The sequence below is a fragment of the Hoplias malabaricus genome, chromosome 2, assembly GCF_029633855.1.
Source record: "Hoplias malabaricus isolate fHopMal1 chromosome 2, fHopMal1.hap1, whole genome shotgun sequence".
NCBI lineage: Eukaryota > Metazoa > Chordata > Actinopteri > Characiformes > Erythrinidae > Hoplias > Hoplias malabaricus.
The window spans coordinates 55,152,687-55,296,865 of NC_089801.1; the positions used below are offsets into that span (position 1 = coordinate 55,152,687).

General features: G+C 39.7%; 5 protein-coding genes across 8 annotated transcripts in view; 4 read left to right on the forward strand and 1 right to left on the reverse strand.

Moving 5' to 3' along the window:
• Positions 1-11,073: 11,073 nt before the first annotated feature.
• On the forward strand, positions 11,074-86,827 carry LOC136686441 (FERM and PDZ domain-containing protein 4-like). The gene is made up of 16 exons (XM_066660222.1): positions 11,074-11,201; positions 49,069-49,185; positions 61,262-61,422; positions 64,851-64,953; positions 66,772-66,817; positions 69,772-69,876; positions 70,653-70,760; positions 70,947-71,078; positions 77,903-78,022; positions 78,519-78,655; positions 79,874-80,000; positions 81,552-81,641; positions 81,775-81,957; positions 82,057-82,195; positions 82,303-83,301; positions 83,543-86,827. Exons 1-16 carry the CDS (start codon positions 11,161-11,163, stop codon positions 86,617-86,619), a joined length of 5,685 nt encoding a protein of 1,894 aa, XP_066516319.1. The 5' UTR covers positions 11,074-11,160; the 3' UTR covers positions 86,620-86,827.
• Positions 86,828-89,748: 2,921 nt separating this feature from the next.
• Positions 89,749-102,168, forward strand: LOC136686671 (ribose-phosphate pyrophosphokinase 2). Its single transcript, XM_066660588.1, has 7 exons — positions 89,749-90,020; positions 95,189-95,372; positions 97,595-97,693; positions 97,808-97,932; positions 98,185-98,358; positions 98,717-98,876; positions 100,240-102,168. The coding sequence occupies exons 1-7, from the start codon at positions 89,899-89,901 to the stop codon at positions 100,330-100,332; spliced, it is 957 nt and encodes a 318-aa protein (XP_066516685.1). The 5' UTR covers positions 89,749-89,898; the 3' UTR covers positions 100,333-102,168.
• Positions 102,169-113,253: 11,085 nt separating this feature from the next.
• Positions 113,254-119,376, forward strand: ears2 (glutamyl-tRNA synthetase 2, mitochondrial). 2 transcript variants are annotated; one of them, XM_066660768.1, is made up of 9 exons: positions 113,254-113,762; positions 115,776-115,931; positions 116,257-116,446; positions 116,554-117,026; positions 118,127-118,235; positions 118,400-118,553; positions 118,671-118,801; positions 119,040-119,166; positions 119,255-119,375. In XM_066660768.1, exons 1-9 carry the CDS (start codon positions 113,627-113,629, stop codon positions 119,336-119,338), a joined length of 1,560 nt encoding a protein of 519 aa, XP_066516865.1. In that variant the 5' UTR covers positions 113,254-113,626; the 3' UTR covers positions 119,339-119,375. The 2 variants fall into 2 exon arrangements, with proteins under 2 accessions (XP_066516865.1, XP_066516863.1); XM_066660766.1 differs by having other exon boundaries at positions 119,040-119,376.
• Positions 119,377-119,796: 420 nt separating this feature from the next.
• LOC136687578 (ADP-ribosylation factor-binding protein GGA1-like) lies at positions 119,797-135,347 on the forward strand. 2 transcript variants are annotated; one of them, XM_066662070.1, is made up of 17 exons: positions 119,797-119,849; positions 121,566-121,650; positions 123,425-123,500; positions 127,524-127,622; positions 128,127-128,250; positions 128,378-128,478; positions 128,598-128,678; positions 129,137-129,256; positions 129,856-129,937; positions 130,022-130,135; positions 130,294-130,419; positions 130,597-130,652; positions 130,822-130,907; positions 130,980-131,077; positions 133,194-133,363; positions 133,933-134,104; positions 134,207-135,347. In XM_066662070.1, the coding sequence occupies exons 1-17, from the start codon at positions 119,798-119,800 to the stop codon at positions 134,272-134,274; spliced, it is 1,710 nt and encodes a 569-aa protein (XP_066518167.1). In that variant the 5' UTR covers position 119,797; the 3' UTR covers positions 134,275-135,347. The 2 variants fall into 2 exon arrangements, with proteins under 2 accessions (XP_066518167.1, XP_066518168.1); XM_066662071.1 differs by having other exon boundaries at positions 133,994-134,104.
• Positions 135,348-135,513: 166 nt separating this feature from the next.
• LOC136686489 (3',5'-cyclic-AMP phosphodiesterase 4C-like) overlaps positions 135,514-144,179 on the reverse strand; it is a 33,351-nt gene continuing 24,685 nt past the window's right edge. For both annotated transcript variants that reach the window (XM_066660302.1, XM_066660301.1), the window contains exons 14-18: positions 143,639-143,738; positions 143,297-143,451; positions 142,676-142,798; positions 139,625-139,807; positions 135,514-138,165 (exon numbers count right to left, since the gene is read on the reverse strand). In XM_066660302.1, the coding sequence (XP_066516399.1) occupies positions 137,071-138,165; positions 139,625-139,807; positions 142,676-142,798; positions 143,297-143,451; positions 143,639-143,738 (1,656 nt within the window). In that variant the 3' untranslated portion in view covers positions 135,514-137,070. The remainder of the gene's footprint in view (positions 138,166-139,624; positions 139,808-142,675; positions 142,799-143,296; positions 143,452-143,638; positions 143,739-144,179) is intronic.

Sequence of the window (144,179 nt, forward strand, 5' to 3'; positions counted from 1 at the left end):
CTGGTTATAAATGATGCTGAGACAGTAACTCAGGTGACCCCTTACACTCATTTATTAAGATATTTCTTTGTTTCTTTTGACTAGATGTTTATGGTAAGTTATATATTAATGATTTGCATCTCATTTACATATAATTTACCATAAATCAGCAAAATCTGCCATTTTTCCTCCATTGCCACTACCTTACCGTTACTAAATAGCTCAGCATGCTTGGAGTTCTGTTTACGACACTGTACCCCTGTAGATACATTTTTATGAAGTGGAAGATTCCTCTTATGTAGATGATTGACACATTTTTAAGGGGATAGTTTGGTGAAAAATGTAACTTAAATCACTTGTAGTTGAATATTATACCAGTGTTTCTCAGCTGTTGAGTTCTGAAAGGGTTATGGTTCTGGGTGGTAAGAATTTAAATGACAAGTCGGACAGCCTAGTGGATGTGAAAATGTGAATGGCAATTATTTGTCATTGCCCAACATACAATGAATGTGCCTTCTGCATTTAACACATCTGTGGCAGACAACACACTTGCACAAGAGCACTAGGGCCGGGGCACCAGCTGGAATTCATTTCATAGAACACCTGCTGGTATTTAACCTTGGGTGCTGTGTGTTTTTATCGGAGTTTGAGTTGGTACACTACATGTGTTTGGAGGGTTTGTGGAGGTTTATGTGTGTATTAACCGTAAAGGAATTTAAAATTTGTCCCATCCTCATTTGTGACAGGCCAGTGCTGCTGCGCTAGTTAGTTAAGAAAAATGAAAGCAGCACTTTCTCCACATCGAGGACAAAACAGGATTCAATCTTTTTAAAATCTTTTTCTTTACAGTTAACTGATACCATAACACTATAACAGGTTCTTTAAGATTTTCTTTAGGAACCCCCTGTAATTTTAACTTTGTTGTGGTGCCAGTAGACTAGGGGCAGCCAGCATATACCCGGGGAGCAGCTTGGGGTTAGGTGCCTTGCTCGAGGGGGAAACCTTCCCCATGGTTTGGTGAAGGATTCTCAGACTTTAAATTTGAAAGGCGTATGTAAATGAAGTCCTGTAGACTAGCCTTTAGCATGGTATCACCAACACTCTGGCTGTCATCGCCCAAGACATTAACTCTTGTCACAAGAAGATCACAAGCCTCACTTCCTCATTATCTTCCACAAAAAGTCTGTTAAGGGAAATCATTCCATTCTCTAGGCCGCACTTATTATGGATTTCACCAGGGTCTTAGTTAATTTAGTCTCTGATTCGTTTTTCATAAAAATCAGCAGCATGCAGTCTTGGTGTCCAGTCTCAGCTTATTATTGAAGTAAAATGCTCTGAATATGGGATGGAATATCTGTGGAAAGATTGTATGTAAAAATTATGATGTATTTGTGTATATATTAGTCTGCTCTCTGGTAATTTGCATGAATTTAACTGTGTCCCAGTATGCAGAAGAAAGTAAGAATCAGAAGCAGATGCTGAGGTGAATTTATGTTTAATATAAAACGATGGCAGGATAAAAGGACAATAATACACAAAAGATATGAGCAGAACCATGGGCTAAAGACAAAGACGATGAAATGCAACATAGACACACCAAGACAGACCTTGAATAGGTAGACGCAATAAGGGTGAAGCTGGTCAAATGACCAATACCGGCTCCCAGGTGTGGGACATGACTAAGGGTGGCACAAGGGATCAGACACAAGATCAAAACAACACAGAACTGGGTAGATATTGATATTATAAAAGTAGGATATGACTTCATGGCTATGGGAATATGAAGGTCCTTTATGTAAGACCAGCTGAGAACCACTGATTTAGACTACATCGTGCCATACTCATTAACTACATTAGCCTTGTAGTAAACTCCAGATTCCAATCCTGTCTTGGCTAGTTGTGGTAAAAGGGAAAAGTGTGCATCAGATTTTTCCCAAACTACCTCTTTAACTTTGAGCCGTGAGCATGGACTGATGTGTTGAAATCCCTCATGAGTAGCTCCGCAGGACACTCAGCCCCTTGCTGAGTCTCTCTCTGATTTTGTGTGGAGTGAAGGCTGTCGTCTGGGGGATTAATCGTCCTGCCAGGGGAAATTGCAGCTTGGATTTGTTGCAGATGAGGAATGCAAATACATGATTTTATTGTTAGTGTGGGAAGGCTTACAAGATGGAAAAGTGAGTTCTTTGTCTGGAGGACATTATACGTTATACGTGAGGCTGAAGGAAGAAAATGAAGCTCCAAAGAAAGGGTGCACTTGTAAGATCATCACCTAAATGAGTTAGCAGCTTCTCTCAGAAACAAGGCACTGTTTTTCATATAACACTGATATATGTGGCCCTGGAGTCTTAGATGAGGTTAAGTGTAGATGATAAGATCAGATTCATGGTAATATTCAATGGAATAGTCAGGGGGAGTCAAAGTTCAAGTTCAAAATCATCACAGTGTTTTTTGTTTTTTTATTATTATTATTAATAATTTTTTGTTTGTTTCTTTTTTTCTTTTTTTTCTTTTTCAAATTATTGTTAAACACAGAACCTCTGAAAACATGTGGAACCAGTGTTTATTAAAATAAAAAAGTATACTTATATTGCGCTGACATAATGATCTACTTTTGTTATGTTTGAGCCGCTAATTTGCACTAAATCTCTACTAATATGTCAATTAAACTTAACTTATACTGAATATATTAGTCATGTAATTTTTCACTACTATTCTTATATAACTGAAGTATGTTTTTTTGAGCTACCAGTCTGAATTTTAAAAACACATTAAAAATGTGCTTAAATAATCAATAAAATATAGAAATATCAAAAATGTAAAAAAAGTCACAAATAAAAATTAAGCAGAAGCACGAAATATGACAATATATTCATTCATTCATTAGCTGTAACCACTTTTCCAATACAGGGTCATGGTGGGTCCGGAGCCTACCTGGAATCATTGGGCGCAAGTCAGGAACACACCCTGGAGGGGGCGCCAGTCCTTCACAGGGCGACACACATTCACTCACACCTATGGACAATTTTTGAGTCACCAATCCACCTACCAACGTGTGTTTTTGGACTGTGGGAGGAAAGTGGAGCACCCGGAGGAAACCCATGTGGACACGGGGAAAACACACCAAAGTCCTCACAGACAGTCACCCGGAGTGGGTCTAGAACCTACAAACTCCAGGTCCCTGTGACACTACCTGCTGCACCACCATGCCATTGATTACAAATAACAATACTATTAAAGAAACATATGACATACTACACTGCAAATAAATATATTAAATTATTATTTATATATTATTAAATTAAATTAAAAGAGTGGTGAAAATAATGAGTAGTGTACTCAATGTACAACTTAATAAAATTGAAATTACATATTAGTAGTGATTTAGTATAAATTAGTGGTTACAAAATAACAATTTGTTAAATTTACATCGTTACAATTTAAGTATACTTTGTTGTTCACTAAAATCCATGTAATGCATTGCCTCTCATTGCTTATTGCTTAATTTATTCTGCACTACAGATGCTCTGAAAGGCCATCAGTTCTCATACCCAGCTGAATGTTTAAACACCCCTTGTCAAATACGAGGTTTTGTTGATTTTCTCTTTTAAGAATAAGGGAATATACCTCCTACAGAGTCAACCATACCATAGTGTTTTACAGTCAACATTTTATGATTTTTCAAATTTGTTCATTTTTGGCACATAAATTATAACCGTGCTTTAAAATGTGTAGAAGTGTGTAGAGGGAATGTGCTTATCTTCATTTTAGCCAACGTACTCATTACCCATTTTTAATACACTAATCAGCCATAACACTAAAAGCCAACATGGGCCAACAGAGTATGCAGAGCAACAGATAGATTAATCTGTATTTGTGCAACTACAAAGTGCACCTATATCATCAGTGTAGCTGACAAAATGGATGATAACTGAAAAAAAAACATGTGGTCTTAATGTTATGCCTAATCTGTATATACTTATTTTATGTCATTTTCCTGTGAAAAACTATATTAATTTTTTGCTTGACAGCTTTGTTTTGTAAAATTCACTGTGACAGGCCACTGAGACAAATTTCAAGTACAAGCAAGAGCACAAAGCTAATAATGTATTTCTGATTCTAATCTGTCACTGGATCATGAATTTGTTTTTTATTCTACTCCAAGAGTGTCCAGTAACATGTTGGCAGGGGTTCAAAAAGAAGCTGTGGTCTGCTGCGCACATCTCAGAGGGAGGAAATGCTAGGGTTTGCTCTCCCAGCTTGGTAGCTTCGTGTGATTGGGGAATCTGCTGGGTAGAACTGAGTAAAATTTTAAAAACATTGGGGAGAACTGGGTTAAATCCCAAAGAAAAAAAGGAAATATGTCTTTGTTAGATGTCTCCGTACTACGAGTAGAAACACTAGGGCTTACAGAAAACACACCAGGGCTATTTGGACACAGGCTGTGGTTAGGTTAGCCTTTCCTGCTGCCCTTAATTATGCTCCAGTGGTGATATGATTGATTATCCCAGCTGGATCTCTTTGTCATGTCACTCGTGGCATGGCTCTTGCAGGGCAGTAATAGGTAAATTGAGATGGCAGGCAGACATTAGTCATGACCAGTGGCCACTAAACTATCACACACTGGACATCGTTCATTTACACTGAGCAGGGGCCAGTCAGTGTCCTTGATCTTCATTATAAACGCAATAGCAAAACAAGACTTAGGTCAGAGCACAATGACTTTGTTGAGTAAAGCTTAATATGCAACTAGCATCTGCGTGCTAACCACTGGCAAATCTTTATAAAATCTTTACCGATGTTAAAAAAAAAAAAAAAAAAAACACTGACCAGAAGTCTGCATTTGTATATTGCCAGATTCCCAGACCCAGATTAAGGCTAAGCCTATACTAGGCAGAATATCCTATTTTAATTCGCTATAGGCATGGCGGTTTAGTCCAAGACTAGGTTAAATCCATATTTGGGAAACTGCCTTATTATTTTTAAAAAGATCAGCATATTTTGCATAATTTATTGGATGATTTCCACGTGAGTCAAATATCCTTTTTCTAAGGAATTATACTCCAGATTCTGAGCATAGGAAACACTCTGATTTCTAATCATTCATAAATTAAATACAACCCCAATTCCAATGAAGGTGGGACTTTGTGTAAAACATAAATTAAAACAGAATATGATGATTTGCAAATCCTTTCCTTATATCATTTCCTTTCCTTTCCTAATCCTTAACTTATATTGAATTGAAAACACTACAAAGACAAGATATTTAATGTTCAAAAGGATAAACTTTATTGTTTTTTTTTTTTTTTGCAAAAATTCACTCATTTTCAATTTCAGGCCTGCAACAAGTTCCAAAAGTGTTGGGGCATGAATGTTAAAAATAAATGTCCTTCTGCTGACAAATTACAGTTCAGGAAGTATGAAGTTCTGTTCCTACCCTTCTCCAAATGTTACATAGTGCAGTTTCTGCAGTGCTGAGCCCAGGATAACAGTGACAGAAGCTCTATTCTCCCTATTACAGGTCAGTGAAGCATCAAAATGATTGTGATGCTGTAATCTGAAGGTAAAAATGTTACATAGTGTTACTTTAAACAGTTGTTAAACTGTATGGAATAATTAAATGACAAAGAAAACCGTATCTGTTCATGTTTACTACTGATGCATCCTTCGAAGGCCTAACTTATTGTACAGGTACGTCATCTAGAACATAACACAGAATATTAAAATACAAGTACCTATACAGAATAGAAATATAGATAGAGAATATATAAATGCAATCTCTGTCTCTCTCCCATAGTCTATGAAATGCTGTCAACTGTGAAAGAAAAGATTGGTTCAACAAAACCTGTGGATATAGAGGGCTGACTGTATTTTAAAGAACTTACAATAAAAAAAATGGATAGCAGTAGTAGATTTAGCCTTGTATTTACTGAACTCAAAGCCAACCTTAAACTGGATTGCATTCTAGTTGTAGTCAAAATATTGGTCAGAAAATATTAAAATTCACCCATAAATGTGAGGAATTCTGAGGTTAACCGTTGAATTGAGATCTATGTTGTTGTTGTAAGATGTCTTAGGGATGTAATATGGAAGGAAGTTAAATGTGCACGTGCTGTCCTAGCCGTTTAACCTTGAAATTGCTTAGCATGCCAAGGAGAATACCAAACTAAATGCTAATGCGCTCCTGTCCAACTCATACACACACACACACACACACAGAGAGAGAGAGAGAGAGAGAGAGAGAGAGAGAGAGAGATGCACAATCAAACACACACACAAGGTACAATGACCTTAACTATATTGCTTTGTCCTTTTCTTAAAAAAAAAAAAAAATGTTGTCTTGTCCCCTCTTTTATTCGATGTCTAAACACCATATAAACATTTTTGTGGGAGGGAGTAAACCTAGCATTTGTAAACTAATAATAACAGTATAACGTATATGTTGTTGTAAATCTGCCTTTCTGTTTCTATATATATAAAACCATGTTAGAAGTGCACACCCAATACAGAACCTCAATGTTCATGTTGTTTTTATGCATAATGAGCTGTGAATAATGAATATTGTGATCACTAGGAAATGCACCAAGGCCTGAATTGACCGGTTTCTGTCTCCAGACACACAGTCGTCAATCAGCCTCTTTCTGATATTGATTTTGACCTGATGTTGTTACAGTTTAAGATGCAAGTATATCTCATGCAAGTAAGGTTTTTGGACACCTGCTCTTCTAGTGTTTCTTCTGAAATGTGCACTTCTAAGTTTGTACCCATTTGCTGCTCTTCTGAGAAGGCTTTAGTAAAGCTGATGGAACATTTCTGTGAGGATCTGAATGAATTCAGCCGAAGAACATCAGTGAGGTCAGGTATTGACGTTGAATGATTAGTTCTGGATCACAAACACCACTCCAGCTCATCCCAAAGGTATTGAATAGCCCCCCATCACTCAAGAGAGCACAGTTATGAGGCTCCACTGATCCACTATTTCAGCATCTCGTGTAAAGCCTTCCCAAAAGAGCAGAAGGAAGATATTAATGCAGCAAATGCAGTGCAAATCTAGATGTCCAAGAGTTAAAATCCTGTTGTTGCACATGGGGCCTGCTGTATTTTAAAGCCGCGCCACACTCCCACCAACAAATTGTGTCTGTCCCTTAGTTGAAAATATCTCCCCTGGCTTTTCAGAAGCACTCCAAAGGTGTTGACCCATGACAAAAAAAATCCCATCAACACCTCTTTTTTAAGGAGAATCCACTGCAGACACTGTGTATAGCAGCAGTAAGAGCATCAGCAGGTGTGTAGCTCTAGAGCCCACGTCCCTGAAACACTGTTATGAAAAATGAATGTGGCTTAAAAAGAGAGTGTCCTCCCAGATCAAAGCTTGGCTCCTTCCTCTCAATTTTTTTCTCACAGCATGGCTTGCATTTTTTTCTCTCTTCCCTGCTTTTAACTTCACTTTGATTCATGGGAACACTGAAATTTGTCATCAGTAGCAGTACAATTAATGAACTCCCTCTCTGTTCATCCTCTTAGAGGGTTGTAGTGAATGGATAACTACTGAAAACTTTTGTTACTCAGCGGTTACATAATATTCAAAGTTAACATTGCCTGGTAGGTTCCTCACAGATCTGACAGGCTCGTTTTCATGTTGAGCATGGTGAGTTTAGGATTCCTGTTGTTGTCACAGGGCTTCTCTATGGAGATTGTTGTAGGTGCACTTGTAAGTAACTGAACTGTTTATTTAAAAGGAGAATCTGTATCTGTTTGGACACAGTGTAGTTCAAGAATGTCACTTAGTTTAAATCAGCTTTTTTCCTGAGTCCTGGAGCAGCTGGGGCTTGGGGGCTTTCCTCCAGGGTCCAGCAGCAGCTGGTTATATAGTGAGATCATGACCCCTCCAGCAAATGACTCAACTTCGAGCTACAACCACATTGTCCAGCGTCAGATTTAAAGTGACACTTTGGCCCAGGGGGCATAACTTTGGATTGGACATTGAAGAGGCTGAGCAGAACCTTCTTGGGAGGAGCTGCATGCGTGCATCCAGCCACAAGAAAACCATAATACTGCAATCAATATTTATCATATTAGAATTAGTAAAATGCAATACATACAGATTTATTAGTAGTTCATGGTATTATTTGTCATTCCAATACTATTGTCCAGTTTGTTTGTTTTTTAGCTCGTTGAGGCTGGAAGTTCTTGCACAGTTTGTGTTAGCCTCTAGTCCTTCATCAGTGGTCACAGGATACTGATGGCTGAATACTTTTGGCTGGTGGGTTCTTCTCAGTTCAGTTTAAAACTCCAGCTGCACTGCTGTGTCTGATCCACTCGTACCAGTCCACACTCACCACCATCATAACAGTGTCACTGTGGTACTGAAGATGATCGACTACCCAAAAAATACCTGTTCTGTGGGGATTCTGACCATCGTAAAACAATGTGAAAGTATGCAGAGCAACAAATGGCCTGTAGTCTATAATTGTAGAACCACAGAGTGCAACTACATTGTCAGTAGATCTGATCAAATTGGATCACAATGAGTGTAGAAACAATGAGGTCCCTTTAATTTTATGGCTGATTTGTGTATGTCCAATATCATGATTATTAATTGGCATTTTTCCATGATTATGATTAATGAACGATTATTTTGTTTTGTATTTATGACTCTCATAGTTCAGTGACGAGGCTTGTACTGTAAATATACTCTAGTATTAAAGCTGGGATATTTTTTCTAATGTCGCCGGGAGCTTGTTCCTCTCTTGTTTTCTGAGCAGTGTTTAAATTTGGTGTGTGATTGGGCTTTGGCTGAAACCATTTATTCTCAATGTTTACATTTGACTCCTTTTTGTTCAGTGTTGTATTAATTATAGTCAAAACACAGCACGTCTACACCACAGATGCTGTGTTTTTCTTTGGTCTGCTTTGGAGTTTAGGTTGCTTCCATGTGGCAGATAGGGGCAGAGTCACATGACTACAGCTTGGTAGCATGGTTTTAAAGGGACAGTACATGAACACACAGTGGGGACACAACAGAGTAAAAATAATTGATTTAACCGTTATGGACAAGATTATGTCAATTAGAAGTTCTGAATGATTATTTCAATTAATTTTTGATTAATTGCCCAGCCCTACTACAAAGTGTGTTCTGTAAATAATCATAATCTCAGACTACATATGACTACTATTCTGTAAAATATGCATGAATTATTTTCATATAGGTTTCTGACAAATGTGTCATTCATGCAATGAGTAAACAATAGTTGTTGATTTCAAATGGTTTTATCTGGTGAACATGTCTTCTATTTGTGGTACTAGTGATATTGCATTGTTCTCTGTTTTCTACTGAAAATATTCTTTACAAATCTTCAGTTTTTCTGTGGGTTGTCATGTGCTGCCAACTTGCCTTTGGGGTGAGTGTAAAGTTGTGTTAATTTAGTTTTATAACCATTTAGATCTAACTGTAGAACCCACCCTTAAATTCAAGTGTGATCACTGGGTGGTGCTAAGTCAGATGACCTTTATTTAAATATGGCTGACCCCGATGTCTCTGTGGACACGCTAATAGTACTGGACACATTGGTTCTGAGCTGATCTTTTGCATATGACCATCTTCAGATCACTGAATAAGAAAAGCACATCTTCCTGAAGCCTTGCATAAAGACAGTGATTAATGCTCTCTAAACCACACAGGGCTAAAGGTGGGACTACTAGGCTCACAGTTAAATTTCCCCCTTATTAACTCTTCCATCAACTCAGTTCTGCACCGCACTATAAGCCTAAGTGTGTTATGTCAAAGCTTCAGTGTTAAATGATGTAGTTTATTAAGTCATTCACAAAAGTGTCTCAAACATAATTTGTAACAAAATTGCTCTCAAATGAGTTGCCTTTAGTATTCATTTCAGTGATGTGATAATATAATTGATGTTTATTTGCTTTGTCCATGACATATTCTCCCTTCTATTTCCATATTTGTAAACTTTTTTTGATGTAAATTCAAAACACATACTCAAAATTCATAAAATACAGACGAATAGAAATGCTCCAAAATGCCCAACAATAAATGTGAAATATGATATTCATGGTAAGTATGAATATGTCCTGCCTGCCATTAAACAGCGATGTCACAAATATAATCTTATGAATGAGGGGAACCAAGTATTCACCCACCTCACTAAGCTCCACCCACTAAATGAAACACAGAGAAACATCATAGACCCCAAGTAAATCTTTACCACAGTGCATTATGGGGGTGGGTGGATCATGATATTGAGCTGCTTTTCTGCTAATGATTATGGGGCATTACATCTTAAAATGCATCACGATGTGAACATACTCATTGGAGGTGCCTTAATTTATTAAATAACAGTAAATAAATTGTTTAAACACCTTTAAATATGAATAACCAAGACTTTAAAGCAACTGGATCACAACCTTTCTATGTACAATAAGCATCACTTGATGCAAATACAAACTGTAACCTATGGCCAGCAGGGTCTTGCTCTGCTGCCAGCAGCAGTCCAGCATTGTACTGCAGAGTCAGCTCTCTCTCTCTCTCTCTCTCTCTCTCCCTCCCTCCCTTTCACTGCAGCCCACCCTTGTAGCCCACCTCTCCCCCCCAGGGGACTCAGGGGTGAAGGGCTCACAGTGGAGAGGGAGTCAGCATTCATCTGGGCTCTAGTAGCGTCATCATCTATCGGCACTAATTTGCCATCCCTCCACCCTCATCCTCCTCATTTTTCCACTCTTCTCCCGGACCCCTCCTCCCATCCCCCACCCACCCGGATCCCTCCCTCCCTCTCTCTCCCTCTCTCGCTGGCGCTATTTATTCAAAGCTGTTGTCAACCACTGCTCTGCTCCAGCTCATCTAGCCCTCACACAGCTTGCTAGCGATGGGAGGAGGACGGATGCTAAGTACTAGCGTGCCGGACGCAGGAAAGTCCAGCTCTGGACAGTAGCTGCTGGGACCGTCCCTGATGTATGGTTGATTTCTGGTTGATTCCTGGACAGTCTTCCAATTAGGTATCCCTCCTCCTGGAAGACTGGTCAAGTGCAATGGATGAGATGGAGAGTTAAGTCCAAACATTTTGGTATTTGGAACCAAGCTAGCAATAAGGAATCAGGACCTCACCTGGATCTATCAAGGGCTTTTGTCCGTGAAGAGTTTCTTGTCCGGACGACTCATTTTGTTTTTGGATGGATGTGTTTGGATTCTCGAAGATGGCTAAACTGTCCAGGTGAGTGTATACTGCACCCCCCCTCCCCCTGGGGTAAATGTTCCTGCCTGTGGTCAGGAGATGGACAGGAGATATAAGCTTATTAAGCACATCCCCCATGCTGGGTCAGAAGCGCGGGATGTTTGAGATTTCTCGAGGGATTAGAGAGAGCGAAACAGAGAGTCATGACTAAGACTCAAAAAAAGTTCAGAGGTGGCACAGCATGTGTATTTTGTGGGGAGTGTATGTGTGTTATGTGCTGAGGTGTGGGGTGGAGGATGCTGAGGAATTTGACAGATGAATCAGTACCAAATATAATAGGAGGCAGAACTGAGGGATTGACTGTGTGTTTTTTATTGACACTGCAAAAATGATAATGGATTTTCTGATTGTTAGAAAATCACTCAAACTAGCGCTGGCTCAACATTATTTTTGTTTGTGGTTATTTATTCACTCTCATTACAAATCCATGTCCCATTTTTGTTTTTCAAATTGAATATGAGGTGTTTTAAAACTTTGGAAGTCAAAAATATGTCACTTGGCCAAATAGAACAATGCTCTTCATTTTGTTTTATTATTGTTTTAAGGTCTGTTTATTCTCTATTGATGATATTAGAAATTGTAAGAATGTTGTGTATAAACGTGGAGCGATTTTGGACAATAAGATATTTGAAAGAAGTAAAATCTATATTTAGCTGAAAAAGATTCATCATGTACAAATAAACTATTGATGTTTATTGTATGTGTACTCCCAGTAATATATACCATAAATTTAGAATGAGTTTTGGCGATTAAAAATAAAACTTTAATATTGCCTATATATACCAGATGTTTTTTTTTTGTTCCAGAGGTGTAAAAAATTAGGAAGATGACATTAAATTAAATGACACCTGTATCAGTATTGATATGCATTTATTTATTATTATATTCACTATCTTGAAAGTCTTTTGGGCATTTTCCAAAAAGAACACTTAGAAATACAGATGTTTGTGCAAACCAGCCTCAGCTGTTTTCAGACATTGTATCATTGTATCATATATTCAAGTTCTAGCCTCTGTAAAGCAGTTGGACATGAGAGATGATTAAGTTCCTCTGTTGCTAGCGATGGTACACAAATGCTAGAGTATATAAAAAATGAAATAAATAAATAATAAAATAAATAACTAAAATCATTTTGCCCAAATGACAGCCCCACAGCTTCCACACCACCCTTAAAGTTGCACGATTTTCTTGATTTGAGGCCAGATAATCCTCCTAAGGGATTTGGCTCTGTGATCACCGCTGCACCCATGGCTTGCCTAGCTCGCCCGGATGAGAGAGCGGCATGTTCTCCGTACGTCTATCAACCAGACGGGGGAAGTGGGGGGAAGGGGAAGGAAAAAAGGGAGGAAAAAAAACCACAATAACACATGAAATAAGGCTTGATATTAAAGGAAAAATGATTGAGGGATTTTGCGGTGCTCACACGTGGAGGTGGGGGATGTGGTTACACAGAACTGTCAGTGCTGCTCTGTAAGGGCTATAGGAAGCTATGGCTCTGAATAGAAAGCTTTACAAAGAGCTGTGACTTTCTTGTTTATTTGACTTTACTGCCTATAAATGTGTGTAGAAAGAGAGCTTTGTTGACAGCTTGTTGGAATTCAAGTGTGTCAAGTTTAAAGACCTTTCGGACCATGTGGGTTTGCCAACAGCTTCTTTAGGTGTTGTGTTGTTTTCCTCTTAATCAGTTAAGGGAGGTGGTGCAGTATTATGTTGAGTCAGTAGTAGAGTTATCTTTTAAGATTGGAGCCAGTTTTAAACCATCAGAAAATGGTTATGGTTGTGATTAGAGGAAAGTATGAATAATGCATTAGCAGAGAAGGGACTAAATGCTGGCTTCACATAGTCTCTGATATGTCAAGCTGTTTTCTTAGACTTCAAAAAACCTTCAAAATAAAAGTAAATAAGTCAACACTCTCAAATCTTAGTCTTCAGTGATTTATTTTAGTATTAAAACAAAACACTTAGCAAAGCTCACAGAGTAGACTCACCAAGCTGAGAATGATTAGCCTTTAGGGTAGACATATATTTGCTGTTAACTACATGTAGAGATATATTTGCTTTTAACTACATGTTTGCGTATGCATCATGGTTACTTCACATATCCTGCATCCGTTTGGTGTGTAGGTTGTATACGTACTCAGAAAATAAAAGCTACGCGTATGCCAGGTGCAGTACACATGTAAATGGTAGGGGGCAGTGCAGGCGATCAACAGCATCACAGTGGCCGACAGTTTTGAAGAAGGCTGTAATAGAGCCAAAACTGCAATTACCTGTCTATTTCTCTGGTCTGAGCTCTAGTGGAAGCCTCTAGTTACAAGTGTAGCACATAGAAATGTATGTAAACAGTTACATTCATGACGTTGCCTATGAGAATGCACAACCAAACAGCAAGAATATCTCTACCCTTAGGCTCCATCAATGCAAATGATCAGATGTGGTCAGTGGTGAGCCCTGGCTATTTGTGGTAGGCATTCTGGTGAGGGCATGAAATTCAAAACTAACTAAAAACAGCTAACACTAGTGTCTACTTGTGTCCCTATGGGATTTGCAGTGTTGTGTTTACATTAAGCAAACAGCACTCCACTACTCTGCACTATACTGCACTACAGACATTGCTGGCTCTTCTAGCTTAAAAATAGACATTGAATTTTGTAAAAAAAAATAAATAATGTAATTCTAGTAACAATGACTATATCTATATGACAGTGACACAATAGGAGTTTTCCTGACCTAGAATTTGTGTTTTTACAGGGAATTTTACAGGATTTTACAGGGAAACTTAATGATGAGTTAATGGAGTTTAATGTTTAACTTAATGAGTTTTGGAGTCACTGACATACCTAGAAATTCCCAAATGCGCGTGTTGACATTGTTTCACTGATAATTTGCTCATACTCAATGAAAATGAAGACATGATTGGTTGACTTCACTTTCAGTTCTTAATTATGTTAACCTTCAGTTCAGCTCCTGAAGTCCAAATGAATAGATGAGCTACCTTGGCTGTGTCTAGCCAGGAATCATAACAATTTCCATTCTGGCCTTTAATCTTGTTTACAAACTCTCATATTTCTTAATACAAAAAGAGAAGATTGTGCAGAACAGAAAATACAAAGGGAAATCTGCAACTGGACAATGATTATTTTCAAGCATTATATTAGTTATCTTGGTATATACTGATCTCTGGTTATATACGTATCATTATTTATCCAATTTACAATTGTCACCCAGCTTCACCTAGTATCACAATGGGCTTAGGTTCAAATCAACTCATCACAAACACTATTTGTCCTGGCTTTTTTCTTTTTTATATCTGTATTTGTCAGCCTGTTTGGCCCTATTGGGAGATTAAATGTTTTCAGCTACTGAGTCTTCAGTGTTGAGGTGTGAGTAGTGTGGTGTTTGGTTAACTTCTTGGAGGAAAAATGAGTTGTGTTTCATATTTGATTAATCACTGATGTTCAGTTTAGCTAATGACCATGCATTAATTCCAGCTTGACAAAGTCAGATTCTATACTGTTATCTTAATATTTCATTCCATCACTTGGGTTTTAAACATGCTAATCATGAATCTTTATTATTCCCTTCATTAGAAGAGTATGGATATGCCTGCTATTAAAAAATGATGTTTCTTCATTGGAATTCTGTCCTTATTTCATTATAGTTGGGGAAAGCTAATTGCCATTCAGAGAGCTTGCCCTTTCTCTTTCTCTCACACTGATTAGAAAACCATAGAGCAGTGTTTGGGTCTGTATCTCTGTTTAAATTAACACTTTAACCCAATGTACTAACACTGCTATAAGTGGAGACTAGCATTTCTAGCATTAGGAAATCAAGGGGATTCGGGGCTGGCCTAATCAGAGTCCACACTCTGATTCTTGACTAAGCACCACAGGAAACTGAGCCCATACCTGCCAGCTGCAAAGTCTGCATGCTGTAGATGAGCTCTGCTCTTCTGTTTAGTTCTTGAGAAAACATTTAATCAAGGTTGTACCAAGGTGTTGTAGCACTGGACCCCCATCCAACAGTAAGTGAGGACAGTAGTGACATTAGGAGTCTTACAACATTGTACCCCCATTCCATTGGTTGATATGACTGTGCAGTGACATAAGAACCGGGAAATAGTCGAGATATTCCAGTCATCACTGAGTAGCTGGAAGTGTCAATACTATGATTGTAACAAATTCACTGCCAAGCACTAAGATGTAATCTCAGAAATAATAAGCAGTTCTCCTTTATGTGCCTTCAGCTTTTCAATGAGAGTGTTAGCTAGTGTGTTAGAGAGAGTTTGATGACACACTGACATACTGCTATCAATAAAAACAGACCAGATTATTAGGCCTGTCTCATTTTCATTCATTCATTATTCATTAATTATCTGTAACTACCGCGACCCTGAACTGGATAAGCGGTTACAGATAATGAATGAATGAATATCTGTAACTATGTCACAACACTTCCTTCAAGAGCCTGATACGTCATCAGAACATCAATAAAAAAATGGCAGTGCTTCATTTCCAGGATACAAACAGTGCTCTCTAGGCAGTTCTGGCACTCTGAAGTGCTGCTACACTGAAAAAAAATATATTGAATTTACTTTATTTTTTCACATCAAAAGGTTTCATGAAATTAAATCATCTAAATCCAGAAAGGGCGGCACGGTGGCGCAGCAGGTAGTGTCGCAGTCACACAGCTCCAGGGGCCTGGAGGTTGTGGGTTCGTTTCCCGCTCCGGGTGACTGTCTGTGAGGAGTTGGTGTGTTCTCCTGGAGCTGTGTTTCCTCTGGGTGCTCCGGTTTCCTCCCACAGTCCAAAAACACACGTTGGTAGGTGGATTGGCGACTCAAAAGTGTCCGTAGGTGTGAGTGAATGTGTGTGTGTGTCTGTGTTGCCCTGTGAAGGACTGGCGCCCCCTCCAGGGTGTATTCCTGCCTTGCACCCAATGATTCCAGGTAGGCTCTGGACCACCCCGCAACCCAGAATTGGATAAGCAGTTACCGATAATGAATGAATGAATCAATAAATCCAGAAACATAATTTGAATATTACTCCAATTTGACATAAAAAAATAAGTAAACTCAAAGTTTCATTTTTTTCAGTGTGTACTGTAGTTAAATTAAAAACATCATACGCCTTCAGAAGTGTTCGTTAAATGTATATTATCACCCACCCCTAACAGGGTTACCGGGCCCCACCCTGGAGCCAGGCCTGAGGGAGGGGCTTCTCGGCGAGTGCCTGGTGGTCGGATTTTACTCATGGGATCTGGCCAGACTCAGCCCGAAGGAGCAACATGGGTCCACTCTCCCATGGGCCCACCTCCTGTGGGAGAGGTAGTAATCCGGGTCTTGTGCATTGTGGATTCGGTGGCAGGCGAGGGCGGGGACCCTGGCATTCTTATTCTCGGTTACTGAAACTGGCTTTTGGAACATGGTAAAAGAGCCTGAGCTGGTGCGCGAGGTTGAGAGGTACTGGCTAGATATAGTTGGGCTCACCTCGACACACAGTATGGGCTCTGGAACCAATCTCCTTGAGAGGGGCTGGATGCTCTTTCACTCTGGAGTTGCGCAGGGTGAGCAGCATAAGGCAGGAGTGGGCTTACTCATAGCCCTCCGGCTTAGCGCCAGTACATTGGGGTTTACCCCAGTGGACAAGAGGGTGGTATCCCTGCGGGAAAGGGCTCTGACGATTGTTTGTGCTTATGCACCGAACAGCAATTCAGAGTTCCTGGCCTTCTTGGGGACCCTAGAGGGGGTGCTGGAGTGTACTCATTCTGGGGACTCCATTGTTCTGCTGTGTCTCCAGCGAGACCTGGAAGGGTGTGATCTAGAGGAATGGCCCCGCTGATCTGAAACCAAGTGGTGTTCAGTTATTGGAGTTCTGTGCCCATCACATTTTATCCATTATGAACACCATGCTCGAGCATAAGGGTGTCCATAAGTACACCTGGCATCAGAACACCCTTGGCCGCATTTCGATGATCGACTTTATAGTTCTGGACACTCGGGTGAAAAGAGGTGCTGAGCTGTCAGCTGATCACCACCTAGTGGTGAGTTGGATCAGATGGCAGGGAAGGATGTCGGACAGACCTGTGAGGCCCAAACGTGTGTTGAGGGTTTGCTGGGAACATTTGGCAGAGGAACCTGTCAGAAAGATCTTCAATGTCCACATCATGGAGAGCTTCAACTTCATCCCAGCATAGACCAGTAACACTGACTCTGAATGGGCCATGTCCCTGATCTCCATTGTTGAAGCAGCTAGCCGGAGCTGTGGCTGCAAAGTTGTCGGTGACTGTCATGGTGGCAATCCCCGCTGAAGAAAGAGTCCTATCGAGCCTGGTTGGCTCAAGGTACTGAAGCCAACTTTTTGTATTGTGGTTTGTCAGCTCACTACCTCAGGAGATTTTGTTTTAAATTGTGTTGACTGATATTTTTTTACACACTGTTTATTTAAGAAAAAAAAACAGAATTGCACTGAAAGGAAGAAAATTCCTTATTTTTTATTGTTTTTCCTAAGAACAATTCTATTTGAAAAAAGAAACAAAAAAAGAAAAAACTAGAAAAGATGTCTAGTGTGGAGAGAATATTTATTTAATATTTGTATTGTGGTTTCTCCTTTTCTATCTCAAAAAAGGTTTTTTCCTAATGTTAAGGCAATCTTTGTTTTATTACTGTTCCATTTTTTCTAAACAAAAATGTTGATTGTGATAATAAAGTATTTTGTTATCACGTACAATGTTTGGCGAGATTCTAGGTATTTTGGATCCTTTGGATCTATGAAGCTTAAATATTAAAAAGTATTGGTATTAGTATCGATATCTGCGATACTGGTCTTGCATTTACTTGGTATCGGATCGATAGCAAAATTCACGGTATCGCCCACCTCTAATGGAAAACAACTTTCGGTCGGCTCTGAGAAGATTCTAGAAAACCATCAGGTGACTCAGAAGAGGAAAGCAGTTTTCCATCAACACTTTATATAGTGGGGGCAGGGAGTTGTTGACCTCGACTGGAGACATCATTAGGCGGTGGAAGGAATACTTCGAGGATCTTCTCAATCCCACCAGCACGTCTTCCACAGAGGAAGTAGAGTTTGGGTATCCCGGACAGGGCTGAGGTGGCTGAGATAGTATGAAAACTCCTTGGCGGTAGGGCCCTGGGGATGAATGACGTCTGCCCCAGGTTCCTCAAGGCTCTGGCTGACACATCTTTGCAACATCGTGTGGTCTTTGGGGGCAGTGCCTCTGGACTGGCAGAGAGGGGTGGTGGTTCCCCTTTTTAAGAAGGGGAACCTGAGGGTGTGTTCCAACTATAGGGGGATCACACTCCTTAGCCTCCCCAGTAAGGTCTATGCGGGGGTACTGGAGAAGAGAGTCTGACTGATAGTTGAACCTCAGATCGAGGAGGAACAATATGTATTCCGCCCTGGTCGTGGAACACAGGACCAGCACTGTACCCTTGCTAGTATGCTAGAGTTTGCTAGAGTTGCTAGAGTTTGCTCAACCGGTCTACATTTGTTTTGTGGATCTGGATAGGGAATTCGACCGTGTCCCTTGGGATATTCTGTTGGGGGTGCTCTGGGAGTATGGGATTCTGCATTCTTTGCTACAAGCTATCCAGTCCCTATATAAACAAAGCAGGAGTCTGCTTCATATGGCTGGCAGTAAGTTCGACTGGTTTCCAGTTGGAGTTGGACTCCGTCAGGGCTGCCCGTTGTCACTGCTTCTATTCAGAATTTTTATGCACAGAATTTCTCTGTGTAGCCATGTGGCAGAAGGTGTCTGGTTTGGTGGTCTCAGTATCCCATGTCTGCTTTTTGCGAATGATTTGGTCTTATTGGCTTCATCGAGCCATTTGCAGAGTGTGAAGTGGTAGGGATGAGAATCTGCACCTCCAAATCTGAGTCCATGGTTCTCAGTCAGAAAAGGGTGGAGTGCTCTTTCCAGGTTGGAAGTGAGATCCTGCCTCAAGTGGAGGAGTTAATATACCTCAGGGTCTTTGAGCGAGAGATTGACAGGCGGATTGGTGCAGCATCTGCAGTAATGCGGATTCTGTACCAGTCCATTGTGGTGAAGAGAGAGCTGAGCAGAAAAGCAAAGCTCTTGATTTACAATTCAGTCTACGTCCCAACCCTCACCTATGGTCATGAGCTTTGGGTAGTGACCGAAAGAATGAGATTGCGGGTACAAGCGGCTGAAATGAGTTTCCTCTGCAGGGTGTCTGGACTCTCCCTTAGAGATAGGGTTAGGAGCTCCGGGAGAGTGGAGCCGCTGCTTCTCCATGTCGAGAGGAGCCAGTTGAGACATGAGGTGTTCCAGGCATGTCCAATGGGGAGGTGGCCCTGGGGAAGACCCAGAACACGCTGGAGAGACTACATGTCTCAACTGGCCTGGGAACGCCTCGATATCACTCCAGAGGAGCTGGAAGCAGTGGTTGGGGAGAGGGAGGTCTGGGTTTCCTTACTCGGACTGCTTCCCCCGCGGCCCAGACCCGGATAAGCGGTGGATGATGGACGGATGGATGGATGGATGGATGGATGGGTATATTAAAACTACCCAGACCCTAGGTAAGGTAGGGTTAAGTATTAGTAGCAAGGTGTGAAGGTGCCATCCTAATTCTGAATATTGTTATTCATGTTTTTGAAAAACAAATAGGCCAATATCAACCATATTTTATTTTGTGATGTATTAAGTGTTCAGAATCAGATAATTTTTTTTGTGTTGCCTTGGTAACAATAAAAATCATGGACAAAATGTGGGTTGCTTGAATAAAAGTTTGAAAATCCCTTTTCTAGGTGAGTTATGTCTTACAGTGTGATAAAATACATAAGGAAGCCAATTTACAGTTTGAGAAAATTGGGTATGTCTATAGTTAGCTTTATGGTAATTGGTCCTATTCTAACACTGTTAGTTTGTTGGAATCTGGGAAAGACAGAAAAAAAAAACCAATTTTATCATGATTTTAGATCTTTGTCAGTGTTGTTATATTTGTATAAGAATTTCTACTTGAGCACAGTATGTATCAAATGTCTTTGCATGTGTCTTTGCACACTTGCTGAGTGGAATATTGCTGAGTGTTCTATAGGGCTGACGTATGAAGAGAGACATTTTTTTCCTCAGCCATCTGTCTGAAGCCCCAGCCTCAGCTCTGATAGCAAGGGGAAGGTCAAACCCTCGGATGTGGTAGGAACGGCAGTCTAGAGAATCTCTCAAATCTCTCAACCTGATTGAACCTTTCAGGATCCAATGTCACCACCGAACGTGTTTGTTTAAGACCATCTGTGGATGCCAGACTAATAAACTGGCTGAAAGATAACACAGGGGGTGAAGGTACCACTGGTTTGGGAAGGTCCACAAAAGCAAATTAAAGAAGAATGAGTGCAGTCGGGCCCTTTTCATCACATTTCCCGTCCTCCTTTTGCTTAGTTAATAATGGCCATTAAGAGATGTCTTCTGCTCTAGATAGTATCACTGGTCTAAACAGCTATGGCTTAAAGGCTGCTCCGGGCTAGCAAATAAAGGTCAGGGCAGATGGCATAGCGTGCATGAATATGAGAACAGGCACAACTCGACATTCCATGGTGATCCGAGACCAGTTTTCTCTTTTGAAATGGGTCAAATTTCTTTACCTCACATTCTCCCTAATTTATGTTAGCTAGGGACCCCCTGCTCACACTCTTGGATTCCAATTTGCAATCTCCTGATAATACAGGCAACACTTAGACAAGAGTCATAGAAGGGGAGAGTTATTACTGACATTTGGCTTTAATATTTGAATGAAATAATATAATTACATTTCACTTGCATAATAATTAAATGATATTAAATGCATTGTGTAAATAAGCATTACTCACTCGTAGGTCATTTAAGGAAACTTACTGTGTTCTGGCAAAGTTTGATTATTTTTGAAAGACAGATTTGCACATTCTCTTCTTTTGTTATCTTTTTCCTTTTCTCCTTCTTCTTGACAGCTCCTCTCCCTTTCAGACTAATAGCTTTTCTTCTTACAGTGGAAGTTGGGACAGAAATGACTGCAGATTTTTTTCAGCTTTGAAGCAAGGGTGGAGCTTTTATTTCCTCAGGTCTCTGGTTGCCAGGTTGCTTGGCTGTTAGGGGTTGTTAGGGGCTCCCATTGTCTTTGTATCTTTAAATCTTTTATGAAGTAATTTTTGCAACAGTTGTTTGTTTCATGTATTTGCCTTCTTGTAAAAGAAGATTAACTTCTCTATGATCCTCTCAGGAATGTCTTTGGAAAAAATGAATAATTTTTTGTAATGAGTACGTAATGGCTGGAAATGAAATAAATGAACAAGGCTGTTCTGATGTTTGCACTATATTCTTTTGGGTTTTTTTATAGAAATGTTTTTCCCTCAGCATGCTCAAGCATGGAGAATAATAATTAATATAAAAGAGATGTGGTTGTTGGCATGCACCAGTGAGTCTATGATATATTAGAACCATGGCAGATGAGAAGATCGCTGACCTTGTAAATCCTTCAGAAATAGAATATGTCAGCTTTCAGCTCTGTATATTGCCCCCTCTGTAAAGAACACAAAGCATATATGTCTTCTACTATCAGTGGGAAAGCAGTGTTCATAAAGAATGAATTAGTGCAGATAGATGTGCCCATGATTTTTCCATCATTGTGTGTTGAGTATAAATAATAAGAGTCAACTTGAAAGTACAAGAGGCCAGTGAATGGCTTCATATCTCCTGGACATTTGTTTCTTCAGAGATGTTGTGACTGGGAGGCATGAAGTAGTGGCTGTATTCATTATCTCTGAGTTTACAATAGGACAATTTTTGTCCAGTAATTTCAGTCACCTGGACATGTATTTTAACTGTATTCTACCATACACTCATACAGAGTAATAAACTTTACGCAAAACACAGCTTTACCTAATAACTATAATAGTAATACAGGAGTAATAATGCTTTAATATAAATGCAACCCAGTAGCCATTAAGTTACAGTAGAATTACTGGAAATTAAATATTTGGCTTAATTTTACTAGACATAAAAATACATTAATTAAAAGGGGAAAAAATAATAAAATCCACTTCTTACTACTTAGAGGTGACATCCACATTTGTAATCCAAAAACACTTTTTATAAAATTCAGATGATGTTTCCTCACCATTTGATGGTATCTAGTCCAGCTTGAAACTGGTCTAATGTGTTTACATTGTCTGTAAATGAGTAATAAAACAACCTCTTTCTGTCCGGTATGCTAGACTCTCTCTCTCTCTCTCTCTCTCTCTCTCTCTTTCTTTCTTTCTTTCTTTCTCTCTCTCTCTCTCTATCATGGAAGAGAGATCTGGAATTTTTTAGACAATGGAGAACTCAAAATATTGAAAACCATAAATTGAGATGAGGATATTACTCTGTTCTTGCTCCCTTGCTGTTAATGTCTCCACTAACTGCATTACCGAAAGTGCTACAAAACTTCAGCCATGCATAAACAATTGTCTTTTTTTTCACTCTCAAACACACCATTCCACATTAAAAGATGCAGCACTTCTGATTGTAAACAAATGCATTTCCAAATACAAATACATTCATAGACATCCCCTTTAGTACCTCCATGTCCATTTAAAAATATATATTTTTCTGTGCACTTAATCAAATCAAATCAAATTTATTTGTATAGAATTTGTATAGCGCTACAACTGATGTTGTCACAAAGCAGCTTCACAGAATTCCAGTAAAGAGAAAGTTTTGATATGGAATGTAAAAATGTAAAGAATGTAAAAAAGCCAAGGGCCAATGTGGCAAGGAAAAACTCCCTCAGAGCTGAGGAAGAAAAATTGAGTGGTACCAAGGATCACAGGGGGGGCCTATCCTCCTCTATGTCAATCTACTGGTAATAAGAGTTAGGAGCCAGTAACAACTTCAGTGGGCAGCTCCAAGGCAATTGGTGGTGGCTGTAGCGTGGACAGCTGGTCTGAAGCGTGGAGCAGGAGCTTGACAATCATCCATCAGTGTCCAGATGGACAGATGGGCATTCGTTTATTCGGAAAAAGGTAAAGGGATGGAAATAGTTTTGATCTGTTTGGGTGAACATAAAGCACAAAATGTGAACATTTCCAGAGTGTGGCTAATGACTCCAGCAGATCTGACTTTGACAACTTTAACTAAAAGGAGAAAACCAGAAGGACACACAGACATGGGAGCATCCTGAAACACTGGCATCCCTCTGCTCCATCGTCGATAAACCTGAGTGATTGTGTGAAAAGCAGGATGACAGTAGCAGCGTCTCAGTTTACTATAATTCCCTGTGTCATTAGACCCCTGGATCTGCCACCTTTATCTATAGGGGAGCATTAACTACTAAAAGGTAAACTAAACAAATGAGTCTTTAGCCTAGTTTGGAGTCTCAAACATTTTGTGGAAGATCATTCCAGAGTTGGGTTTTTTATAAGAAAAAGCTTTTTCCCCAGCTGAGGCCTTCTGAATTCTGGGAACTATTAAAAATCCAGTACTCTGTGATCTGAATAATTGTGGAGTCTTAGAAAAGGAAATAATATCTTGAAGGTATTCAGGAGCGAGCCCATGTAGGGCTTTATATGTTAATAACAGAAATTTTTAATCGATAGAATTTAACTGGCAGCCATTTAACCATTTAACAATGGAGTGCTGAATGAACTGGACTGATATGTTCAATTTTTCTAGTTTTAGTGAGGACCCTGGCTGCAGCATATTGAACTAGTTCAGGATTACTTTCTGCTGGTGCATCCTGACAGTAGTGCATTACAAAGTAGTCAAGTAATAAAGGCATGTACTAATGTTTCTGCATCATGCAAGGATAAGGCATTTCTTATCCTGGCAATATTGAGAAGATGTAACAAAGCTGTCCTAGTGATACTGCCTATGTGTTGATCAAATGATAAATCCGGGCCAATTATGATTTCAAGATTTTTTTTACTGCTGAAGCAAGTTTAAATGGAAAGTCAGCAAGATTTAAATTGAAATCTGATCATTTGTTTCTTGCCTCCTTTGGACCTAAAATCAGGACCTTTGATTTGTTACTGTTTAAAAGAAGGAAGTTACACAACATCCAGCCTTTCACGTCTTTTACACAGTCCTCTATTTTCTTTAATCTGTGTTTGTAATCGAGCTTGGCTGATATGTACAATTGCGTGTCGTCTACTCAACAGTGAAAGTTAAGGTCATGGTTTCTCATAACTGCCTAACATGTATATTGTAAATAATAACGGTCCTAAAATAGAGCCTTGTGGAATTCCAAATCGTGCTTTAGAATAATTGGAAAATAAATCATTTACAAACTGATAACATTCCATTAAGTAAGATTTGAACCATGATACGGCTGTCTCTGTAATTCAACCATGTTTTCTAACCATTTTAGGAGAATATTGTGGTCTATCGTATCAAAAGCTGTACTGAGGTCAAGAAGCACCAACAGGCATATGTGACCTTGATCAGAGGCAAGAAGAAGATCATTTGTTATCTTAACTAGAGCAATCTCAGTGTCGCCTGAATCCAGATTGGAATATTTCACATATATATTGATATGAACTAAGTTGTTGGGCCACAGCTTTTTCTAAGATCTTGGATAGAATAGGTAGATTAGAAATAGGCTTGTAATTAGACAATATGCTAGCATCAAGATTTGGATTCTTGATCATAGGTTTAATATCTGCTTGTTTAAATGGCACAGACAAGTGATGAGTGTACTATAGTTAAAAGAGGATTGATAATAGCTGGTAGTACTTTGAGTAATTTTGTGGGAATTGCATGAAGTGTGCAAGTGGTACAGTTTGCAGAGTTGATAATCAGGTATGATATTAGAAATATGTGGTTATTACTGGGTATGTTACAAACATTTTACAAATAAGGCACACCATAAGTACAGAGTAAGTACCTATTAAGAAACGTGTAAGATAAAAACGTACTGAGTAAGTAAAGGGTATGATAATATAAATTTGTGGTTACTCTGTACCACATATTTGGTAACCCTCTACTTACCCAGTAATTAGTGGGCTCTAATTTAAAGTGTTACCCAGTACTGTAGGATTATTTTTGTTATTGTAGATCAGTGAGGCCAGATATGTTGAGCAAGCTTTAGTGAGAGCATTTCTATGCTCTATAGGGCTGCTGTTCCAGGCAGAGTGGAACACTTCCAGGTTGGTTGATTGCCATTTCCGCTCTAGTTTCCATGCTGTTTGTTTTAAGGTATGTGTTTTATCATTGTACCATGGGGTGAGCTTTTTCCGTCTCATAATTTTTCTTTTAAGTAGCGCCACATTTTCTAAAGTTGATTGACAGGTATTTCCTAAGTAGTCAGTTAGTACATCTAGCTCCATTGGGTCTGATGGAGTGGGAACTGGGTTTAAATAATTTAAAACCCACATTTAGCAAAACCAGTTACAAAACATTTGAAAAATGCACTTGCATTTTTAAAAGCATTCCATCATGTAAAAAAAAAAAAAATATATATATATATATATATATATATATATATACATTCATTCCTTCATTCGCTGTCTGTAACCACTTATCAAATTCAGGATCATGGTAATAACTATACAAAAAATCTTTTTTAAAAGCTTAAATATTCTGTATTAAAACATTACAAAATATGTCATATAATTGTGTTATTGCAGAAAATATCTTAATATAAATTTGTTTCCCCAAAAATGATGAAAACAGTACTTTCCACGAAGAATAAATGTTAATTATTGTGAAACCCTGACTAACTAAAAGTCTGTATTTCCCACTGGCTTTACAGGACACAAAGTTTTGAAGAATGATTCACATTTAAGCAAGTCATTTCACGTTTGGCTGGTTTTGTTACAGAATATGTGCCTGTTGGGAGTTCTGTATTTCTGATGTGAAAGTCGGGGGCTCATTTTCTTCTCATTGGTGTCAAGAGAGAACCAAACGTCAGCTCACACTAAGAGGTTTGTGACAAGTTCTGTGACCATAGCAGTAAGTTTCCACGGCCTCTGCAGCACAACAGATTCAGCATTAATGAACCCCTTTCCCCAGCACTCAGCACTTCAGGAGTCTGGCCCTTTCTGTGAACTATGAAAATTCAGTAAGAGTTTACTGTAGAGGTTAGTTTATAAGGCTACATGACACCTACATACACAAAACCCAGAGTAATTGTCCGAAAAAGGCCTATTTCGGCACTGTTACTCCAACTTAAAATAATTAAGTAACTGATTTCATCACCATTTCTAAGTTGGTCCAACATTAAGGTCAATTTGTTGCCCACAATTTCAAATAAAAATTGGCATAACCAGTTTTTTTTTAGTTAAACTTATGTTGACATGTCACCGCAACAAATTATCTTTTAATAGATTATTGTGACCTAATATTTGAAGTTACGTGAACTTGATATATTAAGGAAAGCTAATACTTAATTTGGTGTTGCATTGGCCAACTTAAAATATTCTCTAAAATTAGTTACTAAAACATTTTAAATAAGACAGACAAACTCAAACATGTTTGTTGGAAACAGCAAGCTCACTGCCCAAAGTAAATCAAGGAAAGAACATGGTCATAAGGCTTTGTTTTAAAGAAAATGAACACATATTGATTTTGTAAAGCTTGTAGTGTTTAAAAAGATAATGTTATTATAAGCAAACTTCAGCACATGACAGGCAGGAAATATTTAGAAAGCTACCTAGCAAAACAATGAATATATCATGGCAAAGAAAGTCAAACATTTGCTTAGGATTAGTTAATAAATTCAGATTTGCAGAATCTTAAATAAATTATTGCATACCTTCAAAGTAATGTAATTCCTTCGAGGTCACAGTGGCTTGCTACTTTAATGAATTATAAATATTGTATGATGAGCTATGGAATACATTTCTAAGAAGAGCTAACACAACATTTCAGTTCAACATGTTATTCCATGTCTGCTCAATGAATCCCTTTTTGAGTTTGCATTTAAAATTATTTAAAAAGTTGGAAAATTTAACTGCTTTTAAGTTGAAATCATTTGTAATTTTATTTTCCCCATAAACATACATATTTGAAAACAGATTTTTTACATTGACAATCCAACCAGCCAGACTTCTGCTTGTACTCAGAAATGCTGGAAACTTTCATTCCTTAATTTGGCCTGTAACTGCAGATTGACAGGAAGAGGATGCAATAGCCAAGCACAAACTCTACAGTTGGAAATACAGATGCAGGTGATTTAAAAACAAAAAAAACAAGTCTACAAAAAAACAACTACAACAAAACATTAATTTAAAAAATATGTTATGTGTAGAGAAGCTTGTAAACATTGTTTTAAAAATGATTTTTCTACATACGGCAGAGGCACCAGCAGGAGTAAATTTTATAGTATGCACAAGGTTCCACTGTGAGACGGGGTTCGCTTTGTGAGTGGACACATCAGACACAGCCAAACTCACATCTCATTCTCAAGCAAATTATACAGTTAAAATTGAATTGATCTGCTGTTGTCAACTTGTAATTTTAAAGAAATAATGTTTTAAAACAAAGGAAAAGAACCATGAACAATGAATGCATTGTGCCTACAGGATTACAGCTGCTGGCACCACTTATTCTTTAGCTCCCTACCCTCCTCCAAGAGTTACATAGTGCAGTTTCTGCAGTGCTGAGCTTGGAATAGCAGCGACAGAAGCTTTACTCCGTTTTACAGTTCAGTGAAACATCACAATGATTTTGAAGCTGTAATTCTGAGGCAAAAGTACTACTTAATATTTCTTTAAACATATTGGCATTCACCACATGTCTGTTCAGCCTCTGGAGAGCATATAGGCAACTTCAGCTCCAGACAAATGTAAATGATGGAATCAAAAATATACAAAACCTTGTATTTCCAGAATAGCAGCTGGAGAGTTGGGTTGCAAAGGGGTGAAAAGATTCTGATAAATTTCCAGTAAATTACCGGTAACTTTCCAAATGTAAACTTTCCATGGAAATTTGGGAACTTTGTTAAATTTTTATGGGAATTAATTGGAATTAATAGGAAATATTGGATAATATAAAGGAACTGTATCATACACTTTCATCAATGTATCGTTTTTTTTTGTCAACAGCAGACATGAATGAATGAACCTTTATTGTCATTGTACATATCTAATTACATGAAGGCAAAACAATAAAAATTGCTGTGATGTAATAGTTGATGCACATGCAACTTCTGTTGAATAAAATGATAGTTTAAAAATAAAAGTTTAAAAACGCTAAAGCTAATGGTCTTCAAAATGTTAAACAAATAATTAATAAGTATTCATTCTTGATTACAGAAACATGTTGAGGCAAAACTATAGGTAGCTATCCCAAGCTAACGTCTTGATAGCCTGCTAGCCTTGGTAAACAAGCCTCTTAAATGAAATTCCTCATTAAGCTTTTTAGATTTACCAGATAGCCAGCAGCTGTGAGGTTACACCTTGATTTAGTTGTTGCTTAAATTTTTTATTGCTATTACTTTCAATAAAAATATGGAAGAATGAACAGTGCAGGGTTGGGGGTGGTCTCAATAGCCCTTCGATGTGTAATGTGCCAGGGATTGAGGAGCAGCTTTACTATTCAATTGTTTTGGTATCATATCTAATTATTTTAGCCAAGATTATGCTTCAGTATATTTTTTTTCCAACTATATGCAAGTTTCCTACCTTTAGATTTGATTATTCTCATTTTATTCCCAATCTTTTATTCAATCCTGTTAATCCCCATTAATTTCCATAGTAAACTTCCCAACTTTGTGATTTTGACTTGGTGATTTTGGACATTCCTACTTGTCCATTTATAACAATAAATTCCGATAACACAAAGGTCATACAAGGATTAGTTGTGACAGTGACATGTTTAGAGAGAGTCTCACTCTCCGTCTCTCAGTAGTCTCCAGCTCAATGTTACACTGATATCTGACTCCAGGAGCTTTTTCATGCCTTTGCATCCCCCTCTTCCTTCTGAGTGATCACTGCCCACTGCAGTTCTGTGTTTCACTGCAAAATCTTCTAAAAGCTATTCTGCTCTCACCACATATTCTTAAATTACAAAACTGTCATTGTTCACAGATTGCTTTTCCGTGGTGGATAATGGTTGACTTGCTTTAATTTATCACAGATATGTTTGTTTGTGTTCTCCCTCGGTTGGGCTTTTTTTCGTTGCTGTATTTAAGATGACGTTTACTGGTTCTTGGAAGCTGATACATCTGCTCTTGCTGTTACTCTAAACTGGGATATTTAGCTCAGTGAGTATTTGTTGCTGTTATCCCTCAGTAGAGGGAAGACCAGTAGTTCTGTGAAATTTATATTTAATTATAGCTTTTAAAAATTAGAGATTTATTTGTTTCATTGCTGTAATATTTTTGCACTTTTCCTACACTGTTTCTGTAAATGTCTATTAAAAAGACAGAACCAGACACAAAAAAAGTTGGAATCCCATTGAATTGGTTGCAAATTGTTGTAGCTGTTTTTTACGCTTGCTTACAGTTGCACTTGCATTACCATCATTCATGGAGTTATGTTGCTTCATCAACCAGCACATATCCACTAAAGATGATCTATAAACTTGAAGCTGATCTGATAGACACTTTAATTTACAGTAGTTCTTCAATTACAGACTGGAGTTTATGTTGCTCTGCATACTTTGTTACCATCATTTTACCATATTCTTAAGTGGTCAGGGCCTCCACAGGACCAACACCAAGTTGGAATTGTTTGGGTGGGGCATCGCTCTTCTTAGTGTGTATTACTGTAGAATGAGTGGATCAGACACAACAGTGCTAACAGAGTTAACAGTCTCTGAGAAGTCTCCTAGGGTCTTAGGACATGTGTGAATAAAAACGTTTTCTTATGAATAAGACATCCTTTTCTAAACATATTCACGTTCATTTTGACATATGTTATTCAGAACAAAAACACAATTGGGATAATAATTAAAAGAGAATTAAAATTATAGATTTTTTTTTCAAATGATTGTAGCAACATTCATTCATTCATTCATTCATTCATTGTCTGAAACTGCTTATCGAGTTCAGGGTTGTGGCGGGTCCAGAGCCCACCCGGAATCACTGGGCACAAGGTGGGGGAATGCACCCTGGAAGGGGCACCAGTCCTTTGCAAGGTGACACATACTCACACATTCACTTACACACACACTTGAGTCGCCAATCCACCTACGAACGTGTGTTTTTGGACTGTGGAAGAAACCGGAGTACCCAGAGGAAACCCACGCGGACACAGGGAGAACACACCAAACTCCTCACAGACAGTCACCCGGAGCGGGACTAGAACCCACAACCTCCAAGTCCCTGGAGCTGTGTGACTGCGACGCCACCGTGCCACCACTGTAGGAACATCCTGAATATTATTATTATTATTATTATTATTATTATTTTATTTTTTGACATAGTACTTAGTACATAGTAGTTTGTATTGATGATAATTTACGGTGACATATTGAAAGGTACAGCACAATCTGATCAGTGAAATATATATTTAAAATACCCCATAAATAACTTATATAAATGTTTACAGTGGCATTTTTTGGTCATCATTAAATAGCTACATTTTGTCTCTGACAAGTGAAAATCAGGTAGAATTTTGACAGATTTCTCGAGTCGATCTGCAACTTAATAAACTATTGCTTTGACAATAGCTTTATTGTTGTATTTCTCCATCCCCCTTTGGCCGCCTGTTCAATTGGCTTTTTATGATGACCATTTTATCCATGTTAATCCTGTGGTTAATGCTATTATTCATGGGGCTCACTATCTTCCATTCAGAATCAGACTGTGTTGGATGCAGTTGGAACAAACAGGCTGAAGCACACACACATACATCAGAACTGGATTTAAAGATTAAAAGTGGATCGGAAAATAAAAGCAGGCTGAACTTAGATAGAAAATAAGACTTGTTTTTGTTTTGCTCATTGTTTAAATTCAATCAAAAATAAATTCACAAGCAAGGCCAGTCAAACATAATAAATATGTGCTAACGGTGGTTGATATTCAAATTCAGATTATCCTGTGTTTATTTAATTTGTTATTTGAATAAGGCATGTGGGGACATAATTAATGAATAACACATTGCCTTGTAGTTTTTAAATAAGATGTTTAACCGTGTTTACAGATTTGTACCAAATATTAATATTAATATTTATTTATATATAAATAAACTTAAAATATAAAGATAAATCCCTGAAACAAGTTTTTTTTCCCATATTGGGCTGTTCAACTTCCAGTTGATATGGTGGGCCCAGTCCAGTAAAAATATAATAATTGAAATAATACATGCAGAGTACTCTAAGACAGTTAGGAGTTAAAATAAGAAAATGGCAAGGCAAAACAAGATTATGATTTTTTTTTTAAAAATGAGGCTATAAGATTACAAATTAGGAAAAGCTGTCTGAAGGTGGAACGCTAATAAATGCTTCTTGAAATTGGATAGTGATAGGCAAACATGAAGATGTTTATTTGCATCGCCAGTAGTTTAGGGCTAATGTGGTATTTAATGTCCCATAGGGGTGCTAGCAGAATTATGATTTATTGTTGAATTTTCTTTCTCAAGTTTTGACTTGGTTCACTAGTGGTTATTATGTTTTATGTGTATTTGAAAATACAAGATAGACATAGACTACCTCACATGTTCTGACATAAAATAAAGCACATTTGTCCAAGAAGAATCCATGAAAAAATGTGTGGTATGATAAACTTTCAGTATTGTGTTAGTTTCCTGCCAGAAAAGAGCAGCATAGATTTTTTAAAGCTTGGCTTAGGAAATCAATAGCAGTCTTATCACAGAGGTATCGTCTTTCAGAGTGAGGCCTCTCTCTTGCTTTCTCTCACCATGCCTCCCTCTGTTTCTATCTCTCTTTCTCTCTCTCTCTCTCTGGCTGGGACACTCTGTTCTGCTGCATTGAGTAGTGGGCTCTTTGCCAACTGTTATGAGCCACCTTCATGCACTTACACACCACACACACACACACACACACACACACACACACACACACACACACACACACACACTCACTCACACACAGTGGACAATCCAGTCCACAGTGTCAGAAAAGAAGACATGGTTACACACAATGTGTCTGGTTGGTGATATTCTTCATCTTGACTTGTCCTTCATCGCTGTTGGAAACAAAACTTCCGCATCAAAAAATCTCCACATCTAATGGTACCTAATGTACAATGTCTAATGGTACAGGAAAGTCATTTTTTATGGGTCATTTGGGACTGTTTTCAGTGACTTGTTCACAGTGCAGGGGGCAACTGATATTTTCACATTATACCCACAAATGGAATGGGACAAAAATGGAGAAACAGGATTTTGTTTAGAAAGGGGTTAATTTCAGGGCCTCAGCAACATGGGTTTTTTTTTGTTTAGTTGGCAAAAACCTGCAGTGGATGAGAATTGAATTAGACATAGTGCTGGTAGGAGATGAATCAAATAATATCTGATGGGCTCCAGTGGCTGCTGTGGAATAAATAGCATATTTGTCTTGACACAAAAGAGACGGAATGTCAAAAGAGTTTCAAATGAAATGTCAAAACAGTGGTAGAACGCTCTTCTTCAACAACTCCAGTTAATGTATGAAAGGACACGAATTGCACGTCAAAATATCAGTGGAATACATTAGAAGCGAATCCATTTGTCTTTGTTTTTTGGTGCTGACACATTTGTGTGGCTCCTTATGTGTTCTTTGTCAATTAAGACAAAGTGGACTTAATTTATTCCTTTATCAAGCTCAAAAGTGTGAGTTTATGGCTTTAAGCAAATGGTAAAGTTTAACTTTGTTTGACTGTGTCTATAGGCAAACAGTCTGAGTGGGCAGGCAGAGTGGATGTAGTACACTAAAGCTCAGTTCAGTATTAAATTCACATGAGCTCCTGGAGTAATTTCCTCTTTCACTGGAGCTCCTCTGTGATTTCATGACTGTGTGGATTGAGTATTTTTGTTTTTCTCCCTCCATCTCTCTGAACTGGCTGAATTCCTTAATGTTTTTCACTTGAGTAATTTTAGTCCCGTCAGGATACACATCTCTGTTGTTTTTCCAGAGAGGTTTTGCTGATGATGAAGAATTTTAAATTCAACTCTCATCATATTTCATTCTTTCAGATCACATGTCAAATACCCTCCCCCAGATATTAAACATTTTCAGAGTCAAAGATCAACAAATGGATACTTTTGAAGAGTTACTGAGTGATATTTTTGGTCTAGAAAACACCACTCCATACATAGATTAAATGAGAGATGTGAGATCTGGATGTTCAACGGAGAGGCTGTCATGGGCAGCACTGAGGTTTTAGTCAGGACCCAATGTCCAGTCTGTGGGGCAAGTGTTAATTTTTTTATAATAATAAATAATTGCAAACAAATATGCACTTGTTTTTCCAATGTAATATCAAACTGATAACAACACTTTTTATAGGATGCTTTTGCTTTTATAAGAAACTATGTTTGTATGTCTTGTAAAATCCATTCATCTGCCAGAGAACTGGACTAACATGTGTTTTTCTGCTATTTGCAGTTTTTCCAGGTGCACAATACAATTTGGGATCCAGTGAGTCAAATGTGCTCTGATGTGAGTGGGACCATCCCATCTGCTCATATTTGTAATGAGAAGCAAAATGATAAATATGAAAAATCACCATGCTGCCTCATTCTGATCAGCAGTGGCTTGATATTTGAGGCCAGAGGGTGACGCAATATTCATGAAATATTCATGTATTCATATAACTGGAGATTGTGCTGTTAAATGAGAAAATCATGTCTCTCTGCTGGCTGAGCGAAGATGTAACAAGCTTCTGAAAAAAATGCTTACATTCACCCAACATTCCTTTCAGGATCAGGACGAATGCTGGACCTGCTGCCTCCATGTCCCAGAGCACTGCAGTGAAAGGCACTTAAGACCAGTTTGTACTGTCCCTTTACCCTTGCATAATGGGGCAGGATGTGTTGAGATCAGTTGGTCTCAAAATCCAGTCAGATTTCATTTTGCCAGTATTCATCCTTTCTTCAATCAGAAAGTGATAGTTCAGTGAAAACTCTGTTAAACAATTGGCAAAACCATGATGTCTAATAATAATTTGCTAATTTAGTTTTAAACTTAAGCTTTGAGTAATATACATGAATAGCCAATCAGGTAGCAACCTGTATGCTAATCGGTGTAATTTTGCCAAAAACTAGGGATGGCACAGTACCTTGACCACTGAAAATCAGTCAAAGATCACCCACAGCGGCCCTTTAGACTTTTGGCCTAAAGATAATAAAAAGGCCAGAAGGGCCAAGAGATTAAATAGGTTTGAAATTGTCAAAATCAAAAAGAGCCATTAAAATTTCTGGGGGAGGGAATTTGTTTGCTATCCTACACCAAGCAGAAGCTCAACAGTGAAAATGACATCCATATAAAAGTGTTTTCATGGCTTTTACACTAAAAAACAAGTCCATATTTGTTCACTAAATGTGCTTTTCCACTGTATTGTACCTACTCAGCTTGGATTGGCTCAGCTTTTTCGCGTTTCCTTTAGGCAAATCTGGCACCTGGAATTTTTTTTAGCAGAGCTGAGCTGAGCAGGTAAACACTCAGACAAAAGGTACTGTATACAGGTACATTTAAAGGTACAACAGTACTTTTAGAGTCCAGTTGTGTTCCCTAAAGGTACGTTACCTCCTTCAGAAGGAAATACAAGGAAGGAAATAAAAGAACATAGTCCTGGGGATGACATGGGGCATATGAAATCAACACAATTTTAAAATCTATAATCATTTTAGAATATGGCACAATCATGTTCCCTAACTAAAGCTAATGCATATGTGTAATTGAGGTTACCACCACTGTGAGTTTTTTTTTTTCTGAGGGTGTATGTGGGACAGCAGGTCAGCAGTTTATAATCTCTGTTCATGCTGACTTTACAAAGAAGGTAAGAAAATATTCCCCCTTGAAAACAGCAAAACAGCAAAAGCAGTCACTGATTGTCCCTGAAAATGTATTATGATATAGTTAAGTGAACTAAGTGTAACTGAATAACACATACATTTTATGCTGTAATCATTTTGGGGAAATAATGTAATTACGTGTTCTCCTTGTGTCTGCATGGGTTTCCTCCGAGTGCTCCTCCCACAGTCCAGAAACACATTTTCATGGGTTGGCTGTGTGAAACTGTCCACAAGTGTGTGTGTGTGTGGTTGTGTGTGAGGCTCTCTGATGGTATACAGCGCTTTGCCCAGGGTTTGTTCCTACCTTGTGTCCAATATTTAGGCTGTAGAATGAAAAGGCTGTTTCATGTCTATTTATTATCAGTTTGTGTTTGATTTATTAAAATGGCTGACTTTATCAATAATACAAGTACATTGTTATCACTTTTTAAGCACATTGCATTCTGAATTTTGGTGCTTCACAACCTCAAAGCATAAAGTTTTGCATATGTGTTTTGTGTATTTGTTCAGACTCTGTATTGCATGCTGTTATCTATACAAATGGACAGAAGTATGAACTTTTGTTGAGGCTCTGAAAATAACGGCTACCGCTTTCAGTTATTTGATGCTCTACAGCACAATGATGTGATGTGAATAATAACTACAGAAGCAAACCTCTCTCTCTCTCTCTTTCTTTCTTTCTCTATCTCTCTCTCTATCTCTTTCTCTCTCTCTCTCTCTCTCTCTGTCTCTCTCTCTCTCTCTCTTTTTCTCTCTCTCTCTTTCTCTCTGTCTCTCTTTCTCTCTCTCTCTCTCTCTCTCTGTATCACTCTATTTTGGAGAACTGTGCAAATTGTCTTTTCTATCACTGCATTGGTGCAGTTACAGTGGACCAGTCTCTTTATTGACGTGTTCCTTCATCTTTTGCCATGAATATCTCTAGATTGCACATAGTTTCCCCCTTGCACTCTCTGCAGCAAGTCCTTCCTAGTTACGTAAATCCAGTTAGCCATCACATTAAGAGCCTGAGCATCTTGTCTCATCAAGAGCCTGGTCCTGTACTGAACATATAAAAGAGAGGCATGTCAGAGTCGGAACACTGGCTCTTAAGAGCGAAGATGTTTAATTTACGACTCCCTCTAGGGCAGGCCAAAAGGTCTGGGAATACATGGGGTGTTTTAACTGCTCAGCCAAGAGGGATGGAACTGAGGTGGTTTTAGCCACTCCACATAGAGTCTGAACTCTGGCTGTGTGGTGAGCAGAAAGTCTAAAAAAGACTAAAACTGACAGTGGAAACCCTGGTTGAGAGGAAAGAGATGGGGCGTGTGATCCGGCCAGTGAACAAGCATCATTCTGCAGTGTAAAAATGCAGAAAACTGCTGGAGATGCACTGTCTTCATCCATGTTGTGTAGCCCTTCTAATCCCATCTAAATCATTCATAACACTCGGGAAAGCCGTTCTTCCAGCACAAGAAAAAAGTAAATAAATAACGTTAACGTCCTCTAAAAGTAGAATGCTAACACTATGGAACGCCTGGCTCTTTGTCGGCCTAAATGTCCCCCAGCTAGCGTCCAGCTGCTCACATGCTTGACGTCCATGTGGCGAACTCTTGTGTCCTCTCTTGGAGCAGGGAGCCTCTCTGCAAATGAATAATGCAAGGCAACTTAATGTAAATGCAAAAGCTAAAAAAACGCAACAACATCTCTGTAAGGTCACAGCATTTGGCAGGTGAACTGAGCAAATGCTATACTCCTTCCTAAAAGAGTCACTCTTCCCAGTGGATGCCTAATCCCCATTCCCTACACCGGAAAACTAGGGGAGCAGCAAAGAACACAATATAATAATAACAATAACTCTTAAAACAGGCTGATTTTTGCTAAGTTATATCTAAATTATTCATTAATTCATTTATTCATTTTCTGTAAGACTTTTATCCTAACAGCTTTATTACAGGGCGAAACACAGGAACACACCAGTCCATCACAGGGCATCACACACACATATTTATAGACACTTTTGAAAAGCCAATCCACCTACCAACCTGTTTTTGGACTGTGGGGCACAAAATGGCAGAAATACAGCAGTTTTACAGCATTGTTTTTAGTACTTGCTCTAACCGATCAAGAATCGAGATCAGTGAATTTAGTGAAACAACGCCACCAGTGGACGGCAGCTCGCTTGTGCTCATGAGATAACTACACATCAAAACGAATTGTAATGTGCAAAGGGCTGCTCCATTTATTAATATATATTTACACATCTGTGGAGGTATAGTTGAACAGATTCCTGCACTTGTAAGCATCATGTTGACCGATGAAGGAGACGGAAGGCCATCTTACACACCCAGAGCGAACTAGGCCAGTTGTGCTACACTTAGAACAGAAACACCCTTGCTCAGATTTACCAGTATTTGCCCATTATCAACATTCCATGCGTTTGGTCAGTAGACGTGCAGAATCAGTGGTGGTTTGGGCTAGTAAATAAAATGGCTGTATTTGCATTGTGGACTCCATAACTCCTGATTCTCGTCAACATTTCTCAAAATAAATAAATAAAAATTATAATAATAAATAAATAAATAAATATACAAATCAGGAGTTCCTCTTCAAACCTGAAGGCCTGTAAAGGGATCCCGGTTTTAGCCATTAAAATATATGGCAAGGAAATGCAAATTATGTATCTTATAGGTCAATTTACCATATTCCTAAAAGTCCAGAGAGTGTTCAAATGAGTGAGATAAATGCACACATTTATTTTTATTTTAGTTTCTGCTGTTATCTTTTCTATTTTTGGTAGGGTTTGGACGTAATATTAATCCTATTTCATTGATCTGCTGAGCTGGATTTGTCAAGCACCAGTCAACAAACTAATGTTCTACTGAGTGATCACATTGTTGTCATGGAATTTCTATGAGGAGCTCTTTTTCTTTGAGACTGGATCAAACAAAAAGGATATTGTGCAAAATCTAGATGTGTTTCAGTTTTTCCCCTTCTCTAATGTTCTGTTGTTGGCGTATAATACATTGTGTTAATATCCAGACCTGGACTAGTATCCTCCTATCCAGTACCAGTGTTGTAAGTAATGTTTCAGCTACAGCTCCGAACAGAGCTCAATAATGTATGTTGGTCTTAATAATAATTAATAATAATAAGTAATAATAATAATATTAACAGATTATAAGAGGTTAGGAAAAGTGCTGAAAAATGTCTTTGGCACTTAAACCCACTCAAACGTCAGAAGGGTTTTCACTATTCTGAAAGAAGCATTGTTTTTAGGAAACAGAAGTGTTTCTTCTATGTAAAATATAACTGAAAATGTGATATTTTATTTGTCAGGATCCGTTATCATAATGTTACACTTGTTAGTTTATCACTGTCTTAAAGTTGTTACATTATGGGTATCCTGTGTGTGCTCGGGTACATTATCTGTACTGTATCTATTATGTGGTGTATATGGATGTGAAAGAGTGCACTGCTTCTGGATGCCACTACACAATGGCAGACTCCCAAAATAGTGGTTTGCAGTGAATAGGGCAAAGTTTCAGACTGTTTTTTTTTTTTTTTTTTTGCAGATTTAATGAACCCCTCACTCTCGCACTACTCTCATCCCAAAAAGCTTTTGGTGAAAGTGCAGGGACGCCGCTCATCTTCTCTCTGTAACTGAAGAGCTCTTCAGCTTGGTGCCATTACCTTCTGCTCCACTGTATAGACTTGAGGGGAAAGTCAATTAGTCTGATTGTTATTCACAGTATAATGAGTGCATCTTTAAATGCATTGTGACCACAGCTTCTTGGCCTTTGTGTTGCGCTAAATGGGTTTGGCCACGGCCTCTGGTGATGGGCTTGTCAGGGGAAGTAAAGGGTTAAAAGGCCATGCCTAAGGCTTCATTTTATCTATCAGTCTCTCTTTTTCACATGCACACACACACAGGTTTAAGGCCGTTGCAGGGGACAGTCACTGGTGCATGGCGAATGGTTTGCCAAATGTTCTTCAAACAACAAGCATGAAACACACTCATGTCAATCCAAAGTGCCCCCCTCTCTCTCTCACACACACACAAACACACACATTTGATCCACATTTGTTAGTGCACAGTCACTGGTGCATGGTGGACAGTTTGCCGAATCAAGTTTGCCAAATCTCCAGCCAGAGCTCTCTGCTGGGTCAACACACACTCTCTCATGCCCCGGAGACCCTACAGTATTAAAGGAGATATGCTGATGGACAATGATTTCCAGGAAGATGAAACATTAAGGATCCACCCAATAAATAAAAACTGGGCATGTAAACTTACAATATTTCCAATTCATCTTTCATTGAAAGAATATATATATATATATATATATATATATATATATATATATATATATATATATATATATATGGTATATATAGTTGGTTAGTGCAGTTTATAACTTAATTAGCATTGTTCTGTATAAGAGCATTTGCTAAATCCATCAATCGTACAATATTAATTATTTGATTACAGAACAATCCAACAATATTCATTTTCCTATTAAATGCATGTCAAAATGGGGATCAATTCTAATCACTACATTCACCCACATTTCTAACATGAATTCATGAGTATTCATTTAAGAATTCCAATAAATATTGGTGGAATCCAGTGGGAGAAAACCTATTGTTTCATCTCATAGTCAAAAATGAATGAGGCTTTATCCAGGATTGCATAGTACTACCAAAGTAGTATTTTATGAATGAAAACATTAACATCTACCACTATCAGACTATTCTACCTATTCTATTCAACTTTTCTCACTGGTTTTAATGTCCTTTAATATATCTAGTATTGGACCAGTTATTTTAAAAACTACTGTGTATTTAAGCAGCACACACATTTAAAATGAAAGTTAGGCCTTCGATATACATACTCTATAATAAAGGTTCTCCCGTGGTTCTCAGCTTTGATACACAGTTCTAGGAAACAGTACATTTACTTGAGAGGGTCCTAAGTTTGAGTGGAGGAAATGAAACTGTGTGGACCATGGCACAATGTATGGTCCATTACTAGAAAAAATAGCTAGTATTTTCAGCTCAAAAATGAGTTTAAAACAAGTTTTTCTCTTGTTGAATTTAAATTTACGATTTATTTATTCCCCCACACATATCCTCTTTATTATGCTATATACTGTTACTGCCATTGCTTTCCTTAACAGAAACAATGACATGGTATTCCTACAGAAGGTCGTAAATGTGATTGCCAAATATTACAACTGCATTGTAATTTATGATCTTTGGAATTCTAATCTACTCTGACAGAAAGTGAATACTTCCATTTGCAAGTTTTTATGGGATTGATTTTCAGTGGGGTCCATCACACACTAATGCATTCTATCAAACATAATAACGTCTTGGCTAGGTCTTGATAATGTGCTTCCTACAGCAATGCAGTTTCAGGTTCTAGCCTGTGCATAACAACAAAATGGACAGATACAACAATGCACAGACCCCTAATCTACATCTGAAAACAAGCAAATCAGTGAAATAGAGAAACAGTGGGGGAAACATAATCAGAGAATGCTTAGAATGAAAAGATGAAACACTTTCTATGAAAACTGTGCAGTAACTGAGAGGAAAGCGTAAGTAAAATGACCCCAACCTTCACAAAGTGGACTTGAAATTAAAGCGTGAAATCAAATAAAAGAAAAAATTGAACTAAGTTACATGAAGATCTCCAAGCCTTGTGCAGTGCTGTGAGCTCACCACGCTTTGAGGAGAACTGTTACTGCCCAGTTCTAATGGGAAGAGAGGGAGGGTCATGCTATGCATCAAGAAAAAATAAGGCCAGTTTGGAGTTGGATGGCTGTGGCATCACTAGGGATCAAAGTTGTGATCTCCTGATGATAGCTGTGAGACCCTGGAAATATTTATATTGAAATATGGAAATATTTAAATAAAAAAGGGGGTTCTTTAATATAAGAATTTTATATATGATCAATTCCATGGTGAAATGGTTTATTTGCATGATGAAATTATTCTTCAGGTGTTGTCTTTTTTAAAATAGTTCTGTAGAGGAGAAAAATCAGTTCTTCTATGGATATAAATATTCAGTTAGTTACCAGAACCCTCCACTAAATATTTACCAAATTGGTGCTATGTTACACATTTTTTATTCATTTGAAGTACAATTCCACTGTGTAAGTAGAACTCACATTGCCATTTAGTAAAAACCCTTGAAAACAGAATACCTCTAACTGATATTAGTTCACCTGCAAGAAAGGACAGTGCCTCATTATACTGAACAGCGTATGATTCTGAAGACTCTGGTTCATTTGTGAGACAATCTGCGGTGATCGCGTCTGGAATGAAATTTCCCATCAGCACAAAGCATTGGCTCAGCTTCTATTGTCTTGTGCTTGTTGAATCCAAATGCGGGTGTATTTCTCTTCAGGTTTGTGTGCGTGAATGTGTGAAAGTGTTTGTGTAATGCAGATCGTAATCGCAGCATGATGACATGGTTTTTCACACTACAAAGCCACAGCCCAGACAACAGTGCAGTGATATACTGATTATACCATGTGAGATGTTGTGTTACAATATTGTATATCTGCCAAATTGACATCTACACAGTCCCTTGTTTTTGTGAATGTGATCAAGTACATTTGATTAAAATCATTCAGGAAAGTCTATGTTTATTTACGATATCAGAAGTCATATTGCAATACAGTCTTTTTCTTATTCTTTCCTCCTAAATATAACCACTATTAATAATAGCCCACACAGATCTCAGAGTTTTGACAAGCATCTAGAATTTTAACACTTCAGATTTCACACATTTATAAGCAATTAATAAGATGTTTACAAAACAAAATGCAAGTCTATCACCAATAGTATTAAACAAGCTAGTAAATGGAAAAATAAACGTAAACAAACAATCAAGTAGCATTTAATTTGCCTCTGTATGTGTTTAAAGAAACACCTTGTAGTATATTTATCTTCAAATTACAGCTTCAAAATCATTGTGATTCTCCACTGACCTGGCTCAAGTAACATTTGGACGAGGGTAGGAACACAATCAAGCTTCCGTTGTAATAAAAGCTGCTTTGGTCAGTTAAAGACTAGACAACTAATACTTTTGTAATAACCATTATAGATGTCGATTTAGGTTCATCATTTGTCATTAAAATGTATGTCTCATGTAGCCTTATGGACGATGACTTATATATAACTCAATGAAGAAATAGTCCTTTAGGAAGATTAAGCCTTTACATATTCTTATAAACGATGTGGTATAACCTTCCAAGTTCTGGAAACAAAATATATATTGTTTTTTATCCATTCTTTATTACAGTGAAATTGATTTGAGTCATTTGCCCCGCTCGACCTGTATGCTTATGTTAAATATTTCAGCCAGAAAAATGACCTTTTAGCTACTATCACATCTTCTCTTTCAGTGTGTTAGGGATATGGAGGAGGAAAGAGAATGCTAATGTGTGTGAGACTATAATGGAGGCAGTGAGACAGCAAAATAAAAGTGAACTTTTCACATTTGGAGAAGGCCTGTTTTTTGCTGGAAAAGGAAGCTAAACTTACTCTCGCTCTCTCTCCCTCTCTCTCTCTCTATTGATGAGCTGCTCCAAATCTGAGAGCGAAGATCGATGGCTGCCTTTAGCTTCCTGACCACAGAATATGATATCAGTGTTATCAGTAGTAGTGTGGCCATTATGGAGGGTTGGGGTGGGGGGTTATCTGCTGAAAGAATCTTACCCATATATCACATATATACAGAATTATCACTTCATAAAAACAGTCATGAGTCTTTTATAATACACCGGTCAACCATAACATTATGACCACCTCCTTGTTTCTATACTCACTGTCCTTTCTCTGATTCCACTGACCATACCGGAACGCTTTGCAGACTATAATGCATTTTTTGCAGTGTATTCTTTATTTCCCCCTTTCACGCTGTTCTTCAATGGTCAAGTCCCCTAGAGAACCACCACAGAGCAGGTATGACTTGGGTGGTGGATCATTCTCAATGCTGCATTGACAATGACGTGGTGGTGGTGGTGGTATGTTAATGTGAGTTGCACTGGTAAGAGTGGATCAGACACAACATTGCTGTTCAAGTTTTTAAGCATTGTATCCACCCACTGTCCACTCTGCTAGACACACCTACTCCTACATACCTAGCAGACTCATTCAAATATATTCAAACTCATACACTTACATAGATGCTAATATACTGTATATATTAAATATACACACATTTCTTACATAGGTTTGAGTTTGGTTGTCTGGGATACATTGTCTGTAAGGCAAATTGGAGTCATATTTCAGAACTTTTTGACACAATGAGGATACTAATGTATATAACAGTAATATCATGCTATATTAATCCCCAAATGGTTCATTTTTGAGGCCTGATACACTCCAAAGAAAATCAATTGCTGAGCTGCCTGACATCATCTGTGATTTCAGTGCCACAGAAATATGCCATCAAAGCAAAGCTACATCAAGAATATTCCACTTCCCCATGTCTGTTACCACTCCATCACCCACCATGGGAAATAAATAAATAAATAAATCCCCCCAAGGAACTGGCTTTCTCCACTGCCCAGCTAGGGGCTGTAAACATGGGAATGTTTTTTTAGGAACCCATTCCCAGCCTCCCAACGTTTAAGCAATATCACAGTGCTTTTCCTTCACTCCCTACCAACCACCACCAACCACCAACAACCACCCACCTCCCCACCAGGAACCCTCCCCGAATGCCACTCCCTCAAATCCTCTTATTGCAGCAAATTGTGTGGATTTGTTTTGGCTCTGATGAGAGGGATTAGGAGATAAAGGCATAGGGCCCTCCACTCGATGAGCTCTGCCACGACAAACCAGCTTCCACAGATACCCTTAGCACCACAGTGAGGGCAAAAAAAATCACATGTGCGCCCTTTCCCCACCCAACCCCAAATGTAAACGATCAGACACATTGTAAATGAGTCTCAGGCCTCAGGTCACTGTCTGTGTTCTCCCAGTGTCTGTGGGTTACCTCCATCTGTCCCAATTTCTAGCCTGTTTTAAAAAAGTGTCCATAGGTGTGAGTGTATAAGTGAATGCATGGCTGTGTGCAATACCACGTGATGGACTGGTGCTGGTGAACCCACTGGTGTGTTTCTGCACCATGACCAGTGATACATTGTAGACTGACTGCAATTACAGAAAATGAATGAGTGAATGAAGGTATTAATGTTAATGTTGCATTAATTTCTGCACATCTTGTGTATAAATGTTAGCGTTGATGGACCAAGGACATGCACAATGCCTGTTTCCATTTACCTTCATAGGCCTAGCTGCCCCTCTGCCCTGTTTGTGGATGAACATTCCTCATGATTTGTCATAAACAGGTCATATGAATAAGTACTGTTGTTATAGCTTTGTGTTTGCTGGGGTTTATGCAGCACCATGGTCTTTTAGGGCTTCCATACAACTTACAAGCAGCTCAGCTAGGGCTGTACCGCAATTTATTTCACAATTACAGTGTTTACTGTAAAATCACAGTATATGTCAACGGTGACGTTTATCAGAGACTTGAGACCCAGTTCACCCCAACACTGAACCAACTTAAGCTTCACTCTATAAACACTGTAATTACAGTGTATAGCTCTTATGCTTCACAGACACATTCATCTGCTTCACTCTATTTGATACTGTAGCTACGGCTATACCCACAACAACCCAGTCATACACTAACTACACACATGATATACACCCAATCAGAGATATATTAATCTACTTCACTCTGTATATACTCTGGCTATAGCTCCACCCACAGCAACAACCTGATTAATTGACTCTATGTAATACTATCTCATACAGACAATTCTATCTCATACAGAGGAACTCACCTACATCATGATCTCTACAGAAATTTGAATTATATCCAAAGCATTTCAACTTATTTGTGTGTATTACATTTTCTTTTCATGAAATAAATTGTTGTGTATTAATATTGCAGAATATAAAACAATGCTTTTAATTTATGTTTAACTTTATCCAGTTTCATTTCTGAAGGGATAATTATGTTTTACAGGATTTTGCTGCAAGTAAGAATGGATATCAATAACACGTTATATTTCACTGTAAAATTACAACCATTGTTTGCTGTGGAAGACAGTAAACATCTGTGGCTGCAATCTGATTTAGCTTATTTTGTAGTAGAGGAGTAATAGAAGTTTATTTGTTATTGTTTGTTTATTTGTTGTGTATTTTGCATGTTTAAATGGTCAAACGGTGCCTAGCAATATGTTAAAAATAAAAGTAAGATTTGTATAAAACTTGTATATATGGCTGAGAACATTAGCAGTGTTGAAGCCTGAGTTGTGTTAGCAATATATTCCATTTTTTATAGATAGAACTTTATGACACACACTGTCAAAAACCACATAAGCAAATCTGTTTCAGATTACCTGATGATGTGACATGGTTTGAGGCAAGGGTGTGATGTTTTATGCATGCACTTCTCTTGATGCTAACATGCTTACATGCTGCATGCATTATTTGTTTGCTACATTAGCCTCATAGCTTCATCGCAAATGCGACAAAACAAACTTGGTTTGGCAGATATATTTTGGTTATTCAAGTCGTTTGGAACTAGCAGATGTGCCACGTTGCCCACTGGATGAAGGCGAGAGCAGGGCTGCACAGCTTTTACTCTCTGCTTTATGTCTGAAGCACAGCATTTATTATGATACCCCAGTTAGCACCCAAATACATGAATACAGAACATCTGTTAAAAATACACACTTTCAGTGTCATGTAATAAATCCTATAAATATGACCACCTCTCACTGTTTCTACTCTCACTGTCCATTCTCTCAGGTCCATCTGTTGCTTTGCATATTTTGTCTGGTCCCTTTCACCCTGTTTCTCTAGGGTCGGGACCCCCCCACACATCACAGAGAAGGTATCATTTGTGTGGTGGATCATCCTCAGCGCTGCAGTCACACTGATGTTATAGTGGTGTGATATCAGATTAGTTTGTGTGGGTTTTATTGATACGAGTGGATTAGACACAGCAGTGCTGCCTGAGTTTTTAAACACTGTGTCCACTCACTGTCCACTCTGTTAGACACACCTTCCTCGTTGATCCACCTTGTAGATGTAAAGTAGTAGTTGTAGAGGCAGTAGCTTATCTGTTGCTGCACAGCCTGTGTTGGGTGGATTGGGCAAACAAAGTATGCAGAGGAACAGATGGACAAAGAAGGTGGTTACGGCTCATTGGTGTGTATATTAAAGAACACCGTGACAACTAACCCCTGTTTAAACACCACTGTTTTCCCTACAATGTACAGTAGGATCTCAAAACATACCAGATTCAAATCTGATTAAGCATTGGGACACTCCAGACTAAGTTTGCTGTCTTATTAGAGAGTCATATTGGAACACACACTCTGGTAAAGCCAGGAGCACATACTGAGACTGAGCTTCAGACTTTCTACTTCAGTGTCTAAACCTAATTGAATCATGCACAACCTTTCTGCAGTATGCACATTCTAATTCTGCTGCATTCATTAAACACGCATGTGTGTGCTTGCATGTGCATGACTTCCACATCCATGCCAGTAATGACTGCAATGTATTTCTGTATGATGATAATTCCTAGACAACACAGAGGCATTGTACCTCATTACCTAGTAGCATCAGGCATAGCGTAACTGCACACAGTGTAATTCCAATGCTATGCTAATTTATCACTTTCAGATTTGCATTAAAGGTCTGCATGAGCAGGAAACTGGAACCCAAACACTCCCTTTTGTGAAAAATTATTAAAAATCTATGAAAATCAGTGAATAAATATTGCCCAAATGGATGGGTTGCTGGTGTGTATGGCTGTGCTCACTCCTTTTTCTTCTTCTTCTTTAAAATAGTAACATAGCAAGAGATATAAATGTTAAAGGAATAGAAGTTGATCTTTCTGTATTGTTTCTGTACCAAATGTATCAGAACTGTACTGATGTACATGTGCTTCAGTACATTTACTAAGGTACTATCTACCCCTTGTAATTTTAGTATATTGTAAATGGTAGATGCCATTTCCAACTAGGGGAGAAATATATAATTATAATGATTTGTTCTGACATTATACCAAATGGGAAATGAAAGAGTTCAGGATCAAACATTGTCGAAACTAGCCCCCATTGGACTGGTGAAATTCTTAAGCAAGTGAAAAACACACTAAATGGTACCTACCGAGGTCAGGAAAGAAATCTCGCTAACATCAACCCAGTCCCAAATGTTACTGCCAAAATCATCCAGAACTATAGGAAAAAATATTTCAAGAGTGCCGGGTTTAAACACAGTTAAACATTTATTTGTAGAAGCTAACTGTGGCTCAATTTGGATGCTTTCTTATTCACATTTTTCTGGATACCACTTGATCAGCTCAAAATAAACCAATCCTTTCTGACACATCCTCAACTTGATCTGATAGAATACTGGTTAACAGACGAATGTGGATTGTAGGACTGTGAGAGCATTATTTGGGAGTTCCTTCAGTGAAGACCAGACATTATTTAAATTCTGTCTTCCCTCAGTGTTTTAAAATAAGCTATTTGTTATGAAACAGCCATTATACTGATGTTTGTGGCCCCGATGTGGCCCTCACTTTATCAAACCTGTTTTAAACATGGCCAAACCATTTGAGCGACCCCCTCTTGGAAGCATAAACTGGTTTATTCAAGGACATGTAATCAAAATCAAAATAATCACTTTAATAAATATTGCTGCTTGTTGGTGTCCGATTGCTCTTTTAAGCATGAAACATATAAATACCTGAAAGTACTTTTGATGCTGAGGCGGTTCTGCTAAGATGTGCATCCTCAAGGCTTTACTGCAAATTAATTTCATAAATTGCGTGATATGAATAAGTTTTGTCTATTGATTATAAGAATTGAGGCTGACCCAATAGCTGACAGAGAAGCAATTTCATGGCTCTATAAGCAGTACAGACAATTCCAGCACTGGGGCCTTGGTGTTCTGATGACATCGTTAAGTTAATTAATGCCCGGCACTCAACTGCCATCCCAAGTTTGCCAATTCTCTGTTCTCCGCAGTTTGCTGAAATGGATCTCTGAGTTCTAAACAAATATCCCAGTGCCAGATGTTTCATTAGGAAATAAGTGAACTGGGGTATCACATTCATTTTTTCAAGGAGAAGAATGTGCATTGTGCTAGTAGATGACTGGAAGACATCTTATTTTGTCATCTTAATGTATATTTGCCATTATGTTTTGGTAATTTTAAGTCATTAAACTTAAACACTATAATCAGCAGTTGCCAATATTCATTTTTAATCCTCCATTAAAAATAACTCATGCATAGCCTCTGAATTTTCAGTGGGTAATATTTGCTTTCAAACGATAGGCAAGGCTATAATTATTAAATAAATAAATTCATAGTAGTATTGAGTTTATTTGCTTATTTCTGTGAATTAAAAAGATTTGCCCGTAACGTATTTCATGTTATACTGTAAGTTTAATCATCAAGAATGTTACATTGATACTCTACAAGCCTTGTAAAAAAATTCCTTAAGTTATTGTGGAGTTTTGGTTAGACAAAAAAAACAAAACTATATTTTCAAGAGTTTATTCTCGGCTGTAATTACGTAGATTTTGGAAATTCGAGTCTGTTTATTTATTTATTTATTTATTTATTCATTTTTTGTTCTTTAAACCTGCTCCGTGCCACTGTGAAACTGCCATTACATAGCACTGTGGCTTGAAAAAGTTTTACTGTGGCAGGGGTTATTTCAGCCAATCAGGTACCAGATTTTCATTGTCAATCACATTCCCTTATGAGTTGTTCATAATTTTCCACTGTAGCAACTTGCAAACTAGCAAAATGAATTGCTAAGGATTGTCAGAACAGGGAAACCATGTTATTATATTTATCTGTTGTGTTTTTAAAGTTCACAATTTCATAAACTTATGCACTGCTTGTTCTTCTCTCCGCTCCAGCCACAAGAATAAATCGGCAGGTTGGCCTCCACCCTCTGGCAGCTGGACGGGGCTTCAGGGCGCCCCTTATGGATGGGACGTGGCCTCCATGCGGGATGGCAGAGATTGCTTCAGCAAGTAAGAGCTCTCTAGTTAAAAGCAGTCACCTTCACAGTCATACTCACCAAGAATCTGTTGAAGCTCTAGAGATTGCTCTGACAACATTGATGCAAATGCATATATCGTTCCACATGAATAAAGTATATAACTACAACACAATTCTGTCTTATGTGTTATGTAAAGTAATGAATTCATGTGAAAATGATGCATGCATATGAATCAGCTCAACTTATTGAAGCATTAGAGCATTACTTTTTCCATATTCTTTTTCAGTTATTGCCACATTAACGTTTTAAAAAAAGCACTTGCAGATTCCGACAAAACAGCACAAGGTTTGTAGCATTTAGCTCAAATAATAGTATATCATATAAATTAAATCGATATAAATAATACAGAAATGTACAGATCTCCAAAAAAAATCTTATATTTAGATAAAATCTTTTATATTTTATTCAAATATTTTAATTTCTATTTGTTTGTAGATGTTTTGGAAAGAAGCTAATGTTAAAATAAAATGTTAAAGACTTTATTATATAAAAAAATATAGCACAAATGAAAACAACAAACCCCTTACACAGGGTTAACTGTAAGATGGACTGTTTGTAATGGTCACTAAACAAGGCAAACATTAATTATTAAATACAGTTCAGTCTTAACAAATGTTTTTATGTGAAACACATATTTTCAGATTTAATGTGATTAGAGAAAAGCCATGTTATTTCTGAGTAGAATGTCAACTAATATGAACACAACACTTTAAATAGCACATAACAAAAGTTTATGTTGCAAGATAATTTTTTAGTTGAGAATTCATCTGCAGACTTATTTTGTTTACTTTTTTAGTTTTAGTTGTAGCATCATATTAAAGGAGTACTATTTAAGAATTAATTTTTTGTCTCCTGGGCTCCCCCACCTGTTCTTGAGTCAGTTATTCTCAACAGTATTTGAATCATGACCCTAGGGAATGTGTGTTATCGAATACAATTATGTTGACTACATGATTAAAGCTATATATCACTCATAATACACACTGGTTATTACAAGCATATAGTGTAACTTTGGTGGTACTCTGGCCATTTCAACAACTCAACCGACAGAAAAGCACTGATTACCAGACTATTTGGACACTACTGTTCACATGCTCTCTTTGAAAGTGTGAGTTTATTATTCAGGGATCATATATTATGAATACTAAGAGGATAAAAGAGTGTTCTAGGGGAAAGTGCTGGAGTGAATTGCTGCAGTTGGCTCAAGCATGAGTGCTACTTCTTCAAAGAGGTCAGCATGTTTCATTGAGGACATGATAAACAGCTACGGGGCGAAACGTCTTTGTGCATTATGCTTCAGAAATGTCTCTTTTAATTAAGCAAAAATGAAGCCAAAATCCTTTTCCAAAACACAACTGGACAACAAACACTGTGAAGCACTCTGGAGGACTACAAGAGGAACGGATACATGCATGAATGTCATTATGAAGTGGACCCAGTCATAATTCATTTGCTAAACTGAAAATAAGACTTGAAACTTTAGAAAGCACAAGGAATTGATCACATTTTATGGTTCAAATACTTTTCACTTCAGTGTTAATTGATCAATTTTAACTTATAAAGAGTTAGGACATGTAATGGAACCTTTGTATATCTAGATTATTATTTAAGTCCAAAAATAGTTATTTGATATTCTGTAGGACTCTTCAAGCTAGGGCTAAACAATAATTCAATATTGATATATATCAGAATATAAAATATTTCAATAGTATATCAGTATCAATAAATCTTAATACCGCGACCCTGAACTGTATAAGCGGTTACAGATAATGAATGAATGAATGAATGAATGAATGAATGAATGAATGAATGAATCTTGATATAAATTTCAGCCATTTGTTTGTATATGTCTATATGGACTGCTATTTAACAGTTTGTACAGAAACTTTCCTCCTGTGTTAGCTTTCTGTTACCATCTCTTATGTTAATGTATCGGTTTTGACCTGTGTTTTAAATCAGCCATAAGACATCCTAATAAACTTTAATTATCAACCAATTTGTTTCTTACCACTTGTTTACCTTGTTAGGCTTCCTTATCCATGAAAGGATTGGTTTTAATTTTTCATTTTTACGTACTGTAAACTGGAGATACTGTATACTCTACAAAACATAAACTCTAAACTGATTTGGCCTTATATGTCTGGACATGTCTGTCTTTCCTTGTTTTTCTTGAAACAGGCAAAGATAGAAGCCCCTGACTGAAGCTCAAGTGGTTGTAGGAAGAGCTAGCTGTTCTGTTGATGTATAGTGTATTTCTGATTCCAGATTTGCCACTTATTTGTGTTTTCTGATTTAAAATTATACCTGGGTCGAACTTGACTCTAACAACAGAAATGCCACAATTTATATATATATATATATATATATATATATATATATATATATATATATATATATATATATATATATTGCCCTGTGAAGGACTGGCGCCCCCTCCAGGGTGTATTTCCCACCTTGCGGCCAATGATTCCAGGTAGGCTCTGGACCCACCGCGACCCTGAATTGGATAAGCGGTTACAGATAATGAATGAATGAAAATATATATATATATTTTGTTGAAATAGACGTTCCTGACAAAGTCAAAAAGTCTTGATGCAATAAACATTTTTATGGGGTACTTGTATGCATTTAAATCCTGCAATGGGTTGGTCAACACCCTAACACCCTAAAGGATCATATACAAAACGGTTTCAATCACAGAATTAAACTGTAAATATATGCTCTGCTTATTTTTTTTACAGTCATTCCTTGATTGGATCTGAGATTTGATCACCATATTCAAATTTTGAAAAATTCTCAGGGTTTTAATGCTTTCCCAGTGAGTAAGTATGGTCCACAGCTCTGTTCCCCGTTCTGGACAGATCTAATACTTTTTAATGTTTTACAGACTGCTAGTAACTAATTTTCTTTAGTTTAAAAATGATCCCAAACTTTTGAATGCTGCTGTGGGCCTTTAAGGCCTTTGGAGTGGGAAAACCTAATTTGTGTCTACATAGGAGATGGATGATGCAATCAGCAGTTTGTTGCTATATATGCGCAGTGTAATAATTGACGTAGAATAAAATTCATTTTATGCCACATTTCACACGTTTGCTTGTTGGCATCCCTCTTTTAATGTGAACAATGGGCTTGACCTATATGCATTAGCCACATTTCATGGTTGACGTCTTGCTAAGACATGGCTAGATTCATTTTGTAATGCTTGCCAGTTATCATGCAGATCACTTCTGCCATTGTTATTCAGCTCTATGTCTTAGCCGAATGACAGCACAAGCGTGTTGGCATATTTTATATACAGTAACATGTCTTGTATAGACTCTTGAGATGTAAGACCTGGAACAGCGATTACATGCATGTCTGTTTGGACATTACCCTCTAGTTTCTAGTCCTATTTAAACAAAGACACTTCATCCACATCAACACAGTTACTAAAGAAATTATTCAGTCTATCCCTCTCTCTCTCTCTCTCTCTCTCTCTCTCTCTCTCCCCCTTTCTCTCTCTCTCTCTCTCCCCCTTTCTCTCTCTCTCTCTCTCTCTCTCTCTCTCTCTCTCTCTCTCTCTCCCCTTTCTCTCTCTCTCTCTCTCTCTCTCTCTCTCTCTCTCTCCCTCTAGTTAGCATGAGAGAGAAACTGAGAAAAGACATGAGAAATAGAGAGGAATTAATTGAAGAATTTATGAAATCTTTAAAATAGCTTTTTTTATTTTTTTTTTACCACTTCATTCCCAGAGACAGAAAGACACACACACACAGAGAGAGAGAGAGAGAGAGAGAGAGAGTACAATGTAAATTCAGAACATTACTTCAGTTAATAATGAGTTTCTAAAATGTTCATAAAAAAGGTCTGCACTTCTGAAGAGAGAAGACAGGGTCCCTGAGGAGCATCCACTAAAGAGACACAGTGGTCTCAGCATTAAAACCACTTTAGCTCACATTTGTCAGCTTGGGAACAGTGAAAGCCTTTGAAAAATAAGATCCCAAGATTGTTCAACCAACAAGTCATGGAGGTGTTAGTAGCATCAAAATCTCTCTAGAAAAAAAGGGTGCATGCACAAAAGATGTAGAGAAAAGCAAGTAAAAGCTCCAGTGAAAAAAACAATCAATTCAACACATGGGTAGCACGGTGGCGCAGCAGGTAGTGTCACAGTCACACTGCTCCAGGGACCTGGAGGTTGTGGGTTCGATTCCCACTCCGAGTGACTGTCTGTGAGGAGTTGGTGTGTTCTCCCTGTGTCCGCCTGGGTTTCCTCCGGGTGCTCCGGTTACCTCCCACAATCCAAAAACACCCGTTGGTAGGCAGATTGGCGACTCCAAAGTGTCAGTGAATGTGTGTCACCCTGTGAAGGACTGGCGCCCCCTCTAGGGTGTGTTCCCACCTTGCGCTCAGTGGTTCTGGGTAAGCTCCGGACCCACGGTGACCCTGAACTGGATAAGCGCTTACAGATAATGAATGAATGAATTCAACACTCTCCTCCCACTTGTTTTTTCACTTCCTGTTTTTTCCTGAATCGTTCATCTGACTGGATGATTGTCCCATGATGTAACTAGTGAGATGACGTTGGGGTTTGTAAAATAGGTAAGGGCTAAAATAATGTTTACATTTTTAAAAAAGAATAATAGGACACAAATTATTGATGCTCTTGTTAAAAAACAAGTGTAAAAATATAATGAATAGTTAAGCAGACAATGTTAAGTCATTTTCATTTATTCATTGTCTGTAAACGCTTATCCAGTTTAGGGTCGCGGTGCATACGGAGCTTACCCGGAATCATTGGTTGCAAGGCAGGACAACACCCTGGAGGGCGACACACACACACACACACACACACACACACGTTCACAAGTCCTTTGAATGTGTCATGATTCACTGACAGATCCAAACCTTTTTCTTTTCACAATCGTATAACATAAGAAAAACACTGTGACTGCCTTGTAGTCCATTAAGGTCCATGTTAATACTGAATAATAAGCCTCAGGAGATAATTAGCCTGAGATTTGCAAGTGATTACTCATTATAATCTGCCCTCAGAGGAGTTATTGCCCAATGTTGTAAGGCTAGTCGGCATGGAATTTCTGTTTTTGTGAGCTGTCATGTTTTCTATTAATGTAAAAAGAAAAAGAATGCTACCCTTATTGTTGGATGCACTGAGTTTGTTTCAGAGTAAACCCGCGCACGTCACAATGCGACACAAATAGTCGAGTTCTGGCTTAGACATCACAGAGAAATTCTGTTCGACATTGAGGAGGCATTGTCCATAGTGAGAGCTTTGTGAATTTGACTGCTGATTATTTACTACTGGAATGCTCCTTTCGGTGTAGTTTGTGTGTGTGTGTGTGTGTGTGTGTGTGTGTGTATCCAGTTGTATGACGTGTAGGTTATCTATACACACTCACTATACCTATCAGCAACCTCCCCTCTCTCTCTCTCTCTCTCTCTCTCTCTCTCTCTCTCTCTCTCTCTCTCTCTCTCCCACCTCATTCTCCTGAATGCAAATGCATCATGCCTTTCGGCTTCAATTGGACTTCACTCTGTTCAAACCTTACATGCAATTTCCCAGTGCAGCAAAACATCAGTGAGTGCCTCCTGGAATACAGATTAACCCCTTCATCTCCCATGACTACTCTGCTACTCGAACTCCATCCCTTGTTTCCTGCCACACAACGAACCGTTCTATTGTTAATCATATGCTCAATGCTATACAATAATTGCTGAATGGCTTACACTCCAAACAAACGTTCACCTGCAGTGTAAAGCTACTGTTCATTTGCTCAACATCTCACCGAATTGGAAGCGTGTCTGCAGCCTCAAGGCTGTCGTGCTAGCCTTACTAAATTGGATGAAGGGATGACATGGTTGTTAAAGGACACTATTTGTCGGCTTGGAGATTTGAATGGAGATTTGAAAAGTTCTGTAAACAGAAGAAATTGCTTCAATAACCTGGTTGTTTATGACGTTCTGATCCAGTAGAAATAGACAGTTCACGCAAGTCCATGCAAATCTAAAGCCTGCAGCACTTTTTTTCATATTTTTTATTTTAAGTTATATATTTTATCTTATTACACCATTATAATTCAAAATTGTGAATGGATCGAGATTTCAAGTTCAGTCTTAGTGACCCCTTAGGTCTGGGATCTGGGGCAGTCAGCCCACTGCTCTAAGAGCACCAACTGCTTTTTTATTTGATTGTTGTTTTTTTTTTGTTTTCGTTTTTTTTTTCCCCAGTGATGGGCAAGGAGTGTTATTACATTTGTAGAGTACTGCAATAGGAAAGTAATCATTCTTGACCTGTAGGGGTTAACCTCATGCATAAGTATGGGACTGTTTTAAAAGGCATGACCTTGTGTGAAGAGGAAAAGAGAAATAGGAGTGTGTATCGGTGTGAGTCAGTGCTGAAGAGGATAGTGGAGCCCCAGTGGAGTCCAGCTCTGCTCTTTCTGCTCACTGAGTCGAGACAGAGCCAGTGACTCTAAAAATATTTCCATCAACACTGAAACAAACTCTCTCTCTCTCTCTCTCTCTGTCTGTCTGTCTCTCTTTCTGTTGTCCTCTGCTTACTCTCATGAATTGATTTGTTACCCAATAGCCATTACCACAATCTGTCCTTGTTGCCTGCTGGAGTCAAATAGACTCTGCTGATCACAAACCGTGTGAGTGAAATGTTAATGAATCTCCTGTATGAAAGACGCCTCAGCAACCAAATTTCCCCCTCAGTGAGGGTGTGTGGAGAAAAAGGATATTCACATAATCGATACACAATAGAGTTCATACACCAGGAGGAACATACTGAGCTTGAGAGAGAGAACGTGCTGGATACATTAAGGCCAGTGTACTAAGCTCTTTGTGTCAGTTTTTAGGTACATATCTGATAAATCTCACAGGGGACAGTTTGGGGGGGTCCAGCAGCTTTAGCATCATTGTTAAGGGTCCAATTTTTCTATAAATTATATATATATATATATATATATGATTTTCTTTGACATCCACTTTTGAAAGCATACTTTTTAAATTGTATTTATTTGACTTTCCTTTTTCTTATTATCACTGTCTGAGCAGAACCAGTAGAAGGGGAAAAATGAATGACTTCCACAGCAAATTAAATAACAAAATTAAAATGAAGCCATTTAATCTAATTTCCCTCAGTCCATTTGTATCTACACTCACTGTCCATTTTACACAGGATCATACAGGAGCACTTTGTAGTTCTACAGTTGTCTGCCTGTTTCTCCGCATACTGTCTTATCCCCATTTCAACCTGCTCTTCAATAGGACCCCCACAGGACCACCACAGAGCAGGTATGGTTTGGGTGTTGGATCTGATATGGCGAGGTTGTGTTAGTGTGTGTTGTGCTGGTACAAGTGGATCAGACACAGCAGTGCTGCTGGGGTTTTTAACACTGTGTCCACTCACTGTCCACTCTGTTAGACACACCTAGCTTGTTTGTCCACATTGTAGATGTAAAATCAGAGACAGTAGCTCTGTGTTGGTCACCTAGTCCTTCATCAATGGACACAGGATACTGTCAACTGCACATTTTTGTTTGGATGACTATTCTCAGATGTGTAGTGGCACTGAAGGCTTTAAAAACTCTAGAAGCACTGTTGTGTCTGAGCCACTCGGGCCAGCACAACACACACTAACACACCACCACCACCACATCAGTGTCACTGCAGCGCTGAGAATGATCTGTGGGGGTCCTGACCTTTGAAGAACAGGGTAAAAAGGGTCAAACAAAGTATGCAGAGCAACCGATGGACACCAGTCTGTAATTGTAAAACTACAAAGTGCCCCTGTATGGGCAGAGGAGCTGTAAATACAAGGAGGTGCTCATAGTGGTATGGTTGTTCAGTGTATATATAGATAGATAAGTCACATGTACACCACAGTGGCAGCATGTCTCAGATCATTGTGAAGAATTTCTGCTTTGTTGCATAATAATTTCTTCTCATTGAAGAAAACTCTTGGCATGACATAATAGGCAGATGCTGCTGAATTATGGAGACTCTTGCACAGATGCTGGATTGTAATTTAGCTCCTTACTGAATGAAACGTAATCCTATAGCCTGTAATCTCTTTCCACTCCTATTCAGACTTTAATCAATAAGATACTATAGCGTTTAACCTAAAGATAACACCTCAGACAAAGCCCAGGATTAAAGCCCAGATGTTCCACAGCTGAGCCCTGCCGTCCTTTATCATGTTGCAAAAAAAGTAATAAACTCATATAGTTCCATTAAATATATGGAAATTAATATATTTAAGTGTGATTTGTGACAGTATTGTGTACAAACCTGTGTTTGTTTGTTTGTTTATGTTTATTTTTCTCCAAGTTTCCTGTTTGTTTTGTGAGGTGTATTTTGGGGTCCAGTTTTGATCAGCTTCTGCTGCAGTCATTAATAATGGCAGCTTGGCATTCAGTCCCTGTCGTCAGCTGAAGAATGAGTGTAAAGTTACATCACTCTGCTGAGATGTGCTGCCATGACAGCAAGTGACCTCTGGAGGCCAGTCCAGTGAATTGTTCTCTGGTTCCAGGGAAGTAAACACAATTTATTTTGGCCCAGATGTGCATCTGGAGACAGCTGCTGTTCCCAGAGAAAACAAGGAAACTCAGAACTGACAACAGTGAGGACTGGTGGGAGAAAGAGAGAAAAGAGAGGCAGTTGTAAGGTCCATGCCCAATGCCAAGGGTCTGTTAGAGGGGTATGTCACCCTGTGGCACTGGGCTGTGAACAGAGGATGGAGCACCAGCTGATAGCTTTGGACTTGAACAAACACACACAAACACATAAGTGCACTAGGGGCAGTGAGCAAACATACATCCGGCGTATGGCAGCCGTCCCAGCAACTGGAGAGTAGCTGGGGGTTTGGTGAATTCACTTGGCATTAGCACATGACCTCACAAATGCACTTCAGTGCCAAAAGATCCTCACAGTAATGTTCATATTGTAAACATATTTAAACAAGTTTGAATGGGTCTATAGGCTGTACAAAACATGTTCATGAAGTTATTTGCACAAAACCACTCTCACATAAAGGGATCTCACAAGCTCTATTCTTGCCAAACTGGCATATCTTCAACTAATCTATTGGGTGGGGCTCTGGTAGGGGTTGGCAGGTGAGGGGTGGTGCCAGGGTGGTTCTATGCAAATTCCTTATTCTGAATATGATTCCTGACACCAAACTCTTTCAACTGACTCACAGAAAAAGAACATTTATAGGAGCAGTAGAGACCCAAGTGGAAATACAAAAAAGCACACAAACAGTGAGTTTTGCATAATATGTCCACTTTAAGGCAGCAGTCCAACTGAACTGATGATGTCTACAATGTCAGAATTGTGTATCATGATGTAATTCACCGCAATGTTGTATTTGTTGAACAAGGCCATTCTGGTACCATCTCTTAAAAGGATCCATATGCATTTGGTAAATATGGTACACACCCCCTATGAAGATAAAGCATTCATTGTCTGTAAATATGACATGTTTATGAACAATACAGTAACTGCCCATTACAATTACATATCTATGTGTTGCCTTAATAAAAACATGCATTTTTTAACACAAAATGTTGAACTTGTGCATACATTTATATTAAATATTCATGAATAATTCACATTTCAGAAATCTGAGATTGCGTAATAAATGTTTCAGGTTGGTTACATAATTTTGAGGAACGTTACTCCACTGCTCATTAATATGTAATGAATGCTTCTTGCACATAATGCTGTAAAGGACTGCACAAAAGTGTAATGTTAATGTTCTATAGTGGCAGAGCTGTGTATCTAGAACCAGAGACAAAGAGAAATATGGAGAAGAATGAATAAACACTGAGAGAGGGACCTTTTAAAATGCCTTCTATTATCACAGTCCATCTTTAAAAAGATGAGAGAAAGAAACAGCGATGAAGGGACAGAAAGAGAGAGGAAGAGAAACAAGGGGAGGAATGATGTGAGTGAGAGAGAGAGCAAAAGAAAGAGTGTCAGAAAAAGATAATAAACTAGGGAGAGAGAGATGAAGATGAAAAGAGAAAGAGAGAGAGAGAGCTGGAGATGTAAGGTGAATGTAAGAGGGAAAGATGGAAAGAGAAAAAGGCAGAGAAAGCAAGATGTGAAAAGATGGGGAGAGAGAGAGAGAGAGAGAGAGAGAGAGAGAGAGAGAGAGAGAGAGATGAAAGTAGAGAAGGAGAAGGTTTCCCGCTGTGGGCCAATGTTAAAACGACTGCTTCCTGTGCTTCCAGCAGCTCTGTCTGCCCCCATTATGCCCTCATCTCCCCTCATCCGCCCCCAGCAGCTCATCTCATGTTCCTAATTTCCTGTGGTTTGCTCTGTGCATACATTGTGATTACCCTATGTTTACGATTAATACACACAACAAAAATAATCACTCCATAATCGCTTTTCACCCAAATCTCTGCTCGGGGATTTGTGCTTATTTAATCTTTTCTTTTAATCTGATTGAGTCAATAATGGAATTATTATGCAGCTAATATCTCCCTTTTGAACCCAATCCACTTTCTGGACTTTTGAATGGAAAGGATTTCTCATGTTTGATTGTGTAATGATTAGTTTTGGTACAATATTGTGTAACACTGTAGTTATTAAAACGTAGCTACAAAATGTACAGTAACTGCACATGCATGAGTCGTCCTTGGGACATTCATGAATACAAAATTAACAGTTTTTGAAATATCCATTAAATAAATCTATTAGTAAAGCAAATATGCTACAAAATATTTAAAGGGGGAGTCTGCTAATGTGGGGAAACACTGCTCTCTCTTGTTTGTTTATGTTCAGAAGTGAGAGAGAGAGAGAAGGAAAGCCTAGCGTGCTGGACACATTTTTTTTAACCCATTTACAAAGGGACTTTGTATTTTAGACCAGTTTTCAGTCAGAAACAGACTGGAGACCTAGAAAATGATGAGGAAACATCCTCAAAAATGTATTTAAAAAAGTGTTTTTTATTGTTTTTTTTTTATATTAAAATCGTGAACATCTCATTTAAGACCAATTTCTGCCATCAGTTAAACCAATTAAAATTGGCTTCCATGTAAATCTGCACCTTTCACTTAATTCAGTATGTTCAGATATATGAACATGCGATTAGTCCTCCACCTCCACACAACCCGTGCAGTTTGAAAGCCCAGCAGCATAATCTGACAAGATTGGGTCTTCAGGTTTATGACATAAGAAACCTTGGCTGTCTAAAGTGGTCCATTTGAGACAAAGGGCTTTTGAACTCTCCAGATGTAGTTGCAGTAAACATTTTCTCAGTAATAATTCCAGAAATTGATATGGATCCATGTTTTATTAAATATTTTGCCATTGAAATCAGCTTGGTCTGATGTTGTAAACAGTACCAGGCTCAAACAACTCAAACACTTTACTGTATCCAAACAAGAAACGTCTAGTCCTATTAAACATCATGCTACTGCTTCTCACGAGTGTGTGTGATATTGAGTGTTGAATGGAATGGGGTTCTGTGCGGTGTTGGTTTTAAACAAATCTAGAAAGACACTACATAAATGTAGCCATAAATAAATATTTAAAAATTAATTAAAAAAAAGTGCTTTACACCTATGGTTTTCCAGATAGGGATTAAGCTTAGTCCTGGACTGTATCCTCCCTTCAATGAAAATTCACAATTCAATATAATGTCCAGGACTAGGCTTAATTCCTGTCTGAAAAACCACCTCATGGAACTCATTTGTTCTTTCACATACATGCTCACTCACATTTAGAAAATGTTTTCATAAGAAATATAAAGATTTTCTAAAATCAGATTTAAGTTTTTCAGGATTAGAGACAGATTATCTCTTCATAAAATGCTCTAGGTCACATGAGCCTCTCTTAACGAGAGAGCTGAGATTGTTTTGAACATTTTGCTATAAAACATGTTGGCAATATATTATAATACAAGTACTTTAAAGACGAATTTCAGGAAATTGAGAAAATGTCCTTAGACCCCAAAGGGTTAATGTCTCTCTCTCTCTCTCTCTCTCTCTCTCTCTCTCTCTCTCTCTCTCTCTCTCTCTCTCTCTCTCTCTCTGCAGTAATGTGTCTCAGAGCAATTCACTGGAGGAAGTCCGTGCTGAAGGCAGTCAGTTGTTTCCTCCGACTCCTCGGAGAGTGGAGATGAGGAGAGATCCTGTTCTGGGCTTTGGCTTTGTTGCAGGCAGTGAGAAGCCTGTGGTGGTCCGCTCTGTTACTCCAGGTAAAGAAGTACTGCATTCTGTACAGTCTTTATATATGTTAGTGCAAGGCCATGTTCCAGCACAGTTTGAACTTAACCAAACTAGTTTCAGGACCTTGGCCAGCTACATTGTTAGTCACATACTAATCTTATGCTGAAAATGCTGTTCCAAATTTTTGTTCCAAACTCTAAGGACCTGAACATTAAGGGTGTAACTTTCAGTGTGACAGAAGGTGGAAACCAGAAACTGACACACCCCTTTAACATTTTTGAAAGTTCAACAGCATTTAAACTTTTTAAGCACAAGCCAATGGAGATTATTTCTGCTCAGTCTTCTCTAGTTTTAGAGCTGGTTTCGGTGTAAACTTCTACTTGAATTAAGTTCTCATAGTCCCAGTTCTTGCCCCAAGAGCTTTTCTAGATTTTTTTAAGATAAGCCCCTTATTGAATTGGGGTGCATTTCCTAAAACAGATTTAAAGGCATTTTCACATTATTATACCAGAAAAGAATAGATATAGAATTCCTAAAAATAAGAATAAATAAAATAAAATAATATGTATTTAAATTACTGGTGTCAAAAAACAAAAACACTTGCAATTCCTACTTGTCATGCATCAAGCCTATATATAAAGGCACAAAATTAACCCATATTCCTTAGCAAAGTACTCATTTATTGCTACAACTACTACATATATATATATATATATATATATATATACATACATATATATACAGGGGTTGGACAATGAATCTGAAACACCTGGTTTTAGACCACAATAATTTATTAGTACGGTGTAGGGCCTCCTTTTGCGACCAATACAGCGTCAATTCGTCTTGGGAATGACATATACAAGTCCTGCACAGTGGTCAGAGGGATATTAAGTCATTCTTCTTGCAGGATAGTGGCCAGGTCACTACGTGATGCTGGTGGAGGAAAACATTTCCTGACTCGCTCCTCCAAAACACCCCAAAGTGGCTCAATAATATTTAGATCTGGTGACTGTGCAGGCCATGGGAGATGTTCAACTTCACTTTCATGTTCATCAAACCAATCTTTCACCAGTCTTGCTGTGTGTATTGATGCATTGTCGTCCTGATACACGGCACCGCCTTCAGGATACAAAGTTTGAACCATTGGATGCACATGGTCTTACTGGTGCAATGTGCAATTAATGAAGCTTGGCCACCAGACTGGTCCAATTTAGCCATGAAACCTCCCACACTAAAATGACAGGTGTTTCAGTTTCATTGTCTACCCCCTGTATATATATATATATATATATATATATATATAACACTGGAATAAAATCAGAATCAAACTAAGGACCTCAGTAGTTGGGGGCTGTAATTCTACCCTCTATATAATGATACACACACCTATACTACAGTACTACAATACTAGGAACAGACTAACTACAAAATTCAAGATAGTAGGTTAGATTTTGGTTGTTGTTGAATGTAGTGTATGGAAGACTCATCCCACCTCTGGCCTATTATCCTTACTCTTAGTCACTCACTCACTCACCTTTAACAAAATGCCCTGCAAGGGAGCTATCCAGTGCTTTGCAGCAATGACCCTGTATGTTCTTGATATTAAGATTAAACGGGTGGCTGTCCTCAAGCTTAGAATATAGCCCTAAAATAATCTAACAGTAGATTAAAGTATCTAAAGTATTTCACATTCACATTTATTTATCCCTAGTCCATATTAGTTTAATACTGTTCTAACATACAATAGATGTTCAAACATTTAAAGGCATCCCTTATAATTTTTGAATATAAGCCGCTCCTACTTTAGACTGTGGACAGTCAGTTGTGTAAAGCACTGATCTCTAAAATGGGAGGCTCTAGTGCAGCAGCTCCATGATCCTGAGGACAACATGCCTAATGCCAAGAGTCAGCTAGAGGGGAATAAAGCCTCCTGCACTGGGCTGTGGAGCAGGGGAGCTGTGCTCTAGTGTGTGTTAGAGAACTATCCAATATCTTTGGGATGAGTTGCAGAGATGTTGGACTGAATACAAAAAACATGTCCCAACAACTAATGCCAAGCCGTCCCAGAAGAGTAGAAACGTACTGCATCAAAGTGGACGCAACCCCCTTATTAATACCCTTTATTTAACAAGTAATTTTGGATTGATGTGTGTCCACAAAGTTTTGGCCATATAGTGCTTGAAGTATCATGAGCACATGCTGGCAATCTCTCCGTCTGCTCTCACTGTAGGCCTGTGTCTTTCATCAGTTCCCTCAGCATCACACCCCGACTGATAAACACACTTCCGGAGAGGAGTAATTAGAGCGTGTGAGATTAGTGAGACTGTCATGAACACAAAGCATCTTCATGAGTAAAGTGAGGCTGCAGTGTGAGTGGTGGGCAACTCTCCACAGGAGCCAGAGTACAGGGGTTTCTTCAGGCTGAGTGGACAAAATGAAGGAATGAAATGGAAAATGCAAGTTCAACAGCAGCCGACATCTGTAGGGTTACATTATGTTTACGTTTTGCATTCATTTAAAAAACATAGGTTTAACATACTTACAGTCACCGCCAAAAGTGTTTCTCCCAGAAAATTATTGCAATTACACATGTTTATGTCGTTAAAAAAGCCAAAAATTATATAATTTCACTCAAAACTCCAAAAATGGCCTGGGCAAAATTATTGAAACCTTTTCAAATTGTGGGTAAATAACTTTATTTCAAGAATATGATGCTCGTTTAAACCTGTAGCAAGTAACAGGTGTGGTCAATATAAAAATCACCCCAGTGTGTCTGTGTGCCACACTACGCATGGAGGACAGTGGAATGGAAACAAAGCGCTGGAGAGGTTTCATTTTTGGAATTTTGTGTTAAATTATATCAATTTTGGCTTTTTATTTCCGTTTTTTGTGTTGTTCCAATATGTGTTGAATGTATATAGCAATGAGCCATAACATTAAAACCACCCATGTGATCCCTCTAAAGCCAAGTACTCAGGGTAAAACATACATAAAAAAAAACTAAATTAAGAGCAGTTCTATTGATCCCTGTTATAAAATATAAAGAGCAGCTTGTATTTTCGAAACATAAATAAATAAATGAAAGCACAGAGAAAGAGTTGTTGGAATCAAATAAAACTGTGTGAAAATAATGATGATATATTTAAGTGATTACAATATTAGAGCAAATTTATACGTTTACTGGGGTAAACTCTACAAGTGAAAGGAGGCTGTAGTACCCTGTTGGACCACCTCTAACCTGGATACAGGATGAGCTACGGCTGGGGAAGGGAGTCAGTCTATGTCTGTGTAAGGGAGGGTGCAGGAATGGGTTAAATGATTTGAAGCACAGTTGCAAGCACAAGTAATATGATTTTTGATAAGAGTACAATGACATTGTGTGTGTGTGTGTGTGTGTGTGTGTGTGTGCGTGTGTGTGTGTGTGTGTGTGTGTGTGTGTGTGTGTGTGTGTTAACAGGAGGTCCTTCAGAAGGAAAGCTGATTCCAGGGGATGAGATCATAATGATAAATGATGAAGCTGTGGCCTCAGCACCAAGAGAGCGAGTCATTGACCTTGTCAGGTAAAGATCTGCTCAACTCTCAGCCACATGCTCACTCCATCCACCTATTCATACGTTCATGTATTCAGTCATTAGTTTGTTGATTCATCCATTGGTCTACCCCAGTGGTCTAAGTGCTGGCCTCATTACTGGGTTCAATTCCTAGCACTAGCTACATAGCAGATGTAGACAGCTAGCATTCACCTACGAGTGTGTCCAGCTGTCAGCTAGTGTTGTGTTAGCAGTATTTTGAAAAGAAGTCGTTGTTGGCTTCACGTGTTTTGGAAGAAGCATGTGGCAGGTTTGTGGCATCGTGTGTGATTGGGAGAGTTTCTGCTAACAAGTCAAATAGGTGAGCACATCTGAGAGATAGCTTAACATTTATAAAATGATAGGAAATGGCTTCATGATATCAGTGAGTACAGAGCTAGGGCTCATAGCAGCAGCAAATATATCAGAGAGATTAGTAGTAATCAGAAAACTATTAGATATTTAACCATTTTCACAATAGCACTAAAATCAGAATTTAAGATTAGGAATTTACGTTCAGGTTTTTCAGAATCACTTTACTGGCCTCTGTGCTTGCACACGGAGGAATTGGTTCTCTGCATTTAACCCAATCCGTGCAGTGAAACACACATTTACACACACACTAGTGAACCCTAGGAGGCAGTGAGCACACATGCCCTGAGCGGTGGACAGTCCAAGGGGAGCAGTTGGGGGCCTTGCTCAAGGGCACTTCACTCATGACCTGCCGGCTCTGAGGATTGAACCGGCCCAGTTCCCTAAAAACCCTCAAATATTCATGTTACATGAATACAATAACTATACATCCTTACATATTATACATCGAAGACATATTGTTATTGCTATTGACCCTGTTAAACAATGTGTATTAGCAAGTGACAGAAGGAAAACACCCAGTCAGCCCCCGCAGCGGAGAGGAAGAAATGTACAGGAAAAACTGCAGGATCATGAGTTTTGTGTCTGTTATGTGGATGCAGTCTCGTCTTGTAATTACAACTCATAAAACAAAATAAGCAACAAAATGCCAGGCGGACAGAGGCAAGGGGGGACTGTGCTCACAGAGAAATGGAGTTTAGTGACATTTAAACAAATTAAAAAATGTCTGAGACTGAAATGAAAAAAGGAGAATGTGTGTGCGCGCTTTAAGGGACACACAACGGCATGGAGGGTATGCAGTGAATTAATGAGGGGCTCTGGAGAGTGATGGAAATTAATGTTATCACCTAGTCTCTCTCTCTCTGTGTCTCTCTCTCTGTTTTTTGTTTGGCTATATATATGTGTGTGTGTGTGTGTGTGTGTGTGTGTGGGTCCGTTATTGCATCTGTAAGGATGTGGGGACATTAGAAGAAACCAGGGACATCTGGACAGACAGTTTCTGTGAAAGGAAAAACACCTTTACAAAAATTGCAGCATATATTCAAAAAGCACAATGTCCAAAAGATGAAAGGGATTGCTTCAGCAAACAGGCTAATGTGACTTCCTCTGTGTAGCAGTATTTTGCATAATTCTCTATATGCAATAATGGTCTCTAAGTTACGTGTTATCAGATCAATCATGCTTTTGGAAAAGATGTTTTCTCTCAATATTTGTCCATTTCCATTGGTTTTTCCAACTGTCCTTTACATTGTGTGAGCATTTCATATTTTTCATAATTCACCATTAGATAGACGCATTACAAATTGATTTTAAAAACAGTACTTCATTCTGACTTTGATTCTGAAGTTGTGTATATATACTATGTTATGATGTGCTGTTTCTGTGTGCGTGTGTGTTTGTCTTGCATTATATTGTTTCTCCTTTGTCTCTCAACAGAAACTGTAAGGAGTCCATTCTATTGACTGTTGTCCAACCATACCCAGTAAGATATCATTTTTTATTTTTTCTTCACCTAATTTCTTTCAGATATTCCACTGCAGTTATTATTACTGTAATATAGTGCTATTCAATTGCTTTCAGTCTGATCTCTGAAAGCTGTACCTAGAGCACATGGTTCATTACCATTGATAGAATTTCCTAAGCTTAGAAAATACCCCAAAACCTTTGACTCAATATGCACATATAATAAGGCCTTCAGCATCTGACTACGACAGTAGAGACAGTATGTGAAATGTCAGTAGAAGCATAAAACAGAGATCTGTAAATGCACTCTTACCTGTATTTAAATCATCACAGTACAAAGGTAAGGTTTTTCTCTTCTCTTATTGTTCTTGTAGACTTAGGCTTATTCCTAAATAATAATAATAAAAAAAATACCTTTCTTTATCACATTTCACATTTTTTAAATTAACGTCATCACATTTAGGTATAAAAATAGCATTCAGGAAAGCCCTGTACTTTGTGAGCAAGGATAAGTAAAAGGTAGCCTCTTGGCACAAAAACGCATCAGTGAATATTCCACAGGTTAAAAACCATACTTCTCAATGGATGATTACAACCACCCTCTACAATGCAAAACATCTTTAAGAGATGGTATCTGTTGATCACTGTGTGTAAAGGGTAAAGCCAAACCCCAATTGGATGAGTGTGACCTTTGAGCCCTCAGACACCACTGCATCTATACCAGCATACTTCTGTGATAAATATCACCCCAGGGTCTCAGAATACAATGACAAACAATCAGTATCAAACTATTGTCCATGCATTCACAAATACCACCACTCCCCCCACCCCACCCCCCGGGGAGAAAGAATATGCTTTTATTAACTTTTATTTTGAAATTGTGCCACCTGGGTTAAGCTAGCAAAAAAAAACTGGCAAAATACAACACCAAATGTTGTATTAGTTGTACAGACTTTTTTTTTTTTTGGAATAGCAATTTATTTCTTTTTTGTTAAATCAGGATTTGACTTTTACTTATTATGGATACTTGAAAATGTAATCAACTTTACCAATCTCAGTCCTTAACATATACCTTGCAAACACTTCTCTTTCTCCATTCCTTTAAGACCACTTTGTCTTCAGCAGCTGTAGATTTGTTTATTGAGGTAAAAAAAAAAAGAACACTGGCTATTTTCCCAAGCTTTCCACGCTATCAAAAGTTCTCTGTCGGACTAAAGCACTAACTCTCTTTGCTGGCCTAGGACTAAATAACCTTGAGATATAAATGGACAGATTCTGCTGATTAACCAAAAGAACAAGAGAGAACATGGACGCCTCGTACATTTTAATGAATTGGAGACTTTTTAAGACCTCTGAGCGACGACTATAAAATCCCGGCTGCATTTTATTTGAGAGATACTTAACTTTTGGCAGTTGACATCCCATAATTATACTTTAGTCTGAGGGGGCTGAAAGCTTAGCTCTGTGACCTGCTACAAAACAAGGCCAATTAATACAGTAAGCCTTTGTGACTGTGTCAGCATATTAATACTAAGGCAAGGTGGTCTCAATTTATCACACAGGACACTGTATATTGGAACACAGACAGCTTATCAATCTTCTGTACACTAGTTGAATCAATATACATTATAGAGCTAAACATATCCAGACATGCTTCTAATAAGAGGATGCAGTAACTTTAATCGTAACCTATTGCTAACACAGGTGTTCAGTTGTACATACACAAGGCTTGAATAGTTCTTATAAAAAGTATGGAATGATGTAATGTGCCTAAGGTCACCATACTCAATGCCAAAGGTGGGTTAGAGGGGAATAAATCCCCCAAGCTTTGGACTGTTGTGCAGTGGAAGTGTATCCTCTGGTGTGATGAAGCTCCTTCCAATGTTTGTTTCATGTTGGCTGGTTAGTTCTGGATCACAAATGCCAATTTTTTTTACCAGAGGTGTTGTAAATACAACCCTCTGCCTTCCCATGTAGCAAGTGATGTTGCACAAAGCCATGTGCAACAATGGTGATAGCATTAAGCATTGTTTACTTGCTGTATATTTGCATGCTGTATTTGTTTTTTGGGACTGATCATGGCTCCGCCCATCTGTTCAGTCAGATCAGTAGAGATTTTTTGTTCCTTGTTGCACTGTCCAGCTCTGGTTGGATTCTTTCATCAGCCACCAATTCAAGGAGCATTTTAACCTCTTTGAAAGGTGTAACTTTACAAGCTGTTGTCGGATAATAAAAACAAATGTGATCACTGCTGTAGCTTGGAGATTATGGCAGCAGAAAAATTCTGCTGGATGTCTGCATTTTGTCATGATTAATAAATCATAAATTAATTGGCCAATCAGTGATCCGCAGTGTTTACACATTATGTTTAGTCCCAACTCGGCTCGCTTGGAACAGGAGTGAACCAGGACTAATGGTGCATCCACTGCATGGTTCACTGACTTGGCTCTACTCTGTTCTTTTTCTTATCCATTAGTCAAATCTGGTAACTGATACATGGAACTGGGTACTTTTTGAGTCCCTACTCACTAATGGTCCCAAGTGAGCCGAGTAGGGACTAACCATGTCCTTCAAGACAAAATGCAGACGTCCAGCACAAACATCACACAGCACAAAAGAAAAACGCCAAGATCAACCACTGCACAGACCAATGCTAGGGTGACTTTATACCTCAAAAGTCCACAATTGTCCTTAAATATGGCAATTTCTGCTTGGCCCACAACATCTCATTTCATTTCAATGAATGCTTTCCTGTGAGTGCCACAGTGTGAACACAGTGGGTTTATTTGGCTCGATATGTGCAACTTGTCAAGATGCACGGGAACAGAGTGGAGATTGTAGGCAGTGTAAAAGGTAGCTTTTATAGCATTATATGAATATTTGTCATATGTATCAGTATGCAGTGGTTAATGATTTGCATATTTTTATAAAGGTCTTTGATTGTTCTCATAGTTCTGTTCCTTCCCTTCTCAGTCCCCCAAATCAGCCTTTATCAGCGCAGCCAAAAAAGCCAAGTTGAAGTCAAACCCAGTCAAAGTGCGCTTTGCAGAGGAGGTGATCATCAATGGACAAGTTCCAGTAAGTTTCAAATCTATAAATATGTTGGGTTCCTGAGTGATGCAGAGGTTTAAATGTTAGCCTCAGGAGGTCATCAGTTGGATCCCCGGTGATGTCTCAGTCATCGAGGGCAGAGAGTAAAAGAGAGCACAGTTGGCCTCTGTCTTTTTTTTGAGTCTGTTTCCAGACATAACAGATCTTGAGAGGTGGAATCTCCGCCTATCATATTGTGGTGTGCAGTGGTGTTGTGTTAGTAACAGTCACATCACATGTCTCAGAGGAAGCATATGATTGCCCTCAACCTCCCAGCTAGGTGGCACTCCATGAGACTTGGGGTGTCTTAGCTAATGAGTGGAATAGACCTCAACTAAACTGCAGAGAAACCTTGGGGGAAAAAGAAATTTTATAATAATAATAATAATAATAATAATAACAACATCTTATTTTATTTATTTACCAACAGCAAAAGAAAACACCATTTAGAAAAATGATCTCAGATTTTGAACAGTAGTGTCTTTAATATTAATTTAAATAAAAGTTAAATTAAAGGAACATTAGGTAGTATTTTTACCTTAAAATTACAGTTTCAAAATCATTGTGATGATTCACCTATCTGTAATTTCTTCTATGAGTCTCTGTCCTTGCTACTCTGTGCTTAGCACTGTGGAAACAGCACTATGTAACATTTATGAGAAACCATCCCCTCCAAATCTTTCTAAATCTAACCCTTTGTTTCTTTAATTCAAATTAAAAGCCAGTGTCCCTTTGTATCAGACTCAATCTGTTGTCTTTTACAGGACACTGTGAAGGACAACGCTCTGCTCTTCATGCCTAACGTTCTGAAGGTGTATCTGGAGAATGGACAAACCAAGTCTTTTCGCTTTGACAACAACACGTCCATCAAGGTGATCTGCTGCCAGCTTACTGCACCGTTTCTGATCCCAGTCCAATCTTGGACCTTCATCAAAAGCCCTATTTGCTTCCATCATTAATATTTCAGCAGCGTACTCTCATATTTCAGAAACTGTTTATTAATAGTTGATAAAGTGTGAGGGGAGAGGTGAATGCTCTGTTCTCGTTGTGTGATGTAGGACGTCATTATGACGCTGCAGGAGAAGCTGTCCATCAAGTGCATTGAGCATTTCTCCCTGATGCTGGAGCAGAGGACCGAGGGCTCAGGAAGTAGGCTGCTACTCCTGCACGAGCAGGAAATGCTAACTCAGGTAAGGAGTAAGGTGTGGGAGCCTTATGTACAATTTAAAGCTTCTACTATTACAGACACAGAATAATCAATAAACTTTGCATCTCCATTCTAATCTAATCTCATTTTGTCTTGTGCTAAAACTTCAATATGAACACCCAAAAACAATAGCCAAATTAATAGGAAACTAATTTTTAGTGACATGCATTATGTGCCCTTCAACCTTTCACTAGCTGCACACTTGGGGTTCCACTGCTCTAGGTGATATCTGGAAGTCAGTTACAAAACAATTCATGATGTTCTTAATAAAATATGACAAAATGACGGTTAAAGGGAACATCTACGATTGTAATCAAAGAAAATTCTAAATTTGGGTGTGCCCTAACTGCATGAAAGTAAACACAAAGCGAAAGTGCTACAAAACTAAACAACTAAAGTTACAAACGTATTCTGTGGTAATTCAAAAAGTGAATAAAAACTTACAGACAAGTTTAACTTCAGCCAGGTAGAAACAACAGTAGTTTTTTTTTTCTCCTCAAACTAACCTTTCCACCTTGAAAGCCAAAGAACTTCTGAATGTAAACAAACCAGAAAGAACTGCATTTCACCACAATTATAGATGTTGCCTTTATATAGATAATGAAATTCCAGAACAAATTTGACCATAGACGTTCAGAAAAGTGTGGAACGTAGATTTGATTTGGTCATGTGATCAAGGTTGAAAATAAGGTTGGGTTTAGTTATATACTCTGATGGAAAAAACATGGAATTAAAGACAGGGTTTATCACAGTGGAGGAAAAGGCTTTTTTTCTTCTTGGCAATGTATAACACATAATCAAACACATTAGTATTCCTGTTCTGAGCTAATCAAATCTATTATACAGAGGATAAAGAAAATAATGTATAGATAATAATGTACTGGTGGATATATCTTGTGAGATTTTCCCTGCGGGCTGTAAAACTAGAGCCATAGGTCATGTAAACTTACACAATTGCCCCATGAATAAAATGCAGGATACCAATATATAATGCATAACATGGCCATCCAGGACTGGGGATTAATGTAAATCTAGTTTAATATTTAGCACTTTCACATGCATTTTTACCTAGGGTAATGCCTGTAAATTAATAGGAAGGGATTTAGTGTAAACCTGAATTAAAGTTATCATTCACTCGTTATTGACATAATTACATACACGTATTTTTGTAGTTACTGCTTAATTTTGTGTCATTACACAAGTAAAACCTACAATAGGAAACAAATGTTTTAACATTGACTTTGCTATTTAAATCCATCTGTAACAGCGAATGCACCAGTAGCACCAATGCTGTAGCATGTGTGGTTAATGCCTAATTATAGAATTATTAAAGACTATATAAAGTAGCCTTATTAGAGTTAAGTAGGCTATTTATATGCTGTTCCTCTAAAGGTCTTCTGAGACTGCAGTGTATGGTAGTCTGCCACTGTAGAACCAGACCTTGTATTAAGCTATAGATTTGCTGAGTTATAGAATATAGCAAGCATAGGTTTAATTGCTTAATTCCTATTCAGATGGGAGTATTTTTATGTGGTGCACTAGGTTAATGTATTTTAGCAAAGGACCCCAGTAATATGTATGGTGTATTTTCACTGAATAAGAAAACTTGGTGAAAATAACAAAGACTTGAATGGCTACTCGATTCACAAACTGTTTGGATCAGACACAGGAGAGCTACTGGAGTTTTTAGACTGTCGCTATATTGCTTTGTGAATTAAATATAACCTCTCTTTCTTTTCTTCCAAAAGCAGCACAATAAATGCTCATTTCTGTTGTCTATGTTGGTAAAATGTGATGTAATATGGTGTTAAACTGCCTGTCCATACACATTGGCCATACAAATCTGCTCATAGTTTCAGCACTGATTTTTATTTATTTATTTATTTATTTATTTATTTATTTATTCATTCATTCATTCATTTATTTTTACGAATTCCCTTTGCCATCTGCACTCAGGTTCAGACAGATAACATGGTATTGGGGCAGTTGCAGAAACTTCATGGTGCGAGAGTTTAAAACCAAGGAATGTCCTAGTGGAGTACCCAAAACTCCCCTTTAAAGTCAAATGAACATCTTTTTTAATTAGGCCTATCTAAAATGATTAGCCTTATCTAAAAATACATTTAATAGGATTAGCAGGTTTATCTCCAATCAACACTTCTATCAAAACGAGGGTGAAACTTTTATCGTCATGGCTGATCTAAGTGTAAATGCAGATGTTTCCCGTATCAAGGACAGATGCTATCAGTCTTAGGACAAAACAATTCTAAAATCCATCCTCTTAGAGAAAGGCAGCATTTAGTGAACAGTCTATATATACTGTATTGTGCAAAATTCAGAGACCACCCAGTGTCAGGGAACAAGGATAACATGGTGTCATTAATGTGAAACACTGAATAGGGCCCTTATGGTGCGTTTTGATAAATGATAAATGTGAGTGTATGTATGTTTGTGAGTAAGTTAGTGAGGGCGGGCATTAATTAGTGAGTTTAAAATCCAACTCCTTTAGGTGTTGTCTATATAAAACCTTATTTACAAAGAAGCTAGAATCTACCAGAATCATACAGAGAAAAAACAGCTGAAACACCAAGGAAATACTCATATTGACTGCCCATTTTATGAGAAACATCTACCGTACATGCAATGACTGCTCTGTTGGAACAGACAAACATATCTCTGTCAGTACTCTGTTAAAAATGATCCTCCACCCAAATAATACCAGCCTACTTACTGTGGTCCCATTGCATTGATGGATGGTATGGAGGGGGCTGATTAATTCTGCAGTGACAGATGAATTAGTGAATGTAAATCTACAAAGTGCACTTAGATTACTGTGCAAAATTTCAGAGACCATCCTTCATATAGCCGACCCTTGTGTAGCTTCTGTTCTATTCTAGACTCTTATTTTTTCACTCTTCTTATAGGTTTTTAGTCTTACTTTCTGCTTCAGAAACCTTATAAATATCTCTGTTTTGTTGTACAAGGTTAAAATACTGTATTTTTCAATATATTTAAACACTGAATATAAATTTTGTCTATTTAATGGGCTGTTAGACTGTAAATAAGATCAACAAAATGGTCTCTGACCTTTGGCACAGGTATATTTGAAACAGTGCAACTACAGCTACTGTCAGATTTTTAAACCTGTGTAATATCTTCAGCTGTGTGAGTTTGAGTAAACCTGCTCTGCATCAATTATCTAAAGTGTATTAGAAAGTCTTACACGCATAAGCCTTTTTATACACTTTTACTACATTTTCCAGTATAGTAACAAAGAAAAATACAATTCAAAAGGTGTTCTAAAACTGCCAAGCTATCAAACACTTTTATCACTTACTCAGCAGTTAAATTCTTCAAAACCTACTATGAATTCTTTTCTTATTCCATACTCAACTTTTCTCTTATGATCAACTTTAAAAAGTGGTATTGTAAAAAACAGGAAACTTAAGGATTGTCTTAAGCCCCACGGGTATTTTAGACTGAAAGGTTTGACAAAGTAAGCTGCTAAACATTTATTACAGTAGACAAAGGAAAGGTTTTACTATTCACTGTTTCTTCAACCATCATTTCTAGTTCCTGTTAATTTTTTTATGTTTTGCTGTTCTCAGGCACTGAGCATATAATTTTATGGTAAAAACATGTATTTATGGTAAAAACAACGCAACATGATATAGACAAATAATAATCCCAGAAATTATTCAAAAACATAATAACATCTTTTATTCATTCATCTTGTGTAACCACTTCATCCTTATCAATGTTGTGGGGGTCCAGAGCTTACCTGGAAAATCATTGAGTGCAATGCAGGACATTCCCTTTATGGTGTGAGAGCCAAAACAGGGCTAATCATAATTGTATTTTAAAATATATATATATATTTAATATATTTATATAATATATATATAATTTTGTAGGAAGTTGTATTTATGGATTTATTAATGAATATTTTGTGTCCTTTTTAATTTTTTTATTTTATTACAAATGTCTCCATGTCTTCAGTTGATCAGAATCAACAGGATATATATATATATATATATATACAGGTGCTGGTCATAAAATTAGAATATCATGAAAAAGTTGATTTATTTCAGTAATTCCATTCAAAAAGTGAAATTTGTATATTGTACTCATTCATTACACACAGACTGATATGTTTCAAATTTTTATTTCTTTTTGATATGAGTGTTATGAGAACCCAGGTTGCTCTGATGAGAACTCCTTCAGCTCTTCTGCATTGTTGAGTCTAGCATATTGCATCTTCCTAAGGTCAGGCGAGTTTGGTGGCCAATTAAGAACAGGGAGACCATGGTCCTTAAACCAGGTACTGGTAGCTTTGGCACTGTGTGCAGGTGTCAAGTCCTGTTGGAAAATGAGATCTTTCATTCATTCATTCATTATCTGTAACCGCTTATCCAGTTCAGGGTCGTGGTGGGTCCAGAGCCTACCTGGAATCATTGGGCGCAAGGCGGGAATACACCCTGGAGGGGGCGCCAGTCCTTCACAGGGCGGAAAATGAAATCTGCATCTCCATAAAGTTGGTCAGCAGCAGAAAGCATGAAGTGCTCTAAAACGTCCTGGTAGACAGCTGTGTTGACGTTGGACCTCAGAAAACAGTGGACCAACACCAGCAGATGACATGGCACCCCAAACCATCACTGACTGTGGAAACTTTACACTGGACCTCAAGCAACATGGATTCTGTGCCTCTCCTCTCTTCTTCCAGACTCTGCGACCTTGAGTTCCAAAGGAAATGCAAAATTTACTTTCATCAGAGAACATAACTTTGGACCACTCAGCAGTAGTCCAGTTATTTTTGTCTTTAGCCCTGGCGAGACGCTTCTGACACTGTCTCTTGTTCAAGAGTGGCTTGATACAAGGAATGCGACAGCTGAAACCCATGTCTTGCATACGTCTGTGCGTGGTGGTTCTTGAAGCACTGACTCCAGCTGCAGTCCAGTCTCCCCCAAATTTTTGAATGGGTCATGTTTCAAAATCCTCTCCAAGGTGCGGTTCTCCCTATTGCTTGTACACTTTTTTCTACCGCATATTTTCCTTCCCTTCGCCTCGCTATTAATGAGCTTGGACATAGAGCTCTGTGAACAGTCAGCCTCTTTACAATGACCTTTAGTATCTTGCCCTGCCTGTGTAAGGTGTCAATGGTCATCTTTTGGACCACCGTCAAGCCAGCAGTCTTCCCCATGATTGTGTAGCCTACAGAACTAGACTGAGAGACCATTTAAAGTGAGTTAATTTTAAAGTGAGTTTTGAGTTAATTTGCTGATTAGAGTAGGCACCAGGGGTCTTCAATATTGAACCTTATTATTGAACCGTATATAACCTTCACAATATTCTAATTTTCTGAGATACTGAATTTGAGGTTTCCATTGTGTTATAATCATCAAATTAAAAGAAATAAACACTTGAAATATATCAGACTTTTTCATTATTTTCATTATCAGACTCAAGTTTTATGACCAGCACCTGTAAATATATAAAATACCATTGGCACGGTGGCAGTAGGTAGTATCACACAGCTCCAGGGACCTGGAGGTTGTGGAGTCAAGTCCTGCTGTGAGGAGTTTGGTGTGTTCTCCCTGTGTCTTTGTGGGTTTCCTCCAGGTATTCGAGTTTCCTCCCACAGTCCAAAAACACATGTTGGAAGGTGGATTGGCGACGCAAAATTGTCTATAAGTGTATGTGTGAATGTGTGTGTGTGGGTGTGTGTGTGTCACCCTGCCTTGCGCCCAGTGATTCCAGGTAGGCTCCAGACCCACTGCGACCCTGAATTGTATAAGAGGTTACAGGCAATGAATGAATGAATAGATACCAACAGTGGATGACTTTTTGCCAGGAGACATCACCATAGCAACTTGTAGCTTTGCTAACTTTAGCTAGCTGTATGACTGGCAGTTTAGAATTTCATAAACAGTTCCTAGATCACACTTCTGACCAGTGCCTGGCTACTGAGAATGTTGGACCAATCAGGTCCTTTTCCATTTACTTTAAAGAGGGCTATATAGGTTTAAAGTAGATGAAGGTTTAATTTGATCAAATCCATATGTTTCTACCTGCTAAACATGAGTTAATGAGTGAGTTCCAGAAAAAGAGTTGGCATAAGTGAGTTTATCACCTGTGTAAAAGATTGTCTTAGTTCAATTTTATGAAGGCGAACCCTTGTTTAGAATCCTGTTCAAGATGGGTAAGCTACAGCTTTATGACCTATTGGCTTGCAAAATACAGCTTCTCCTGGTCTTGACAGAACAAAAACATCAAGCTAACTGCTTTGAGGTGACCTGGGTTCTTGCTGGTGTCTCAGAATTCTCCTCTTTGATATTTATCAGATTATTCTGTGTAATAACCCTGACTCCTGTATCAATGCTGCAATGATGAGGACTTGACAATAGAGTTGATTATCAGCTGAGACTCACAGGGATTTGGATACAAGAGAGATTAAAGGAGATTGACAGGCATCTGATTGGTATTCACAAGGTGCTCTAGTCTCTTCAGTGTTATTTATCAAGCCTGGCCAAAGCACAGGAGAGGCCTTTTGCCTTTTAATGAGGGTTTGAAGGATTGTGGAGTGGATTGTTTTATATGCACTGGGCACAGAGACTCTCTGACGTAAGAGTCACTGTGCAAGCAGAAAGTCAAATGAGGTGACCAGATTTTCTTATGGAGATTCTGCACCAAACAGCTACACTGGAATGACCACAGCTGAAAGTAAAGCATATTAAGTATAATATTTGTATAAAGCAAAATTTCTATATTCTGTCCCTCTCTCCTACACCCACTCACCCCCATGAGCAGGTTACGCAGAGGCCAGGTTCACACAAGATGAAATGCTTTTTCAGAATCAGCTTCGTTCCAAAGGATCCAGTCGACCTTCTCCGAAGGGATGTGGTAGCTTTTGAATACCTCTATGTCCAGGTGAGAGAAACCACAACACTGAGGTCAGACTGCACAATCATTTTTTATGAAATGGGTCCTTATTACAATATGATCATTCACTCACACTCAATCTTGTAGAAGTAAATAAGCTATTACAGGTACAATGCTGTATGATATGCAGGCCCTAAGTTGACATGGTGGTGGTTGTTAATAGGGCGTGGCCACAAAATATGCTATATATTATCTTGTGGCCACAAAATATTATTTCATGGCCTCAAAATAATATACTGTGGTCCCAAAAGGTAATATCGTGGCCTCAGATTATATTGTGGGCACAATATATAATTTTGTGGCCTCAGAATATTATATTGTGACCTCAAAATATTATTCCATGGCCACACCTTATTAAAAACAACCACCATATCATATTAGGTGCGCCGTAGTACAACACACTTGAACATATTAGCCATCATTTTATATCGCTTTATCATCTTATTTCTCTCTCTCTCTCTCTCTCTCTCTCTCTCTCTCTCAGAGCTGTAATGACGTGGTTCTGGAGCGCTTTGGCTCAGAGCTGAAGTTCGATGCTGCTCTTCGTCTTGCTGCTCTGCAGATGTACATCCTCACCCTCACCACACGGCCAACACAGAAGCTTTCGCTCAAATACATCCAGTGAGCTGTTTGTCCTCATGCTCCTTATCTGCAGCACAGTCCCAATGCACTGCTAAATTCTGTTTAAAATGTGCTATTTTGCATCTGTCCACACCCCTAACGGACTCAGACATGATTAAGACAGACTGTTTACAACACAGGCCATGTGATTGAGAGGCTCATGAAGTGATTTATGGAGTTCAATTATCAAACTATCACATTGCATCAGCCTGGCTTTCATAAATCATCTGACAGCTCCACGAGACATTGGCAGTGCTCATTCGAATTACATCATTAAACATCAAATGTCCCACTGGCCGAAGTCTGAAAAATGTACGGACAACCACTGAAAAATACTCAGAGATTTTGCAGATAATAAAATTAGAATCCATACATAGTTGCTTGAGGTCCTCATGTGGGGGAAGTAAAACTATCTAAACATTTAAGGACACTCCAATTATTGAGTATTTTCCCACATTTGAAGGTGTCCCCATTGTGCACACAGGTGTTTGATTATATATGCCCAGCTTGTAGAAATCTTTGTAGAAAAACACTGACCATAGATGTGTAGACTACATGTGTAAAGCGTGACAGCACTGGGCTGTGGAGAGTTAGATTTGTGCTATCTAGAATAATAAAGAATCATCCAATACTTTAAAAATGAGTTGAAGTGGTGAAGTTTGTGATCCAGAATTAATCGTCCAACATAGCTCCAGACCTCACTGTTGCACTTCAATCAAATGCAACCAATTCAAGCAAATGAAATCAAACCATCACAGAAAAATTCTAATATGTAGTGTAAAGCCTTCTCAGAGGAGTAGAAGTTGTTATTGCATCAAAGGAGAGAAAACGCAATATAAACTCTTGATTTCAGAAGATATATTGGATTAGCTGACACACTGTTGGCCATATTGTGTAGCTAGTAATGTCATCATAAGGCATAAATCTAAACAGATACTCATGGGGTCCCTGGTGGCATAGGAGCCCTAAATCCTTGACTTTAGCACTACCGTGACAAGTTTTATATATGGGACCAATGCAGTTTGGTCCTGTCATCATGTAATGGTCACATGGTGATTAAAAGAAGGGTAAAAAACAAACACAAACACATAACATAGAATTAAGACATTTTACAGTTTACAACTGTTAAACAGAACATGAATATTCCATACAGGACTTGACATGTGTAGCACTTTCATCTGCCAGCCGTCCTCACAGTGTGTCCCTCCTGTCCCACAGGAAGCAGTGGGGTTTGGCACTTTTCCTGCCTCCGTCCGTGCTCTCCAGCATGAAGGAGAAAAACATCAAGAAAGCCCTGACTCACATCCTGAAAACCAACCAGAATCTAGTGCCTCCTGGGAAGAAGGTAAGTCAGCATTTAGCTGCCTGTTTGGTCTGAAGTGAGACTTGCTTTTAAAAATCCATAACCCTGTTATTAAAAATAAACCTTCAAAATGGACATTAGGTCAATAGTAAAACATTCCACCAAATACTGCATACAGAGGAATTTCACTGGTTTTTCCAGAGTGTAGATGCAAAAGGGTTCGCCCAAAAAATGACAATAATATTAATCATATGAGACATTTTTCCACCTTATTATTAGTTTAGATTTTACCCCCAGAATGATTCATGTTTGACTCTCAGTCAAATTAACCCAAATATATATATATATATTGACATGGCAAACTTGGCCCACTCATCCTTGCAAAAGCTCTCCAGATCTTCCAGATTGTGAGGGCATCTTCTGTGCACAGCCTACTTTAAGATACCCCACAAATATTCAGATGGCTGTGTATGCTTTTTATATCCACTCTAAATATTGCATTGATGTCAGAACAAAATTTTGCATCTCCATTTTGATATTTACTCATTTACAAAATTGGAAACTTCCAGTTCATAATATATCACAGCATCATGAAAAAAGAACCAACAGAAATGCTTCAAATGGCTTCAAATTATAATGTGTTAGCTTAACTTGGAAATATAAGCGTATGTGGTAAAACTTCTGAAATGTTAACCAAAATTTTTTGGTGCTATTTTGTTTTGTAGTTTTTGTACTATTTTGTGAGTAGAGGTCATGAATGGAATTGAAATGGGTATTTTACACCAAAGCCCTTCTCTCAAAACTGTTATAAAACAATGTATCAGGCAGAGAATTCATAATATTCTTAAACATAACTTTGTCATGTAGTTTTTAGGAATATTAGACCTTTCAGGAATCTGGAACCAATCACCACTACTCTTCCAAATGTAACAGTATATTCCTCTAGAGCACGTTATTTCACATTAAAGCAGTCTCAGTGATTTGTTTACATGTGTCTAGTCTACTTTGGCAGTAATATTGAGAAATGAGTGGAATTAGTCTTTAACACCTCATTTTGTATCTATCTCCATGAGCTTGGCATATGCTGTGACAGGCCTGAAAAACTGTCAGAAGGGAGCCATCTACTGGTTTAATGGCAGGACGCACTTTGATTAACTTGCCAACAAGTTAAGCTGTCTTTGCTTATTTAAAGTAAGATGAAAAATATATGATGCACATAATTATACACATGGTATGCATTAAACATGCATTATGATGGCATTAATAATTTTAGTGCATTTAATATTGTAGGTATATAATATTGCACGCCTGAGTTAATAAAATAGAATTTCCCAAGCCGCCACAACGGCAGCTCTGCATAAATATTGCATTTCACGGTGAGATCCATCAGTGATGTTTTTGAATAATGTGAAACTTACGAAGGGTGGCGCGGTTTTGGAGGTTGTGGGTTCAAATCCCGCTCCAGTTGACTGTCTGTGAGGAATTTGGTGTGTTCTCCCAGTGTTGGTAGGACTCTGTAGGTGTGTGTGTGGCCTTCTGACAGACTGGTCCCCCCCTCCAGAGCTTAAAATATTTTTTTCACTTGTTTTCCAGTTAACAATCTTGCAAGCAAAGGTTCACTATCTGAAGTATCTCAGTGAATTAAGATTATATGGAGGAAGAGTCTTTAAATCTATCTTACTGGTATGTACTAATATCATGCATGTAATTTTGGATTGAATTTAACATGTTTTATGATGACTTTATATAATTATATAACTAAGAATAACAACAGTCTCTGTTTTCCCGTTTTGCTTGCCTCTTATCTCATGTACAGCAAGGGGAAAAGCAGACAGATGTTACATTACTTGTAGGACCAAGGTACGGTATCAGTCATGTCATCAATGCCAAGACCAATCTAGTGGCACTACTGGCAGACTTCAGCCACGTTAATCGCATTGAGATCCTCACAGAGGATGAGGTCAATGTAAGAGTGGAGCTCCATGTCTTGGATGTCAAGGTAAACCCTTAAGACATTACGTAATATATACTGTGTTATATTTATGCTTTTGTACAGATTTATTAAGTCAGTGCCCTTGTAATTTTGCTTTTACAACAGCCCATCACATTAATAATGGAGTCCAGCGATGCCATGAACCTGGCTTGCCTAACAGCTGGTTACTATCGGCTCCTGGTGGACTCACGGCGCTCCATCTTCAACATGTCCCACAGCAACAGCACAGGAGAAATGGACAGTGGTACGTACCTATAGTCGAATTTCCTCACAGCTCATGCAAGCAAGACTGCTTAAAATTTTACACCTACATACTGAATAAGATTGACATGCTGTTCCTATTTCTTTCAGGTCAGGATCCCAGAGAGCTTGAGTGGCCATACAGCACCTCTTTGGGCACCTGTGAGGATCCTGACCTTCAAGCAAGCATCAATTTATCTTACCAGGCTGAGCCTGATTACCCACAGGACCAAGCTGGAGAGAACAGTGTGACCTCTCCTTATACCCCTGAGCCTTCCTTACCCCAGTATCCAATCCAAAGTGGAGAGAGATCACCAGTCAGAAGCAGGAGCCCCCAACCCCCTCCTCTACCCCCTGCACGGCACCGACCCCAGGACTCTCCCAGGAGTGCTAAGGTGTCCTTCATATTTGGAGATCCACCTTTGCATACTGTAAACCCTCAGAACCTTGGCTACCAGCTCCTAATGGATGAGAGTCCTGAGGTCCCTGAGAGACCTGCTTTCATGCACAATGATGTGGGCTTCAGGACTCCAGATGGAGCATCATTTCAGATCAGGCCCAATGTAGTCTATAGCAACATCTGCGAGGGGAAAATTTTTGACAACGCTGAAGGCATTGAAGAGCCTCTCTTGCGTGATTTATGCTACGCTGAGACCACTGACGATGCAGAGGATGAGGACGATGTTAGTGGCGAAGAAGACACTGCTGCAACACCTGGAGAGACAGGATTGCCAGCAAATAAAGCTACATTCCTCACCCTGTCTGGCTCCAGTGACGATATTATAGACCTGACTTCCCTCCCACCACCAGAGGGAGATGACGATGAGGATGAAAACGATGCTGTTCTTCACTCCCTCAACATGGCCATTGCTGCTCCTCCTCCTGGATTCAGGGACAGCTCAGATGAGGAGGGGGCAGAGTGCAAAAGCCGACCACAAAGCTCCTGCGAAAATGACTCTATACCTGTGTCCCTGATTGATGCTGTCCCTACACATGGGGAGGGCAGTAGTGTCAGGAACTTGGATCATGCTGTTGTGGACACGCTGCAAGCAATAGAAGCACTTGCTGTATCTGAGGACACCAACCAAACTCAGTCTAACAACAGTGCAGGTCTTTACATTACTGTTGAATTCAAATAAAAATTCTGCATGCACACATCCTCCACCTCTTGATAGGTTTGTTCTTGATGCTTTTGGTGCACATTTGTTTCACAATTGTAGAGGTAAAACAATAAAAGCATGAACTGAAACGTTGTTGACTGTTACATTGCGTATTTATGTACTTTGCATTCTCAAATAGTTCACTTACTTCCCACTTGTTTACAGTCTCTGCCTTTCTCTGTTGTCTACAGGCAATGGCATATCGCGAGCTTTCAGCCCAGAGTCGTCCTCAGATTCAGGAAATGAAACCAACTCCTCAGAGATGACAGAGAGCTCAGAACAGGCTGCAGCTCACAGGCATTCAGAGAGCTCCATGCGTCTTTTGGTTGCCACCACGGATGGCTACCAGCCCCTTCAAGAGGAGAAGACCGAGTTTCCTGTCTCTCCCTGCACTAGAACCCCAATTCCAAAACCGCCACGTAGTCCCTCCCGCCACAAAGAGGCGCAGACTCAGTCTGGAACGGTGCCTTCAAAGCATAATCTACCTTCTTCTGATAATCTAGAGATGGAGCCAGAAACAATGGAAGATAAGTCCCTGGGCAGTTACATGGTCAGAGCACACTCAAGCACGTTGTTGAATACTGGGAAGAGATCTAAAGCGACAACAAGTGGAGGGAAACGACACAAGAAGGCAGGGGATGCCCCGGGGAAGTATAACACCTTCAGTGGAAGAGAAAGTTGTCGAAGGAGTCAATTTGATGTTGAACGGACTTCATTCTGCGATCGGATTCAAGGGCGACAACCTCTGCTAGAAAATGAACCCATGGAGAATCTTTCTGAAGAACCTCTTGGCTCAGGAGAAAACCTAACTCGTAGTAGCAGTACAGTCATGATCAATCAGCTGGATCTTGAGACAAATGCAGCCACTCTGTCCCCAGTGAAAAAGCCTCAGGATCCTGGACAGACTGAATTTCATAAAGATGATCAACAGGTCTATCCACCACTTCGACAGGGTGTGGCACGACTGTGTGAGTACCACTTGGCCAAGCGGATCTCTTCTCTACAAAATGAAGCTCAGAATTCACTGCAGAGTTCCCAGTGCTCGTCTCTGGATGCTGGCTGCAGCACAAGTAGTAGTGCTTGCGCAACCCCAATGGATTCGCCACTCTGCGCTCCTGACTGTAAGCACCCTCTCTCCGAATCTTCCTCCTCCCTCCTGCTCTCATCAAGAGACCTTCACCCTCATGCAGACCCCGCTCTCCTGAGGAAGATGCTGCCAAACGTACATCCTCCGGGATCCGATTCATCTCTCAATGGCAGGCCGTCAAAAATCAAAGAAACTACAGGTACAGCTCGAAGGAGTAACCTTCTCAATGATCTGCATGCAAAACATGGCAGTGTAAGAAGTCTTAACACAAAGGAGGGAAGTGAGGCTTATAGGCAGTTGATAAATTATCTAACAGTCAGCCAAATGCATCAGGGAGGCAAGCTGCATAGGGCAGGATTGGGGGGAGGCAAAAAGGACAGCAGAAGGCATGTCGCAAACAACCCTCTCCTTTTAGACCTTGTTAGAGCTAAAGGGAACCTAACTGGCAGATGTCCCTGCATGCCCCCCTCGCCCTCACCTGTTCTCAGCCAAAATCTAGTGCACCCCAGTGCAGCCTCTCTAAGAGCGAACAAAGGTCCCCAGTTGTACCACTCGGCCACCTTACCTGCTAAATTGAAGAGGAGTCCTGACTTGCATGCTCAGAGACCCGCAAGCAGCCTTGAAATAAGGCCCAGTCTCTCTGAAAGGAGAAGTTCATTTTCCGGCCTTGAGTGTGAGTTAGAGCCTAATTTGAACCCCGATCGGTTCCTTTCTCTGAATAGGAATCGCGGCGGAGGCATACCACATATCAGCACAGAGGACTGGCACAAGTCTGACTGCAGGATGACACATGCCGTCCAACAGACGCCTAACAATTCTCTTTGTCTCTCTAACACCCCTAGTGTAGCTCGTACAGAACACCCTGGAATGCAGTTGGGAGGAGGAGGAGGAGGAGGAGGAGGAGGAGACCCGCCTGCTATTTTACCAAGGCACGTGAGAACCTGTGCCAGCCCTCCACCCCCGCCGCCACCGCCACCACCACCACCACCTCCTCTGCCTCAGTCAAGTATTTCAATGAACACCATTTACAGTTTGTCAAAGCAAGAGCCAGTTGTCCCCCTTAGACAGAACCATGTCCTTATGACTTCTCAAGGGTTCCATCAGTGTGACTCCAACTCCAATAGTCTGAGGCGGGGTAGGGAACTTAGAAGAAGTTCCAGTAGTATAACGACTGGCTCTGGTAATATTGAAGCACTCTTTGAGAAAGCAAGAGCACCATCAGTAGGGAGAATCCAACAGGCAAACTTTCAATCGACTGAGCCACAACTGCAGAGAAGACCCACCAAGAAGAAGCTGTCAAAAAGCCTCTCCCAGGGTTCCATGGCTTCCCAGACGACCTGTTGGTCTATGGGCAGTAGGGAGAGCAGGAGAGCTTCTGTCATGCTTCCACTACAGAAGGACGGCAAGCAGATGAAAAATGCACAGAAGTTGGATTCCAGTCCCTGGAGGTGCAATGGTCCTTTTAGTTATTGCTTCTTCAAAAGGAAAAACCAGACAGAGGATGATGATGGAGATACTGAAGGCTTACAAAGGAACCGTGGTGACCAGGATGAAGCAGGTCCTTCCCAGTATAACCCCAACCCTGTCCTGGACAGTACTGGAGAGCAGCTGTATGGCGAAGTTCTGAACAACATGAGCTTCGGAGACAGGCTGGCCCGTATAAATGCACTAAAAGACCGCATGTACGTGTTCCCTGCTGGTTTCTCAGATGTTCGGAGGGATGCGAGTGAACTGATCGCTCTGGTACGCTCCAGTGTGGGCAGAGGTGACAGAAGTATCCCACCTATGCAGGCTCAGGAGCTTGCCCAGTACAAGCAGCTGCTGGCTATTGAATCTAAGGAACTCGGACGAGCGTGCCGGAGGATGGCCCAAGCACACGGGAGCCCAGAAGAGATGTTGTTGGCGGTCACTTGCAGTTTCCAGGTGCTTTGCTGCTTGTCTGAGGTGTGCATGTGCTTGGTGCGTGGCCTGGGAGCATCGGCCACCCAGCAGCAGTGTGAGGTTGTAGCCAAGGTGGACGAGGTGGTCATGAACTATATCTGCCTGCTCCGGGCAGCTGAAGCAGCCTCAGGCAGTGCCCCTGGGGACCACAGCGTTAAAGCACTCGCTCGTCACTCCAGCATCATGTCTGCTATCGCCAACACCCTCACCCGCTCCCTTAAAACACTGCTCAGCAAGTAGGCCTCATCTGCTGTCCCTGAGTCAGTTACTTGCAAAGCCATACATGGACACATTGGGTTGAGTGAATGACCCAAAACAATCTTCTGTACTGAATAATCCTGTGGTGTGCATATTTATTTTCTATGTAATAATGTATATACATATACATTTTAAAAATATATACAAAGCTATAGAACTTTTAAAGGAGCTTTAAAGAAAAAAAAGATTATGCCTCATCTAATCTGAATATCTTAGGATGCTGTGCTGTCACACATCTCAGTTTAAAAATATAAGATCAGACTAGGTGGCTTTATTAAACAGTTATAACACTCAGTATTTAAAAAAATGGCTATTTATTGCAGTTTCTTCAAGTGTTAAGATTATTTTATTAATTACATGCATATTGAGATCAATATCACACTGAAAAAACCCACCATATTTATTTATTTATTTCCAAAGAATCTAACCCTTTATGTTTAAATTGATAATATTAATTCTGCTTCTATTTTCTTAGTATTTTTGACATTTGTTGGTCATGTTTTCTGATCTTATTTGTAAAAAAATATATATGTTTTACAGACCACCATAACAAGCATTCCATATTATAATTTAAACAGATGCAAAAAAAATTGCAGTCATTCTTTTTAGTTTTTATTTTCTTCCAGAATCACAAAAATCCAATAAAGCATTCAAAGGGGATTTGTGACCGCCTTATTGATTCACTGACTGATTAAACGACTACTTAGACACGTCTCAACAGCCTTGTCTGTGAATGTTTGATCAATGTACCTATTTGTCATGCTGGGGAAAAGAAAGAATTCTGTTGTTTTGGCACTATTACCCAAGGCTTGGAGTTTACACAGAGATAACTCCCAGACTGTCATCTTAGATTTTAACACATTTTCATCTAAATGAAAACGTTGTCACTGAGTTGTGCATTATTAAGTGGACACTGAGAATAAGTCAAAATAAATATGAAAATTCCTGAATAATGTTGTTTTCAGACCTAGTACATTAATAAGGACAGACCACAAACAGAATATAAAAGTTCAGATTTAAGAAACAGGAGAAAGGAAGTTTTCAGCCATTTTACCCACCATGAAAAATCAAGTTAAGAGCCACAACCTGGATGCAACTGTACTAAAGGTAAAGTGTTTTAAGGAACCTTTATGTAAATATATATTTCATGATTGTGAAAGCTGTGCACAACATTTTGGGCACCACTGCTAAAATGGTATGTTATATGATGATCAGTACACATCGTCTGCAAAGAACACATCTAGGAATACAGCTGTGAGTGATTACAGTTTATTTTCAGAACAAAAGATAAAATTTGTCCTGTTGAAAAGTTATTACACGTTATATATTTTATGTTTTTTCCCCCCACAATATGTTAAACCAAAGCAAATAAATAGAATTTGTGTGTAACAATTTGCAGAAAAATGCCACATCTTGTCACATCTGTTCCCTGTGTGATTTGACCAGGGGTGTCCAAACTTTTGCATACACCTGTAATTACTGAAACTATCAACAAACCAAATATGGATTCAGAAATGTATGTTGTTCTTTTGGATTCTAGGCATGTTGTTCTAGGCACATTTTCATAAACATTATATATCTGATATATGTGCAATGGCCCATGATAGTGAAAGAATGATATTTCAATATTCAATGCAGATAACAGAAATGTAAATAAATATTATTTTTTAAATGATTTCATCATGAATAGTGTTTCTATTTGATCAATAAATCAAGTATTTGTCCTGAAACTAACAAAAATTACAACTAGTTATTTTAAAATGATTAGACATTCCTGTTATTTTTATTGCATGTATGATATAGCAGTATGTTATGGTTTTAAACCTGATAATTATGCTAATATAAGATTTACTATTATTATTATTACTAGAATAAATATGATTAAATATAATCTGTTTACTACAAAAATGTTAAGGAAGATACCACTGTTGGGGGGATATAGTACGTATATTGGTATGTGATGATGAAATAAATCATACAGACTGTTAGTATAACTGCATAATTAAGTCTGGCTGTAGCAGGCCCAATAAGAATATCACATTATTATATCTAGTAACCTAATGAAGGCTAGTCAAAATATGACCTAAGGTTTGTAGCCTTATACTCCAATGTTTCTTCTGAAATCAAGGGGAATACTGAATAGATCTTCATAACTTCAGAGAACCCAGTTCCAGTCAACATACTGTGTAGCAACAGACGAACTACTGTCTCTGATTTTACGTCTACAAGGTGGACCAACGAGGTAGCCTGTGTGTCTTAAGGGTGGACAGTAAGCCTGCACATTGTTTAAAAACCCCAGCTAGCAAAGAATATTAGGCTCACATATGGCACATCTGCAGTTGTCTTATGGCTCCCATTTGGCCTGGAATTATGAGTCTGGCGACCTCAACTCAGCCAGAGCTCCACCTTATATTTGCCAGATGTCGACCATTTGCCCCACACAACACATGACTTGGGCTATACCCAAGTCAAGCCTGGTTCCTGACAGTTGGCCCATGTCCAGCCCACACAACACGTCATAATCCAAGTCATACTCCAAGTCATGACATTTGGCACATGTCTAGCTCACACAATTTCCAATGCTGTAACTGAACCAGTACCAAAACTGAAATAGGTTTTGCCCAAATATATCTGCTATCTATATACCTGCTCTGTGGTGGTTATGGCCTCTGGGAAGTAATTCTAAATGTAGAAATAGGGTCATTTTAAAGTTATGGCTAATTGTAGTTACTTTAAAAGCAGTGTTAGCAGGTTTAAGCATAAACATTTGGACCTCTATAATATCTATGGATTCATGAACCTAGCATTGCACATTTATCTCATTCACACGAGGACAATGATTCAAATTGCTTCCTGGTGCCTAGGAACCGCAATATTTCAGTGATGAAATTGTGGATTGATCGCCCTGATTGTTCACATTTGGTCCAGTACGGTGTTGTGTATACGTATTTGAGTCACAGATGGGAAGAAAATACTGTATTTGTTTGGAAGACCGGGTATTTTCTTTCATAAGTAGTGCACTAGGTAGGGACTGACGAGTAATTTGGACGACATCCCAGCTCTTCAGCCTTTTCCCTTCTCCATGTTTTCCTTTTAGGAGTGACGGGCTCGGTCGTCATTTCCTCTTTTCGCGGGTCTCTGTATTATGATGCAGCGCTGCAGTTTTACTTCTCTCTAACCTCTCTGTCTCTTCGGACAGGAGCAGCTTTTCCTGTGTCCTCTCTCTCTCTCTCTCCCTCTCTCTTTCACCGTGCTACAGTAATGCCTAACATCGTGTTGTTCAGCGGGAGCTCTCACCGGGACTTGTCTCACAAAGTGGCCGAGCGCCTGGGATTGGAGCTCGGCAAAGTCATCACCAAGAAGTTCAGCAACCAGGAGACATGGTGAGGATTCCCATGTTTTGATGTTTAAGCGGCACACAACCCTTCACTAATTATTTAATTTAACTAATTAAACCTTCACTGAGCCATTAAAGGTAGGGCGCTGTGTTGAGCTGGTTTTCTTTCCTAAATTCCGCTAACTTAGCTAACTCCCGGAGCTCCAAAGTTACCTCCCCACACCGGAGAGACAGGTAGCCACCGGGAACTAGCGTTAGTCGGCTGCTACTAAAGGTGCAATTTCGACCAGATTTGTTAATGTAGTCAACGAGCTGGCTCACATTCCGCTCGGAAATATAAAACTACACAAACAGGTAGCACTAAATATTAATGATGAAGACTTCATTAAAGCCAAACAGTATACATTAACATCACCATTACACTCAATAGCTACACACGTCAACCTACAGCCAATTAGAACGCGTGTATATTACTCCAAAGCCAATCAAAATTCTTATACATTACCATACAGCCTATAGATACACCAACACATTAGCATATCTCTGATTATACATTTATATAAGACATTTAATCAGAAGCTCACATAATCCAATACAGATTGTCAGAATACCTGTAAACTACTATACAACTAATCAAACTGCCTATATATTACACATTTATACCTCACATACAATAATATGTTCATTCATTCATCCTCTGATACTGCTTGAAACTGATTAGGGTCAAAAGGCAGGAAAACACCCTGGGGAGGGGTGACTGTCCATATCAGGGTATGACACACACAGCTGGGGACTAGTTTGCGTAGTCTGACATCCCAACATGTGTTTTTGGATTGTGGAAGGAAAGTGGACAAAAAGCAATGGGTAGAACACGCAAACGTTTCACAGACAATTGATATACATGTTATTTACTATACTGCTCATCAGTGTGTGTTAACATACAGTTAAACATTATACCAGTATTACCATAAAGATAATCATTATACACATATAATATCATACAGCTAATAAGTATGGGTGTTTATTACCATAAAGAAATGCCCACATATCAGTGTACCCTAATCATTATACCCATAGGTAATCATACATTTAATCAGTATACTCACAAACCGGATGCACTAATCCAATCTCACTTAAAGACTAAGCACCACTTAATGGCCCTCCAAGAATATTTCACATTATTTTAGTTACTGACATAAATAAGTATGAATTAAAATGAAAATTGTATGCTTAATTTGCTTTAAAACTGACAATTTTATTAAATTGTCGGAAAAACCTGAGCTCGCTACGGAAATTATTGAACGCAACAGTGACGTCACTGGTGGACAACAGCTGAACAACGCTGCGGTAAAACACCGTTATGACTGACTGTTATGACAGTATCTAGCTATAGCTAAATAACCAACATTATTCATGACAATAGCCTAGCAATAAGCTAAACTCAAATTTAGAGGTCCCGTTATTCTTGTAAATGTGATCGAAGTCGAACTCGAATTCATCCGACACTATAAACCTCCGTAATGTAGCCGATTATAATCTGAGCCACCGAGTTTAGCAAGTCAAGCTAATGTTAACTAACACCAACTAAAACAGGCGCCGTAAGTGTACTTACACTGTTTACCTCCATGTTACAGAGGCTTCTGAACACCTTTCGTTGGTGTCCTTACATGCCCATATTGTTGGAAAAGCGCCAGTGAAATGAGCTACAGATAACGGAGTGAGCAGATGGTCCTTTCCAAAGTGCCCGTTTAAAGTTGACAAATTTAGTCCATTTTCTGGATATTTTGGGATCTGTGGGCCATTTGTGCACAGATGTCCCACTGTACATTGAATTATTGCAGCCAAAAACAACACACCTTTTTGTCATTTTGCATTAAATTAAGTGCAACTTCTGGAGTTGTCCACCATCTACGTCACAGGCAAGACGCCTAGTAGAGTTTCCGAACACCGTTTGGGGGGGTACCAACGGTCTTTTAAACCTTATTCCTTGAATTAGTAAGAAATAACATGTTTTCTGATTATCAATAAACACATGTTAGGAACTCAAATTCCACTGTATTTATTTGTTTGACACTTTCATATAGCTAGTGCTTAGCCTTTAAACATTCTGCTGTATTGGGGTGCAATAATTACTTTGTCAAATGTTGCTTTTACCAATCTGTCAAGTCTAAAGCCATGTTGATATTTTTTATAGCAATTGTCTACAGTTTAATACAAAATACTCTGATTTTATTGTGCATTCTGAACAAGTTGACAATCCCATCATATATTACATATATTCAGCACCAGGCAGAATCATATAAGCAACATGAATAACATCAATCTACCAAAGCGGTGAACCTACTGTATTTCATATTGGCTTCAGAATAATATTCTAAATAAGGTATAGCCTATCAAACAGCTTGCCAACCTTAGAATAAAATGTAGCTATCAGCGTCAGGATAACTTGTAGCCAGTCAGCCCCAGGTAGCAATTAAACATCCATACCTACCATATAGAGTATCAGCTGCTATGTAAATTATATTTTATCAGCATCTGTGTAACATATAGTCTGTCAATGTCAGGTTGCCATAAAATATTTCAGCATCAGGTTATTATCCTTTTTTCCATTTTTGTTAATGTCACTTTTAAAAGTAAAGCAATGTATAGATTGATGTATAGATCACCATGTATTTCTTACTAAAATATTAATACATAAATAAATAACTAAACTGTCAGAGACTAATTCAGTGTCTTTACAAGTCACCTTTGCATAACATAACGCCTATTTGGCAATATTGGACTGCCAAATATTGTATAAAAATCATCTTAACAGGTAGACTGGTTTCATGGTTGGGGATCGTTTTCCAAATACCATGCAATTATAGAAACTGTTGATCTTATAACCCTGTCGTTATACCATGATACCATTATGTGTGCATAGATTCATATAAATTAAATTGGCATCAAAATGAGGTGAAATCCTCCTGAGGTGTTTCTAGCATCTGATTTAAGAGAGAATAGGTAAATAAACAATCCAGTTTATTCATTCAGGGTTCTTGTTGACATTTGGATTAGGGAGCTTATTCATCTATAAGTCTTGACTAGGAATGTGAGAAAGTATTCCAGAGGTTCATTGGTGTACTGTGGGACATGATTCACAAAATATGCAGTACACTCAGAAACAATTGTTAGCCTGTGTTAGTGCTGGGCAATAAATATAAAATGAATCAAAATCGACATTCAGAACTTCTAATCGACATAATCTTGTGTATATTGATTATATCGATAATTTCTTTCTGTTGTGTCCCCACTGTGTGTTCATGTACTGTCATGTACTTTAAAACTATGCTACCAAGTTGTAGTCATGTGACTCTGCCCCTATCTGCCACATGGAAGCAACCTAAACTCCAAAGCAGACAGAGCGACTCAAGCAGCTTGTACGAAAGGGAAACGCAGCATCTGTGGTGTAGACGTGCTGTGTTTTGACTATAATTAAGACGATATTGAACAAAAGTCAAATGTAAACGCTGAGAAAAAACTGTTTCAGCCAAAGCACAATCACACACCAAATATAAACTGTGCTCTGAAAACAAGAGAGGAACAAGCTTTAATTAATCGTGATATTGATTTGCGCTCATATCACCCAGCACTAGCCTGTGTGGACAGAACAGATACGTCATGTATATGAAAGATGTTGCTGTTTTTTTGTTTATTTTAATAATTACAGTTTGTTGTGTGTCCTTTGAGGTAAGTCTTCAGCCTATAAGGCATGTCCACTAGGTCTGACCCAATTACATTTACCACTGCATGATGCAATAACTGTTATCACATGAACTGCAAGGTAGTGAAGCCTTACTGACCCCAGTCCATTAGTTTAAACATGACTCTGACATTCTTTAAAGCTTTTTGTTTATATTTATAGCTTAAGAAATTATATCTCCAAAATTGTAATCACAGTTGTTTGAATAGCTTGATACTGTTATCAAATCATAGAACATGTGTTTAATAGTTGTTTTTAGATATTCACTTGTTGGAACTGGCTTGTCCTTAACTCACAAACATATTTGGAAACAGTGCTACACACTGAATTTTATGAACTGCTCCACAAAAGAATGCTATTAAGTGCTTCCCAACAAAGACAATATAAGTCCTTGTTTTATGTTTGTTTGGTTGTTGAATTGTGTTGTATAAAGCCACCTGCTTTTTACATTTTATTGACTGATGAAAAGCCCCAAATGATGTTCACATTTTCCAGAAATGCATTACATTACTCATTACATTAACCTATAGTTTATGAATATTATTTTTAATTATCTTTTAAAGTTAATATTTAAGTAATGAGAGGTTTTATTGTGAATTTTTTAATGTATTTAAGCACATTTTTAGGTTTTACACAACAATTTATCTAGGCAGAACTTATGAAAAACTGGGATAATATCTTTTAGGATGATTTCCAGGTTCATAGGGGAATATCAGTGTGCAGAGGTTTGTTAAATGGTTACAAACATTTCATACATGTTGGTCACATCTTTACAGTGGCATTGGGAAATATGACTTTTCTGATGATCACAGTTATCATTGGTACAATGTTAGAATATTGTGTATCACTGTATTCATAGTTTTAGATGACTGAGAAGCCTGTAAAAATGTTAAAGTGCCTTGTCAACTTTTTTTTGATCATTGTTTTTAATTAGACCACTCGTATAGGAGCGATACTACAGTCACTTACAGCTGAAAAACTTTCAAATCCTTAGACCCAGCACCAGCAGCTCAGCCTCTCTGTGCTGAGCTGTCTCATTCTTTTCATTCACATGTGGAGTATGGTGTCCCATATTACTCCTAATTGATTGGCCTCGGACCCTTTTGCTTGGATAACAGAGGCTATTTATTTTTTTCTTCTTCTGTCCAATCACATGACACCGAGAGGGAGAAGACCAAAAGAAAAGTGATCTTATCTAAAGAATTTGTGGCACCCTTTTCTGGTCTTGAATCCATTAAGTAGAACGTGGAGTGATGTTTGCTCTTATACAAAATGGCTGTGCTTAGGAAAACTATGCTTATTTGCCATGAGTTTTCTGTACTTTGGTGTTTATCCTAATTGTATAGTGTTTTATGGCAAAGACATGCTTACTTCAAAGAAAGGACATTTTAAACAAGGCTGCCTAAGAGGTATATCCATCAAGTTAATGTTCATAATTATAATAATGCTATAAACCATATCATCCCCTGCAGTGTGGAGATAGGTGAGAGTGTACGAGGGGAGGATGTGTACATAGTGCAGAGTGGCTGTGGAGAGATCAACGACAACCTGATGGAGCTGCTGATTATGATCAACGCCTGCAAGATCGCCTCCTCATCCCGCGTCACTGCCGTCATTCCCTGTTTCCCGTATGCCCGACAGGACAAGAAGGACAAGGTCAGAAATCATGTGAACCCCTAAAACAGCAAGAGCATGTATGGTCCCAAGGTCTAAAAATACTGTTTCAGAAGAGGGTGATGCTCATGCAAAAGCAATATTACAAAGACTGTCCAGTATAACCATACATTATTAAAGGTCCAAAGATTTACTACGTTGGTAAAAGTACCATGAATACATTACCAGTAATATATTTAAAAATGGATTGTACCTGAGACAACAAACAGAAAAATGTTGAGGGCCAAGGAGCACTAATGATTCACTTTGAGTAATTCAGTTGCTGACAAAGGCACTCTGAGTTGTTTATCATGAGGTAGTACCCTGTAGGTGATGTTACTGTACAATAATAGAAAAGGAAACTAGGGACAGCTGTGTCTTCAAAGCAAATATAGCCTTTTATTTACTATACAAAACCATTAGGGGATTGTTTTGCAATCATCATGACAAATGCTCATAACAGTAAAACGGTGATAAACATGAAAAAATTCTTTAGTTACATTTTACCATACAATTACCTCCATGCATTTCATGGTCAAATTAAATGAGGGAGCTTTTAGAGACATTTAAGTTCTAGCTCCCATCATCACCACTGACTCTGCAGGTTTCTCTAGACTTCAACCCACATTTCAAACCACTCTGAAAGACGTTGTTGACATAATAACAATTTAATTGTGCAAAAAGACTTGTTGCGTGGGTGTTGCCCTGTGATAGACTGGCGTCCTGTCTCGGGTGTGTTCCTGATTTGCACCCAGTGATTCCAGGTAGGCTCCGGACCTATTCCAAACATGAACTGGATGAGCAGTTTCAGACTGTGTATGAATTAAGCAAAAATATAATTTTAATTCAAAGAAATTTGACAAATGACATGTCACATATCTGAAAATGGATTACAAATTGTTACACTCAGATTTGGAAAGAAATAAAGAAATAAAATTGTATTGGCTGTTATATATCTGTTATAGGAAATTCTTAACACTTTTAAGACCAATATCATTAGTTCCTAAAGATTTTGCAGTTAGTCAGGCCCTATGCTGGTGCCTCACATTAGCAATACACATTTAAAAAAAAATGAAAAGGGAAACGCTATCTCTGTAGGCATTTTGGGACAGACATTAGCTGACATTGTGGAGTATAACATCAGACCTTGAAGAATATCTACACAGATATTATCTTAAGGCATATCTGGGAAGACAATGTGGGGGGTATCTTGGCAGAGACTTGGGTATATCAGCAGACTATATAGGGTTGTCTGGACAGACAATGAGGGGTATCTCGGCAGTATCTGAGCAGACATTGTGGAATTTGCTTTGCCTTCAGTCACAGAAGTAGCACCATTCGTACATTTAATTTAACGTGGTGCTCTGGTGTACAATTTTCTCCTGTAATGCAGATTTTGTGGTGTCACAACTCAGCTGATCATTGATCATTGATACCACTTACTAAAAGGAAGAGATTTATACGATCTGAATGTTTTTTTTTCTAAGATGAAAAGGAAAAAAAAATAGTTCATTTAAAAGTTTTGCCACTGAATTAACTCCATAATAATGGCTCAAATATTCTGAATAAAATTAGAAGTTTATATATGTTAATGGCGTTTCTCAAATTACCATTTGACATTTGATTCACTTGTATATGAAGTGCACCAGTGCAAATAATTAAAAAATATATAACAAACTAACCATAGTATTAATTATTTAATCGTTTGCCATCCTGTAGTGAAAAAGTGACTTCCAGAGAAATTGTAGTTGCATAGTCTTCAAGAGCTTCAGTGGTGAACTGGTGAACAGTTTCATGTTGAGATTGAACATAAAGGTCAAAGTTTGAGAGATTAAAAGAATTCATCTATACTCTTAGTGCAACTTGACCTCCTCCTTCTGCCCAAACTCGATACAGCAGCTAGGGTAAACTCATGACGTAGATTTTGTTGTTGTAGGCAAACATTGCATTGGAGAATTGAGCAATATGTATATTTACTTAGGTAAAGCTCATTTTGGTGTTTAATGTCCAAAATGTGCTTTTCTTTTTTTAAAGCATAGTACGGGAGCAACATGTACACCTACAAAACTATTCTTAACCCACACAAAATAAATCCAGGTGTTTATTAAAGTGACTTACTGTGAACTAAAGCAAAAATGCAGCAATGTTAAACTAGTGTTTGGTTCTTATAATTCACTCTTGCTCTGCACTTCAGCCCAAACAATGTAAATGTGTTTCCTGCTCAGAGTCGTGCACCCATTTCTGCTAAGCTGGTTGCAAACATGCTGTCAGTCGCTGGAGCAGACCACATAATCACTATGGACCTCCACGCTTCACAGATCCAGGTAAGTCCTCGTTCTGCCACTGCCTTTAATTTTTTTCCTTGTTGCACCGCTCACATCAAGACTAAATTAACAGTGTGGTGTTCTGATTGATGCATTGTACTGACTCCCCTCCAGGGCTTTTTTGACATTGCTGTGGACAACCTGTACGCAGAACCCGCGGTCCTCCAGTGGATTAGAGAGAACATTCCAGAGTGGAAAAATTGCATTATAGTCTCCCCCGATGCAGGCGGTGCTAAAAGGTAAATGTGTTGACTATAGGGCTGGCAAGAATTGTCTTGCTACGTTGGTGTTTGTAAATTCATACTAAGCATCCAGTTGACCTCTGCTCTCTGTCTTGTCTTCTGTCTCAGTCACACCCGGTCTCTGTGTTGACTCTGTGTCGGTCTTCACTACTTTACTAATAAACACACTGCTAATGTGAATCCTGTAGTTTTATAAATGGAGCTGTATATATTTATAACGATTGCCCACACTTTAACTGTGGTTAACAGGGTGACTTCCATTGCTGACCGACTCAATGTTGAGTTCGCACTCATCCATAAAGAGCGTAAGAAGGCCAATGAGGTGGACCGCATGGTCCTGGTGGGAGATGTAAAAGACCGTGTGGCCATCCTTGTAGATGACATGGCAGATACATGTGGAACTATATGCCACGCCGCTGATAAGTAAGTTGAAACCCCAGTCCATGCTGTGTAATGCAAATGCACTCAGAAATCCACACAAGTCTCAAATGAATCACCCTTTTAGCAATCTGATGTCTGGATCATTTGGAGGGAGACTCCTGGTGATTTTTATAATTTTTTTAAAATTATGATTATTTATTTATTTATTTATGTGTAATGTTTCCCTAGCAATGTACAAATCTAACTCTTTGCTCTTAAAGGTTAGAGAAACTGAAAAACAGTTTTTACATGGAGTAATATGTGCTTGCTGTAGTGGCTCAGAGTTTTCATCAGGTCCTCTCTTTCATTTCTGCTAGCTCCTCATCCTTCATTATGTCATTGTGTGCATTTGTTTTATCAGGCTGATCTCTGCTGGGGCAATAAAAGTCTATGCTATCCTCACCCACGGCATCTTCTCTGGACCTGCCATCTCACGCATCAACAATGCCCCATTTGAGGCTGTGGTGGTCACAAACACCATTCCTCAGGAGGAAAAGATGAAACAGTGCCCCAAAATTCAGGTAATCACAGCCCACATAAATTAGCTTAGTTATTATATACACATTATGAATCATGGACTTACTTTATGGTGTACTTTTTTTTTGGTAGCAGGGGCATCTTGGGGTTATTACCCCAACTCCTAATGTCCCTCTCCGTCAGTTAAAACCTTAAAAGTGGCTTAAATTATGGTGACAAGACATCCTCTTTTACGCCAACATGTCCTCTTTTTCAGACTTAAAAAAATATCCTGGAGGAATTTCACAAACGTCCGGGATTTTGTTTTTCTAGAGTTTACATAGAACTTCGAGAAGCGTTTCATTCACAAACTAGTCCCGCCCTCCCCTACTCCGATTGGTTCGCTTGAGTGAGAAGGGGGCGTGGTGACGTAGCCTAAAATCTTCTGATTGGACGGTCTGACTGTAGAGCTACCGTTATTGGTCGAGAACCTTCTCTGTAAACATTTAATTGGTCAGTCTGCACCTCAGTAGTCCTTGTTTACGTCAGGCAAAGCTCATGTACCCTACCCTCATCTCGAGCAGCTATGCCGAAACGTAAATGTAAGTTCTCGGATGAATTAAAAAAGACATTTCCATGTTTTCTGCAGCAAATAAAGATGTAAAGGACCTAAAAGCACACAGATTCAGCAAAGCATACAACGGCAGCGAGGGGCGTGACCTCATCTAGAAGTTCTGAAAAGTCACTAAAACTAGCGGCAAAATCATTGAGAGGGAGAGGAGGCAAAGCGCTGCGGGTGTACACTGCCCCCCTGTGGCACTCTTTGGAAATACCACTCTTATTTTACTGGTACTCATTATATGGCGTATTGTACCGTTTTTAAAGACAAAGTATTGAGATACTTTTCTAGTATACCGTGCAAAATTATAAACCTATACATTCACCTTTATTCAGTACATATCTGAATATGCAACTTGTCCCCGACACCCTCGCTTCATTTACCCTTTGCCCTTCACTTGTAGCTCAAAAGCCCCACCCTGTAAGATCATAGGTGTATGACACAAGAAACACTGGGTATCTGAATGTGCCCTTTAGAGACTTTCATTGGAACACTGCATGTTTAATGTTGAAGTGTGGAATATTTTGTGCATGACATGTCTTCTAGCTTACAAACAACACCACACTGACATGTTCAGGTAAAAAAAAAAAACATTTTCCACTGGAGAGGACAAATACAGACACAAACGTTGCACATATGAATAAATATATATTTTTAATACTTAAATCAGATGCAGATCTTATACAATTCATTACTGAATTAGCTTTGATTCGTATGGCATCAATGGCCATTGATGAGTGATTGTTGTTTTTTAAGGGCTGTCCCAAAGAATATTACAAGTCTGACCATCTGCAATTTTTTTTCCCCAGGTCATCGATATTTCAATGATTTTGGCAGAGGCCATTCGGAGAACCCACAATGGTGAATCAGTCTCATACCTTTTCAGTCATGTGCCGTTGTAAATACAAGCCTAGGACAACATTCTTCCATCATCAAACCTTTCCTGTATCATTCCGGGAGTCCTCACTGGTAGCCATTTGCCAGCAACACTAACAACTTTACTCTTACTTCAGTCAGAACAAACATCAAGACAGTGGGCAGGTTTATATTCGCTGGGATTTTAGAGATAAGAGATAAATGGACTGAGTTCATTAGTTATACTCCAGAACTGAGAGTCCTTTTCTGAGTCTCCTCGGCTGTTCAGTGTTAACAAGATATAGTTGCCCAACCAATAAGGATTGGAAAGATCACTACAAAGATAAGCTCTGCAGTTTTGTGATTATCAGTATGTTTTGGGAAATTGGACAGTTTATGAAATCAATTATCCATACACATTAATTGAAATCACAGGGTGAAAATTGTTTTGGGGTGGTTTAGCCAAAAAATAATTTTATAACCATTTTTCATTTGCTCCAAATGTTACTTGGTGGGATATCAACAGTTTGTTATTTGTATGCTACATTTATCCTAAAGAAGCTGGTCTTGGATATGCTCTGGCAAATCCAATAAATTTGGCCTCAGTAAAAATATTTGAATAAATCTGAGCATTTTCAAGTTATTGTAAAAAGCAGCCATGGGAAAAACATTTAATGAAGTTTTTTTTTTCATGCAAACTCTGCTTTATTAAAACTGTGTTTTATTATATAAAATATTCACAAATACAAACCTCAGTGTACAATCACACCTCTAAAAGGATTTTTGTTTTGTTTATTGTATCTTCCTTGACATTTTATTTTGGAATTTTGGATATTGGTATGAAAGCTGGGGGTATTTCACAAAGCAGGGTTTTTTTTGTTTTTTTTTTGGTAAATCTGTGTATTTTAACCCTGTAGCATACACTGCTTTTGAAATGTTGCTGCCACCGCCTTCTGTTAGATATGTACTGTTCAGCTGAAGTTACCTGATTACAACCCCATCATGTCAGTTTATTTCACACAAAAAAAAACAACAAACAAACAAACAAACAAACAAACAAGCATATATTAATGCACCCCATCATATAAAGCCTAAAAAGACTGACTGCAACGAAGTGTAATGTTTTGATTTTGGCGTCTGATGCACTGTTGTAGCTCCAGAGCAATGATAGAGTGGATTTGGTTTTTTGGCTTAGCACAAATCTACATGTTGAAAAAATGATAGTGGTACCTGTCTGAAACAGTGAGGAATAACATAACTGCATCAGGTTGTTTATCTGGGGATATCCTAGTCTGTTCATGCTGGTTATTTATTGTAGAATTGGGTATATACCGTGTGTGGCTTTTAGTTGCAGTTTCAGGGAGTTTACACAAAAAAAAACAAGCATAGAACTTGATTTGAAAGTGTATGCTATTGTTTAAAGGAAATAACTTACAAATCATAAATCCTGCTCAGTGAAATACCACACTGAAATAATACTTTTACAAACAATAGACGCAGACTGATGCACATTAAGAGCTGCTTTGATTGTTTATAGATTGATGGCAGTAATTTACTTAAGATATCAGTCATTTCAGTGGATTTCAAATGTAAAACATCTTTCCTGTATCTTTAAAAATAGTTCACCCTAGAGTTAAAGTGGATAATAGACTGTTTCATAAACATTAACAGGCTGCTGTGACACACGGATGCAAAGTTGTGTTTGTGTATCCCAGCTCCTAATTTGCATAGGTTAACTTCCTGGTGTTCAGACTGTTAGATTATAAAACCATACAGACTTTTATAGCATACACTACCCGTTACAGTGTGTTTATGTGTAATGCATGAAGTCAACACTAGTTTTACACCTTCCTGACACAATATGGCATTCTTGGTTTTTTCATGTAGCAGAAAAAATCATTTCAAGTTCAAAAAAATATACTTGGATCTTCTGGTAGAACTTTACAAAGTGTCTTCACACTCATTTATCCATCTCCCACTGCCCCCATTTCATTTAGCAATTTGCAAAAACTCTCACAGTTCATAGATAAATGTGATTAGACGTTGACTGTGGAGATTTTGTTTTTGGCGTCTTCATTTTTTAAATAGTTTGATTGTCGGATGCTTTACCGTCGCTGCTTATCATTCCAGCTGACTAAGATGGCTATCCTGTTAAACATCAGTGTTCATAAAATTAATATAAATCATTTAGTTTCTCATTGAAGAGGGACTCTCATCTGCTAGAAGAGAAACTGTCATCAGATCAACATGAAGAGGAACCTCTGTAAGTAAGAGTGAAACAAAGGACAAAACGACAACTGTGGCTCAGGGATGGCATGACAGAATACTTGGGCTTTGCCTGGGTTTGTTATTAACAGTGTATGAAAGCGCCTGTTTTGAGTACGGCTTTAGAAATTGCAGTCCCCACATTGTTTGTGGGATACAGTGACAACAAGCGAAGTTGCAACTTGCTTCACTACCTTCCCAGCTAACAGGGAATGTCCCCACAATTTTGGTTAACGTTTATGTGAATGTTCTCCTAATGTTAGAAGCAAGCATTCTTACAGTGACATCAATGGAACATTTTGTAAACTTTATTTGACCTTGATAAAAGTTCTCCTAATGTTAGTCTGAAACGTTCTAGGTGGAAGTTACATGAAAGTTCTTTTAATGCTTTTTATATCAATAGTCTAAAGGAGTGTATGTGTGGTATTCTTTAGCCACATAATAGGAGAGAGTCATCTATTTTACATCAAGGTTTGAGATTAAGGTACTCCATTGAAAGATAAGGATCATGAACTTTTTTTTGTCTTATTATATTTACTTCAATAATATATTTAAGAAAATTATGTTTTACTTACTTTACCTTTTACTTTTCCAAACTGAATTTTCATAACAACTGCATGAAAAACTGCTGTTAGGAGAAATGTTGCCAAGGTTACAGAGATGGATGGAGCCAGTTTTGTCTGGTTTTCTAGATGGGGCTGCTCTACTGACAAGGTAAGAAGTCAGGAATAAAATAAATTTGATATTATTACCTGTTTATTATTAAGATTAATTCGTATATCTCAAGTATTACAGGTCCAATATCGACAGTCAAGGTACCAGATTAAAGTTTTATCTCTGCTTTTCATAGATTTTGGCATTTATTTATATATATATATATATATATATATATATATATACAGGGGTTGGACAATGAATCTGAAACACCCGGTTTTAGACCACAATCATTTATTAGTACGGTGTAGGGCCTCCTTTTGCGGCCAGTACAGCATCAATTCGTCTTGGGACTGACATATACACGTCCTGCACAGTGGTCAGAGGGATTTTAAGCCATTCTTCTTGCAGGATAGTGGCCAGGTCACTACGTGATGCTGGTGGAGGAAAACGTTTCCTGACTCTCTCCTCCAAAACACCCCAAAGTGGCTCAATAATATTTAGATCTGGTGACTGTGCAGGCCATGGGAGATGTTCAACTTCACTTTCATGTTCATCAAACCAATCTTTCACCAGTCTTGCTGTGTGTACTGGTGCACTGTCATCCTGATACATGGCACCGCCTTCAGGATACAATGTTTGAACCATTGGATGCACATGGTCCTTCAGAATGGTTCGGAAGTCCTTGGCAGTGACGCGCCAATCTAGCACAAGTATGTGGCCAAGGGGATGCCATGATATAGCAGCCCAAACCATCACTGATCCACCTCCCATGCTTTACTCTGGGCATGCAACACTCTGGGTGGTACACTTCTTTGGGGCTTTCCCACACCGTAACTCTCCCGGATTTGGGAAAACAGTAAAGGTGTATTCATCAGAGAACAATACATGTTTCACATTGTCCATAGCCCAAGATTTGCGCTCCTTGCACCATTGAAACCGACGTTTGGCATTGACATGAGTGATCAAAGGTTTGGCTAGCAGCCCGGCCTTGTGTATTGAACCTGTGGATCTCCCGACGGACAGTTCTGGTGGAAACAGGAGAGTTGAGGTGCACATTTAATTCTGCCATGATTTGGGCAGCCGTGGTTTTATGTTTTCTGGATACAATCCTGGTTAGCACCCGAACAACCCTTTCAGACAGCTTCCTCTTGCGTCCACAGTTAATCCTGTTGGATGTGTTTCGTCCTTCTTGGTGGTATGCTGACATTACCCTGGAATCCGTGACTCTTGATACATCACAAAGACTTGCTGTCTTGGTCACAGATGCGCCAGCAAGACGTGCACCAACAGTTTGTCCTCTTTTGAACTCTGGTATGTCACCCATAATGTTGTGTGCATTGCAATATTTTGAGCAAAACTGCTCTTACCCTCTGCTAATTGAACCTTCACACTCTGCTTTTACTGGTGCAATGTACAATTAATGAAGATTGCCCACCAGGCTGGTCCAATTTAGCCATGAATCCTCCCGCACTAAAAACACACACACACACACACAGAGGTGCTGGTCATAGAATTAGAATATCATGAAAATGTTGATTTATTTCAGTAATTCCATTCAAAAAGTGAAACTTTTATATTGTACTCATTCATTACACACATTGATATATTTCAAGTGTTTATTTCTTTTAATTTGATGAGCGTGTGGTTCAACTGCGGTTCATATATATAAGCTCCATCTCTCAATACTGTTCAAATGAAGCTCATATCTCCATATGTTTAAAAATGTTCAAAAAGACAAAGGTTTTCATAGGGTGTCCTAACTTTTTCACATGACTGTATACCTCACACAGCACATTTTATCAGCCAGACCTTATAAAATATGAAATAGTAAGTATGTTTACATAAATGTCTGGATCCCAGTGATGCTCTGATCATTTATCAAGTCTATATTACTTCTGGTTGATAAAATATGGTGCTTGCTTTTAGTAAAATTTAAAAAGCACAGTTAAAGGGTAAACTCGTCATTTTCTGTCATGGTTATGAGTTTTCTGGTGTAGACAAGTTGCTTTAATACAGGGCTTCAGTTTTGTAGTTTGGAATGAACAGAAAATAATTTTCAATGATTATAAACTTTCAAGAAATTACAAAAATATTATTTTATTATTATTATATTATTTTTGTTGGAAAATGGAAAAGAATCTGTCCAGAAAGGTATTTGTTATTTATCTTGTTAAAGAATGTCTCATGTATTAAAGTTCATCAGCATAGTTGCATGATTATGGAAGCATTTATCCAATTTTTGGGCCCAGGCCCGTGCTGCCAACCTGCCCCATGTGTCCTCTTTTTTGAAAAATTACAATAATGATCATCCTACTGTATAAAGACAGTGATCAATTTGATCTCATCCACATTCACACTTGACTGTCATAATACATTTTTCTTCATCTACTGTTATTCATTGTTATGATCATTGAGGGTTCATAAACTTTCAAGCAGTGTTGTACATAGGAACAATGGTAGGTACTAGGAAAGCGTACAAGAGATTCCAACAAGACTGTTAAAATAACTGATACAGAAATCATGAATTTAGTGCCATAACATTAGCAATAACAAGTTCAAAAAGTTAATTACTCACCAAATAATTTGGCACAGGGCGGCACGGTGGCGCAGCAGGTAGTGTCACAGTCACACAGCTCCAGGGACCTGGAGGTTGTGGGTTTGATTCCTGTTCTGGGTGATTGTCTGTGAAGAGTTTGGTGTGTTCTCCCTGTGTCCGTGTTTCCTAACAATAAATGAAAGCAGTTGTTTGAAACACCAATAATACTTTTTTAAGTGTCATTGTTAATCTTATATTAATTATTTAATATGATTTTTTTATGTATAAATAATTACTTTGATTCTAAAATTCAGTCAGCTTTATAGTCATCAAAGATGTGTTGAGGGAGAATGAAATATAGTTTCTCTAGGACACAATGCTAACATTAGTTTTATCTGAAAGCAGAGTTGTAAGTTCCCAGTTAAAGACTGTCCAATAGGAATCTCCCTCAGCTCTTATCCTACTGGATAGGCTTGACTTTTGGTGCAAGTTATCTAGCTAAATTTTGTGGAATACCCCCCTGCAGCTCTTCGTGCCACCACATAAAAAACCTGTGTAGGCGGGACTGTGACTCCATTGCCTGCATTACTAAATGATTGACAGCTCACTATGGCTGCTGATTGGCTGAGTAAAAGTGATGAACAATGAGATGCACATTCTCTGTTTAGGAGACGTGCACCTCCATATAGCTGAGGGAGAGCAGCGTGTTTCTCAAACTAATCTCATAAATAGGGAACATATTGCATCCCCTGTGGGAAGCTGAACACCTCAAAGTTGGTCCAAATGAACCGGGTCCCTCCCACTTGGCGGTCAAGCCATCCAATCAGAAATTACCTTTCATTTGTTGTTTTTGATTGGCTGAAACTGAGGCACTTTGTAACGGCTGTAAGTGTGGAGCGCACGTGCAGAAAAAAAAAGACTGAATGAGAAGGTGAAGAAAGGACAACAAAAGAGAAAAGGAGCAGCACCAATTGCAGTGTGCTGTGCTGGAGGTGACAAAAGCTGGTTTCAGGGGAGACAGAAGAAGAGGAAGAGAGCAAGGAAGAGTTAGAGGATGCGGAAGAGTTGGCACTGGCTTCAGAGACTTCTCTCAATACAAGTGTTACAATTGTAACGAAATGGGACACATTGCTGTTAATTGTCCAGAGAACCAACCAGTAAGAGACACAAATTGAATTACTAATTGTGGGCCAAATTTTAACCTTTTAGTTGAAACTGGGGCTACAATTTCTGTTTTAAAAACCGTGGCCTTACACCCCGAACCACGTTTATCAGGGAGGAAAACATCTATATTGGGGGCGGGTGGAGTTCCTTTAATGGAATCTTACACTGACGAGCTTTGGTGAAGGAAGTGACACAACCCTAAAACATGCTTTCCTTCTATCATCAAATTGCCCTGTGAATCTTTAGCTAGGGCCCTAATGTGTAAATTAGGAATGAAATTTTCATGTGCAAAGGAGGGTGTTGAGATAAGCATGTTAAATTTGCCACAAATTCCATCCAATCCTACATGCGTGTGGATGAGATGGCGTTTAGAAAAATCAAACCTATGGTTACCCTTTTTAAATAATTAATGGGCAAAATTTAATTATGATTGTCAAAACCTCAGGGGATTTGCATTGCACTGCTAGTGTGGAAACCTGGCCTGTTGATATGGAACAAATGTGTGTGTTCCAAGGTAGAGACAATGTGTTAGTCTCTGCAACCACCCTATTTGCTGGAGAGCAATGGGCGGGCTGTGCAGTAAATTAACCTCAGATCAGAGTCAATGGTTTCGAGGGGAGGTGCCTCACATTCCCTTAGCAAAGGGGAAAAAAAATAAACAATTGAAAGACATGTCAAATTTCATTTTAACTTTTTTAAACATTGGTTGATTGGCAGCCGAGTGAAATTGAAAATTGGGAATATTCAATGACATAAATTTGTCATTCACAGCCAAAGATGAAGTGTCACTTTTGTCTCAGAAAACCAGCATCACTAACGAAGCAGATTTTCTAGACGCCATTGAACCTTGGCTGTGGTCCAAAGGCAAATATGATGTTGGTCTTATGAAAGGAGCTCCAGAATTAATAATCATTCCAAAAAGTGATTACAGGCCGTGCACAACTAAATATCCTCTGAAAAAGGTGGCCATCGATGGAATAACCCCTGTTTTCAACAGTTTGTTGGAAAGAGGGATTATTATAGAATGTCCGGACTCACCATGTAGATCTCCAATTTGGCCTGTAAAATCGGAGTAGTGGCACTTTGTTCAAGACTTGTAAGCAGTAAACAAGCTATTCATGCTTGAGCACCAGACGTTCCAAACCCGCACAATATTCTGAGCCAGGTGCCAGAAAATTCACAGTGGTTCTCAGTCTGAAAGTGCACAAAGACTCTCAATTTTGGTTTGCTTTCTCTTTTCAAGGGAATTCATACACATTCACACATGTCCCACAAGGATACGCTGAGTCACCATCGTTTTTCAATACAGCCCTGAGGGATAACTCAGCTAAGTTCTCTTTCCCAGGTACTAGTACACTTCTACAGTACATAGATGATCTTTTGATATGTATCTCCTGATCAGGACACCTGTATAACTGACACTGTCTCTCTGCTTCATTTCCTAACACAGAATGGCCACAGAGTGGACAGGGACAAGATGCAGCTTGTGCAACCAACAGTCACATATCTGGGACATGATTTGTCAGCAAAGGGAAAGTCACTGTGTGCAAAAAGAGTCTCTGAAATTGCACACAAACCAAAACCAACTACAAAAAAGCAACTTCTCTCTTTTCTAAGCTTGGCTGGATACTGCAGAATGTGGATTCCAAACTATGCACAAACCTCTGATCCACTACATGACATGGCACATAAAAAGAGCCTCATCCAAAGTAAACTGGACCACTGAAGGGAAGGAGGCATTTGTAAATCTAAAAATAGCCCTTCAGAACGCACCAGTGTTAGCTCTGCCAAATCCAGAAAAACCTTTTGAGCAATTTGTAGATGAAAAACAAGGCTATATGACTTCTGTTCTCTTACAAGGACACGGTAACAAACTTCAACCAATGGCCTATTTCAGTTGGCGACTAGACACCGTAGCTCAGGGTTATCAGCATCAGAGAAGGCTATCATAGCTTCTAGAGAGAGAGTGGGGTATGCAAACATCACCCTACACGTTCCACATGCAGTGTCCATGATCTTGCTGGCCATCACAACAAACATCACATCTTAGTGCAGCCAGGTGGCTTAAATATCACACATTATTGACAGAAATGCCAAATGTTATGGTAGAAAGGTGTACAGTGTTGAACCCAGCTACTCTCCTTCCCACAGAACAGGAAAGGGAGCCCTATGACTGTCTGTACACACTGGACCTTGTCTGTTCTCCACAACCTGACCTGAAAGATGTTCCACTCGATAATCCTGATTTAATTTTCTATGTAGATAGATCCAGCTACAAAGAATCTAAAGACGTGACAAAAACAGGGTTTGCTGTTTTTACACTAACAGACACTTTGCTTACAGGTAGCCTACCTTCCAGTCTTTCAGCACAGACTGCTGAACTAGTTGCACTGACTGAGGCATGCAAACTAGCCAAAGAAAAGGCAGTCACCATCTACACAGACTCCAGGTACAGTTTGCACATCACATACTAGTGTCAGCACTTCGGGATGCCATTTTTTTTTTTGCCAAAACAGGTGGCAGTAGTACATGTTCACACACATACAAGTGATTAAACCCCAGAAGCATTGGGTAACACGAGAGCAGATGCTGCAGCTAAAAAGGCAGCATCTGACCCTGGGGTGGTTTTAATACAAGCCACCATTGTTGAACTTCACCTATTACACCTGAGGAAATTTAAAAAACCAGAACAGCTAAAGATGTGAAAATATGGCGAAACAATCTGGTTGGGACCAAACAACAAACCATGTCTACCCTCCTACTACTTTCCTGACTTTGCGAAAATGGCCCATGGAGTGGACCACTGTTCAAGGGGAGGAATGGTAGACGCAGTAAAACAACAGTGGTTTGTAAAAGTCTCACCTGTCTGAAGGTAAATTCAACAGGTGCCATTTCATATGAACACAAACATGGACATCCAGAACATGACATGTCTTTTGATCACCTGCAAAAGGATTTTATTGAATTAACACCATGTCTGAAAAAGAAATATGTTCTTGTGATCGTTGACATGTTTTCAAAATGTGTAGAAGCTTTCCCCACCTCTCACCAAGATGCAATAACAGCATCAAAAATACTGTTGAAGGAAATTGCCCCTAGGTTTGATATTCCTAGGAAAATCTCATCTGACAATGAGCCATCCTTTGTTAGCAAAATTTTAACACACATCAGCGAAGAAATTGGCATGCCACTAAACAAACACTGTGCCTATCACCCTATGAGTGCAGGGGCAATAGAAAGAGCAAATGGCACAATAAAACAAAAACTGATCAAAGTGTGTCAAGAAACGGGGCTAAATTGGGTGGAAGCCCTGCCGCTAATGTGCACAAGTATGAGTCAAAGAGTGTCGTCCAGGACGAAACCCTCCCAAAAGAGAAACACTGGCCTTGGAAGATGATCACATGCAAAAATATTGTGCAACATTGTCTTCTGTTTTGTGTGATGTGCACAGGAGGGTGAAAGAATCTCTACTAAGCCCAGCAGTTACAGGACACACGGTGAAGCCTGGGGATTTGATCCTGACTAAGGTCTACAAGAGGGCGAACTGGAAAGTGGATCGCTGGCAAGGACCGTTCCAGGTGCTCCTGACTACTCACACCGAAGTGAAGATTGCTGAGAGGGACACATCGGTCCACATCTCACACTGCAAAAGTGGGTCCAGAGCCTACCTGGAATCATTGGATGCAAGGTGGGAATACATCCTGGAGGGGGCGCCAGTCCTTCACAGGGCAACACACACACTCACAGACACTTTCGAGTCGCCAATCCACCTACCAACTTGTGTTTTTGGACTGTGGGAGGAAACCGGAGCACCCAGAGGAAACCCATGTGGACACGGGGAGAACACACCAAACTCCTCACGGACAGTCACTCGGAGCGGGAATCGAACCCACCACCTCCAGGTCCCTGGAGCTGTGTGACTGCGACACTAGTGTGACTGGTGATGGCCTGTGTGGCTTTAGCTGCTCTGCTGGCCACTCCCAGCACTGGCACAGTGCTGATCAAACTCAGTTTGTTGATGTGAGGAGCTATAACCACTTGACTGCCTTCTTTCATCATATGCTTCACCTCCTTGTTCATGGCTCACTTGGAGATATTATCTGTATACTGCTTCAAGTTCCATTCTTCCAGAGTCTCCATACCTATCTAAGAGGGACAACTGGACAAAGAAAAAAATTGTTTAAAAATTTTTATATATGTTAATGCTCAACCCTTACATAGGGTGTTTTTCAAACTGTAATCCAACTACACAGTGCATGTGAACAGCAAGAAACCCAGCTGAGAGCTCACATATGGCTTTTGCCGGATCACTTTAGTCATTCAGGATGTAGTGAATAACCTGGCACAGCTGGAGGTGACAGATGAGCCAAAACCATGTTCATTGAGCCTTCAAAAACGATTCTAAAGCAGCATCACTGCTGCTCCACCAATGCAGTCTGTGTGGAGGGTGGTATAGGGAGCAGGGTTCATTGTGTATAGTGGATGGTGCAGTGTGTAGGGAGTGGAGTGCAATTAATATGTAGGGTGGTGCACTATGTAGGGAGTTGGTTGAACTATGTAGGCGAATAAGGTTCAAGGTGTAAGAAGGGGTACACAGTGTAGGGACTAGGATGCAGTTTGTAGGTATGAGGTATTCACTGTATAGGGAGTAGGGTGCAGTGTGCATGGTATAAGGTGCAGTGTTGATGAATAAGTTGCATTGTGTAGGGAGTAGGATGCAGTGTGAAGGTTGAGGTATGCACTGGGTAAGGAGTAGCATATAGTGTGAATGAAGCATGGTACATTGTGTAGGGAGTAGGGTGCGATGTGTATGGAGTACGGTACAGTGTGTATGTAGAGTGTTGCATTGTGAAGAGTGTGGTGTGTATGAAGCGTGGTGCATTGAGTAGGGTGTAGTGTGTATGAAGCATGCTGCATTGTGTAGGGAGTAGGGTGTAATGTGTATGAAGCTTGGTGCATTGTGCAGGGAGTGGTGTGTAGAGAGTATGGTGTATTGTGTAGGGAGTAGGGTGTATTGTGAGGGGAGTATGGTGTATTATGTAGGGAGTAGGGTGTATTGTGAGGAGAGTAGTGTGTAGGGAGTATGGCGCATTGTGTAGGGAGTATAGTGTATTGTGTAGGGAGTATGGCATATTATGTAGGGAGTAGGATGCATTGTGTAGGGAGTATGGCGTATTGTGTAGGGAGTAGGGTGCATTGTGTAGGGTGTTTTGTGTAGGGAGTAGGGTGTATTTTTAGGGAGTATGGTGCATTGTGTAGGGAGTATGGCGTATTGTGTAGGGAGTAGGATGCATTGTGTAGGGAGTAGGGTGTATTGTTTAGGGAGTATGGCGTATTGTGTAGGGAGTAGGGTGCATAGTGTAGGAAGTAGGGTGCATAGTGTAGGGAGTATGGTGCATTGTGTAAGGAGTAGGGTGTATTGTGTAGGGAGTAGGGTGTATTGTGTAGAGAGTACTGTGTAGGGAATATGGTGTAGTGTGTATGAAGGGTGGTTCATTGTGTAGGGAGTAGGGTGTATTGTGTAGGGAGTATGGTGTCTTTTTTAGGGAGTAGGGTATAGTGTGTATGAAGGGTTGTGCATTGTGTAGGGTGCACTGTGTTGATGAATAAGGTGCAATGTGTAGGGCGGGGGGAGGAGTGTGTATGGAGAAAGCTGCAGTGTAAAGGGAGTAGAGTGCAGTGTGTATGGACGGTGGTGCAGTGTGTTAGTAATAGGGTGCAGTGTGTAGGAAGGAGGTGTGCACTGTGTAGGGAGTAGGGTGCGGTTTGTAGGGTGTAGTGTGTAGGGAGTAGGGTGTACTGTTGTGTGAGTGGGATGTGGTACAATGTGGGTGGTGTAGGGTGCAATGTGTAGGGAGTAGGCAGCAATGTGTAAGGAGAGGGGGCGCTTATGAGAATAGGATGCACTGTACGGAATGTGGTGCACTGTGTAGGGACTAGGGTACAGTTCGTAGGGATTAGGGTGCAGTTTGTAGGGAGTAGGGTGCAGTATGTAGGGAGGGGTGGCTTTATAGGAAAAGGATGCACTATAAGTTGTATGGTGCAGTGTGTAGGGATTAGGGTGCAGAGGGGGGCTTTATGGGAATAGGATGCAATATAAGGAGTGTGGTGTACTGTGTAGGGAGTATGTTGCAGTGTATAGGAAGTACATTGCAGTGTATAGGGAGTATGCTGCACTGTATAGTGAGAGGGGGCACTTTTTTAATATGGTGATACACTGTAGGCAACAAAGAAATTTAGGATTCACCCTTAGAGTGACAAAGCTTTGTTAGCGGTAAATGGGGCTTTTATTTTGAAGTGTAAACCTGTTTGAGCTGTGATGTCAGTTCCTTTGTGGACAGTATGGAGACAGCGCCAGACCAGCGGATTAAAATATAAACAAACTTTAATAAACACTTGACAAAAAACATTATTAAACTTTCTAATGGACATTAATCAATAATAAAGTTATAAACCTTAGACTCTGAGTAACGCTGCCGTTCCGTGGGAGGGGCGGAGTTCCTCTCGGAGTCAGCCGCAGTCCGAGCTGAATTCATTTTATTCACAGAATTTAGGGAGATATTTGTGTTAAAATATTTTAGAGGAAAATTTCAGTTTATTCACAGGGTTTAAGGAAGTATATGTGTTACATTATTTCAGAGGAGGATTCGGTTCTTTCAGAGGGATTTTGGAGATATTTGAGATAAATCAGTCTAGAGGGGTTCGTTTGAGAACTGGAGATGTTTCTCTTTCAGCGCCGGGTTTTCAGACACTGCTTTTGTTCCGTTTGGATGTCTGTATCAGCCCCAGTCCGGAACTGCGTCACAGAGACTGGAGCACGTGAGGTTCGAGTCCGATTTGCCCCGAGTCCCACAGGTAAATAACAAAATTTACAACAAAACCACAATTATAAACCCCCAGCAAAATCCCCCCACGTGCTTTTATTATGAAAAGCAGTTGTGAGTGACTGAAATTTTCTCAGTAATGTTGCTAATGTGGTGAGATCCATGTGCTTTAACTACCAGGGGGCGCTACATAGACGACCAGGAAGTGGACGGATTGCCTATAAGGATTAGTTCACCATCTCCAGGGGCCGTTGTTACTAAGACCCGTTACCATGGTAACTTACTTCCCCTTCATTAGGTGTTGTTACCATTGTAACTCAGTTTACTCTCATTGGGGGATGATATTTAGACAACACTGAAGCCGCAGACGGCGATCATATATCAGTCCATTGGCTTTTTATAGTTCAGTACCCCACTGACAGTAGGCCACTGCTTGGTCCACCTTCGGCATTTGCATATTGCTGTCCTCTACAATTTTATTCTTCACAAACTGATTTTAAAGACACTTTTACTCTGGAAAATAAACCAATAAAAATGAAAAAAAAGTGCAATTATTTGTTTTTGTACAACATACAATTAAATAAGTCTTCCACGTTTAACCTATCTGTGGCAGTGAACACACTCACACCCAAAGTGTGGGAGGGGGCAGCGATCCCCGGTGCCCTGCGAGAAGTTGTGGGTTTGGTGCCTTGCTCAAGGGGGACAGTGCTGTTTGTTCACCCCACCTCCCCCAATTTTCCTGTCACTTGTGGGAATCAACCTTTCTGTCCTAAGCCCTCTTCTCTAATCATTAGGCCATGGCTGCACAGAGAGAGATACAATAATGTTTGATATAAAATAACTATGCTAAAAATGTTGACACTGTGGGTGGCACAGTGGCACAGCAAGTAGTGTTTCTGTCACAGCTCCAGGGTCCTGGAGATTGTGGGTTTGAATCCCACTCCGGGTGACTGTCTGTGAGGAGTGTGGTGTGTTTTCTCTGTGCCCGATTGGGTTTCCTCCCATGCTCCAAAAACACATTGGTAGGTGGATTGGAGGAATGTGTGTTGCCCTGTGAAGGATTGCAGCCCCCTCTAGGGTGTGTTCCCACTTGTGCCCAGTGATTCCAGGTAGACTCCGGACCCACCGCCGCCCTGAACTGGATAAGGGTTACAGGCAATGAATGAATGTTGACACTGTGCAAAACAGGGGGGTGCTGATAAGGCTGAGTCCTGTTCTCTGTCCCTCATCATACCTCAAACTGATTTACCTTCTCCTCGAGTAGTTACACACCCACTATTATTATCACAAACAGTGAAGAGAGGGTTACCTCCACACTCCAGACAGGAATAAGCAGACATAGTGATAAATAAAATTATTTACCTTTATCAAAGACCACTATAGAATAAGACTACACTCATAAATGTTTATACATGGTTTAAAACCTTTAAAGTTTTTTAATAGTTAATTATTAATTATGTTAATATTCAGCAGACAGGAACAGCAGAGCACAGAGCAACTGTGAGAAACAGCACAGTGTTGTTTATTTGGTGTTGATTATTTGTTGTTCTCTCTGTCACTTTGATGTTGTTTATTTTGTGTTCTCTTTGCCTCTTTGATGTTGATTATTTTGTGTTCTCTGCCTCTTTGATGTTGTTTATTTGGTATTATCTCTCTCTTTTGATGTTGTTTATTTGGTGTTCTCTCTTTGATGTTGTTTATTTGGTGTTCTCTCTTTCTCTATGATGTTGTTTATTTGGTATTCTCTCTGTCTTGTTAATGTTTTTTTATTTTGTGTTCTCTCTTTCTGTTTGATGTTGTTTATTTAGTGTTCTTTCTGTCTCTGATGTTGTTTATTTGGTGTTCTCTCTGTCTCGTTAATGTTTTTTTATTTTGTGTTCTCTCTTTCTGTTTGATGTTGTTTATTTAGTGTTTTTTCTTTCTCTTTGATGTTAGATATTTGTTGTTTTTTCGTCCTCTTTGATGTTCAATTGAAATTATCCCATAGTCTTTGTAGATGTGTTGCCTTGTGTATTTGTTATTGATCATGTTTTAAATTTTCCAGGGTTCCTGCACCTCGGGGGGTTGCGCACAGCACTGTATAACTTCCTGTTTGCCCAACAGCATGCTGGGACTTTTATCCTGAGATTGGAGGACACAGATCGCTCTCGCCTAGTCCCCGGAGCTGCCCAAGATATTGAGGACCAGCTTGAGTGGGCTGGTATGTCGCCACAGTTAACATTTCCCATTACCATAGAGACCACACACATTCACTGTACAGCACAACCCTAAAGAGGGGCTAAAGAGACTGTATTGGTTTTGTTATAGGTACAGTTCTCAACGAGGGCAGGGCTAAATGGGCTATGTGTTGTTTTTGTTATAGGTATAGTTCCTGATGAAGGCGGGGCTAAATGGGCTATGTATGGTTTTTGTTATAGGTATAGTTCCTGATGAGGGTGGGGCTAAAGAGACTGTATTGGTTTTGTTATAGGTATAGTTCCTGATGAAGGCGGGGCTAAATGGGCTATGTATTGTTTTTGTTATAGGTATAGTTCCTGATGAGGGCGGGTCTAAAGGGGGTGTGTATGGACCCTATGTTCAGTCTCAAAGGCTTCATTTATATGCCGTTGCTGTCAAAGAGCTGCTGAATTCGGGCCACGCCTACCACTGCTTCTGCACCAATCAGAGACTAGAACTTCTGAAGAGAGAAGCACTACGCAATGGACAGACCCCAAGGTAACACACAGATTCTCACACACACACACATGCACACACGCACACACACACTTTCGGAAGGGAAGAAGTTTAGCAGCAGAACACCTGGTGTGTGTTTTTGTGTGCAGGTATGATAACCGGTGTCGTTCGCTGCACCCTGACCTGGTGAAGGAACGCCTTTCTGCCGGTCTTCCATCAGTGATCCGATTCAGTTTGTCAGAGAGTTCAGAGCCGTTTGAGGACCTAGTGTTTGGTATTACCCAGCATGCTGTGGGGCTGGTGGAGGGTGACCCCGTTATCTTGAAGGCAGATGGATTTCCCACATATCATCTGGCCAGTGTAGTGGACGACCACCTGATGCAGGTGAGTCATGTGCTGCGAGGCTCAGAGTGGCTGATCTCCACCTGTAAACACCTGCAGCTGTACCGTGCCCTCGGCTGGTCTCCACCTGCCTTCGCTCACCTGCCCCTCCTGCTCAACAAGGACGGCTCCAAGCTCTCCAAAAGACAAGGGGACATTTTTATTCAGAGATTCCGACAGCAGGGGGCACTGCCAGAGGCACTGCTGGACATGATCACGCACTGCGGCTCCGGGTTCAATAGTGAGTCCACCCTTCTACACTACACGCTCTGGGTCCACCCTTCTGTGTCCCAAATCACACGCTGTACACTACACGCTCTGGGTCCACCCTTCTGTGTCCCGAATCACATGCTGTACACTACACGCTCAGACTCCACCGTTCTGTGTCCCGAATCGCTCGCTGTACACTACACGCTCTGGGTCCACCCTTCTGTGTCCCGAATCACACGCTGTAAACTACACGCTCTGGGTCCACCCTTCTGTGTCCCGAATCACACGCTGTACACTACACGCTCTGGGTCCACCCTTCTGTGTCCCGAATCACTCGCTGTACACTACACTCTCTGGGTCCACCCTTCTGTGTCCCGAATCACACGCTGTACACTACACGCTCTGGGTCCACCCTTCTGTGTCCCGAATCACACGCTGTACACTACACGCTCTGGGTCCACCCTTCTGTGTCCCGAATCACACGCTGTACACTACACGCTCTGGGTCCACCCTTCTGTGTCCCGAATCACACACTGTACACTACACGCTCTGGGTCCACCCTTCTGTGTCCCGAATCACTCGCTGTACACTACACTCTCTGGGTCCACCCTTCTGTGTCCCAACTGTGTCCCAATCAGACACATACATTCTACAATTAACTGTGGCTCTGACCACATCCAAATCTAACAATAATGCTGCATAGAACAGGCCTCGCATCCACATTTACTGGGACGTGTCTTAAATTAAGTGCTGCACACTACACCCTGCTGATGCACACAGACATGTCTTTGCTTCCAGAGTTTATTTTATACATTCTTAATATTCAACTGCAACATCTCACTGAACTTTAAAGTAAAGCCTATTGATCATTTTGAAATAAAGTTAAAAAATGAAGTCAGAAATCACCTTTAGAGAGGTATTATTACAAGTGACAAACATTCTGTATTTTATTTATGTTCCTTGCTGCCCCCCAATTTCAGAACCACTGGTTTACACTAAATCCAACAGGACGTGTCCCATATCAACCCTGTACACATCCCAAACATTTAGAGTGAGTCAAATGACATTAACTGGAATACAGGCTTTTTCAATAAACCAAAATCTGTGTGTGTGTGTGTGTATGTTTGTTAGGTAATCGCTTGGGCCGTAGGCTGCATGAGTTGATAGAGGTGTTTAACATTTCCAAGATCACTACACACTCTGCTCTGCTGGACCTGGAAAAGCTGCCCCAGTTCAACAGGTCAAACACACGCACACACATATTACATTGTTGGGCTAAGGGTGAAGGATATATTAGAGTTGATTGTATATATGATGAATTCTATCTGTATATCTGTGGAAGTCTTTTATCTATATCTGTGTAATATTGTGTTTATTTTGTATGGGTCTCTGTGGTATGTGCAGGATTCACCTGAAGCAGAGGATAGAGGATGGTGCTCAGTGTCGCCTCCTGGTGGAGGAACTGCAGAACCTCATAGTTCAGACATTCAGAGATCAGTTACAGGACCAGGATGTCCTGCAGCCCCAGTACATCCACAGGATCCTACACCTCCGGAAGGTAAACAACAAACAGTAAACACAAACAAGGCCCTATGAGATCCTCCGAAGGGCTCTGTTAGACTCCTCGGCGAGAATGATGTAGTAATACGCTGATTATTATTAATATGCTAATCAGGGTCATGTGGCCTCAGTGAAGGAGCTGGTATCACCTTTGTACTCGTACCTGTGGCTCCGCCCCTCCGTCTCCCAGCAGCAGCTGGAGGAAGTGAGCTCAGAGTCTCAAGAAATCGCAGATAAAATTTTACAGTAAGTCGCATCCAACTAAGGCCTGCCCAGTTTCACAGGAAGTACTGCCCACTTTAATAACTCATAAATAAATAGTTATAATTATCTTTGTATTATCTATGTATACAGTAAAATATAAACACTTTGCTTCTTTCTAGTGGTAAATATTACTGCTATGTTAATTAGTGACTTTGGAGTAATTTTTGTGTGTGTGTGTGTGTGTGTGTGTGTGTGTGTGTGTGTAACTCTGTGTGCTCAGGGTAATGCAGACTGAACACACCGCTGAGAGTCTGAACAATGCGCTGAGGATCATCTCCAAAAATCTGAAAAAAACTAAACACAATTCAGTGATGAAACTCCTCAGACTCTCACTCACCGGGCAACAGGTAACACACACACGTACACACACGTACACACACATTCAACTCCCTCTCTTCAATGTACCTCTCTCTCTCTCTCTCTCTCTCTCTGTAGCAGGGACCCGGGGTCAGTGAGATTATTCTGTCTTTGGGACGGAGGGAAGTGTGCTGTCGTTTACAGAAACTTCTGGATAATTGATTTATTGATATCTGTATTTAATACAAAATAAAGACTTGTTTAAACATGTTGGGGCTTTTCATTGATTCATTAATACATTCATTCACCCAAGCACAGGTATGAAGTGTTTAGTGAAGGGAACAGTGGGAGTAAAGGGATGTTGTTGTTTGTTTGGTCAGAGCGCTGTGTCACATGATTTCACATGGAGTAGCTGCTTCTGTGAAAATAAGGACAATAAAGACACCACAAAGACAAAGGGAAAACCAAGAGCTGTAGATAGATAGATGAACTCTTGACTCCAATTGACCATTTTTAACAGCGATGGCGGATCATGGACCCTCTCAATAGTTTCTGGAAGTTAGCAGCAGACACCAGCAACGCCGCAGAGTTACAGAAGAAATCTGTGTGTGTGTGTGTGTGTGTATGTAGATGTATAATGTGAGAGCGTGAGAGATCACGTGTTCACCGAGGTCAGCTGATATGATTGAAGCGATGGCTGCGGAAAAGAGCACCACTCTGGAGACTTTACTGAGTGAGTTTTATTTACTGTTTATTAAGGCGTTGACATGAACACGGTATAAACTATTCGATTAAATATATATGCCTGTGTATATCACGTTTGATTTAAAGCTGTTAGAACTTTTGTGTTTATTTTCGTTCTTCGTTCCACCTTAAATGATGCAGCATTTCCTTACAGACGCTCCGTTACCCTAAGTGTAACTGCTGTACCATTTAAGGTGGAACGGACATTTACAAGCTCTCTCTCTCTCTCTCTGTACAGGATATAACTAACAAACAGATTCTAAATTCACAGAGACTTTTATTCTGGAAAACAAACTAATACAATATTACCAACAACTAAGAGAGATATAATAATGTTTATAAGCCTGATATAAAATGATTATGCTAAAAATTTTAACACTGTGCTGGATTAAAATTATTTACTAATTTTATTTAAAAAAGATAACAAAAGAACCCAATGAAGGGAAACATTTTAAATTGGACTGTGAATGGAAAAGTGCTAAAATGTGGCATTTTGTCTAAAATTCTGTTTAATCACCAGTGGTCTGCCCAGAAAACACTGTGTAAAACACTAGTGGACCTCCAACTTTGCCCTCAGTGGACCAGCAGTGGGCTACCATCTACGTCTGAGTCTGCGGTGCAATAAACAGGAAATGAATTGTGCTGATATAAGTTTTAAATTCCTGTTTTACCACAAGATCACAAGCTTATTATTATTATTATTATTAGTTGTTATTATTAATAATAATAATGATATATTTTTAAATTAACCAATCAGTAAAATACCTGGTTTTTCAGAAATAGATTGTTGTGTAAACTCTAATAAAATCAGGAATATGTGCTGTGTTAACTCTCCTGAACATTTATTCAGCAAGCACTGACTGCATTTATAGCAACTTAGAGTTCAAACCCTGCTTCGGGTCACAGTCTGGAAAGAGTGAGTGTGTGTGTGAGTGACTGCCTTGTGCTCAGTGATTCTGTGTGGGCTCTGGACCCATGGCGACCTTGATCAGGATGATGAATGAAAAATAGACCTTAAGGCACCTTTCCACTTTATGGCATTGGTTCGATGGGCTATTCTCTGGTTGGTTTTCCAGTCCCACAGCTCTCCCCCAGAAAGTGTCAGGTGTCGTCTCTAAACACAGTCTCTTGCTGGAACAACGGGCTTTGGAAACCACAACAGCAGCAGTAAAATTAAGCGTTGTTACTTATCGTGTTTCGGCCTGTTGTTTGTGGCAGAACACAGCTTCTGACTTTTACGAGCTGCCGTCGTGAGTCGGATAAAGTTAAACGTGATCTCTGCTGCAGCTGGAGATTTTACAGATGGAGAGCTGGTGCTGGACGTCTGCGTTGCGTGGCGTAGTGACGACACTCTCTGGACAATCAGCGCTCTGCAGAGTTTACATGCAACGGTTTAGTTCCAACTCTGCTCTCTCTGAACCATGAGAGAACAGTGACTAAACAAGAACCCGCTACTAGAACCGGGACCTGATTTATCTGGTGGAGAAGCAAAAGAACCGAGCCAAGTCGAGTAGATTTCATGCAGTGGAAATGTGCCATTAGTGGGAGGTTCTAACTGAGAGAGATCTAGAAGAAACAATGCAATCAATGTTTAAATAAAGATGTATATTGTATAAATTGTTGTGTGTGAGATACTGACATAAATATAATTAATACATGGAAGATACATGAGTCTGTATGTGATTGTAAATGTCTGTGTGTGTAGATAAAGTGACTGATCCAGACAACGTTACTGAGAAATGGGATTCTATTCAGGAGTTTTATCATCTCATTAATTCACAGCTGGATGGGTGAGAAATAACACACACACACAAGCATGCACAGCAGTTTACAGGTGCTGGTCATAAAATTAGAATATCATGAAGAAGTTTATTTATTTCAGTAATTCCATTCAAAAAGTCAAACTTGTATATTATACTCGTTCATTACACACAGACTGATATATTTCAAGTGTTTAATTTAATTTGATGATTATAACTGACAACTAATGAAAACCCCAAAATAAGTATCTCAGACAATTAGAATATTACATAAGACAAATAAAAAAAAAAGATTTTTAGAAGTGCTGGCCAACTGAAAATATGAACATGAAAAGTATGAGCATGTAAATGGCATGGAGTCGATCAGTCTGTGGCACTGCTCAGGTGTTATGAGAGCCCAGGTTGCTTTGATAGTGGTCTTCAGCTGCATCTTCCTCTTCACAATACCCCATAGATTTTCTATAGTGTTAAGGTCAGGCGAGTTTGCTGGCCAATTAAGATCAGGGATACTATGGTCCTTAAACCAGGTACTGGTAGCTTTAGCACTGTGTGCAGGTGCTAAGTTCTGTTGGAAACTGAAATCTGCATCTTCATAATGTTGGTCAGCAGCAGGAAGCATGGGGTGCTCTAAAACTTCCTGGTAGATGGCTGCTTTGACCTTGGACCTCAGTTATCACTGACTGTGGAAACTTTACACTGGACCTCAAGCAATATGGATTCTGTGCCTCTCCTCCCTTCCTCTAGACTCTGTGACCTTGAGTTCCTATAGCAAAATGTACTTTCATCAGAGAACATAACTTTGGACCACTCAGCCGCAGTCCAGTCCTTTTTATCAGGCAGGATGCTTCTGACACTGTCTCTTGTTCAAGAGTGGCTTGACACAAGGAATGCGACAGCTGAAACCCATGTCTTGCATACGTCTGTGCGTGGTGGTTCTTGTAGCACTGACTCCAGTTGCAGTCCAGTCTTTGTGAATCTCCCTCACATTTTTAAATGGGTTTTGTTTCACAATCCTCTCTAAGGTGCGGTTCTCCCTATTGCTTGTACACTTTTTTCTACCACATCTTTTCCTTCCTTTCACTTCTCTATTAATGTGCTTGTGAACAGCCAGCGTCTTTAGCAATGACCTTTAGTATCTTGCCCTGCTTGTGTAAGGTGTCAATGGTCGTCTTTTGGACAACTGTCAAGTCAGCAGTCTTCCCCATAATTGTGTAGCCTACAGAACTAGACTGAGAGAACATTTAAAGGCCTTTGCAGGTGTTTTAAGTTAATTAGCTGATTAGGGTGTGGCACCAGGTGTCTTCAGTAGTGAACCTTTTCACAATATTCTAATTTTCTGAGATATTGAATTTGGGGTTTTCATTAGTTGTCAGTTATAATCATCAAATTAAAAGAAATAAACATTTGAAATATATCAGTCTGTGTGTAGTGAATGAGTTTAATATACAAATTTAACTTTTTGAATGGAATTACAGAAATAAATCAACTTTTTCATGATATTCTAATTTTATGACTAGCACCTGTAAACATAGCCATGGTAGTTATTCGAAATTGACCTTTTATAATCATATGTTAGTCAGCAGTCTAGGAGGTGTGTAACTAACTCCTCTAGAGGGAAACATATTACTGTTTGTTTATATGAGTTAGAGCTTATGTTAGACAAAGCAAATTTTTTAAAATATTAAGTGATTGATTTTTTTTATTATTTATAATTAGCAACAATTTAAAGAGCATGTCACACTTAAAACACAGCAGAAGGAACACAGTGATTTATATCAGTGTATGTATGTGTGTTCATTTTCAGTCCTCAGGTCTCGCTGCGGTTGTTGGCTCATAAGATCCAGTCACCTCAGGAAAAAGAAGCTCTACAGGCTTTAACTGTAAGAACTACATGACAGTAATGGTGTACTGTAACAGTGGTGTAATGGTGCACTGTAAAAATGTACTTTAACAGTGGTGTAATGGTGTAGTGTAAATGTGGAATGGAATGGTGCACTGTAACAATGTAGTTTAACAGTGGTGTAATGGTGAATTGTAAATGTGGGGTGTAATGTTTAACAGTGGTGTAATGGTATATTGTAACAGTGATGTAATGTTGTAGTTTAACTGTGGGGTGTAATGGTGTACTGTAACAGTGGTGTAATGTTGTAGTGTAACTGTGGGGTGTAATGGTGTACTGTAACAGTGGTGTAATGGTGAAGTGTAACTGTGGGTGTAATGGTGAATTGTAACTGTGGTATAATGGTGCACTGTAACTTTAAAAGTGGTGTAATGGTGAATTATAACTGTGGGGTGAAATGGTATAGTGTAACTGTGGGGTGTAATGGTGAATTGTAACTGTGGTGTAATGGTGCACTGTAACTTTAAAAGTGGTGTAATGGTGAATTATAACTGTGGGCTGAAATGGTATAGTGTAACTGTGGGGTGTAATGGTATATTGTAACAGTGGTGTAATGTTGTAGTGTAACTGTGGGGTGTAATGGTGTATTGTAACAGTGGTGTAATGGTGAAGTGTAACTGTGGGTGTAATGGTGAATTGTAACTGTGGTGTAATGGTGCACTGTAACTTTAAAAGTGGTGTAATGGTGAATTATAACTGTGGGGTGAAATGGTATAGTGTAACTCTGGGGTGTAATGGTATATTGTAACAGTGGTGTAATGTTGTAGTGTAACTGTGGGGTGAAATGGTGTATTGTAACAGTGGTGTAATGGTGTTGTAATGAAATATTGATACCTCGTTGTGGCAACATAAATACTACATAGCGGAGTCAATTATAATAAATTATTATTTGATTAATAATTAATTATATAATTCATTTGGTTAAGCTCCATGTTTGGGAACCATAAATTAATGTGTAGTGTCTTTACCTGTCCAATTTTAGCTTGGACATGTAGGTCATCATGTAGGATGACTTTACATAGTATATAGCACAATTAGCTACAATTAATTATTATTAATGAATTATGCTATTTGACCCGCAGTAGGTTGTTGGCTCCAAAATTTAATATAACTAAAAGTAATAATTCCGTACAAGAAAGGTGCACACACAAACAAATAACCAAGGATTGGGTTGATCACACAACTGGTTTATTAAATGTAATATCAAATAATGAATATTGATTATACATTCATATATTGAAATGGATTACAGCGATACATGAGGGAGCTGGGAGATTAATATATGAGTGGAATGTAATGGTGCACTGTAACAATGCAGTGGTGTAATGGCGAATTTTAACTGTGGGGTGTAATGGTGTACTGTAACAGTGGTGTAATGGTGTAGTGTAACTGTGGGTGTAATGATGTATTATAACTGTGTGGTGCAATGGTGCACTGTAACAGTGTAGTTTAACAGTGGTGTAATGGTGAATTGTAAATGTTGGGTGTAATGGTGTAGTGTAACTGTGGCATGTAATGGTGCACTGCAACAATGTAGTTTAACAGTGGTGTAATGGTGAATTGTAAATGTTGGGTGTAATGGTGTAGTGTAACTGTGGGGTGTAATGTTTAACAGCAGTGTAATGGTATATTGTAATAGTGTAGTTTAACATTGGTGTAATAGTGTAGTGTAAATGTGGGGTGTAATGGTGTACTGTAACTGTGGTGTAATGGTGTACTGTAACAAGTAGTTTAACAGTGGTGTAATGGTCTAGTGCAGAGGTATTCAAACGTTTTCTTCCCAAACCCCCCTTGGCACTTTTTTGAGAATTTGCCCCCCCCCCCCTCAACTAAATCATGTGTGTGTCAATATGCAGACTACTACAGTGTATATATAAACATAAAAACTCATCCCAAACGTTTGCATAGAACAACAATAAATTAAATAAAAAGCAGCACATATATCCTCCTCAATTAACCCACAATGAACACAACTAGTTTATTCCCAATCCAGTCCATTGTAATCTAAATTCCATTTCAGTCCTTTTTGTCTATTTTATACCATATGCAGACTTGGTGGCTGAGGTGAGGGAATGTGGGTGGCAGGCACATGTAAGACCGGTGGAGATAGGTGTTAGTGGGTTTGTAGCCAAATCGGCCACATCCCTGCTTGTGCAGTTTGGCATCAGTGGCCGGAAACTAAGGGCAGCTATGAAGGAGTTATTAGAAACATCTGAAAGGTCTAGTCAGTGGTTGTGGATAAGGAGAGCACAGGTTACTTGGGGAAATGCACTTTAGAGGTGCTACTGGGATTGTTTGTGATGTAGCACGTAAAGTTTACATGGAACTGGTGGCACGGAGCATGCATTAACGGTGCCAGTGGAGCTAGGTACAGCCTTAGTCACCACGGAGGCCAGTGTGGATTAATGGTAAAGGGCAAGGTAGCACTATAAAGGTGGCTTTGAGGGGGTGGGTCTGGGATGCCAGACTTCACTATTGAGACTTCTGGAGGTTTTGTGGGCTTGATTCAACAAAACACCAATTAATATTCTAGATAATCTCATTATATTTTCTCTTTTTTGCATGTGTATTGTCTGTTTTTATGTTGTTGTAAGGGGAAGAGTGTCTTCTTATAAAGCCCCCCAACTCTGGGATGATCTTCCAGAAAATCTTCAGTTGCAATCTTCAAATCTAGTCTAAAAACCCAGTTTAGTTTTTGGTAGTTAATGCTCCCCCATAGATCCAGGGGGTCCATGTAAACAGGGAATTATAGTAAACTGAGACACTGGTGTCGTCCTGCCGCTTCATGCGATCACTCAGGTTTGTTGACGGTGGAGCAAAGGGACGTCAGTGTTTCAGGATGCTTCCATGTCTGTGTGTCCATCTGGTTCCTTCATCTCCTTCTAGTTAAAGCTGTCATAGTCAGATCTGCTGGAGTCATTAGCCACACTCTGGAAATGTTCAACTTCTCTCCTTTACATTCACCCAAACAGATCAAAACTAACTCCATCCCTCTTTTTTCTGAGTAAACGACTGCTCAAATGTCCAACTGGACACTGATGGATGACTGTTGAGTTCCTGCTCCACACTTCAGACCAGATGCCCACGCTCCAGCCACCACCAAGTGCCTTGGAGCTGCCCATACACTGAAGTTTTCATGGACTCCTAACCATTATTACCAGTAGATTGATCAGAGGAGGATAGATCATCCGTGTCAGCCTTGCTTCCTCCCAAGCTCTGAAGGAGTTTCTCTGTGCCATTGTTGCCCTGGCCTTGTTCTCCTGGGGATTTTTACATTCTTGACATTTTTACATTTCATGTTAAAACTTGGAATTCTGTGAAGCTGCTTTGTGACATCATAAATTGTAAAAAGCGCTATACAAATAAATTTGATTTGATTTTATTTGACACGAAGCGGCCCATTTGGACCCTTTGCCAGCAATATAATGCAAACTTTCTCACGTTACACTAATTTTTATTAAAATAAAATAAAGCAACATCACTGAATTGGACTGTGGAAAAATAATAAAACATTAAAAAATGTAAACTGTTTTGTAACAGAGTCGTTTAAATATATAAAGCTATATATTATTTCTCCTCTCACGCAATTCCATGGCGTGCCCCACAGTTTGAAGGTCTTCGGTGAAGTGTAACATTGTGGTGTAATACTAGTGTGATGTAATGGTTATTAAAACAGTGTAGTGTAACAGTGTGATGTAATGCCGCATTTTAACAGTGTAGTGTATTGGTGTAGTGTAACAGTGTGGTGTAACGTTTATTGTAATAGTGTAGTGTAATTGTGTAGTGTAACAGTGTGATGTAATGCCGCAGTTTAACAGTGTAGTGTATTTGTGTAGTGTAACAGTGTGGTTTAATGTTTGTTGTAATAGTGTAATGTAACTGTGTGATGTAACATTTATTATAATAGTGTAGTGTAATTGTGTAGTGTAACGTTTATGGTAATAGTGTAGTGTAACACTTCAGTGTCTGTTGTGATCCTTTAATAATTTTTATTTTTTTGCAGTTGTTGGAGGTGTGTATGAACAACTGTGGGAAACGTTTCCATGCTGAAGCCACAAAGTTCCGTTTCCTGAACGAACTCATCAAAGTTCTGTCCCCGAAGGTACAGAGTGTTTCTCTTTAACTCAAGACAAATTTGTCACAGAGGTTTAATCAGAGTCACAGGGTTTTAATCAATACAACATAGGGCTTTTGGAGACTATGCGTCAGTCTATTTTTAGTGTGTGTATTTGTCTGTCTCTGCCTCTGTGTTTCAGTTTGTGCATCAGTCTTTGTGTGTGTGTGAGAGAGAGAGAGACTGTCTGCCTGTGCGTTTGTGTGTTTGTTTGTCTGTGTGTCACTTTGTGTGTGTGTGTGTATCTGGAGAAAACACTGTTACCTGTTTCTGTGAGACATGTTCTTGCAGGAGAAGGTGAACTGTACCTGTGTTGTTGAGTAATGGGGAGAAGGAGGGCCACACTAGCACAGTTCTGTTGTGGTTATGAGGCAGCTCTCTCCTTGTAGGATTTTAAGACCTCTGTTCTATGATGTTATACAGTTTGTGTGTGTGTGTGTGTGTGTGTGTGTGTGTGTGTGTGTGTGTGTGTGTGTGTGTGTGTTTGTGCAGTATTTAGGATCCTGGAGTCCTGATCCAGTGAAGCAGAGAGTCACTGAGGTTCTGTTCAGTTGGTCTCAGTGGCTCAAAGATGAGCCAAAAGTGCAGGAGGCCTACAGAATGCTGAAGAACCAAGGTAATACATTACATATAATCTATACATAAACTAAACTAAATCAAACCAAACCTGATCCACACAGTGGAGAGCAGCCCAAGGCAACATGTGGCAGGAAAAATGTTGATGATGTTGTTGTTGTTTACAGGAGTGGTGAAGAGTGACCCAAAGCTGCCCGACTCCTTGCTGGTTCCTCCTCCATCTCCGAGACAAGAAATGTCTATGTTTGATGATGAAGACAAAACTAAAGTAAAAATCACAGACATAAACATACTCACACAAAAACTCCACACCATCACTGTATCTAATCCCCCTGTCCTCACTGTTCTCTCTCCCTCACTGTTCTTTCTTTCTCTCTGTTCTCTCAGTTATTGTCGAGGTTGTTGAAGAGTGGTCGAGCGGAGGATTTGGAGAGTGCGAACAGACTGATAAAGAGCACAGTGCAAGAGGTGAGTGAGTAAATCTGGGAATTTTGGAACAGGAGATAAAGTATGGTAATAGTTCACAGGTTGAAATAGACTAGAAATTAAATTTCAAAATGAATTTTTAAATGCATCTAAATTACTTTTTTCATTGTTTGGAGGCATGTTTCTAGCCCTGGTTGTGTGTTTGGTTGGTGTGTGTGTGTGTGTGTTTGTGTGTGTGTGTGTAATGTGATGGGAGTGTTTATGTGGTGTGGTGTTGTAGTGTGTGTGTGTAGTTTTGTGGAGTGTGTGTGTCTATAACAGAATGATAAATTGTGGCTACACCACCACCATGGCCAGATGTGTGAGGGCAGCTGTACCAGTTGAAGCCAGGGGGTAGAGTTATTCACTCTAGTTACTCTAGGGACCTGGAGGTTGTGGGTTCAAGTCCCGCACCGGGTGACTGTGTGTGTGTGTGTGTGTGTGTGTGTGTGTGTGTGTAGGAGCAGGAGAAGTTGGAAAGAGTGAGCCGACGTATCAGCACTCTGCAGGAAGTGGAGAATTACACGAGCCAGTTACGACAGTTACTCAACCAACACACACACCTCACTCAGGAGATGAAGGTCAGTGTGTGTGTGTGTGTGTGTGTGTGTGTGTACTCAGTAAAGTCATGACACTTGTATTTATAGATTTATTACAGATGCTGAATTGTCATTTCAGTAAACTCACACTAAGCTCCTACAGACCAGAGTGACACAGTGTAATGTCTGTTACACAGCTTTAATTAATGACCAGTGGAATTTAGAATAGACAGAAATGTCAGTTCATTCACTTCACACTGGGGTACAAGCACAGGCGGCATACGTTGAGGGTGAGGCAAGAGAGGTATTTGTTGAACCTAAATTTTCCAGTCGCCGCCCTAAGCTCCACGATGACGTGATTCTGCAGCCATTATATTTGATTCCTCTTGCTACAAAGGGCTGTGTTTATTCAGGATGGTCTTACTGTTCTCCTGAAAGAAATGGAGGGGAGCCTTCACCATGAGTGTAGGTTCTCTCACTCTGAAACATGAAGCATGAATACAGAGGTGAATAAAGAGTAAATACAGGATACAGAATATGCGCAAATCAACAGGTAGAGGTAAAAACAAAGATGAAACTATAAACTCTAGTTTACCTCTAACCCCGCCCCCCTCCCCCTCCTGTGCTTCTGTGGGTTCTAGGATCTGTACCAGCGCTGTGATAAGCTGAGGCCAAACCTCTTCCGATTGGCCAGCGATACCAAGGACAATGACGAGGAGCTAGGTTCTCTATCTCTCAAACACACACACAAAATGATATAGAAATATGAGTGTGTTTGTGTAGGTTGACCCATGTGTTGATCTGCAGCTGAAATCCTGAAGTGGAACGACGAGCTGAGCTCAGTGATGAATTTCTTTAGAGAAAAGCCACAGAGTGAAAAAGGGAAGGAGACAGAGCCTAGTGACCACAGCAACAAACAGGGTCTGATATTGCACCACTATTGTTAATAAACACACACACAAATTGCTACACATTCTCAAACACACACACACACACACACACACACACACACACACACACAAACTGGTACTCACACACTCTCAAATTGAATTGAAATATTTACATCTTCATGCTTTTAGATCCTGTGAGTCCAATCAAGACATACCACCTCTTCAACTTTTGTGTGGAGGACAGCACCCCCTGTGGTCCCTCTAAGAACAGTGGCTCTCTGATCCAGCTGGACAGCAATGAGGTTTCTCTGGGCGGTAAAATAACCTGCACTAATCCACTCCTTTACCACTGCTGACCTGTCCTGGAGTCAGCGTTTCTGACCTAAACTGCACAAATCCACTCCTTTACCACTGCTGACCAGTCCTGGGGTAAGCGTCTCTGACCTAACCTGCACTAATCCACGCCTCCTCCTCTGATTTTTTGATGAACAGATTCCTGCAGCCCACCAAAAGAGGGGGGTAAATCATACCTGGATGAACTTGTACAGGTAATTAGAGTACTAAAGTATTCAGAGTGTAATTACTGTACTCAGTGTATAATTATAATATTCAGAGGGTAATTACTGTACTCAGAACTGGGTACTGGTCAGGACGTGCGTGAAACTGAATATAGTCCTCATGTTGTTTTCGTTCTGATGATGGCATGTTTACTTGTAGTTGGATACAATGAGCGTCTTGGGATCAGAGAAGACAAGCAGGAACAGAGACTCCAGTACCCATAATGCTCCAGTGTTACAGACCTTGTAAGTGAATCTTAGGATGTTTTTTTCTTCTAGGGTGTTTTTTTTACATTGATCATTGGTTTCTCTCTTCAGGGAAAAACATCAGCCAATCATCTCTCCAGGGTTTCCCAAACTCTGCCCCTACCCTTCACTTTCTGACATCACTGTGCCCCTGAACTCCATCAGACTCAGTAAGTAACAGGGATAGGTCAAGTCTACTCTCCTACAGATTATTTCGGCAGAATGTTAGATTAGACACAAGTTTGACTGATGGCATGTTCCGGTGAGTGATGGCACGTTGTGTTCTGGTGAGTGAAGGTGTGTTACAGTGAGTGAAGGTGTGTTACAGTGAGTGAAGGTGTGTTACAGTGAGTGAAGGTGTGTTACAGTGAGTGAAAGTGTGTTACGGTGAGTGAAAGTGTGTTACTGTGAGTGAAGGTGTTTTACTGTGTGTGTTCTGGTGAGTGAAGTTATGTTACTGTGAGTGAAGGTGTGTTCCGGTGAGTGAAGATGTGTTCCGGTGAGTGAAGATGTGTTACAGTGAGTGAAGGTGTGTTCTGGTGAGTGAGGGTGTGGTACGGTGAGTGAAGGTGTGTTGCGGTGAGTGAAGGTGTGTTGCGGTGAGTGAAGGTGTGTTGCGGTGAGTGAAGGTGTGTTGCGGTGAGTGAAGGCGTGTTGCGGTGAGTGAAGGCGTGTTGCGGGGAGTGAAGGCGTGTTGCGGGGAGTGAAGGCGTGTTGCGGGGAGTGAAGGCGTGTTGCGGGGAGTGAAGGCGTGTTGCGGGGAGTGAAGGCGTGTTGCGGGGAGTGAAGGCGTGTTGCGGGGAGTGAAGGCGTGTTACGGTGAGTGAAGGCGTGTTACTGCGAGTGACGGTGAGTGAAGGTGTGTTACGGAGAGTGAAGGTGTGTTACGGAGAGTGAAGGTGTGTTACGGTGAGTGAAGGTGTGTTGCGGGGAGTGAAGGTGTGTTGCGGGGAGTGAAGGCGTGTTACGGTGAGTGAAGGCGTGTTACTGCGAGTGACTGTGTGTTACTGCGAGTGACTGTGTGTTACGGTGAGTGAAGGTGTGTTGCGGTGAGTGAAGGTGTGTTGCGGGGAGTGAAGGTGTGTTGCGGGGAGTGAAGGTGTGTTGCGGGGAGTGAAGGTGTGTTGCGGGGAGTGAAGGTGTGTTGCGGGGAGTGAAGGCGTGTTACGGTGAGTGAAGGTGTGTTACTGCGAGTGACTGTGTGTTACTGCGAGTGACGGAGAGTGAAGGTGTGTTACGGAGAGTGAAGGTGTGTTACGGTGAGTGAAGGTGTGTTGCGGTGAGTGAAGGTGTGTTGCGGTGAGTGAAGGTGTGTTGCGGTGAGTGAAGGTGTGTTGCGGTGAGTGAAGGTGTGTTACGGTGAGTGAAGGTGTGTTGCGGGGAGTGAAGGTGTGTTACGGTGAGTGAAGGTGTGTTACGGGGAGTGAAGGTGTGTTGCGGGGAGTGAAGGTGTGTTGCGGGGAGTGAAGGTGTGTTGCGGGGAGTGAAGGTGTGTTACGGGGAGTGAAGGTGTGTTACGGTGAGTGAAGGTGTGTTACGGGGAGTGAAGGTGTGTTACTGCGAGTGACTGTGTGTTACGGTGAGTGAAGGTGTGTTACGGTGAGTGAAGGTGTGTTGCGGTGAGTGAAGGTGTGTTGCGGAGAGTGAAGGTGTGTTGCGGTGAGTGACTGTGTGTTACGGTGAGTGACTGTGTGTTACGGTGAGTGAAGGTGTGTTACGGTGAGTGAAGGTGTGTTACGGTGAGTGAAGGTGTGTTACGGTGAGTGAAGGTGTGTTACGGTGAGTGACTGTGTGTTACGGTGAGTGAAGGTGTGTTACGGTGAGTGACTGTGTGTTACGGTGAGTGACTGTGTGTTACGGTGAGTGACTGTGTGTTACGGTGAGTGAAGGTGTGTTACGGTGAGTGACTGTGTGTTATGGTGAGTGAAGGTGTGTTATGGTGAGTGAAGGTGTGTTACGGTGAGTGACTGTGTGTTACGGTGAGTGAAGGTGTGTTACGGTGAGTGAAGGTGTGTTACGGTGAGTGACTGTGTGTTACGGTGAGTGAAGGTGTGTTACGGTGAGTGACTGTGTGTTATGGTGAGTGAAGGTGTGTTATGGTGAGTGAAGGTGTGTTATGGTGAGTGAAGGTGTGTTACGGTGAGTGAAGGTGTGTTACGGTGAGTGAAGGTGTGTTATGGTGAGTGACTGTGTGTTATGGTGAGTGAAGGTGTGTTATGGTGAGTGAAGGTGTGTTACGGTGAGTGACTGTGTGTTCATGTGAATGACAACGTGTGTGTTTTTCAGGTCGTTTAAAGCCCATTACCGTGTTTGACAGCAGAGGGGTGAGAGTATCTCTACACTTCACCACAGAAGCTGTAGCATCTCGCACTGACGTTGCTGTCATCATCATCTCTGCCGTCAACACCTCCACACAACCACTCTCCAACTTCCTGTTCCTGGCTGCTGTTCCCAAGGTAACAATAAATTCAGACTTCCTGTATCTGGCCCTGTTTCCATGGTAACACTAGGTTCAGACTTCCTATACTTGGGTCTGTTCCCAGGGTAACCCTAGATTTAGACTTTCTTTATATAGCCTTGTTCCTATGGTAACACTAAATTCAGGCATCCTGTACCTGCGCCTGTTCCCATTGTAACACCAGATTTAGATTTCCTGTTTCTGCATGTTCCCATGGCTGTTTAAAGCCAACGAGGACATATGCATATTTATTGTTTTTTGTATAATATTCAACAGTGTAAGGTGAAGCATTCAGTAAAATTTAATCAAAAACAGAAATATGGTAAAACAATCCTTAAAGATCGCAAAATGTTCTTATTAGACTTTTCTGATAACAGTGTTTACTTTGTGTGAGACTGGGAACGAGTGCTGGGTTTACATTGTGTGCGACTCTGAATGAGTGCTGGGTTTACTCAGTTTGAGCAGGAGGTTACTCAGACTTGAAGGGAGGGCTTGTTGTGTATAAATATCTGTCCAACATTTTTGACTTTGCACATTTTTCACTCTCTCCATCACTCCATCTTTCAGTCATTTTCCTCCCTCCTTTCTCTCCTTCTGTGTTTGTCTCTGCACTTCATCTCTCTTTCAGACCATGGAGGTGAAGCTGCAGCCGGCCACAGGAAACAGCCTGCCCCCCTACAGCCCTCTACAGCCCCCTATTGCCATCTCCCAGATACTGCTTCTCTCCAACCCCCTCAGGGTAAAACACTGACCCACTACTGCCCTCTGCTACATTTTACTGTAGTGTAGTTTTTGTTAGTGTTCAGGTTGTGATTATTTGTGTGTGTGTGTGTATGTGTAGAAGCCAGTGCGTGTGCGGTTCAGAGTGACCCTGAATCTGGCAGAGGAAGAGCTGCAGGAGGAAGGTGAAATCGACAACTTCCCCACATGGGACAGCTTGATTTAACCATGACCTCTGACCTGTGTCTCTAACCCTACCCTCTCACCATGTGCCTTTAATCAGTGTTATAATGCCGCGTCGCTTGGGTCAGGGTTCAAAGTTCGGGTCAGGTTTAGGGTCAGACCCGAGTCGCTCCTGCTGTTTTCTATGTTTTGTATTTTATTAGTTTATGGGTTTGAGTTGTGTCTGAATTGATTAAGGCTCACTATTGCCACTTTGAGGCAGAATGTAAAACCAGCCTTTAGCCCAGTCCTCAGTGGTGCCCTGAGCTTCACTTTAAAGTGCACACTTAGATGAAGTCATTAATGTGCAGGTCTGTACTGAAATTGCCTGCGGATATATTTAATAAAATGAGCTCTTTTAAATTAACCCCTCACAGATGGAGCAAAGCACTGATCTTTTTAAGCATTACATTCTGTTTGACTGCTGAGGATGCCCCCTGCTGGAGAATCTGCAGTTGTGATTGAGAGTTATAACCTAAATCCATGATCTTCTTCAGATCTGATTATCTCTAGACAACTGATTGATCCTTGGTATAAACTGATGAATTCTAGGTAGGACAGCGAGATGAGGACAAATAGAGTGCACTAGTGTACACCAGAGTGAGAAACGGGACACTCTGTGACCTGAAGTCACCATCTGGGACTGGGCTGTAATTTATTTTCCTGTGTGCTTTCACAAAGATTAACTCAGTAAAAGCTTGAATAACTTAAGCACAAACAGAGTGTTTTGGCTCCTTGTTTGCACTCAATTGGAAAGGTTTATGATGTATTTGTGATCCTTCACTGTGACACGTGCTTCAGATCCTCTTTAGAGTTTATGATGTTTGTTTTATTTTATTTGTTTTGTTTTTTAAATAATGAAAAATGAAGTATTATCTAAAATTTGCTTTTGACAACGCTGTTTGACAACTTGCCTGTTTTTTGTGTGAGAGAGAGATTGTGTGTGTGTGTGTGTTTTGAGCTGAAATTGCCAAAGCTGTGACTTCTGCTGTGCATGAAGCATATGTTCAGGTTCTGGTTTTCCAGATGGACTAATAAAAATATCTTTTTTACACCCAATGTTTGTTTACACATTTGTTGTTGTTGTTATGGTGACGTGTACAAATAACAGTGAACAAACCTAATGCCCCCCCCAGGGTTTACACTGACCCCTCAGTTTGCAGATGAGAGAGACATTTAATGACACTGGACATGTTGCCATGGTGATGAAAACCATATTTTTACTGTGTGACACATTTACAGTGTTAAAATACATCACTACAGTACACAGGAGGGAGGAACCTCAGCAGAGCCCATCAGCTGCTTGGCCTCCCAGCCCACGATGCATTGCTACACGTTTACACAGTGTCCCTATGCTCCAGGTGAAAGGTCTCATGGGAAATTCCAACACTCCACTTTTAAGTCCCAGTATTTTCCCTTCCGACAAAAATGGAGGGAAATAAGGAATATTCTGCTGGTTTCTCCTGAGCTAACACAGTGTTCATCTGGGTTCTGTGAGGCTCTTGCTGAGGTCCCATTTGCTGAAGATGGTGTTTTTGTTTAAAGTCCAGAGTGCTACAGGATCTGCAGAGGTTTCCTTCCTCTGCAGGAGCTGGCAGTGATAGATTTACAGATGAGTGCAGTCCATTCTCTCTATAGGTCTCTCTCTCTCTCTCTCTCACTCTCTCTTGCCACTGCTGCTTCATTATTGCATGTATTCAGAAACCTATGAAAACACTCTCATTTTAAATGTTATTTGACATGGTAATACACACACACACACACACACAGATCAGAGCTGGTCACAGCCCAAACAAAACTGTCTAAATCTGAATCATTCCTCATTATCTTTCCTTAAACCTCAGTGAAACTACCATCTCTGGGCCGTGACACGAAGTTACAGAAGTGGGACGGCACAGGTGGATAACTCCACCACCTCGGCCCGGCACAGTAGATAACTCCACTCTTTCGACCCTCACCCAGTTACAGCGGTGAGATGGCACAATGAATAAGCCAACCCCCTCTGCCATTACCGAGATACAGCAGTGGTACGGCACAGCGAATAACTCCTCCCCATTGGCCCTCACTGAGTTACAGCGGTGTGACGGCACAGCTGATAACTCCACTACCTCCATCCGGATCACCACCTCATCGAGTTACAGCAGTGGGACTGCACAGCGGATAAATCCACCCCCTCTGCCCTCACCGAGAAACTGCAGTGGGTGCGATGGCACAGCGGCTAACTCCACCACCTCCATCTGGATCACCTCCTCACCAAGCTACAGGGGTGGGACGGCACAGCATATAACTCCACTCCCTCGGCCCTCACTCAGTAACAGAGGTTGGACAGCACAGTGTATAACTCCACTCCCTCTGCCATTTTGAGTTACAGCGGTGGGACGGTACAGCAGATAACTCCATCCACTCTGCCCTCACAGATTCACAGCAGTGGGACAGCACAGCAGATAACTCTACCCCTCCGTCCGGATCACTGAGACCTCAGTACTGTCAGAACCCCAGCAGTGAAGATGTTAAACAGAAAAAGAAGATGATGAAAAACACTGTGTTTATCAGCCCTCTGAGTAAAACACACTCTCTCTCTCTCTCTCTCTCTCTCTATCCTGAGTCATAGTTAGTGTTGTAAGTTAGGGTTCATAATGTTTTTTCAAGGCTGTAGGGGGCAGTATTGCTCACAAAGATCAGCTTCACTTTCAATCTGGAACTCCTTCACTCTTTCATCTTTGTTAATATTTCTTTCTCTTTTTCTGGTCAATCTCATGAACCTCACTCTATCCCTTCTTCCCCTTCTCCCTCATCCTCCTCTCTCTCTTCACTTCCAACTTTTTCCCTCTCTACGACTCTGTCCTCTCTGACTTCTGTCTCCTCTTTTCTCTCCATCTCTCCAGTTTCTATTTTCTCTTCTTCTACATCTCTCTCAACTCCATCTCCTTCCTCTTTTGGGAAGGTGTTGAAGTTTGGCTCCCATTCCGATGCTGTTTCTTTTTCAGGTTCTGTTTCCATTTCTGTTTCTGGCTCTTTCTCTAGGTCTGGTTCCTGTTCTGGATCTGGATCCTGCTCTGGTTCTTGATTTGGATCCTGCTCTGAATCCTGCTCTGGTTCCTGCTCTGGTTCCTCTTCTGGGTCTTGTTCCAGTTCTTGCTCCGGATCCTGCTCTGGAGCCAGCTGTGGTTCTTGATCTGAATCCTGCTCTGGAGCCAGCTGTGGTTCTTGATCTGAATCCTGCTCTGGTTCCTGTTCTGGTTCCTGCTTTGCTTCCTCGTCTGGTTCCGGTTCCAGTTCCTGCTCTTGTTCCTGGTCTGGTTCCTGTTCTTGTTCCTGGTCTGGTTCCTGTTCTTGTTCCTGCTCTGAATCCTGTTCCAGTTCCTGCTCTGGTTCCGGTTCCAGTTCCTGCTCTGGTTCTTGCTCTTGTTCCTGGTCTGGTTCCTGTTCTTGTTCCTGGTCTGGTTCCTGTTCTTGTTCCTGCTCTGAATCCTGTTCCAGTTCCTGCTCTGGTTCCTGTTCCAGTTCCTGCTCTGGTTCTTGCTCTTGTTTCTGGTCTGGTTCCTGTTCCAATTCCAGTTCCGGTACCGGTTCCTCCTCTGGTTCTATGTGGTTGCAATTATTGTGTTGTTCTGTGTGGTGGTTTATGAGTGTGTAATTATTGAGTGTGTGATTCTCCTGGTGCAATGTGATGGGGAACTGGAACCGGTCAATGTTTGTTTTCTCTTTGTCCGGTGGAGGGGAAGGACTCTGAGGAACTGCACTCTGATACCAGTCTCGGTTCTCCTGCAAAGTATCCAGGATCTCCTGAGCATCTGGATGGACCAGGTCTCCCCACGTCTCCCACAGGGGGTGAACTATGTAGTCAATAAACCCCACCTACACAAAACAAAGACCCATATATATTACACATTAACATTAACATTTACATTATTAAACAGTTTTCCCAACAGCTCACACTGTTGAGTAATGTCACTAAGCATCTAGTCCAGATATATCCTATGCGTAGACCATGTGTATTCAAAAATTAGATTGTCCTCGGTCCTGATTCTAATCCGTGACCTGTTTGAGGCAAATTAATGAGAATAAATAACAGTCAGGAAGCTGACAGGATTTTCAGAAACAAGCACAGCTAGTTCAGTTACTATGGTAACAGCTTTACTCAACTGAGACAATTAAATTGACTGATGCGCTAGAGGGACATGAGAGGATGCTGTGGTCAGTTCTCTAAAGAGAGTGAAAGGGACATGAGAGCATAGCGCAGTGAGTTCACTAGAGAGAGTGAGACAGACTTGAGAGGATGAGGTCAGTTCTCTAGAGAAAGCGAGAGGGACATGAGAGGAAGTTTTCAGTTGTCTAGAGAGAGTGAGAGGGACATGAGAGAATGGAATAACGAGTTCACGAGAGACTGAGAGGGACATTAGAGGATGGTGTAGTGAGTTCACTAGAGAACGAAAGAGGGACATGAGATGACATTGTGATCAGTCTCTAGAGAGAGTGAGAGGGACATGAGAGAACGTTGTGGTCAGTTCTCTAGAGAGAGCGAGAGGGACATGACAATATGTTGTGGTCAGCTCTCGAGAAAGTGAGAGGGACCTGAGAGGAAGTTATGGTCATTTCTCTAGAGAAAGCGAGAGGGGCATTGAAGGATGTTGTGGTCAGTCCTCTACAGAGAGTGACAGGGAGAGGACACTGTGGTGAGTTCTCTAGAGAAAGCTAGAGGGGCATGAGAAGACGATGTGGTCAGGTCTCTAGAGAGACTTAAACAGACATGAGAGGACGTTGTGGTGAGTTCTCCAGAGAAAGCGAGAGGTATATGAGAGAGAGCGAGAAGGACACAAGAGCAAGAATGTGGTGAGTTCACTACAGAGGGAGAGGGATGTGAGAGTGAGGATGGTGTAGTGAATTAACTAGAGAGAGTAAGATGGATGTGAGAGCGAGGGCGGTGTGGTGCGTTCTTTAGAGAAAGTGAGAGGGACGCTAGAAGCTCTCTGTTCTACACTCATCTATTGCAAATCAATTTATACATGTTTTTCTTTGGACAGCAACAAGATGATTGAAACAGTTCCTCTAGTCTGATCTAGCTAAGGTCTAGACCATAGTAATACACTTTAGTCTGGATAAGGACCCTAGCTTTGTGGTGTCAGGTTTAATGGTGAATTATATTCTGAATGTTTCTGAAATGAGACAAGACTGTGATCTTACTGTGAAGTACAAGAGAACAGCTTGTGTAACAACATTAATCACAGTGTAAGGCTGCAGATGGTGCAGGACATCCAGTGAAGGTGAGGAAACAGAAACAAATTCTGGTGTGACTTCTGAAGTGTTTGTGAGTCACCTGACTCTTCTCGACAGAGGCAGTGTGTTTATCACACATAGCGCTGATCTCCATCCCTCGCTCTCTCTCTCTGTCGCCCTGTCTAAAAAACTCTTCCATTATTCTCTCCGTCCACTGCTTATACAGTACCAGGGGCTTGGTGGGGTTACTCAGATCAGCGCAATGCATCATGGTCTTCAGCACCTGCACATCACAAACAACACTGTTAAAAATTAGCTTTAGTGATGATGATGAAGATTTTAACACCCATAGATTGCTCCCAGCTATCTGGAGATTTAACATCTATAATGCCAGGATCAGACTACACAAATCTGACCCAATTTTGGCCCAATTTTGCCGTATCCGACAAATTTCCAGAATCTGAACCGAATATGAGCGTTGGGGGCAAGTAACAGTCATGTAGTTTGATACGTCACCACAACATAAAAAGTGCAGCATGTTAAGACTTTTTTGCATCATTTTGCCTTGTCTGACATATCCTACAGCATGGTCCTTCATGATCACCAATAGAGCACTGTCTGGCGCGCATATGTAATCACAGAGAAGCAAAAGAGGGAGGCTGCTGCTGCAGCTGTCAGGTGGAAAAACAAAACTGAGAAAATGCTCTTGACATGTAACACATTACCTCCAGTTCTCTTTGCAGGAGACAGTCTATTCTCTCCTCCTTAAAACACACAGGAACGGGTCCACAATTGTCTTTTCTTCTTCTTTTTTGGAACACCTCCAGGAGCACACACAGAGCTTCTGTAGCCAAGATTGACAGTTTCTTGACCCACCTCACAGAGAAACTCTCAACTCATACAATGACGTGAATGAAGAATGGTCCGTGTCAAATGTGTAGTGTTGCCAGTCTCCCAGCCAAGACACGGCACAAATTTATAGCGCTAATCTAACATAGTGAACGTCATGAAAGACAAAAATATTGTGTAGTCTGATCCAGGCATAGACATAAGTTATGTGATGATTTAACACCTTTAACACTCATACAGACCTGTTATCTGAAGATGTAACACCTATAACACTCACACATTCATTCATTCATTCATTGTCTGAAACCGCTTATCCAATTCAGAGTCGCAGTGGGTGTGGAGCCTACCTGGAATCACTGGGTGTACGGCAGGAACACACCCTGGAGGGGGTGTCAGTCATTCACAGGGCGATACATACTCACACACTCACACATACAGACACTTTTGAGTTGCTAATCCACCTACCAACATTTGTTTTTGGACTTTGGGAGGAAACACCCAGAGGAAACCCACACGGACACATGGAGAACACACCACACTTCTCACAGTCAGTCACACTCATAATGACCAGTTATCTGAAGATGTAACATTTATCAAAAGATTTAACACCTATAACACTCATAATGACCATTTTTCAAAAGAACACTTATGACACTCATAAATTTAATGAGTAGATTTAGGAGCATAAGTTCATAATTTCACGAAAATGTCTCCAGTAAAGAAACATTAATGGAAATTTTATGAATATAGAATTATGGAATCTGATGAAGGAGAGGGACCATGCATTAAAAACTTCATTGAAGTCTAAATTGTATACTGATATTTATGAGATCACGGAATAGGGTTGTAAAAGAATTGAGAACGGCCAAAGCAAACTTTTTTATTAGTATCATTCAAGAGGTTAGAGAGCATATTAGTAAATTAACTTGTGTTAATACCCATGGATCATCAAAACAGTTAAATGCTAAAACTGAATGGTAGCATGGAACAATATCCGAAGGAAATTGCCGAAGATTTTAATCGACATTTTTTTGTTCAGTTGCGGAGATTGCACACTGTTTTGCGCCAATAGATGACAGAGTGTTAGTGGATGTTTCTAAATATATGTTTTGTCTTAGTAATATCTCAAAGTGTGTAGTAATTAGGATAATTAATTCTCTTAATACTACTAAGGCTAAAGATTACTATGGGATGGATTCTGTAATGCTTGTGAAAAAAAAAAGTGTTTAAGGATAAAAGATCACTGAGCACGGAAGCTGCTATGATGTATGTAAGTGCTATGATTATTTCTCATTTTACATACTGTTTGACTGATCACAGGCTAACAAATCTACAGTGAAGCTACTTTAAATTTTATATAAACATACTCTTAATGTTCTAGATCAGAAACCCAGTAGTTTTCATAGCTGTCAAATTTTAAGGAAGTACAAAATTTTGAGTTGGGTTAACTTAATCAAATATTTTAATCTTTGTCTTATTTTTAAGATATTACATAACACAGCTCCTCCCACATTTAAGACTTTTACTATTAGAGGAGACTGTATTATCCATATCCGAAGAAGTGCCTATAGTCAGTCAGCATTCTCTGTAGCAGCATCTAAAGATGGAATTTACTGCCGGTTAAATGTAATACTTTGAATAAATTGAATTTTTACTAAACAGTTGAAGTTATGGTTTGTTACTAAACATGTATGTGAACATTAGAAATACTTATAATTATACTTATAATTTCTGTTGTATGCTATCTTTTATGGTGTAGTGTTGCTATTGCTGGTGGTTGTGTGAGTTGTATGTAGACTGTTTGTTTTTGTTACTATTGTTTGTATGTAACAATGTTGAACTGTTATGTGATTGTATACTTTTAGTATGTAACACCTATAACTGTCATAAAGACCAGTTATCAGAAGATTTAACACTTAAAACACTCATAAAGACCAGTTATCAGAAGATGTAACCCCTATAACCCTTATAAAGACCAGTTATCTGAAGACGTAACACCTATAACACACATAAAGCCCAGTTATCTGAAGATGTAACACCTATAACCCTTATAAAGACCAGTTATCTGAAGATGTAACACCTATGACACTCATAAAGACCAGTTATCTGAAGATGTAAGACCTATAACACACATAAAGCCCAGTTGTCTGAAGATTTAACATTTATAACACTCATATGTACCAGTTATCAGGAGCTTTAAAACCTATAACACTCATAAAGACCAAAATAATAAAGACAAAAAAACTTTTACATAGGGTGTAAATGCAGACCCATTAGCTTTAGCTATAATCCTTGTCCAGACCTGAATACGCTCAGTGTAGTGATCCAGCAGCAGAACTCCAGAACTTGTCACTTTCTTTGTCTCCACCATCGTCTTCAGATCCGCTAGCAGCGTCATGTGCTTGGACATATCTGTGGCCAACACCTGCACAGGAGAGACAGCTCACATGCTCAAAATCCCCACAGACATTAGCATATAAACCTCTTTAATATTCATTGTCAAAATTTACTGATAATTAGTTTATACTAACACTGAAGAGAAAAAGTTAAACTTGCAGTAATTACCAAAATAAAGAATTAAGGAGTTTAGCCATTCACTCACAACACCACATCATTGGGAGCTTTGGCGGAGGTAGCCATCATGGTTAGCATTAGCATTTTCCTTTAACTGTAAAGAGTTCTTGGGTATGGGAAAGGCACTATATAAGTGTAACTTATTATCACTATTATTATTAGGGCTAGGAATACTAACCTACTAATACTACTAATACTAATTTCTGTGAGTTATGTACGTAACTGTGTATGTGAGTTGAGTATGAGTAGTGTGTATGAGTTCTGTTTGAGTTAGGGTTAGTTTGTGTGTGTGTGTGTGTGTGTGTGTGAGAGAGAGAGAGAGAGAGAGAGATTGAGAGAGACTCTGTACCATGTCTATGGCGAGTTTGCGGAGGCTCTGTCTCTGTCTCTTGCTGAGGTTCTGGAAGATGTCGCAGTTCTCTTGGTGCAGGAGCTTAAAGCCAACAGCCAAGTGATGGTTCTCCAACACAGACTCATCATTATACATCAGAGCCAATTCAGAGTCTGAGAGAGACAGAGAGAGAAAGTCAGAAAGCAGAGAAAGAACAGAGGATGAGCAGAGAGAGAGAGAGAGAGAGAGAGAGAGAGAGAGAGAGAGAAAGAGAAAACAGAGAGAGAGAGTGAGAAAACAGATTTTGAGAAAATAAAGAGAGTATGAACCCCAATTCTGAGGGAAACATGATGATCTTACTGGTGTTAATGAGGAACTGGTTGGAAACTCCAGGATGATCAACATCATGAATTGCAGCAGCAAAGAGAGCAGCTACAATCTCAAGATCCGTAAAAACAGCCTGAGAGAGAGAAAGCAGATGTAAAAAAAAAAGTTATAGTTATTCACACAGAGATCATACATACGCTTCAGTAATCATCTTATTTCACTCCTGTGTTGTTGTAGTGTGTAAGAGACTTAAGACACATGCCCCATATTCCTCTGACTCAGCAAAGTTTCTGGTGTAAGTTCCTAATTACCATGGCTACTGCGGGTTGTTTTGCTTGCTCAGAGTGTGGCATGTTTAGTTAACACCCTTTCCTCGTCTAGCGATAATGATAGTGGATGTGTTTGTGCTAAGTACCAGCTAGTTTGCTCTCTGGTAGATAAGTTGGACCAGTTAGAAATGTGCGTCAGGGGCTTATTATTATTAAGGCATAAACAACGAGATTCATTTCTAGCAACTCCAGGTGCCTTAGGGAGAGTCAGCACCCACTCGACTCCAGCGTTAGTGGGTTTCTGT

What these genes read in the sequence shown, in the direction of transcription:
- LOC136686441 (XM_066660222.1), top strand. Translation starts at nt 11,161, where the DNA reads ATGGATGTGTTTGGATTCTCGAAGATGGCTAAACTGTCCAG. An exon ending in AAGATGGCTAAACTGTCCAG is followed by an intron (nt 11,202 to 49,068) that starts GTGAGTGTATAC and finishes TCTCCGCTCCAG; the next exon opens with CCACAAGAATAAATCGGCAG. An exon ending in CTGTTGTCCAACCATACCCA is followed by an intron (nt 66,818 to 69,771) that starts GTAAGATATCAT and finishes TTCCCTTCTCAG; the next exon opens with TCCCCCAAATCAGCCTTTAT.
- LOC136686671 (XM_066660588.1), top strand. Translation starts at nt 89,899, where the DNA reads ATGCCTAACATCGTGTTGTTCAGCGGGAGCTCTCACCGGGACTTGTCT. An exon ending in GATGCAGGCGGTGCTAAAAG is followed by an intron (nt 97,933 to 98,184) that starts GTAAATGTGTTG and finishes TGTGGTTAACAG; the next exon opens with GGTGACTTCCATTGCTGACC. An exon ending in ATATGCCACGCCGCTGATAA is followed by an intron (nt 98,359 to 98,716) that starts GTAAGTTGAAAC and finishes TTGTTTTATCAG; the next exon opens with GCTGATCTCTGCTGGGGCAA.
- ears2 (XM_066660766.1), top strand. Translation starts at nt 113,627, where the DNA reads ATGTTTCTCTTTCAGCGCCGGGTTTTCAGACACTGCTTTTGTTCCGTT. An exon ending in CTGCGGCTCCGGGTTCAATA is followed by an intron (nt 117,027 to 118,126) that starts GTGAGTCCACCC and finishes TATGTTTGTTAG; the next exon opens with GTAATCGCTTGGGCCGTAGG. An exon ending in GGATCCTACACCTCCGGAAG is followed by an intron (nt 118,554 to 118,670) that starts GTAAACAACAAA and finishes TATGCTAATCAG; the next exon opens with GGTCATGTGGCCTCAGTGAA.
- LOC136687578 (XM_066662070.1), top strand. Translation starts at nt 119,798, where the DNA reads ATGATTGAAGCGATGGCTGCGGAAAAGAGCACCACTCTGGAGACTTTA. An exon ending in ACCTCACTCAGGAGATGAAG is followed by an intron (nt 129,257 to 129,855) that starts GTCAGTGTGTGT and finishes TGTGGGTTCTAG; the next exon opens with GATCTGTACCAGCGCTGTGA. An exon ending in TGACCACAGCAACAAACAGG is followed by an intron (nt 130,136 to 130,293) that starts GTCTGATATTGC and finishes TCATGCTTTTAG; the next exon opens with ATCCTGTGAGTCCAATCAAG.